General features: G+C 39.5%; 11 protein-coding genes, 2 long non-coding RNA genes and 1 other non-coding gene across 17 annotated transcripts; 5 read left to right on the plus strand and 9 right to left on the minus strand.

The window, feature by feature from the left end:
- Positions 1 to 771: 771 nt before the first annotated feature.
- On the plus strand, positions 772 to 3,372 carry LOC135596614 (protein LURP-one-related 8-like). Its single transcript, XM_065088681.1, has 3 exons — positions 772 to 1,120; positions 2,132 to 2,365; positions 2,443 to 3,372. Exons 1-3 carry the CDS (start codon positions 824 to 826, stop codon positions 2,569 to 2,571), a joined length of 660 nt encoding a protein of 219 aa, XP_064944753.1. The 5' UTR covers positions 772 to 823; the 3' UTR covers positions 2,572 to 3,372.
- Positions 3,373 to 8,891: 5,519 nt separating this feature from the next.
- LOC135596447 (heavy metal-associated isoprenylated plant protein 36-like) lies at positions 8,892 to 10,090 on the minus strand. Its single transcript, XM_065088493.1, has 3 exons — positions 9,792 to 10,090; positions 9,618 to 9,693; positions 8,892 to 9,526 (listed from the first exon to the last, which is right to left on the minus strand). The coding sequence occupies exons 1-3, from the start codon at positions 9,831 to 9,833 to the stop codon at positions 8,892 to 8,894; spliced, it is 753 nt and encodes a 250-aa protein (XP_064944565.1). The 5' UTR covers positions 9,834 to 10,090.
- A 3,463-nt stretch (positions 10,091 to 13,553) lies between these two features.
- On the plus strand, positions 13,554 to 23,912 carry LOC103971406 (uncharacterized). Of its 2 annotated transcripts, XR_010481198.1 has the most exons (3): positions 13,554 to 13,881; positions 19,870 to 23,338; positions 23,419 to 23,912. XR_010481198.1 is itself a non-coding variant. In XM_009385420.3 (2 exons), the coding sequence occupies exon 2, from the start codon at positions 20,103 to 20,105 to the stop codon at positions 23,265 to 23,267; it is 3,165 nt and encodes a 1,054-aa protein (XP_009383695.2). In that variant the 5' UTR covers positions 13,554 to 13,881; positions 19,870 to 20,102; the 3' UTR covers positions 23,268 to 23,912. The 2 variants fall into 2 exon arrangements, 1 of the variants encoding a protein (XP_009383695.2); XM_009385420.3 differs by having other exon boundaries at positions 19,870 to 23,912.
- A 1,351-nt stretch (positions 23,913 to 25,263) lies between these two features.
- Positions 25,264 to 28,242, minus strand: LOC135596615 (uncharacterized). Its single transcript, XR_010480977.1, has 3 exons — positions 27,954 to 28,242; positions 26,349 to 26,478; positions 25,264 to 26,066 (listed from the first exon to the last, which is right to left on the minus strand). It is a non-coding gene; the product is annotated as an uncharacterized LOC135596615 (long non-coding RNA).
- A 558-nt stretch (positions 28,243 to 28,800) lies between these two features.
- Positions 28,801 to 30,983, minus strand: LOC103971405 (uncharacterized). Its single transcript, XM_009385419.3, has one exon. It carries the CDS (start codon positions 30,953 to 30,955, stop codon positions 29,006 to 29,008), a length of 1,950 nt encoding a protein of 649 aa, XP_009383694.2. The 5' UTR covers positions 30,956 to 30,983; the 3' UTR covers positions 28,801 to 29,005.
- Positions 30,984 to 32,634: 1,651 nt separating this feature from the next.
- Positions 32,635 to 32,707, minus strand: TRNAA-CGC (transfer RNA alanine (anticodon CGC)). Its single transcript has one exon. It is a non-coding gene; the product is annotated as a tRNA-Ala (tRNA).
- Positions 32,708 to 34,819: 2,112 nt separating this feature from the next.
- LOC103971404 (myb family transcription factor IPN2) lies at positions 34,820 to 36,844 on the minus strand. 3 transcript variants are annotated; one of them, XM_065090072.1, is made up of 6 exons: positions 36,457 to 36,844; positions 36,275 to 36,351; positions 36,122 to 36,176; positions 35,911 to 35,977; positions 35,771 to 35,837; positions 34,820 to 35,693 (listed from the first exon to the last, which is right to left on the minus strand). In XM_065090072.1, the coding sequence occupies exons 1-6, from the start codon at positions 36,620 to 36,622 to the stop codon at positions 35,073 to 35,075; spliced, it is 1,053 nt and encodes a 350-aa protein (XP_064946144.1). In that variant the 5' UTR covers positions 36,623 to 36,844; the 3' UTR covers positions 34,820 to 35,072. The 3 variants fall into 3 exon arrangements, with proteins under 3 accessions (XP_064946144.1, XP_064946145.1, XP_009383692.2); XM_065090073.1 differs by having other exon boundaries at positions 34,820 to 35,687; positions 36,122 to 36,179; XM_009385417.3 differs by having other exon boundaries at positions 36,122 to 36,179; positions 36,457 to 36,843.
- A 4,231-nt stretch (positions 36,845 to 41,075) lies between these two features.
- LOC135596448 (VQ motif-containing protein 22-like) lies at positions 41,076 to 41,627 on the minus strand. The gene has a single exon (XM_065088494.1). It carries the CDS (start codon positions 41,625 to 41,627, stop codon positions 41,076 to 41,078), a length of 552 nt encoding a protein of 183 aa, XP_064944566.1.
- Positions 41,628 to 42,577: 950 nt separating this feature from the next.
- On the minus strand, positions 42,578 to 43,453 carry LOC135597302 (uncharacterized). Its single transcript, XR_010481199.1, has 2 exons — positions 43,052 to 43,453; positions 42,578 to 42,959 (listed from the first exon to the last, which is right to left on the minus strand). It is a non-coding gene; the product is annotated as an uncharacterized LOC135597302 (long non-coding RNA).
- Positions 43,454 to 43,740: 287 nt separating this feature from the next.
- Positions 43,741 to 48,351, minus strand: LOC103971401 (glycine cleavage system H protein 2, mitochondrial). The gene is made up of 4 exons (XM_009385415.3): positions 48,178 to 48,351; positions 47,259 to 47,347; positions 46,810 to 46,980; positions 43,741 to 44,139 (listed from the first exon to the last, which is right to left on the minus strand). The coding sequence occupies exons 1-4, from the start codon at positions 48,254 to 48,256 to the stop codon at positions 44,011 to 44,013; spliced, it is 468 nt and encodes a 155-aa protein (XP_009383690.2). The 5' UTR covers positions 48,257 to 48,351; the 3' UTR covers positions 43,741 to 44,010.
- A 3,613-nt stretch (positions 48,352 to 51,964) lies between these two features.
- Positions 51,965 to 70,337, plus strand: LOC135585651 (lecithin-cholesterol acyltransferase-like 4). Its single transcript, XM_009385414.3, has 11 exons — positions 51,965 to 52,462; positions 54,351 to 54,442; positions 54,603 to 54,721; positions 58,147 to 58,282; positions 58,422 to 58,473; positions 60,994 to 61,094; positions 62,554 to 62,736; positions 63,269 to 63,426; positions 64,191 to 64,245; positions 69,272 to 69,325; positions 69,753 to 70,337. The coding sequence occupies exons 1-11, from the start codon at positions 52,228 to 52,230 to the stop codon at positions 70,167 to 70,169; spliced, it is 1,602 nt and encodes a 533-aa protein (XP_009383689.2). The 5' UTR covers positions 51,965 to 52,227; the 3' UTR covers positions 70,170 to 70,337.
- A 3,591-nt stretch (positions 70,338 to 73,928) lies between these two features.
- Positions 73,929 to 75,120, minus strand: LOC135596616 (protein PHLOEM PROTEIN 2-LIKE A9-like). Its single transcript, XM_065088682.1, has 3 exons — positions 74,965 to 75,120; positions 74,777 to 74,874; positions 73,929 to 74,462 (listed from the first exon to the last, which is right to left on the minus strand). The coding sequence occupies exons 1-3, from the start codon at positions 75,034 to 75,036 to the stop codon at positions 74,081 to 74,083; spliced, it is 552 nt and encodes a 183-aa protein (XP_064944754.1). The 5' UTR covers positions 75,037 to 75,120; the 3' UTR covers positions 73,929 to 74,080.
- Positions 75,121 to 80,340: 5,220 nt separating this feature from the next.
- LOC135583522 (F-box/kelch-repeat protein At5g60570-like) lies at positions 80,341 to 86,308 on the plus strand. The gene is made up of 3 exons (XM_065090074.1): positions 80,341 to 80,572; positions 80,732 to 80,896; positions 84,836 to 86,308. Exon 3 carries the CDS (start codon positions 84,880 to 84,882, stop codon positions 86,164 to 86,166), a length of 1,287 nt encoding a protein of 428 aa, XP_064946146.1. The 5' UTR covers positions 80,341 to 80,572; positions 80,732 to 80,896; positions 84,836 to 84,879; the 3' UTR covers positions 86,167 to 86,308.
- A 2,801-nt stretch (positions 86,309 to 89,109) lies between these two features.
- On the plus strand, positions 89,110 to 89,946 carry LOC135596449 (uncharacterized). Its single transcript, XM_065088495.1, has one exon. It carries the CDS (start codon positions 89,110 to 89,112, stop codon positions 89,944 to 89,946), a length of 837 nt encoding a protein of 278 aa, XP_064944567.1.
- The last annotated feature ends 53,853 nt before the right edge of the window (positions 89,947 to 143,799 follow it).

Here is a 143,799-nt window from a genome sequence, read left to right on the forward strand (position 1 = left end):
GGAGACTGCTGAGGGTTCGTGGCCTGCGTCGTGGACTAGTCGTGGGACGCACGGCTTCCGACCGAATAAAAACGTGCAGGACGCGGTAAGCGACGACCGGTGCAACATAATTTTTCCTTGCGTGGGAATCTCCATGCTGTTCCAAAAAAGAGGAACCTTAAGTAATTATATTATGAACACTAGCTAAATCCAATACGTTAGATTCCTTGGAACCTTAAGTAAAATAGAGTTGTCTATGGTTCCATGAAATCAAAATAATATCCTTGATGAAATCATCTCCATCGAAATCATGATACTGAAAAAGTAAGATTAGAATATTACGCCCACTGTAATACGCAACGATTTCCGTGGAGAAGAAACCCGATGACAGTGACCGTCGATCGGGGTCATGGATGATGCATGCATGTCTGATGCACGTTGTACCTTTCACATCATGGCTGATGCACGTTGTGGCAGGATTAACTTGCTTCCACGAACTATTCACGAAGAAGACCGCTGCCAAATCAGCCTTGGACCGCACTAAAGATGCAACTTCTGTTGTGGGACCCATGTCTAGGGCCAATACCTGAGTGCCACGCTGTTTGATCGTCACAGCAAGCCAGAGTCCCGACGTATCTGATGCACCTACGAGACGTTGAATGGGGACTTGGCCGTCACCTCCGTCAGCTGCAAACTACAGTACGTACCACGATTTCTCCCTCGAAGAAGCTGCAACGGCGACAGGTCAAATTCCTCATCTCGTGCTCGCTACGACGGCAGCCGTAAGTATTAAAGCTGGTGTTAAGAACGGGTTTCACAGCATCAAGAAAGTCCACCACCATCGATGGAGGCGACGAGAGGCGAGACGAAGAAGAAGGCAGTGGAGGATAGGGCGGGGGAAGGGGAGACAAAGGGCGGGTGGCCGAGAGAGGTCTTCCCGGAGCTGTGCTCACCGGCACCCGTCCGGCTTACGGTCTGGTGCAAGTCACTCCTCTTCAACAGCCACGGGTACACCGTGTACGACGACGCCGACGGCCGGATGGTCTTCCGGGTCGACAACTACGCCCACAACTGGAAGCAGGAGACGGTGCTCATGGATCGCGCCGGCCATGTCCTGCTCACCATCCGCCGCTGCCGCAAGGTTAGGCCACACTTTTCTCTCTCTCTCTCTCTCTCTCTCTCTCTCTCTCTCATGTGGCCGCATACATACATGCGTGTTTCAGTTCTTGTTGAGTTTTAGGGAGATTTCAGTAACAAATGTCATAAGATTCCATGGACAGAAGTAGTGCAGTGCATCAGAACCTAAAACTATTTTGTTTATCTTGTACAAAGGCATGCATCATCTTTACCAAAAATATGATTCATATTTCAGCTAATAAATTGCATCTTTATATTTGTTTCAAGTTGCTTTTTGCTCGACATCTCATCTGACTGCACAATCATGCATGCAATGGATGCTTCAAGGTCCCGCAGAAGACATTCCCTTCCTGCTCCATAATGTTTGGTTGAGTGAGATGCTTTGAGAAAAACAAGGACCACACCTCCACGGTCATCCCTTTGAAAACCAAGCACTTTTCACCTGATGGACCCACGGAGAAGGAAAATTAGTCCATGATGTGATTTACAAAACAATGCACTACTGTTTCCATTTCCCCATAAAACAAAACAAAAACAAAATATAGCTTTGTTTTTCTTTCTTTTTTACTTTTTTTTTATTGTTGTCGTGTAGAGGCTTCTCTGTTGGGACTCCTCCAAGTCTACTAGGAATGATGATGACTTCTCAGGAGTATATTTCTCCAAATGATGAAGACAATCTTAATAACCGTGAATGTCTCCTCTTAATCTCATTAAAGCATACGGTAGAAATCTCAGCATATCATACTCGGCAGCAGATTAGATATAATCTTAAGTAATATACACAGAAGGCAGCTAACATCCTAAGCATGCATGTTCTTAAGGGCACATATTGTATAGCTGCAGGTACTACCTACATAAAGCAATCCATTTTAATGTGAGAGACAAGCTGCATCATATATACTGGAACATAAGAATTGGATATAAGCTTCCTTTGAGGCAAATTGGAACATAAGAATTGGATATAAGCTTCTTATCGATCATGCGGATTATAGCTGATCTCTCCGTGCCTTCACAGATCTTGAACTTGACAGAGAGTTGGGAGGCCTACAAAGGAGACAAGGATGTCCAAAGAATAGTGAGAGAGCAAAGACCGCTGTTCAAAGCCACAAAGGACTTGGGCAGCCCTAGTTGCACCATATCGATGTTCCCCGAAGATGGAGTGAAGCCTTTAGGCTATCGCATGAGCTGGTCTCGCGAGAAGGAATGGTCCAAGATCTATCAGGCCGCCGCAAATGCTCCTGTAGCTGAGGTATTAATTATTAGCAGCACTCGAAGTCTCATGATCATCTCCCAAATGCCTTCTAACCATCATTAATTGCGTGATAGATTGGCAGAAAATACGGTTCGATGCCGATGAAATTACTGGACAAAGATGTTTTAGCACTGAGAGTGCAGCCTGGGATGGATCAAGCTCTTGCGATGGCAATGATTATGATCACAAATTCAATGAGGTAATGGAGCCAGTGGATCATTATGCGGTCATACTCTTTCAAGTCGTATGCCTGAGATGGATTAAGCAGGCAGGAGCAATGTGTATAGTTCATATTCTACATGAGGATGACTTCATGAACGAAACATTGTAGTTACAACAGTAAGGAATTTGTGTTCATTTGTTAGTGTTATACGTACATATATACTACACCTTCTTTCTGAACTTTTTTTCTTTTTTATGAGGTTTTGGTATACAATCAAACTATTTCATGGCTTATGAACTCTAAAAGAATGTTTTCCTTCCCAAAACGAAAGTCGAGTACTGTAGCTTTTCTAGAGTAAGATTTCCATGGATGCCTGCTCCATGTGAACGCTTGGTTACCATGCATTCATGGAAAGGGAGAGATATATATGATTTTGAGATGCCTGAGAGGAGTCGATTGTCGACGGACCAAAAAAGGGTTCTTCAAAGGCGACTACTTGCTATACATATATAGAAGGTATCGAGTGAGCTAAACACGAGAACGAAAGCTAAACGACAGACTTTCCATGCACTCGTACAGTATTGTCTGTAGTACAACAGTGAAATGGAATAGATAGAGGATTCATGTAACAGCGAATACAGTTTCTGAACAAGAAGCAATAGCTTTTGGTGCTCTCTGCATCAGCTGATGGCCTCGCATGGTTGAACAAGTCACGGGCATGTTTTGGTTGCTCCTGCCTGAGAAGTAGCCAAAGAGTCGATGATACTTGCAAGTAACAGTTGTCATGTGAGGAAATAAACCGGCCCTCAAGAAGAAGTTGACAAGTGGATTCTCAAGTCAAAATGGAAAGTATCCTCCATAACTCTCAATATGGGAGATTTTTTCAAAGTTCAATCTACGAGAGTCCCAATGTTATATATTTTACAAAGATTTTTTTGTTTTTTTTCACTTGTACTTTTTTTTTCTTCCAAACTTAAGCTAATGTTCTTATAGACTTTGATATTACTTAATTTTCAGGTCACCTCATTCGTATTCATCCTCCTACTCATCCGTAAATCTATCGCTCGTGAAGATCGATTCTAATGTTTATTATCTTGATACTTTTAAAAGTTTGAGGTATAGATACGTTTTTATCTTTTATTTTAGATGAACGATCTTAACATGATATTAGCAAATAAAGAGAAAAAAAAAAATTTTGATTATATAGAAGGTACAACCTCATATTTGACTTTTCATCGTCTCATAGGACCAAGTTCAATTTACCTAGTCATCATGTCATAAATTTTCTTCAAAACTTACTTTTCATTTTGGATAAACGATCTTGGCACATAGAAATAAAAAAAATCGATCACGTGGAAGCTATAGAAATAAAAAAATCGATCATCTTGGTACTTTTAAAAAAGTTGTGATATGTTACATGTTATGTTGCTATCTTAATATGACATTGGTACATAAAGATGAAAAAGACCTGCCATGTAGAAGCTACAACTTGAGATTGACTTGATAGCTGCAGAGGACGAATCTCATTTAGCTTCTTAGTCATCATGTCCTCCACTTTCTTGATGAGAATCCATTTCTCATCATCTATTGGAAGTGGATTTTTCTCTTGTGTTGACAAGAATGTGCTTGGCTTTAGCTCAGAAAGAGTCATATGGAGATAAGGTTAGGAGACGAATCCACTGTTATAGGGAGAATTCATGCCTCTCTTCCCATTAACTCCATGTCAAAGAAGCCTGCACTGTTGGCTGCACAAGTGACTGCCTGCTCTTCTTGATGATTCCATGATTGGCCAAGACAAATATAATAAATAAGAAGAAAAGTGAGAGATTAAAGTAAGGTGATTGGATTGGATCTTCTTTGTGGTCCAAAGCACTGCATGCTTATTGAGGAATAGACTAACACCAGCTTCTCTTTTTGACTTGTGGAGGAGTTCTCAGTTTCTGAGTATCCAATTGACTTGGGAAAGCTTCATGTGAGGATTTGGGTTGTCTCTGGTGATTTTACTGGTTGTAGCATGGAAAAGAGTGTGGATTAGAGACCCACTTTTAAGTACACAGTGCATGGAGGTAAAGAATTCATGAGGTAGAGCCTACTTTCTTTCAGGAGTATCAAAATCTATATCAACACAATCTCAATCTTGACCTACTTTTTTTGGCCAACATTGTGACCAAGTTAGCTAAACTCCAAGAGAATATTATATTAGACATGTGTGATCGTTATACTCATGTTTTGATGACTCAGTAGATTCTTAAAGACCACAAACTTGTCAGTTCCTAAGTCAATAATTATGAGATTCTTAATTGAGCTTACCTTTCATTTGGGAGGCATGAAGGAAGCCTAATATGATGTGACCACTGTCAACAACAATATTAAAATCATGCTTGGATGTTGACCTAAGAATTCCTATGGGTTAATGAGGCCCTGCAGATTAAAGTTCTCAAGATAAAGCCATATGTTTCTTCCTTTTTATCTGCCATGATCCTGTTCATGAGAGAGGAATTTTGTCGACAACATCATCCATGGTTTGAAAGTTCCTCCAAGTTAAGGTGGACATGCAGATTAAAGTCTTGGAATAATGTTACTTTTTCCCCAAACAAGTTCAGATTAAAGCCATATGTCTCTGCAACAAGAAAAATGGCATGGGTGTTTTGATTGGTGATCAGAAATTAGCAAGCATGACAAGGGACCTCATTGATGACATCCCTGCTTGACAAAGAAATCTAAACTTTAAGCAGACAGTCGACATCATCCTTTTTTAATTACCCCAAAGAGTTGCATCATTCATTAAGTTAATAACAACATAAAATTCTGATCAAAATCCTTCCATTTTTTTTTTTTCCCATCAAAGATCATAGATTGGATCATTGGAACACAGACTCTGCTTTGAAATGTATGAAAGAGTATAGAGACCCGAACGCAGATTTGGAGAACCGAAGCTTGATCTATGCAAACAATCATTTTGATGCTTGGACATGGACATCAACTTTGCATGATTGTTTTTGTGTTATTATTTTTATGCCCCCCAAAAATAATCCAAAGAAGCCTCAATTGCAGCAGTAACTCATCCTGACTTCTTTCACTAGAAAATTTGTGCTGGTAAGAATCTCACCATCCACAAATACAAAGTACAATAACTTGAGTTCGGACAATGTGTTTTTAGTGTTCCAAGATACAAACAACATCATCTTCAAAAAACTGGAGCTCCTACATGTCCAGTTGGTTTTTGATGGATTTTTCAGACAAATCATGTCATAGATAGGATACTTACAGAGCATCAAGAGTGGATCCAAAAGTCTGTGCTAGAAATAATGGTAAAGCATGACAGGAATCACCTCCCCCTAAGTGCTGCACTTAGCTCTGCTGCTACTCCTTTGCTGAAAAAGATGGGACCAAGAAAATATAGTATAGATGGGTGAGTTTGACACAGCTACCAAAAAAAAGTCATTTGAAACACTCAAATCACATTTATACGAAAGGTTTTAAGAAAGAAGATACCAGAGGAATCATGACTGTGGTTGCATGAGTGATTCAACTGAGATGACTACTGGAAAAGCTGACGGCTCTTGGACATGCTTGCTGTTCTAAGATGTCAAGATTTTCTTCAGAGAAAACATTACCATGTGCAGGGAGAAGCAAATACACTTGTGAGATATGCATCAAGAAAAGAAAAGGCTACTGACTGCATTATCTTCTTGAGAAAGTGAATATTACTGTCAAAGTTGTAAATGCTTCCTAGCAAAGAGAGAGAGAGAGAGAGAGAGAGAGAGAGAGAGAGAGAGAGGGCTAATGCATTGGTTTTCCTTACAAAACAATGCACTCTACAAAAAAAAATGAACAACAAAATATCCAAAAGCTTCAAGCAATTACATTAGCCCAAAGAGTGAATCAATGCATAACTCTGAATGTGCCACAATATTTAGCCTTTTCATCATCTGCATGGCCCTTAAGGACTGACTCACTTAAAAACAAAATTGCAGTTGATGGGTGATTATGAAGAGGCTTATATTAAGACCAATTGTAAAAGAAAAATATACTTCAATAATATATATATATATATATATATATATATATATGGGATAAAATAATTTAGATTTGAGTTGATATATAAGTATCATCAAGTGAGTTTTTTATTATTATTTAATGAATTTAATTAGTACTTATTCATTGATTGAGATGTACCAATCAATATTTATTAATTTGTCTCATGTCACATTGCCTCTGTGACATGAGAACTTAAAGTTTGGATCACATCAAATTATGTACATTGATCCGTCCGAGATTTGGCGGCCCGAGGCCCATTGCGTCAGATTGGATCCGGTCCGGTTCAATCCGCACCCGATAACCATGGTTGGGTCCGGTTCAATTCTTCCGATGGATTTGATTTCGTCTTAGCAGTGAGGATGACTCGATGCTACCCCCATCATCAACATCATCGTCTAACGCTTTTTCCCGTCCGGGTCGGAGGAGAAGAGATGGCGTCGGGGTGGGGTATCACGGGGAACGATGGCCGGTGCTGCGACTTCAGCGATTGCGTGTCCCGTTGCCGGGAGCCCAAGTGCGCGCCCTCCTCCGCGACGACTACCTGGAGTGTCTCCACCACGCCAAAGAGGTCATCCCCTTAAACCCCTACTCTCGTCTTAAGATCTGCTGATTTTGATTGGGCCATCTCGCCATCATGCATCCTTCACCTTTTTGGGCATGATCATTAACTATCGCAATTTATAGATAGTGTACAGTTTAGTGCGGGACTGATCGCAGTTTCTGAGGTGAGCCGGAGAACTTGGTGATCGTGTCATTGGACTTAATGTTTCGCTATAGCAGGATCAAGAATTTTTGTTTAGATTGCAGTTCTTTCACACAAGGCTTAACCCAAATAGCAGGCTAAATTAGAAGGAAATCTTTTCCTAAGAAAAGGTGATAGCTTCTGTGGGGATTATAGCTGTATCCTTCGATTTGCTTTCGAATAAGAATCCTTATGTTACGAAATATCAGTATTTTGAATGATTCCCACAACAAGTTCTCATGTGTTCTCTCTCCTCAAGACAAGTTCACGTATGTCTTGAAATTTCACACAAGGCATAACTACTGTTTAATGGAGCTATGGAACATTTCATCTCAGTTCCCCAAGTGTCTGCCGTACTTCTCCTTTAATGTATGTTTCATTCCTAGTAATCAATCCCTTGCAGCAGGAGGATATCATGATCTTTACAAACTTAAGGGTGTAGAGAAGAATTGGTCGAATGGTCTCATAGGCTGTGGATCATATGTGAGAGAGTGCCCTCCCAGGGACAAACGTTATCCCTAGGAATGGCATGAACCAGTGGGATAGGAATGGCATCAGCCGCAGGAGGATCACATTATCATGATAGAGAGAAGCAGCAGCATCAATAGGAGTGGTCTTGTCAGGGAAAGAACTCCCCCTTGGCCAATGACAAGATTATGATGATATTACATATTAAAATATACTCAATGAATCCATATATATATATATATATATGTGGACTAATTATTTGTTTGTATGAGGCTGACACCACGAAGAGAATTGTGAAGCAAAGCGATGACAGTCCAATAGGGTGTGCTTGAAGTATCTTAGACAGTAGTAACCCACTTAAATGTTCATAATTTCCTATGAGTTGTATCTTTCATGTGTCTACTACTCTCAGCATGTAGCTAGAATCACCTGATTGGGATTTCTGCTTGCCAATGAAGGTCAATCCAGCTGTTGAAGTCGGACTACATAGAGGAAAGAATCACCTGGTTGTGATTTCTGCTTGCTAAAAAAGGTCAACCTAGCTATTAAAGTTGGACTACATATTCTTGTAGGTCAAACATGAATGACTCATCAGCAGTGCTGCACTGCAACCCACCCCACCAAAGTCAAGAGGTGTTCAGCATGCATTTCAATCAGGAAGATATTATAGCACAAAGTTTCCTTCTAGAAAATAGTTTCAGAAACAACTAACAGAGGTCAGAATATCACACTAGATTGTTGCTGACATTGCTATGTTCGATCTAACTCCAGGTTCTGATCACTTGGATTTATCTGCTTCTAAATCTTCTTTGTCTATGTTCAGTGGTAATTATGCTTATATGAGTGCAGTGAGGAAAACAAGAGCAAAAATTTAGACAAAGGGATCTGTTTTGTTGAAGAATAGCCATTCTAGAGCACCATCATACAATATCAAAAAGCTGCTACAATATCCCCAGTTTAATTTCTCCTGCATTCCATCATTACACTTGCACTAGTATAATAAGCTTGACTCCACTATTTACCCAGGCATACACTTCCAGGCCACTGCTAAACCACTTGAGATATATATACATCAGCAGCAACAAAACCAAAAGGAGAGATTGCCCTCATCACATGAGGCAGCAAGCGTTGGCGTTCTCTTCGCTGAAGTAGTATGAGCCTGGAGGCGCCGTGGAGTAGATGCAGTTGCTCTGCTGCTGCATCAGAATCGGCATCGGATGCACCGAGCTGTAGCTCACTGCGTCGATTGCCGGTGGGATCGCAAGGCTACTGCCGCCTGCCACTTTCTGCCCGGCCTCTTGCGAAGCCACTTCGGGATCAGCTCCACCAGGCTTGCCACTGCCTCCACTGCTGCTGTCGTGTTCCTTGCGACCCTTCTTCCCCTTCTTCTTACCACAACCTGCATCGGTGACAGCCTTCTCTGTCCCACTCTGTTTCTCCGGCAACGGAGGGGCTTCGCTGTCGGGCTTGTCCGACGCTTCGGCAGAGCTGTCGTCGCCTGAGTAGGTCACGTTGTTTTCAGTGTTTTCCGGTGGCTCATTTGGTTTGCCGTCATTCTTGTTCTTGTTCTTTTTCTTCTTGCCGCCACCGCCACCTCCACCAGCGTTCTCGATCGGCTTCTGCTTCGGCCAGAGCTCAGCATGCTTCCCCGACTTAGTGAGCTTCCTTACAAGGCTCTCGGCCGTGACGTTGCCAGTTACCACAACCTTGTGCTGCTGGGAGTCGACGCTAATCTTGTAAACCCCTGAGAGACATCGAAACATCAGATATTGTAGTGGTGAAAGAGAGATTAACAGGGAACAGAGATGAAGCGTCATGGATTGGCGCCGGGCAACCATCTATGTGCTGGAGGACTCTCTTCACCTCCCTTTTGCAGCCTTCACAGTGGATGGAGACCTTCAAGGCCAGAGTCTGAAGCATCAACATGAACCAAAACCTTAATTCTCGGTTCCAGTTCGATAGAGTCTCTTTGAGCAAGCGAAGGAGAGGGAGTAGAAGCAATGTAGTACCTGGTATTTCAGTGGTTCAGGAGCTTCTTCAGGTGCTGCCATGAGGAACAACAGCGGAGAAGATGAAGGGTTGGAGCAAATACTTGGGCTGGTGGGGGAATCAAGGCCGGAGAAGAGCAAAGGAAAAGGGACTGAGAACAGAGAGAAAAGGCCGACGGTTTGGAGGGTGTGATGGGTTTCTCATTGGTACACAGCGGAGGAGAGATGAAACCACTGTTTTCAATGAAGCTTATAATAGATTATTGGATACAAAAGTAGTGTTAATGTCTTCTTTCTTCTTCTTTTACCTTTTTTCTCTTCTTTTGGGCAGAGTCACTGTCATACATCACCACCATTAACAAAATCACCACATAAATTCCAAGGTAATTGCTTTACGGCAAGCGATTATATGTAAATGAAATGTCTAATGGACGTCATTAGACATTTTTTATTGTTATTTTTATCAGTTTGACATGGATTAAATCTATACATGTAAGATTGTTTTAAGTATCTCTAATTAAAAGTATAAAACTCTCTAAATATCATTTATACATAGATCGAGATTGAAAAAGAATTTTTTAATTTATTCTATTCGATATTTTTCTATTCTACGTTCAAATTAGTAATAATATATGATTCATAAATGTTGATTCGAATAATTTATTTAAAAAATTATATTAAACTTAAAATATCTTTTTATGTCTTACCCTATAGAAAGAAATTTATGTCATAAATAAAAAAAAAAAATATAATTATCTCTTTTAAGAGAAAAAATTATATATTTATCGATTTTGAATCTTCGTTCGCATAAATAAATATTCGGATTTCAACTATCACATGTCGGTCGATATCGTATTCCCTATCGATTTGCATGGTGGATGATCTCATCGTTCTTCTACCATCAGCTATTTCAGAGGGAATTCCATATGAAGCTCATCTCTCTCTCTCTCTCTCTCTCTCTCTCTCTCTCTCTCTCTCTCGTGCATTAACTTGCGTGGCAGAGGAAGGCAGGAAACGTGAAATGACAGTGCTTTTAATTGAGGTGGGGGTTTTTGAGTCATGGAGAGTTGTCGCCTACCCTGTGAGCTCTAGCGTCATTATCAACCCTATTCTCGCTTAAGCACGTAGCATCTGACATAAGCATCAGATCACACTTCGCTCTCCCTCCGTGAGAGCGAGAGAGAGAGATAGATGTCCGTCTCATCAAAAAGTGACTTGTATCACAGAAGAGATAGATGTCTCATCAATGTCAATTCTAACTTCTGCTGAACCATGCAATGATGTTCTTTGGATAGGCACCAAAAAGATTAGCAGTATAAAATATGCCAAAGGCATGAATTATTCTTCCAATTACATACCTTATAGTTTCTTTTTCTTTGGATCAAATTAACGTGATAAAAGTATACAAATAAGCAACGAAAAAGACGGCAATCTCTGGAAAGCATGGCTGCCCAAAAGAGAGGTCGATTCTCCATGATCTGATGTTTCTGATACACCTACAAAGCCATCGATATGGAAAGGCAGGAAACCTGAGGAAGATACAGAGTTAAAAGGTAGTCTTGTCATGATACCATGTAGACTCTATCCTAAAATTATCAATACAATATCTAAGTAAATATTCCTCCACCATATTTCAGCTTGTGATTATGCTGGTGATTTCATAATATAAATTTGTTGAAAAATCTCTCGTTAAAATAATGAAATAATAATAATAATAATAATAATAATAAGAGAATAGAAAAACACCTCAAAAACTAAAAACTTATATTAAACATCAAAATTCAAAATCCCTCATAAATCTCTTAATTTTTTGGCTTCTTATCTTTCCTCTCAAATATATATATAGCATTGCGTTGGTCTTTTATTTAGAAAAAATAAATTTAAAATTTTGACTCCAATTACCATAGAAATGTTTATCTTAACTAAGACTCTTAAATCAATATCCTATTATGCTATTAAGTGACTCCAAGTTTCACTTAATATTTCAGCATAATTCTGAGATAAAATATCATCGAGATAAAGCTTTCAAGTTAAGTCTTATTATGTATGCTATTTAGATGCTTCTACGAATTCCTTCCACGTTAGTGATCGAAGTTTGGTTTCCCACATGCGCATTTTTCTACATTATAATTTTTATCATTTATTTTAAGGTCAATTAGCATTTTTCTACTTTATCGTTTTATCATTTATTTTAAGAACAATTATGTATTTTTACCGTAAAGATTATTTATGCTTTTCAATTATAAATACAAATGCATAGTAACTTGGGATATTTTAAGTTGGGTATTTTTTCTAAAAAATATCTCTATTTTTTAAAATATCTCTCGTACTTAAAAAATTATAAATAATATTATTTTCAAAATGACCCTTTTATTTTATCGGTTATCGGCTTCCACTCCTTTGGTTGTGCCTCTACCCATTAGTTGTCTCTCTTTACCCTAAATATCCACTTGTAATCTTTGTGCAAAAGTTTTTTATTTATCATATGTAGAATTCATCATCATTGTTCATAGATCCATCCCATTTTTCTTATCCGTAATTCTTACCACTACTTATAAACTCAGTCTCTTTCTTTGCTCATAGATCTTATTTTTTAAGATAAGAAAAGAATAGAATGAGAGGGATAAATGCCTTTGCCATCTCATGTGAGGGTTAGGAGCAAAACATACAATGATAATTTACTGTACCCAAAGCTTCAATTCAAATAATTCAATAAAAAAACAAGTGTTAATAGTAGAAATCCTTACAAAATAATGAGAAATAGTAGAATGAATCGCCCATAATCAGGATTATTAATTTGTAGGTTTCAAATGAATATAAGTTAAAATTAACTTTGATTTCCTTAGAAGTCACATAGGCAGGATTAACGGAGATGATCCTCATGAGTTATACGAGCGATGATAGGTCCAACGAAGAAAGATGTAAAATGATATTTTTCAGAAGACTAGACATATTGTTTTAGAATTTTTTTTTTAAAGTAGAAGTGTTTTATGGAAAATTTTAAAAAATAAAAGTTTCTTTCAAAAATTTACCTTTTTTACTTTATCATATTAGCATTTATTTTAATAATAATTATATATTTTACTATAAAGATTATTTATACTTTTAAATTATAAATACAAATGCACGGTGACCCCTCGATTTTTAATTTTAGTCTCTGTAAATACAAATAAAAATAAAAAAATATAAAACATATTTCGATAGACACAAAAAAAATATATAAAAATATTTATTATGGTGATAAAATTCATACCGACCTCTAATTCATAGTCGAGCTTAATCCAATTCTCAATTCTCTGTAGGAGGCGATATGTTTTTTTGAATCCATCATAAGATCTAAATAGAACATCAATCTATGAAAAAAGAAATTGTTCTTAATGTCACACTAATGAAAATTACTTAATTTCTAGCTGACCAAATTTGATTCGAACTCATAAGACAATTGAAGCACATCAAAGTAGCCACCAATCCATATTTCAGTCTATTTCTCATCACATGACCCACGGGAACTTGATCTCCTACCTCACCAAATCCTCCATTGTACATACTACATGCCACGAAACGGAGTGCTTGGGTTTGATCCCGACCGTCCATCGTCGTTTTGTCTTTCCCCGCCCACACACGGCTCGGTCGAAGACGCTCTGCCGCTTGACTCAGTAGTCGCGGATCCGAACGCTGTACCGTGCATCGAATCTCGCATCCGACGGTGCAAATTTCACGCCGCACTACGACAGGATGCGGCCACGCTGTTCCCCCCCCCCCCCCCCCCACTCCCCTCGCTCCTTTTTGGGTTCCGCTGCGTTTACTCACACCATTGCCGGGCAAATTTTGTTTTCGGCTCTCCCGAGATATCTCCCTCTCGCTCCTCGCTACTGCTGCCCGCTTTAGGGTTCCGAGTGAGGGCGGCTGCGGCGCCTCCATCCGCCGCCGAAGTTCACCCTTGCGGGCGTCCCCGAACTCCCGCAAGTCTCCGGTCAGGATTTTCTCGATCTCTCCGCCGCATCCCTCTTTTAGTCTCCGTCACCTGGTCACTTGGCCGGCTGCGAAGTAGCGCCTTCTTCGCTGCAGCGCAGATCATCTAGTGCGTGGGGTTGGATATTTCGGCCCTTTGGTAAGAATTTATTTAGGGTTGGAAAATGAAGAAACCGAATTTATTTAGGGTTTCGTTCTTCGCTCGTTCCATTTGGTGGGATTTGGTTTCGTCACTCGTTTCTTCGATGGAGCTGAGATCGTTAGTCTGATTGCGTTTTCCCCTTTCTCCTTTGCTACCTTTATTTGTTTCATCATCGAATTAGGGAAGATAGTTGTTCTTAGAGCAGTACGTTTTTCACCATTAAGTAGAGATATTCTGCTTCTTTTGACTGGTCCGTCGAAATCACGACCGTATGCTCGGTGGCTATTTATGTGCAAATATGCATATGCATGCATTCATTCTGCAGAGCAACTTCATCTAATTTGCAATAGGAGCTACATTGACATTTTCAATATTCAGTTGTGCATCATGAAGCTTGGACCATCGAGAAGTGAATTTGGGTATTCGCCATGTTATTAGTTATTATGTTGTCATCAGTCCGCTTTTAGGTGCCTGTATGCTATTCACGGATGTGCTTAGTCCATGAGATGATAGTATTTGCTGAATGTCACTGTCCTTAAGATGGTTGTGCTGTTTTGTTTGGTACCTTTGATCAGGCAGAAACAACAATTTTTATGACCATAAGACGATGGTTTCCAAAGTCTTTCTGCACTCCTAGTGATCTTGTTCACTTTTTTCCGCTAGTAAGCCTCTTACACTTTAGGAAGACATACTACCTTGAGTTCTATGCATGACCATTATCTAATTTATGTGACATCCAAAGTTGAAGTACAACGTCAGAGAACAGCAAATTTAATGTATCTAGACATCATGACTTTTATGAGAAAAATAAATAAATATTAAGTTTTCAAGTTTTGTTTTTGTGTTTGTGCTAATATGCTGTTTGGCTACTACCATTATAATTACTTGTTTATGTATCCATCTTTTCTAGAATGTCTTCCGAAGAGACTTGTCTATATTGAGAACTTATGATTCCCTGATGTGTGTGTGATATTTTGTTTTATCATCTTATTCTTGATTTGGATGCTAAATTTAGGATATTAGATTTTCCATAAGGTGTTTATTGATGCTCCCAAAAGATAACGAGAAGTTAGATTTAGATTGTGAATTTAAGGAATATACAAGATGCATAATTCTTTAAGTTCATGTATACAGTGATTTAATGGATTTTCACTGAAATGCATAGTTTATATGATATAGTTCCCAGACCGTGACGAATCTTAAAATGTCATGTTTTCATATGTTCCAATGTCAATAAGGTTGTTAGGCTTTCTGTAATATGCATCTCAGACTTAATTATCCAAAGACTAACAGAACTTCCAATGTCTGGTGCTTTGGAGTTAATTCCAACTTTTGCTGAAGACAACCGATTTTCCCCTGAATAATTTGATTGATTTATTGACATATGGATAATTTTACAGGGAGCCTTTTAATATTCACCTGATATCTATGTGGCAATTCTATTGAACCAATCTAGAAGATGAAGACATGTTGTAGGAACCTATCATGCTAATTAATGACAAACAACAATATTCTAGTTATGGATCAGAAAGATAGGTAGTTAGATAACATGTACAAAAAGGTGAATTGATCAGGTGAAACATTAATAGATCAGAGAATGCTCAAGGGAGGTTTACAAATTCCATGGTTATACAAGGTGACTGAATTAGGATTAGTAGCACAAGTAAAGGAGGATGTTTTACAAGAAACTGATGGCTTTTGATTTAACTGGGGATGTTGCTCTAGAAAGAGCTTATTGGTTGAAAAAGATCCATCAAGTGGAATTTATCTAGTTGGGTTTGGTGTTGGAATCTGGCATATCAAGTTGTAATCTGCAAAGAACAATCCAATTCTGCCAAATCTATTCTGTAGTATATTTGTATTTACCAAGATGAGGTATTATGGTTGTTGGAGGGTTTACTTGTGCATAGTAATTGATCGAATTTTTTTCAATGAATTGAAGCATTTTTCTGGTTGATGTCATTTAAGATTTTAAGGTTCTAGTTTTTGAGGACTTTTAACTCATTGTGATTGACCATTGTTTGCTTTCTCCTGTTTATATTTGCAGTAGTGATGAATTTATAGTACATTTAGAGGAGATTTTGATTGTAGGCGTGTAAGTTGTTCTCATTAGTCCTGTTGCTATCATGGTTCCTCAATTTGTGCAAGTCTGGTTTCAAGGGTTGCATTAAACATTCTTATTGTATCCTGGGAAGCAAAATGTCGACCTTGTATGATCTGTTGCAAAAACTTTTGCAGGGCTATGTGTCTCTTTCATCAATATATTTTACACTCCTAAGTCCAATTCCAAGCTTTTTATGCTGCTACTCTCAACCCTTGGTGATACTTTCCAGATCTTCAGATAGTTGTTTTGACATGAAAGATCCTGACCATCAGATTATTGAACCTTCGTTTTAATTAATTGACTTTTTCTCTGTCTCATTGGCATTGCTGTTTTAGGCACTTCCTGAATGACTGTATTGTAGAATTCAATGAATAGTTGCCTATTTTATCTCCACATCCCTTCACTTACTAATCCATTTAGATTGCCAAATTTGTTTCTTCCATCCTCCTATCTTTTATTTTTGAATTTCTGAGGCCCATACTTTTGCAATGTCATTAATTTTCAGGAGAAGGAAGCACTAATTGGAAGTCACCTTCCCTTTTGGTTATTTGCTATTATGGGGTGTGACTGCAGAACTAAAGGCTGATGTTTTTCAATTTCACTTAAGATGACTTCATGAAATTAAATAGTTTTGAATGCTTAATGACACCTAAAATTAGGTGGGAGGACTTACTTGCAGATTGAAGGTTTTCAATTATGGTTAAGATGATTCATGGAGGAAAATAATTTTGAATTCTCTGGTGACCGAAAAAATCAGGTGGAAAGGACTTCTAGAGTTTTGATGTGTATAAATTTGTTAGGCCATGACCGTATGAGTTTGTGGTAATTCATTCATATTATTAACTCTATAGTTTTTTACATCTCTACTAAACATCAGTAGTTTCCTTTTTTTCTAATTGGTTATTTGGGATTCATACTGAGAAACTATGAGATTGAAACTATTGAACCATCACTAGTGAAATATTACCAAGAAAATGTAATAGCCATAACAAACTTTTGAATTTCCTGCTACCAGATTTTGATCTAAATCTATGGGTATATTTTTGGCTTCTCTGTTTTTAGACAAATAAGCAAACAACATAAATTGTGAGAATGGCTCTTAGCCCCCAATCATTTGAGTTTATCTTAGTGTTTTAAAAAGATGCTTAGGTGCTTGCTTAGGCGCTCTGGCATTGCATAGTTGTCGGGTGACGGGCTTCAGTGAAGCATCGCCAGGGCGCTCTCTTGATCCCAATCGTTGGGCGCTTGCCTTAGTCTAGGTGCCTCGGGCAAGCGCCCGGTTGAAGGTGAGCAATCGAATAAGATAGTCAACTTTGGTTCGGTTGAACAATAACTTGGTTCAACTGAACCACCTAAGCACAATAAATAGTAACAATAACACAACCCTCCTCCCCTGTGCGCAGCGCTCAACCCATAAACCTTAGGAACCACCTCGACTCACGACTAATCCCACCATTGCCAAAGTCGTCGACACATAGGTCTGGCGCTTTGCTGTCGACAAATAGGTTTGAAGCTCTTGCTACTGTAGGTCTTGTGCGTAGTTCCCTCCGCTGCCTCTGTGTGCAACTCCTTCCATTGATGCAGGACAAGATCGTAGCTTCCTTCGCCAACAACGAACACATCTGAAGCTTCCTTTGCCCTTGACGTCGTCATCCGCAACTTCCTCTGTCGCTGTTGCCGCCTTCTGTAACTTTTTCCATCATTGTTGTCATTGGTCGTAGCTTCCAACGCCAATGCTACCACCGTTCAAAGGTTCCTCCGTCATCGTCGTCCTCTTCCTCCCCACGTCCTATCATTAGTGTCTCCTTTTTTACCCCTCTATTGTTATGACTGTTGTTAACAGTGGATTAAATACTATTAACAGTGGATTGTTAATCCTTAACTGATATTAAAACTATTGTTACCATATAATAAACTGAAATTGATATTAATCCTTAGAACTATTTGCCTATTTAGAACTAATTCTTATTTAGAATTAATAATCCTTATTTAACACTGTTTATCGCTATTTAGAATTGTTATTAGTCCCTATTTATCACTGTTAATCTCTATTTATTTAAAACTATTATTAGGTTTTAGGATTAATGGCAAGTGTACAAAGCAATACAGAAAATTCATAAAAAAATTCACTTTAATGTTGCATTTTTATTTATATAATCATATTTATCAATTATATTATATATATTTTATATTTTAATAGTTTAGAGTGTCTTGATTTTCTCGGGTGAGTGCTTAGCACCTTGGGTGTTTTGGGAGCTTGGCGCCTAGCTCTTTTAAAAACACTGATTTATCTACATGAATCCTTTCGACATACTTGTTCCAAAAATCATTAGATCTTTTTTGTTTATTCTAATTGTCCTTTTTATCCTTTAATTTACAGATAAAGCGTATTTTTATTGTGCACTTGAGAATTTATTTTATTCATAGTTGCAACTACCGTTAGCTAATTTTCAAGCAGTCATTTATGACTCTCTATCTTATTGTTATCTTGACATCTATATCAATGTCATCTTTACTTTCTTTTTTGTTATAAAGTGTAGACTTTGTATGAAATGCTTCGCTAAATGAGGCATATTATATTTGCACAATACTATAGAAGTCTGTATTTTCAATTTGATCATATTAAATGATCATTGGTTTCTAACTAGAACCATCTTTTCTTTGATCATGTTTGTGTAATTTTTGCCATCTTCTGCTAAGAACTATTAGCTAATTTGTTTCTGTTTTATTTTGAGAAAATTTCTTGTTTGAATCAAATTTTAGGATAACAACACTTACATCTATGCAAGGATTGAAATATCATGCCGTACCGAAGTTTTGACCTTCTCTCGGTACGATACTGTATACCAAGCGATATACATATATATATATATGAACGGTATATGTGTGTGTGTGTGTGTGTGTGTGTGTGTGAAGTAAAAAAAAGAAATTTTGACGTCTGTGTGTGTGTGTGTATAAAGTAAAAAAAAGAAATTTCGGCGACGTCGCCTCCCTTCTCCCCCACGCGAGGCGACGTTGCCTCTCTTCTCCTCAGGCGGGGTGACGTCGCCTATATATATATATATATTTTAAAAAATGTGCGATGTCGCTTCTCTTCTCCTCAGGCGGGGCGATGCCGCCTTTATATATATATATATATATATATATATATATATACTGGTTTACTATTGGACTGGTACGTACCGGGCGGTATCATTTGAAACTGTATACCTTGTATCTATGTCCTGAAAATTTTGGTTACCCAATCATTGGATTGCAACAGATGATAGAGATTAACAATGAAGAGACATCTGCAACAAACTTTTATTTGATGGAGCATAAAAGCTTAATGGGGAAATAAAAAGGGACAAAGATTTGAAGGAGCATCTTGGAATGCCATGCAGACTACTGAGAGTTGGCTGACAGAAAGTTAATGGAAAAAGAAGTGGAGTATCATTTGAGAAACTGTGCAGTAGTAAACTCTCTTGAGACCATTAATATAGTCTGAATATCTGCTTTCTATATACAATGAAATTATTATATATGCTTTATTTCTTGCTCGCAGTTGATTGGAAGCACTTATCACAGTAGATAATCTTTTTGTCATCAAGATTGGAAGATTTTTTTAAATAAAAATAACTGCTGTTGAAATCTGTTTATTTTTTCCCATAACATGCATTAGAATATAACCTGTTTAGTGTAAAAGCTTGTTGGTCGGAAGTCCTTTTGAAGCTTAAGGTGCAGGTAAGTGATTTTCTGACAGAGAAATTTTGGTATCCTTAATGAGTTCAATTAGATCTATTTTGATGCATTGCTTTAGTCAACTCTCTTTTGTGCATCTTTGCTGTTGGCAATTGTCTTTTGAAGTTATAAATTTTGAGTAATACTTTTCTATGATGCAGGTGAATGAATTTTGTTGCATAATTTTAAGTATCGTTAAGGGCAACAGTCAATTGCATCCAGCGGTCTAATTTGCTGAAAGAAACTATTTGAAATAGAAGGTTCAGACATACAGATAGATTTCAGCTCACTTTCTGAAAGAAAAAAGGCAAACATGAACAAGAAGCATAAATTTATCTGGTTCAAACTTCTTGCATGAAGAATCTATAGTGCACTCTTTCATTCTTATATCACAATGGACTGTAACAAGGAAGAAGCTATTAGAGCCAAGCATCTTGCAGAGAAAAAGATGCAGAACAAAGATTTTATGGGGGCACAAAAGATTGCTCTTAAGGCCCAACAGCTCTTTCCTGACATTGAGAACATCTCTCAGATGTTAACTGTCTGTGATGTTCATTGCTCTGCTGGAGCTAGAGTTAATGGTGAAATGGATTGGTACAAAATTCTCCAAGTGGAGTCAACATCTGATGATTTATCTATTAAGAAACAATATCGGAAACTTGCTCTGTTGCTACATCCTGATAAGAACAAGTTTTCAGGTGCTGAAGCCGCTTTCAAACTAATTGGAGAAGCACATATGGTATTGTCTGATCAAGAAAAAAGGCGCCTTTATGACTTCAAAAGAAATGCTAACATTAAAAGTGCCCCTGCAATGAAGCCTTTTCAGTATTCAAGGATGAATCCTCATGCCCAAAACAATCTTAGGACAGTGAATTCTAGTGGGTTTAATCAGCCATCTCCTTTCAGTTCTACCCAGACATTCTGGACAATTTGCCCTGTTTGTGGAATGAGATACCAGTATTATCGAAGCATTTTAAACAGAGCCCTGCGCTGTCAGAATTGCTTGAATACTTTTGTTGCATATGATTTAAATGCCAAAGTTGTGCCTTCCGCTGGGAACCCATGGAATAGTTATAAAAATCTAGAGAAAAAGATTCCAGTTGAGCAAGCTAATAATATAAATAAACAAAGCCAATTTAGAAATACCTCTTCTGACATGAAGTTTCAGGAGGATGCTTGTGGAAGATCAGTATTCAACCAAGATTCTGTTGGTGAAACTTTAAACATGGGAAAGAATATTCATGTGGATGCTAAGGTTGGGGCAGCTAATGCAGTAAATGTCACTGAAGTTGATAAGGGACAGCAGGCTGCTAAGCCGAAAACTACTAATGCTAGTAAGAAGAGGAGGAGAAAGGTTGTTTTAGAGTTTAGTGATGCAGATGGCAGTGATAGTGAAGACACAAAAAATGTGGATGATGGGCCTCCTGTAAAGCAGAATGCTTCTACATCTGGCCCACGAAGATCGAGTAGGCAGAAGCAGTATGTCTCTTATAATGAAGATGGAAGGGAAGATGGTAATGGTGACAATTCCTTTGTAGCCCCTAGTAAAAGATGTAAAGATGAGTCATCCTGTAAAGCTGGTAGGTTTGAAGAACCATCATGCAGAACCGGTGCTGAAGGTGTTAATTTGGAAGACGATGGGACAGGTGTTGCTAAAACAAGACTGAATAATGAAGATGACATCATGTATGAAAATAAGTTGCCGAATGGAAATGAACAGGCCTATGAAAGTCAACAAGGGACTAGCGAACATCAGAAGTTCAGGCATGGAGCTGAATCAATTGTTGGGTCAATTCCTAAGGCTTTTCCTCCTATGGGATGTTTTGTTTACCCTGATCCTGAATTTGGCAACTTTGATAAACTCAGAGATGCAAGTCAATTTGCTGTTGATCAGATATGGGCAGTGTATGATGATCAGGATGGAATGCCTCGATTCTATGCTCGAATTAGGAAGGTCTGCACCCCTGGTTTCATGCTGCGCTTTACTTGGCTTGAGCACGATCCTGTAAATGAAACTGAGTTGACATGGTCTGATGCAGAGTTGCCTGTTGCTTGTGGGAACTTCAGACTAGGCAAATCGGAATCCACCAAAGATTGTCTTACGTTCTCTCATGTTGTTTCATGGAGAAAAGGGGAAAAGAGAAACTCCTATGTTATTTATCCTAGAAAAGGTGAGGTTTGGGCTCTTTTCAAGGGCTGGAATATCTGGTGGAGCACAGATGCAGACAAGCATAGGTTCCATGAATATGAAGTAGTAGAAGTCCTCTCAGATTTTGCATCGGGAACTGGCATTAGTGTGATTCCCTTGGTAAGGATAGAACAATCTGTGAGCTTGTTTATGCGAGCAACGGGAAAGGGAATGACCTCGTTTGTGATTCCACCCCATGAAATCCTTTGTTTTTCACATAATGTTCCTTCATACAGGTTGAGTGGAACTGAAAGAGAAGGTATTCCTCAAGGTTCTTTGGAACTTGATTGTGCATCACTTCCCAGTAACTTTAGACAGATGTTTCCTTCTGTTAATCTTGACAATGAGACAACAAGAGTTAGAAAGTTGGGTGGGAGCAGCAGTTCATCTTTAAATGCCACAATTGATAAAGAGGAACCTGTAACCAGTATAATGCAGGAAAGAGAGAAGAGGACAAGTCAAGACATGTTATCTAATGGGATAAACCGAGTTGATGATATGGAACAAAATCACATTAGTGAAGGACAGGATGTGAAAACTTGGAAGCATGTGCAGAATGAAGCAAAAACACCCAAAGTAGAAATTAGTGAGAGAGGTGACTCAGATGCAGAGAAGATCAATGATGATGATGATGATGATGATGATGATGATTCCTCATCAGTACCATCTTTAAGCCCTGACATCTATCACTATCCTGATCCAGAATTTTATAATTTTGAACAACACAAGATGATCGAAACCGTCCAGTGTGGTCACATTTGGGCATTCTATAGTGATGTAGATACATATCCCAAGTACTATGGCTTGGTAAAGAGGACCGAACCGGAACTAAAAGGGCTTAGAGTGCATATTACATGGCTTGAGGCCTGCCCGGTGCTAGAGGAGGAGAGGCGGTGGTCTCGAGAAGGCTTCCCAATTGGTTGTGGAACATTTAAGGTTGTTCCTCAAAGCTCGATAATTAAGGAGACTAGTACTTTCTCTCATCTAGTACAGGCCGAACAAACTGGCAAAAAGAACCATTTTCTAATCCATCCTAGCATTGGAGAAATTTGGGCGGTGTACAAGAATTGGAGTGTTGGATGGGGCCTCCCAGAACTGGAGAAGTGTGAATATGATGTGGTGGAGATTTGTGAGCGTAGTGGTTGTGGCTTGAAAGTTAAGCCTTTGACAAAAGTAAATGGCTATACATCTGTTTTTAAACCTGAAGAAAATACGAATGCAGCAACCGAATTGGAGATACCGACAAATGAATATATTAGATTCTCTCATCAAATACCTGCATTCAGGCTAACAGATGAAAATGGAGGAAAGCTTCGTGGCTATTGGGAGCTCGATCCTGCTTCCGTGCCTGATGTTCTACTGAAAAGCTAGGGGAGATCAAACTTGAAGCTGCCTGCTGCAGTTTCCGGGGAAAAGCCTTGGAAGTGCTGATGAAGGTTCCGGTACTGTAACAAATATGATTTTGTTCCCCACTTTAGTACCTGCTCATACATCAAGTCGTTCCTTTTTGTTTCTTGTATAGTTGTTGGCAGGAATGCTGTTCTGAACAAATTTTGGAGGGAAGCCTTGGCACTGATGCTAACGGCCATGCTCCTAGTTTTGGATCTTCCTGTGGCATATGCCTGCTTTCTTTATATGGCTTCTTTTCACATTACTGACAAGTTGGGTTAGTATGATGGCATGAGCCCTCGTATCTGTGACATGCTTTCCTCCGCGACTAAAATTAACCGTCTTTTTGGGTGGGGTTGCAAATTTTGGCATATCAAACACTTCCAGCGAGGATGGCAGGTAACAGATTGCACTAAAAGTGAACAGGGATTTATTGGAAGCTTTGAATCATCGACAGGGCGTGTGTGTAATCTCTCTGAACTATTGACATTTGTGTGTCTATTATTACCGATGTATGCTACGATTATGTGATGCAGTTGAAAACAGTAAAACACAAAAAAGAATATATTATCAGTAACTGTATGTGAATTGTATTCATATTTCAATTTATTTTCTTTTTTCAATTTACATAGTTCATGTGAATTGTATTCATATTCATTTATCTATCTCCATTGTTATGTGAAGCTTAAGCTTTGTGGAGGGGGAGAAGATTTCTCTAATCATATGTTTTGCTTTCTCCCATTATCTTACAAGAGATTTTTGTAATTATTTTTAAATTTTTTTGTTAACTAGGCTGAAAAGAAGAAAATTATTCCTAATTTTAAATGATCTCACGTAAGAATAAAAATGATTTTAAATTTAAAATTCTACTCCGTGAAGATTTTAGCCTTATTCAAAGACAGCAATTGAATTTTTTTTATATTTAGATTTTTTTGAAGTTTTCTTAATCCCATTCGGTCAACTCTCCTTTGGTAAGTAACATGACTTTTGTTTGAAGAATGTTATGGATACTATCTTTTTTGTTGGACAATGCACTCAATTTATCTCTAATCCCATGCATGTTGAATGCTGGCTATATATGAGAATCATCTGTAAGTAAGGAGCAAAACAATAAACGTACTAAATTTTTTTAACCAAATCTGATGCCGTTGAGATGATTTATATACTTAATCATATTTTAATTGGGAACCTTAGTTTTTATCTAAATACAAATGGTTGGGCACATATCTAAATACAAATTTTGACGTATCAATCGGTAAGAAATTTTCATGTATCGATTGGTAAGAAATGGTTTTGCACGTATCTAAATACAAATGGTTGGCCACGTTTCAATCATGTAGTTTTTATCTAATTACAAATGTTCATGTAAATACAAATGGTTGATAGTCATACTTGATTTCTTGTACTTAGACTTCTTTAACATTTTTATTTAATAAATTTATATTAAAATTTTTATATTTATAAAAATAAAACATATAGCTTTATTCTAACATTGTAGGTAAGCAAGGACAAAAAGATAATTTTGATATTTCAGTTGATGGTGACAGACGTTGTCGATGATGACGGACGAAGATGTTGGGGGGCTATAGGTGACTATTGTAGATGAGAAGAGCAACGACAAAAGATAAGGATTGCTTTACATCTGTGTTGATGTCGATGTAAATGCCAAGCAACCCTTTTGTCGCTCTGCATCTACGTCAGCGCCGATGTAATTGTCGAGCGATGAAAGGGTTATCGATACAAATATAAAACAACTCTCACCTCTCACTACTACTCTCTTCGTCTACAATAGTTACTCGAACGACCCTTACATCGATTGGCATCTACATTAGTGTTGGCGCAGTTGTCGAACTGCTGATATAGATGCAGAGCGATGCTACTCTACATCTGCATCGACGTTGATGCAATTGATAAGCTATGCCACTTTGCATCTTCAAAGCAATAAAAGGATCGCTTGATAATTACATCGGTATCGATGCAAATACAAAGTGGCCCTCATCTTTCACCATCACTCTCCTCATCCATAATAGCCACCCGCAATCTCCAACGATATCATCGTTCGCCACCAATATCGTCTATCATCATCAACTAAAACGTTAAGATTATCTTTGTATCCTTTATTTTCATTATATAATTGACAACATTAGGATAAATAAAATTAGATATTTTAAAGATTACAATATAAATTTTTTAATTTTAAAAATCAGGATGTTAACAAGGTCTGATTAATTAGATAATTTGTAATTAGCTCATAACACTGTAGACTATGTATATACTATAACGTGATCCAAAGGCTGTAACATCATCAGATGCTGATGGCACATCAGATCTTCACCACGCCGGCGAGAACGTACGAGCTTTCGTCTTTGGCGGAAGCAGGTTTCGTTCCCATGGCCTCGTTCGCTCACCTGTCGCCGGTTATCACCATCGGATCACTGTCGAAGCGGTTGGCGTCTCGGATGGGTAGCCATGTGCGATCCCTGTGGGATTCTGATGCACGTAAGGGATTCAAACACTTGAGATTAATCCCAGAGTTACACACTGCGTCGCTGACCTCTTTGTCCTTTGGTTCCCTGTCACTGGGACAGGTAAGGATGGCAACTGAGATGCTCTTGACTGTTAACGCGGGAGCAGCTTCTCACTGATCATTTCATCAAACATGTTATAGCAAGCTCAGTACCCGTCATTACACCTGTGAAATCTTGGAACAGGCTGCAGTTCCTGCTATTCTATCTGATGCCCATGAAGAATTCCATAGAAATGTCCTCACAGAACTGAAATCTTCAGTGGATGCCATTTATACAGGGATAGATCAGATCCAAGTGGTAATATGATTAAAAAAAGGAAGGATATGTTTTACTTCAAAGAAAATCAAAAGAAGGTGCAAATTCTTAAACAAATATTTCTAAAATGTTGATATTCCTGAACAGGAGATGTATTTTTGTAAATATTATGTATAGGTAGATCCATGCTAAAATTGTCTTTTGGAATCCATAAATAAACCATTTTTGAAATTTTCTTTTAATCATATTACCACAATTCAAATTGCAGGCAGAGAATTACCTGCTTAATTTGTGACCTTCATGGAGCTGAGGAAATGCATATCACACCCATCGCCTACAACGAAAGCTCCAGACATCGGTTATGCCATAAAGATGCAGATAGCAAGAGACGACTTCTGAATTTTACCCTTCTGTAAATCCATACCATACAATATATAAGCAATATGGATAATAGGATACTGCAAATGAATGGCAAGTGACAGAACTCAAAGTTACTTATAGCCAATGTTAGCAAAAGCTATCATATAAAATCCAGTAAAAACAGAAAGGAGAGCATTTATGAATATGCATAGTGTTCTAATGAAGAATATCATTACTATGCCCACCATTACTAACGATGGTAACTATCTTATATGAGTTTTAGGCGTTCGAGAAAAGATTGGCAAGCCCACTGGGGCATGCATACAGATAGGAGGTCCGATTTCAGAAAGGTGAACAACAGAAAAAATTATCTTGAAACATTAAATGATCCTATATGAGTTTTAAAGCATTTTAAATGCAGTGCAATGTAATATCATAAAGAAAGAATTTAAGAATGAGCACATTGACATTCTTTAGTTGAGACACTAAAATAAAGTCTCTTGTTTTAATAATCATTTCCTCCGACTACAGAGGTTATAGAAATGAATAAAGGGTATACAATGATCTATCAATTTTTTAATAGGATTAGACATAAACAAGTCAACACCACAATGTTCTTAAATCTTGAATATAGGAGGCATAGCTTAAAGACTAGTTTAATCTCTTCATGGAAATTAGTTTGTCATTGTTATCACTGCAAATCAGTCTGTATAAGCAGACAAGTCGAAGGAATTTTAAGCCTCATAATAACATCACAAATAAGTCACATCAATCCCAATATGTCTCTTGATACGAAGCCCATCTTCACAATTCTGATTGTTCTCCAATTCTACTTCCACTTATAAGATCCATTTCTCAACCCAGTTGAACTTATTCTGGTATAATCAATATTTAATTTCTTTCTTCATCCTCACAAAAATAACAAGCGTTTTTCATATATCTCAGTATTCCATAATCCATGACATTTCATACAGTCCAATGTTCTTGTTTTATTTCCATTTCTATGCAAGAATAAACAAAACCTTATAGCACCTAGCTTTTCTCCAACCGCTAATCCAACATCTACTTCTCAGAGGAAGGGTAAGCATAACAATCATCGAAACCCTAATCCAACATTACAAGATCAAGAATTCTTGAGCCCTAAAACTTTCTTACAAGCAAATTCCTATAACGAACTACAGCGGATGAAAACGGAAGCAAGCCCCAAGCATCTCGAGTTGCAAGAAGGTCATCATTGATCAGTTCGAAGGAAACAGCGCACAGCGATCAAGAATTCCTATAACGAACTACGATCAATTATCGATCCCAAAAATGTTTCTTACAAGCAATTTCCTACGGTGAACTCCAGGGGACGAACCGAAGCAGGCCCCAAGAATCTTGAGTTGCAAGAAGAACATCGCCGATCAAGAATTCCTATAACTAACCACAACAAAGATGACCAGCAAATTTACAAGAATCTTGAGTTGCAAGAAGATCAACGTGGAGCGCAAATGATTCGTATAATCATAACCCGTGAGCTACTTACCATCAACAATTCACGAGCAATGGAAGAAACATCGGAAGGAGGCGGATCGATCCTTGAGGATGGTTTGGATCCACGTCCTAGTGAGATCCCGCAACGGAAAATCGGGAAGGGGGCGGAGAAAAGTGGGGAGGAGAAGCATTGTAAAACCCTAGGAGGAGAGTTCTTGAGAATGGAGATTAAGATTTTGGTTTCTGCTCCGACGAATCAGATCACTCCCATTTGGTTTCTGCTCCGCCGAATCAGATCACTCCCGCCGGTCCTCCCTCTTCGAGTCCTCGCTCTTCCACAAACCCACATCGAATATATATATATATATATATATATATATATATATATATATATATATATATATATATATATATATAGTGTGTGTATTATTAACTACACAAAGCTCCAATGGCAATAAAAACCATGATTTGCTCCAGAGAATAAAAGACGTAGCTTTTTCATGGATAATGCGAATGATGGATCAGATGTGGAATGTTGCTAGTATAATTTACCAGACAAAGAACAACAGATACCTAAAAAAGAGGAAATGGAAGAGATAGCATTTTGGTTGTGATTCTCACTTGTAATTAGATCACTATTGCTCAACCCTGGCACATGGTGGATTTATCAGACAACCATAGTTCCTGATCTAGACGAAGGATGTGAAAAGAGGTGTGCAGATTCTCCAATGAACTAACAATGATTAATTCCAAAGTATAAGAACAGTTGAACCATCCATTCATATCATGTCGAAGCACAGAAAGGAAAAAGCTTCCGTCTTGCAAATCAAAACAGCTGTTCATATTGTTCTTCCTACATATCAAAACTAATGAAGTACAAACATTCATCAATCATATCGTTAAAACAAGATAACAAGTGGTTTCACCGATAGAAGATAAAATGTTTGACAACAGAGATTAGTAGGCAAAACAAATGGCAGCAAGAAAATGCTTGACATTGTTGAAGATTCAGCTAAAAGTTTTTTCCTCCATGACAAAGATATCGAGGAACAACAAAATACATTATTGTTTCCGATGTTAGATGCTAATCTGTAAAATCGGATGTTAACCGCTCTTGGTTGCATAGGCAAAAGAAATAGCAGCAATACAAGTAGCAACAGTAGGATACAGCCAAGTCCACACTCCTCCACCCTTCTTCTCGGCCACAGCAATGGCACCGCGCAAGACCTTGATCTCTCTGTCCATGTCCTCGGTCTTTGCCGCCTTGCTCTTGAGAGTCATCACGATGGCATCCAACTCCCTTTCACTGCCAATTTCCTGTCCAACACCATTCTCTTCACCTTCCCCCAAGCCATCCATAACATCTGCGTTATCCTTCAAGAGGAACAGGACCCTGTTAAAGTTTTCATCAGCAGTTCTGGCCTTTGCCTCCATTTCCTCGACCACATGTAATGTATTGTCCAGTTTCTCTTCCAGTGAAGCCTTTTCTTTATCCAATGAATCAAATTCCAGTTTCATATTCTTATTCTCCGCTATAAGGCAATTGAGTGATGCCTTAATTTCCGAGACCTCAACATGGGCATCATCCTTGCTCTTCTTTAGCTCCTCGATCTGCAGTCTTAGGCCATCCACTCCTGCCTTCTCGAGATCAAGGTCTCTCAAGGCTGATTCTTTCTCAGCTTGCAGCTGTAAATTGCACTCGGTGTTGGTCCTGCACAACTCTTGAAGCTCAGACACACTGGATAGAAGCTTCGCCACCTCCATCTGAAGATTAGCAATCTCCACCTTCTGCTCGGTTCTCAATCTGTGGATCTCATCCTTCTCCTCTTCAATCTTTTTCACCGTGTCCCTCAGACCATCAAGCTCCTTTACATGGTCCCTTTTTTGTGCCTCATTGTCAAGCTGCAGTCTTTCCTTCTCTTTCTCAAGAAAGCCAAGCTCTTTTGTTAACCTCTCTGTCTCCTTCCTTGCGGTAGCTTTCAACTTCTCCTCTTCGGCAAGCTTTACCTGGCTCAAATCTCTTTCCGAGATTGCTTGTTTCAGAGCCTTCTTGACATCATCCGTCTCTGCGGTGACGAAGTCCAAACGCTCATTGGTTCTCCTGAGAGCTTCCTCTGCCAAACTCAACTTCTCTTCCAATGCTATCCTTTGCTGCACGATGGCCCCGAGCTCAGAAACCCTCCCCCTCAGACCAGCAACCTCGGTCTCAAGAATAGTTTTTTCTTGCTCGAGCTCTTCCTTCTTGCAGTCAATGCTGTGAGCCCTTTCCTTAAGCCCAGCTATCTCCTTAACAAACTTTGTCTTGTCTTCCTCGAAGTCACGCTGCATGATCGCAATCTCCTCACTGAGAGCAATATTAGCTGCTTGAGAATTCTCCACCTTCTCCTGAGCCGTCTGAAGTGCCACTGACAGGACATCGAGATCCTTTTTGCACGCGTCCCTATCCTGGATTGCTTGCCGCAAATTTATCTCGATCTCACCCTTCTCGTCTCTAATCGACTGCAACTGGTCACTAGCGCTTCTCAGATATTCTTCCGTCGATTTAATCTTCTCCTCCAAGGTGGTGTTCTCATCTTCCAGCGATCGGACATAAGCCTTCCTCTGTTCGAGATCCGACTTCGTCCGATCGGCTTCCTCAACGACGGTGGCCACTCGCGCCTCAGCCTGACGTTTGTTTTCATCGAGATCCGCCACGGCGGAATCTCTCTCCAGCACAGCAACATCTAAAGCCTTCTTGAGGGCATCTTTCTCCTCGGAGACCGACTCCAACCGCTCCCGCGCAGTTACCAGAGCTGCCTCCGCCGCCGCCATCTCCGCGGCGACCTCGGAGAGGCGGGAGGCGACGACGAGGCCGGTGAAGCGACGCTCGAGGTCGGAGGAGAGGGAGCTGTCATGGGAGAGTTGGTGGAGGCTCGACCGGAGCGCGGTCACTTGCTCCCGCCGCTCCATCGTCTCCTTGAGGAGGAGCCGGTTCAGCTCCTTGAGGTTCTCCAACGTATCGGACGAGGGCTGTTTGGGCAGCGGCGCCGCCGCGGACGTCTTCTTCCTGGCCATCGTCCCAGATCGAAGGGCCGGAGGAGGCTTAGGGTTTGAGGAACGAAGGGGGCTGTTTTGGCCTTTATATGGCGTAAGAGGCCACGAAATGGGACGTTGGGAATCGGGGAGAGGAGGGTAGGTATTGATAGGATGGGCTGTCGTATGGGAAACAGGGAAATGGTTAATCACGAATCAAAGCCTTCCTTCGTTTTGCTGCGACCCATCGGACACGTGCGATGAGCCTTCTTCCATGGATCGTGTCCTGAACGAGGCGAGGCCGCTTAGAGAAAACGGATGGGGCTGTTTCGAAATTTGAATGCGCGGGCGGAAACGAGCGGTGGCGATCATGCTGGGACGATCGGACGAACAGGAGTAATTCATTGCTAATGTACGTATAAGAAGTGTCAAAAGAGAATTTTGCATTACCCCCTTTCCTAAATTCCCAGTGTAGTTTATTTTTGAGTAGATGATTTCCCCTCATAATTATTTTTACTTGGGTTTGTTTTTTGAGTTGATAAAATATTCTTTTGATCATTTGAATTAATGACATGATGTGATTATTATAGAATAAAATTAGTAATTTTTTTTATTAAATCGAACCTAGTCAAAATTTCTAAATTCCTAATTCAGCTTTTTTTATCTTCCTTATTTGTTATAATTTTCCTCCTAACTCTTTACCTCACCTGTTTTGTAGTGTTTGCTTCCTCTTTCTCCCTCCTCGTTATAGTGCCCTTTTGTTGTCTCATTCTCTTCTTATCTTAAAATACTTTTAAATATTATTAAAAGCCTAAAAAAAAATAAAAAAAAAATAAGTGAGCACTACATATTTTAGATGAAGCTACAGATTGATTTTAATAAAGATTTAATTAGATTTTTTTATGATTGTAAGAAAATTAAATGTTAAATTTGACATGTTGTTGGATATATTTTTGTGAACTCGTGCAGCAGTTCAGTTCTTTTTTAAGTGCAATGGGTGAACTTCGATTAAGCCATCTTAAGCTTTAATAATTATAATAGAACACGATCGTAACGTGTGTTTCGCTAATTTTATGATTAATTTAGGATAGTTAATTATCGAATTTGATATGTTTTTGGATAAGTTTTATGACCAAAGTGTATCTTAGTTTATCTTCAAGTGTAACGTGATCAACTTCAAACTTTCACAATTATACTAAAACATAATTTCTTTTTATAATATTTTTATAATTAATTGTTTAATTTGATAGATGACCGCCGCCGCGGAAGGGGAGGAGGTGGCTGACGGGACGCGGCGGAGCGGGTTTTTGAGGACGGAGTGGAGGGATGGGCGGCTGATCTTGACAGAGGTGCGGCTCGACCGGCCGCAGGTCTTCCACCCGTGCCGAGAAGAGGGACGGCTCCGGTTGCACTTGATCGGATCGGAGGGCACGGTCGGGGCGACGGCGACAGCGGAGGAGGAGAGGTTCCGGCGGTGTCAGAGAGCAGAGAGTGCAGATCTGGTGGGGATTCATCGATTCATGACGACGGCGTGAAGGCGTTTCGCCGATGATGATGATGCGTATTCCATGGCAGCTCGACAACTAATAAGAGGTATGCCAAGAAGCATTGGCGTACATATTGCTCCCGTTAAGGCTTATTAGCGTGGCATGATTTGCACACAAATCATTCACCAAAACACATATAATCGAAAAAACATTAAGATGTATAAAAACAAATTTTGGAGGTGCGGGGAATCGAACCCCGTGCCTCTCGCATGCGAAGCGAGCGCTCTACCATGTGAGCTACACCCCCGAAGACGTCTCTTTCTCATTCTTCATCAATTATAAAGGTATTAATAAAGAAATACGTATCCTTGGTTGCTCCCACTTTCCATATTACATTCCATATTCTGAAAAGATCACTGGCAATCTGCACGGTCGGGTGTCTGTCGAAGCCCATGGCACTCGCGTAACGATGAATCCTCTCCCCCTGCTCGAGAGCAAACGAGTGTTCGCACACCGGGAACACGCTCACGACCGTCACCCGGTTGAGCTTCACCTCAGAATCGTCTCGTCGCATATCCTCCAACAAACTCAGCGCGCGGCCGCCGAGCCCGTTCTGGCAGTCCCCAGAGATCATCGCGGTCCAAGCAATGATGTTCTCGTCCGGCATCTCGGCGAAGAGATTCTTGGCAGCTGCAAAGGCTCCGACCCTCGTGTAACCGGCGATCAACGCGTTCCAGGAGGAGGGAAGTCTCACGGTCATTGCATCGAACAAGCAGCGATGAGCATCCACTAGCTTGCATCGAACAAGCGATATGAATGAAGTTATTATTCATGTTTAAAAATTAGATGATTAAAAATTAAATAAAAAAAGTGTCATGATCTATTTTGTGATTATATTTTGTATCTTTTAAAGAAAAAAAAATCATAGGATAGTTGGTAATATATATATATAATAAAATATTTGTGTGGATTATTAGGAATGCCGAGATGAGTTATCAGAAAACCAAAAAATATCTATGGATAAATATTTATATGTAACTTCGATAGATATAAAACGAGGAACAATAATTCAAGATAATATTAAAAATTGGAGAAGAGATGGAGAATAATATAAAAATCATAAATAAGAAATTAAATAATAGCTCGTAATATCTGTTCTGTGCAGAAGAAGTCGAAGCTTCCTTTTACTTTGGGCGTCTCACTCCAGCTTTTCCAGGACTCGAAGCTGTTCCTCCTCCATCGAAGACTGCGACGGTGCAGTGTCCGAGGCAATTTCTTCTGCCCCTGCCCATGATTTCCATTGGGAACAAAAAGCCTTATATGCCTCCTCTTATGGCCTTGGCGGCCCCTCAGCTTTTGGCATTTGACATGCCAACCCCACCACCAATCTCTTGCCTCCTTCCGAAGCTCTCTCGCTCGCTTGCTTACAGAAGCTTCCTGGGTTGTCTTCTCTCTTCTCGCCCACCCCTCCTTTTGCCTTTATCCCTTTCTCCCTCCCTCCCTCCCTCCCTTTCTCTTTGAGTTGCAGATGTTTCTCCTACGAACTTGCACCGTCATTCAACTTCGTTGCCGAGACCAATAAAGGCAACTGCTCTCTCTTCTTCTCTCCGATGACCCATAATAATTAAGATGGCTTTGAGTTGTTTTAGGGGCTTTTACGTACATATTCTTTCTGTGGTTTCAAATAACATATTTGATCCTTCAAATTTTAATATTACATATATATATATATATATATATGATTATTTTAATAGATACCCATAAACAATTCTGCAGATGCTTTCATCAAAATGTTAATGAAAAAGAATAAAATACAATATAATATATATAATACGTTCGAAGAGTATTTTTTGAGCTCTGAAGATAAATGTACTAATATTTTAAATTATGTTAGCAAGTATTCTTCTAATGAAAAGAAAGAAAAGAAAGAAAAGAAAGGGAAGAAGAGGATACTAACTACACAGAGTGTCTGACCCAGCTCAAAAGAAACACCTTCCAATCACGACTCGGTCTCCTGCTTTACATTTGCCGATACCACCACTTTGTTGTGTAGGTGCGATGAAGAGATATCTTGTAGGTCTGCATGGTTTTCTGTACCGTGACCGCTCATGCCTGTTTCCGCAGGTTATGGCCTGCAGTGATAGAATAGCACTGCCAAAGTGCCGCAGCATCTCCTAGGCGGCACACTCCAAATTATATATCCGGCGAGAGGATGCTGGGAAGAAGAGCACTCCGAAATCCCAAGGACCAGAAGCTCTCGCGATTGCACTCGGTTCCCAACACCTATAATATTGTTGAAATGGGACACTGTTGCAGTCACTCTTTTTGTTCCTTCTCTTCTCTTTTGAAGCTTTGTTTCTTCTAAGAAATTAGCCCCTTGATTCCATAAATAGAAAACCTTGATGCATGAAAGCAAGCATGAGAGAAATAAGATCTATTCTGTATTGCATTGCATTGTCACAGTACACTTCCTTACAGGAGGAAGCATTCTATCTCACCCACAAGAAACAGAAAGATAATGACGGACATAAATGTCATAACAGTAGCTTTAACCATCATACAAGTACTCCACTTATAGCTAATCCAAGTTTAATGGTTAGGCAGACAACCCCATCTCGATCTCTTATTTAAAGGTGACATGGTTAATCTCTTGCAAGCGGTCATAGGAAACCTCAGCCATAAGACCGGTTGCTTGCTTGGGGCACTGCACCACCCGCCATCATGGCATTAATCCTTTCCATGGGAAGAGAAGCTCTTCTCGGAGATGGCCTGTCGAGCTTCAATGATCCTTCGTACTGCTTCTCCCCGGGCCTCTCCATCGAGAGCACAGGCTTTCCCTCGTAAACATTTGCCATCGGATCGGAGCTGATGGCCGCGTCGATCACCGATGGTACAATCTGAAGCTGCTCGCTCTTGCAGCATGGCTCTTCCTTGGGTCCAACGCACGCCGAGGTTGATCCAAGTTCCTGTAGACGCAGATCATCTGCCCAGATCATTCTCTTCTTCCCCAGAATGCTGTCGCTGATCGGATAAAACCCGTCGAGAGGCCCATCGACCTGTGATTGCAGATCGAGTTGGTCTCCACCACACAAGTGGAGATCTTGGAGCGAAGGGAAGCTCATGGGAGAACCCATTTCTTTGATGGCGCCCATATCGGCGACTCCTTGGTCCCCATGGCCTTTATAGCTTCCTGAAACCAAGCTTTCAGCTTCCAGTGTTTGGCATGCTCTCTCCAAGATACTCTGCATGTACTTCCCGTGCGCTTCGATCCTCAGCTGGAGGTGTTTCTGCACCTGTTCGAGTGTCAGTGTGAGAAGATGTGAGCTACGAGTGCGTGTTTGGTGTCTAAGAGGGTAAGACGGCTTCTTGCCTCTAACTGCTCATGCAGTCGCCTATGGACTTCCATCTGCATCCGAATTGCTTCAGCGTGCACGTTCCTGCTACCATAATTTCAGATCCACAACCAAAACCATCTGCGGATTAAGTTTCAAGAAGATGGTGGTGACTTACTCGTTCATGTGACGACCCATCATTGCCGATGAAGAGGCTGCGTTTCTTTGTAGCTCGAGGGAAGCAGCTGGCACCAAGGTTGAAGCACCAGAGAAGAAGCATGAGGCAGAAAGAAAGATGACGAAGAGATGCAAAGATACATAGCGTACATGCATACGGTTTGAGCATGAATGAGTCAGTAAAACTTGGGAAAACGAATGTTACTTCTCACCATTCTTAAAAGAATGATCATTGAGTTCCTTGTGAGGTTGCTTTCCCAGCCTGAACTTCTACAATTGCAAGCATCAACAGAAGATACATGAATGATGTTTGACAAGGAATTTGGACAAGGTCACGAAAAGGGATCAGCTTGAGGAAAACCTACCTGGAGATGGCTCTTGAGATGGTAGAGAGTAAGACCTTTGACACCCATAACTCTCATGATGGTTTTCGGTGTGGCCTCTACAAAACCAAACACAGTTCATATCATTCACATATGATGGGGAGAGAGAGAGAGAGAGAGAGAGAGAGAGAGAGAGAGAGAGAGAGAGAGAGATTTGTGTGTACTGTCAGGTCCTCCGAGTTGAGTAACGGCGTCGACGAAGCGATCATGGAGCTCCACAGTCCACCGAAGCCGGGGCTTGGGATCGGTGGTGAGGACAAGGCCAGAGTCCCCTTGGACGCACATACCCCGATCATGTGAGCTCACAGTTGCCTTCTTGGACGGGAACATTCTTTCTTCTCTCTCTCTCTCTCTCTCTCTAATTTTCTATCTCCCCTTCTGTGTAGAATTGGGCTAGATTCAAGAACAAAAGCGTGGCATATATGGAGGAATAGGGTTCCGTTCCTGGAGAGATGGCCTGAGACACTCCCCCCTCTCCTCTCTCACTCTCTCCTCAGAAGCCATGGCTTATTGTTATTCTACTCCCTGCACAAAAGCCACCGACTCCAAGCCTCCCTTTGCCAAAAGACGTGTGCTAGTGGGGGAGAGAGATAGAGAGAGAGAGAGAATGACTTAATTAGGTCATTATTCTTCTCGTCACCACGGAGCCTTTCTCAAAACAAGGAACAGTGCAATCATATATTGGCCCCTGGAATGCAGCCCTACTACTCCCTCACAATTATGCTTGAGATCAATCAATCTCTGTCCCCCCCTCCCCTTCCTTTCCTTCCGTACTAATTTAGATATCCCAAGCCATGCAAACATAATCAGAATATATTAACTCATGATTCACCCACCTCTCCACCTCGCAAAGAACAGGTTTTTGGGTTAATCGTAAGATCCAGAACCATCTTCAAACAATCTCCTCATCAACTTTATTGCTTCTACCGGTCCGAGAGTTAGTCAAACTTGTGCATGTTGTGTGCATAAAAAAAGGTTAAAATAGCCATATAATTGGTTAGAACACGATGCAAACATCCATGTCTACCACTTCCTTCCTACTTTACTCTCCAATATCTTTATCGGTCAAACCTTGCATTTCGTTCTGACTCTTCTCTCCAGCAAGCATGGATGCCATTCGTGTATGTAACTTCGTGGCTGCGTTGCATGCATCAAGAACAATCGAAGCAGGGAGTTTGAGCCGCCTCCCATGGTGTGTGTTGTTTGTAATTAGCCAGCATGATCATTGTGATTGCAAGCGATAGGATAGTTGAATAGCACATGAGACACAGAGAACAGCATCATTTCATGTATGGAGCTCTCCAGTGGATAGCCCATCGGTTGCTTAATTGGTGGAGCTGAAGATTTACTTGACATAGATGTGTGTCACCGAAGCATTCCATCACCCCAAATCCATGCAAAATTTAAGATGTCAAACCCACCAAGTTGCAATAAAAGGTAGTCAGGAGGAGTGAGGACAACAGAAGGTTACTTCTTCCTCTTCCATCATTCCCTTTCTTTATCTTGATCCTAAAACCCATGCCACTTAAGTACATACACCACAAGGGAATAGATGCTTTCTTCTTTGACAATTCAACAGAGATTCTTCAGCAATTCTTGCAATATCTCTTAAAGACGTATTCTTTTGGTATTTAAGCATCAAAATATTCATGTAAGTACTATCCCTCATAATCTGATGGCATCCAAAATTGTCAGTAGATTCAAACATTGTAAATTCAACTGTTTCCAAGGAACTTAAAATATGGAACTCAGAAACCCTAAATTTGAGTGGCAGAAGGCACAAAGATTGTGTTTCATTCTTGAAATACCAAGATTGTGACTTTGCTTGTGTCATATGGACATATACTTTTCCTGGGTATTCTAAAAAAATAAAGTGCTGTTCAAAGCTAAGATTCTCAGAGGACAGGATTTCTGCACTCACCATCCTCACTTTGGCATCAAACATGTCCACCGGTTACTATCTAATGAAAGATTTTATTTCTCATATTTTTGCGATTTGGATGAGAAGGAGAACAAGGTAAAACTGAACCAGTTAAGAGAACTTTCAACTCGATCGAACGAGTTGTCAAACTTGAGAACAAACCACTACTTTCGATTCATCGAAAACCCTAATCGGTTAGTTAGGTCGACTAAATTTCTTGATGAACATGTATAGTATTCATCATGCATTATTCCTCGATTTCAGCAAGAAATACATTAACCAAATCATGGTTTAGGAAAGCTACAAACTCTCTCTCTCTCTCTCTCTCTCTCTCTCTCTCTCTCTCTCTCTCTCTCTCTCTCTCTCTCTCAGTCCATCCAACACATTCGATCGGTCGACAAGGAAGCTTCGGCCTCTTTAGCAGCAAAAGATTCCTAATGAAATCCACGTGCAGTTGGAGCTGTCCCACTTAACCACATACTTTGCAAAGCAGTCTTTTAACCTTTAGTTCATCAAGCTCCAAATCATATCCACAAGCCATGTTAGCTTAGATCTCAAGCACACAGTTAGAGATGCTCTTTTGACTGATTCCTTGTCTAAGGAACCACTCTCTTTTTAGAAGCTTCACGCCATGACCTATACGTCTTCTAGGTAACCCTAGTTCTGTGTGAGGATATGTCTTCCCGGCAAACCCCTAGCTTGGTTAAGTAGTGAACTGATAAAAGCTATAACTCCATCTCCAAAATCACAATTTTGGTGTTCACAGTCTAAGCCACTGAAATATGGCTTTCTTAATTTTGGTGTTCACAGTCTAAACACATTCGATCGATGGAATGATATCTGTACCCCCCACCCCAAAAAAAAACAGTTGATAGAATAATTTTAGATGAGATCACCAAAAAATTACAAGCATAATATGAATCTAGCCAGTTATGAACTCCAACAATTCAAAAAGATTCAAAACACTCACTAATTAAATATTAATGAAACCATAGTTTCAAGAACAAGTATCTTCGGATTCCTAGAGCCAATGATCCCAGGAGAATAACAAACTCTAGTATGAAAAAGTCTCTCTCAAAATTAGAGTTATATTGTTCTATAAGTGTCGTATGTATAGAGGGAAAGTAAAATGTGATGAAATAATTTTTGGATGCTTCTAGGTTTCTTTTTAGGGTGTCTAGAGAGTGTGAGAGAAAAAGGTATGAATTTGGTGTAGGTAAAGAATTATCGAACCATGATAATCTTATGCCTTTTTTTTTTATATTTATTTATTTTCTTCCTTTCCAATAAAGAGATACCTCAAAACCTTCTTTTTACGATCATTGTATTTTTTTGATGATGAGAAATTTTCGGATATGATGCTTTTGTTGTCAGCTGAAATGTATGTATGAGCTATTAGCTAGCATGCTTCTTCTACCTGCATTTGGCCTCTAATCTCTCAATGATCGATCCTTCCTTCTGCCAACTCGATGGTTTCATGATCAGTGGCCGATGAGACCATCCTCACTGGTACCTACTCAAGATCATCTTCCACCAATTCACCTTGAACTGCCCATGGCCTTGCAGTCATCAAAGAAGTGTGAACATTCATAAAACCAGCAGCCAATGATCCCTTCGTCACGGTCAGACAAACTAGCAAACGCAGGAATAAACTAATCATTTTATTTTAACCTTTTTCCAAAGGCAATGCGAGCTTAATGATGATAATCCAATGGTCCAACTTCTTTTTTTTTTTTTGGTACTTTACCTTTCATCTTTGAATTTTCTATCCCTACTACATAAGCATTCTTTATAGGCAGCTAGCAGCTAAGCTATATGTAAAAAAAAGGAGACATCAAGTTCAGGTGACTCAGACTCAAGTGTTTGATCTACTTCTTGGGCACAAGACCTCACTTGCAGCAGCTTCTCCCTACCACCTTAGCACATTTGGTAGTGCTATGGTGCTATAGCTTTGCTTTTTTCGCTGTGGTAAAGTCTGTGTACTGATGGGCCTGCAAGCATAGTGAGGCCCAAATGCAATGTAGGTATGATCCATGTAAGTTGGATCACCATTTGGGATACTCCATTTGATCCTGTTACCTATGGATACATTTCATTTCAGAGCAAGCATCCCTTAATATGTATGCAATTAAATTCATTTCATTTGTGACCATAGCTCTGATGCCACTGCCAAGAAGAAAGAAAGAAAGAAAGTAAGAAAGTTTTCGAGTTTAAATTACTGATATAAGTAAATTTTTTACCTTTTGTCATCATACACTCTTAACTACTTGGCAGAGTATTAATTAGGTTTTATCACGATTTGAATTTGGATTAGGGTTCTAAGTAAGAAGAGAAAGTTCTCAATCAATTAGGATTTGTTCCAATAATAAATAAACCATGAGTCTCGTCGTAAGAGAAAACTATATAGATGAAGATAGGAGGTGAAATAGGAGTTCTCTAGTAAGAAAATATACGTCTCGTGTGAGCTTTGAGTTTAAGTCCAGGAAAAGTGATTCTTAATATTTGATTTTTATCATATAGTGAATCAACAGAGCAGCCAGCCATCACAGTAACCCAACCTTCTTCTAACTATTTCCTCAAGATTACAGAGTTCACATACTTCTCCAAAAACAATCATTATTTTGATTATTATTCTAATAATATTTATCTTGAAATATATTTTTGGCACAGCTATATATTTTGTGGGAAAGAGGAAGAATGTAAACCAAGAATATGTTTCATTAGCTATATATATATATATATATATATATATATATATATTCTCAGTTCCTTCTTTGATTTTTGACCATTGACCATCAATTCCTTTGATACCGAAAAAGCTAAATGATAGTGAAGCTTCTCCTCTCTTGATCCCTTGTCTTCTCACAACAAGTAACGATCGAGCTTGCTGTTCACAGAGGTTGGCCTCACCGTGCTTTGACTCGATAGGCCTTCGAACAAGAAGCCATCAGCCGTCTCCGAACTCATCGCGGAATTGGTGGTGAGCTCTTGAAGAAATGCATCGCTGTAGTTGCTGCTAACGCTAAATGCTGTCTCCGAATACTGATATCGCTGCTGCTGCGGTCGGTAGTGTTGCTCCGGGAACACCGTCACCGTCTCGCGAACCGGATCGCTGGAACTGCGACCAAAGGTGACGACCGGCCCACCGCCGCGCCGATAACCCGAGGAATAGGGACCGGACGGGACGCCGGTGAACTGCTGCACCATCGCCCGGAAATTGGCGGTGTCGGTGTTCAGCATGGTGACGGGGGCCCTTCTGGAGGCCCTCGGCCGCCGCCGGGACGATGGCCTCGCCACGCGGCCGCCGCTGCTAGCCGACCAGTCGATGGTAAGGTCGGATGCGGCCGTGAAGGCTGTCGGCTCCGACAACGAAGCGAACACCGCCGGGCTTCCGGTCGCGTCACTGGTTGCCATGGACAGTCGAAGCGAGGCAAGCAAGGAGTAGGCAAACGGGCAGCGGCGGCGTGTTTATATAGCTGCAGCGAAAGATTGCAGTGACCAAGGCTGACCGAGATGCTATGACAGCCATCTATTTAATTCAGCGGACGGTCCTGATGACGCCGCGCCGATGGTGGTGGAGCGCGCGGGGACAAAGGCGCAGGTTCGAGGAAGCATCCCTTCTTCTTGGGGTGGCGATTGCAGGGACATGATTGGGTGGGGTGCGGTGGCTATGACTCGTGCTGGTTGGCTTGGGATGCGTAAACATGTGCGATGCCGTCTCGGTTCAGCCAACTCTTCTCCTTCCCCTCGTTGACACGCCATGCTAAACCTGTGGCCCTGTTTGATGAATAGCGACTTTGATGCTACGGCTGCACTGCGATCGCGTCAGTCAACGGTTGACCGATTTAATTCCCACGTCGAACCACACCGAAGCTACTGCAATGTTGTTGATGCTCCAAAGTTCAAGCAAAGATCCCACCAACTTGTTTTGATTGGTCCATTCGTAGCAATTCCTTCTACCTTAAAATCTCGACTTTATGGAGCAAATTTGGAACAGGAACTCGCATGATTGATCTCCTCCTTGTTACAGCAGCTCATCATCCTTGTGTTAAGCACATGTAGCCCATGCCGACCGATCTATCCAAGAATAACAGGACTTCCTCTGTTTCCCTATAAATGTGGAATCAGACCATGTCCATAATTCACAGACGCTGAAGATATTTTATGAAACGGATTGATATTAGTGATCCTGAACGAGTTAATTCTTCAACGCCGCACCCATCCATCCGATCGAGTCAGTCGTGAAAGTAACGCGGCAGGACGTGTGATGTTACCTTTGCTAGATTTCCCACCAACCTCGTTCGACAAGCAGTGCGTTGCCGGGTCGTCATTCATACTAATCTGGCCCGAAATCAATGATCTCATGCGAGTAAATGGTGTCCTTTCCTTAACAGGGATTGTATTTGACTCGACCTAAACTACAGACACGTGCTGCCAAGAACACAGTTTATTTTGGCCTAATCTGGATTACTATGCATGCAGAACAAGACTGACTCTTCATCTAATGACAGGGCCCGCTTCAGCAGCCTCTCCTCAGGCACATGCACCGGCGCCGGAGACCGTGGCAATGCCCACCGTTGAAGCCCTCGGTCTGGCAGACATGGGCGCAGTTGGTGTCGGAGAAGCATAGCCCCCGGAAGGAGCGGCTCGGGTACCTGCACACTCTTGCTTCCACTCCCGGCATCATCAGCTCTGCGACCAGTTTTCATTTCCAGACGTACGTTATTACCATCGTCATCTTCATAGCTAATCAGGACCAGATCATAATGGATGAAGCTGAAACATTCATCATAAAAGATTTGAACATGCACATCACTTATCCAGACAACACTACTTACGAGAGGCAGAGAAAAGCAGAAACATGACGACAGCACATGCTGTTGCCTTCACCTCCATCTTGCCTCCAACTCCCGAATTAAGCAGCTACCGACGATGATGGCGCGGGGAGTATATACACGCACGGACATGTGAACAGTCGAAGCCAGCTCACGTTCTCGGAATGCATGCATCGGGGTGGCGAGACATGCAGGGCGCTACGTAGCAGCCTCTGCTGTCCACACGTATGTCTGCACCTCGTTCACGCCGATCCAATGCCAAGTGCCGACTCCTGCGCGCCATGTCATCCTTCACCAAAACTCCCAGTCTCAAGTTCTCACTCTTGTGCTCTCATCGTTGGAAATCTTATCGGGTCGGATCCAGAAACGCTTTTGAACCCATGAAGGACGCCCCTAAAAGACATACTCGAAGGGATGCATAGCGTCCATCAAATTCACTTATTATAATAATAACAAAATCGATTTCCCACCCCCCCCCAAAAAAAAAAGACTGGGCAGCTGCAAGTGTAAAATTACAGTTACACTTTGTGCTAGTCAGAATATCTCAAGTAGATAAAAAGCATAGTCCATTAGCAACAGCAATATGGTAATTTAGCGTACCTAGAGACTGGTCATTCCAATTCTACCTCTTAGCCACTAAGCTCAGAAGTCCATCGTGGTCCACTAACTCATGTCATAAGGAAGACTCCATATAGTCAAACTTCAAGGCACCGAGGGTGGTCTTTAAGAGACATTTATAAATAAATGTTGAGCACCAAAATGAACAGTCCAGCAGTAAACCATAGTCTGCTGCAAAGGAAAGATGGATGGAAAACTGAAGAGAAGCACTGAAAATATTGTCCCTACACAAAAGGCAAAAAAGACGGAACCACGAGTGATTATTGCACGGGTGGAGTGTTGCAAGAACCTGCATGCTCAACCAAGGCTTCAGAAACTTGGAACCATTTGTAATCCAAAAATCCTCAATGCCTAGCATCTTCTTCCTCGCAGAACTTGGAGTATTGCTCCGAGTCCATCAGCGAATTCAACTCGCCCGTGTCACCCATGTTAACCTTTACAATCCAGCCATTCTCGTATGGGCTCGCATTAACCTGAGTCAAGTTACCAAACACAAATGACCATCTCACTGGTTTTATCGAACCCTCAAAGGAGAAACAGCTTTAGCGCAGCCAAGTATACGGACATTGTCAATTTCAAGACACGAATATTAACGAACATATACACATGCTTTTGAATATGTAAGGGAACAGCAACAAGTAAACAATAACCAAAATTCTAACTTTTAGAATATTGCAAGCGAACAAATGCCAAGACGTGTCTTCGATGGTATGACATCAGAATTGTGCAATTCACAAGAAAAGATGGTAGGAAATCATTTTGATTTAGTCATATACTCCAATCATCTGCATGTTCACCTCAGGGATTGGAATATCAAAGACAATATATGTTGCACTTACAGGATGACATGCAAAATCGATGAGTTTGGGAGAATGCAACCAAAAGCTGCTCTATAACAACAGATGTCAAAGTGAAAGCAAATAAACACACATCTAGAGCTGAAGTTGGTGGACCGACAAATTAAAAACTGATAACTATTTCTTGATGAGATGAAACACATTGTTAGCAGTGCCCATCAAGTAGCGATATCATTTCATGAAATACCAACAAGTTCGGCGAGCTTTGACACAGAATTGAACTTGCGATGAGACTTGCGCCCTGATTTAATACCCTTTTAACTCTGAATAGTTTAGTTACTTTGTATCTAAGTTAGCAATCACCAAAGCAAATCAGTCTCTCCTGATCTTATGTTTCATGCAGAAATTTCAAGGAGCCCACACTTGGTATACACACTCTTTTTCCATCCATTTTGCTATATCACCATCATCTTTAAATAATCAAATGTGATAAATGTTAATGTACAACTAGGTGGGTTATATTCTTCCTGCAGAGATGAGAAAAATGACTATCTACAGAAAAGCCTTGGGCCTTTCTTTTAACACGACACATTGGATCCAAGACATCCAACTTCACCTTATCTCCCTTTTTTTTCTTTTATTTCAAAGTGCTGATATATTATCAAAGCATTCCTTCCTCTTCCTTGGAATGCCATGTGGAAATGTTTAAAGTATTTAGACTCAGTGCTGCAATACTGACCTAAATAGGTCAAAAGGATTTCTTACTTCAGTTACTAGATTCCAGCTCTAAAAATTGGGTACCCAAGTAAATAATGCAAGGAAGAATAGATAGATGGCCTGTGGACTCTGCCGCTGATGGGCAGATTGGCACAAGTCATCATGAATCCATCCCTTCCTCAAGAGAACCACTTTATAATCTACTCTGTTTTTTAGGACCAACCACATGAAACACTTTGGCCTTCATGATGCAGGGAGCCACTCAAATCATCTTCTGAAATCTAGAAATAGTGCCATTGTTGTTGAAAAACATATAGAAACAGAAAAAAGTTTGGAAGAGGTCCATCCCCAAGAGATGGAGTCATTGGAGGAGTATAAATTAGTATGCTCTTTTTGGTGTATGATAGATAAAAGAACAAAGAGCTAGAGAACTGTCAAATAGGACAAATAACAAGGTTAGAGTAATTTCCTAGGCCTGAACTGTCACACTGGTGTGTTGTACTCACAGAGATAAGGGTGTGCGAATGAGAGTGACAAGGCTGTAGAAGGCATGCTCGGGAGGAAAGGATGCAACCAAATGTCCTTCAAAAGCAGGATAGGATGACCATCACCCACAACAAAGATAGAGATAAGCCCCAAGGCTGCTTTGATAAATATATTGCCTCAGATGGGGGAGAAGGTTCTCCTTGCCGAGGTGAGCAGACTAGACCCCTCATGCTTGACTGTGTGACCATGATTGCTTTCCACCATTATTTTCAAAGATGAAAAGATTGAAGTACACAAATATTAATCACTCCAAGCTCTCCCTACCCTTTGGATTTGCAAACGATGGAACATTTGTTAAGGGACCATAAACCAGTCCATATTCTTATGATCACCAGAGCTATTGCATATAGACTAATTTACACATTTATTACCTCTTATTTGCACAAGATTTCCTAGATTGAATCTAAATAGAGGCAAGAAGGATGTGTGTGTATATATATATGCATAGAAAGAGAGTATTGTTTTGAACCCATCACATATCAGAGAATTGGGAAGTTATTTGTTACTCGTGCAAAGAGGCATCAAATTATGAAAATTGAAATCTAAGTTTAATAAAAGTAAATGCCAAATCTATAATTAAGAAGATCAAAATGAGCAGCAAATTGCTTCCTGTACAAGGAAAACAACACCAAACATTTTCTACCAGTTACATATCCAAGACGATTTGCGTCTTGAGATTAAGTCGTCATTTTCTACCAAGCATCAAGTCATCTGCCTCATCCATAGCCAAGCATAGATCGACACTCTCTGCCATTGTTGATAATGGCACAATTTGATACAAGTCTGTAGATATTTAACCAACCTAAGCTATTTTAATAATGACAGCATTTAGCAGCTTCCGATACCTAAATCTGCTAAGACTGTTCAGCAATGGTGATTACTTTGAATGACTATTCTTCATTTATTACTAAGAGAACCATGCATATAAGCTAAAACAAGAAACAGTCTTGAAAACCTAACAGCAAGGCTAGTGTTTTTGATGCTTGCATTTTCTGTAAATGGCTAAAAAATAATGTGACAACTGGGAGAAACTCTATTTCTTAAATAAAATAGTGGTAGAAAACAAGAAATTTGAAAACTCACCAATCCAGGAGAACCAGTTAGCTCAGAATTAACTTCAACCACCTCTCCAGAGACAGGAGAATTGACATCACTGGTTGCCTTGACACTCTCAACTGCACCAAAACCCTTTCCCTGTGCTACAGTTGTGCCGACTTCTGGCATTTCAACATACACAACGTCGCCTAAGTGATCCTGGAAGGAAAAACCATAAAGAACTCGCAAAAGTCAAACGTAGAAATTGTATACACATACATAAAACTGAACAACATCAAAATAACCATGTCTACAGGAATTTTTTTTTTTAATCTGTTGAAATGAAAAGGACACCATCACAGTATTGCGCTCCTAATCAAAATGTTGAGTTGAAAAGCTAGATAGTTATATTTCGGCCAGGAGCTGCCATGTTGTTAAGACAATTAATCACCAGATACCAGAAAATGAAACTATTTAAAAAAAAAAAAAAAAATCACCTGAGCATGGTCAGTTATTCCTATCGTTGCAGAAGATCCATCAACTTTAATCCACTCATGAGTGTCGGAATATTTCAAATCCTTAATAACTGTACAGAAAATGATCAAGTTACGATTAGCTCGCTATACTTCCGGGGATATTCATTAGTAATACCAAAAGATACTGATGAAACTTCAAAATCTAGATATCTTTAATTCAGCATTCCATGCCTCTGCACTATGAAGTTATGCAATATGAATTGCTTTACGTCCTAGCGAGGGAGATAGGATCTGAAGCGTCAGCAAATGTTATACTAGGAAACCATGATGAAGTAAGGGGCAGAGTAAGGGTTCTAATAATCTTTGCATTGGTCCATCAGTCCAATTTACTAGGACTCTTAGATTCAGATCAACTTGATGCTTCTCGATCTACGAACTCCAACATTGAAAACAACCGTGGCAACTGCACTGCCACCATAAGCCAGTTGTCTTAATCCCTTCTGCTCATCCTTTTCACAACCCGCACTGCGGGAAATGGCAAGAACAATTAACCAACGCACAAGAGGCCAAATCATCCATCACATCACCATCACCCCTGGGATATATATCAGCCAACACCGACAAAATAAAAACGCTCAAATCGAGTGGCAACGAAGAATATAGAACAAACGAAAACATCATGAAACTATCATCGAATATAACCACAACCCTAACGTCACCGGAATATATCTCAGTTTTGCCGGTACGCGATGATCCAATCATCAACAAAAACAACGAAAAGCATCGAACAAAAACCGTCAAGAGAAATCCGACCATTCGCATAGAAAACAACAGATAGAAACGGGACCACGCATATTCACCATCCGCACAGAAGATCTTTCCACCCACAAACCCGAAAAATCCCAAAATTCACTAAAGTGTATGAAGATTACAGACTTACCAGTGGAGAAGCCTCTGTGGAAGACAGAGATCCTCAGGTAGGAGGCGACTCTCGAAGCACACAGCACCCTGTACGCCATGTTCAAACCCAGCACCTCTCTCTCTCCCTCTCTGTCTCTTTCTTCGTACTCGCTTTGCTCCCGAACTAACCGGCCCACTTGGAGCTTAACATGTGGAACAATGACGTGTTGAAATCAAAATGAAAGTTAACTAAAGCCAATGTATTAGTAATCATTAAAGCCCATTTAAATCTGATATGATCCTTTTTAACGAATGCTCATTTTGACCCGTATCCTATAGTCACGCGCTGATGTGGACCGTCATCTCAATGGCATCCATGAACCCGAATTGGGGGGCATCAGATTTAGCTTTATCCAACCAAACTTAATATCGTCATGACTCGCTTGTCTTCCCATGCGGTTTTGTTTTGACAAGGACGACATGAGCCGTCTCACCAACCCCGAGTTGAGTTGAGTTGAGTTGAGTTGAGTTGAGTTGAGTTAGGTTTGGTGAGTGATGGACGCACTTGGGTCACATTAACGGCGCTTCCGGTGACACGTGTTATGTACCTTAGCTTCATTCATGTGCTTTGCACGTGATTAATTTGGAAAAGGGAGGATAAAAATAAAACCAATGGATGCGCAAAACGACATATCACAAACATAACAACATGTTATGATAGATAACTCAATTAAATATGTTTTTGTGCTCATAAAAATATTGACACATAGACACCGACTTGATTTAAAAAAATATAATGGGTCATTTGCTGCATCAACGCAAATTAAAATAAAAATATTTATCGAATTATAAAATATTTATATTATATCTCCCTAATGGTAGGGATGCTAATAGTAAAGAATTCACATATACCATGTGTAAGTGAAAAATTATGATGTAAAAAGCCATGTGTTACTTGGTGAATAGTTTCGTACATTTATACAAGTTAAGGGGGAGCTTAATTATTAAGATGATTACTTTTGAATATCATGATTGAAGATTATGATATAAGAAAGATACAATAGGTAAATATATCAAGATTATACCTAATCAATCATTTTATGTCATATGTGTTCTTGTGAATGATTCTCTATTATGTATCGACATGATTGAGCATTAATGTCAAACTTAGAGTAATATGAGTGGAACATGAGTAAATACTTTTATAAGAGAGTATGCTAATTAGTTAGAAGTATGAATATGAGATACACATACCTAATATATTGTATATTATTACAGATAAATCTATACACAAGATATTTGATATAATATTTATATATATTCATATTTTTTTATTTTATTCAGTATAGCGTATACAAGACTTATAGTAGGCTTGATGGTTCTATAATCATGTAAATGTAAGTTGTATAGAATCATCGTACGAAAGTAAAATTATCCAAAAACAAACCATATTAGGTAGTTATTTTGAAAGTTTTCTAGGTTTGTAGAGTAATGCGAAGTGTCAGTTAACACAGCACCTAAGAGCTATCTAAATAACGCATAGTTAGATGAGCCTTTAGGGTGGTATCTAGGGTTGGTTTATTGTTTTGTTCTATAGCAATATCATATGAGTACTTATTGAGATTTTTGATCGCGATAGACTATCTTAGACCATTTGTTTCATATTGTGAAGTCTATGATTGTAATTTACATAGCCTATTAAGTGTTTATTGAAATATCTACTTGTAAGATTCCAAGTTAAATGTTTCTTCTAACCCATATTTTTTTTATGTCTTTAAGATATCATGAGAGGTTTTGGAGAGATTAATCCTTTATAAATAGACACACAAGGGGATGCTATATGACTTAGACAAAATCAACTTAGTCCATTATAGATGGTTTTCAGAGTAGGACAAGCATATTTAAAAATACTTAGCATACAAAAATAAGGAACATAGCGAGGCTACGTCAAGGGCATACAACATGTATAATCATTTGAGAGAAACGAGAGTAAAAATATATGGAAAGGAGTCACTTAGAGGAGTAGACATCCAACATTGATATTTAAATGAATGACCAACCATTCACACGAGAGGCACCACAAATGAGTTGGGTAGAATGCATAGTTTGCAAAAATTAGGATGGTTGAGTTCGATCTACGGCTTGACATTGGTAACTAAAATTGATGGTGCACAAGGTAAACAAGACGCTTGGTAAATGATGAGACCATGCAAGTAGGGATGGATTGTTTGGGGACTGAAATAGTTATGCAAAACTCATAGAGATGAGAAGAATTGCTTGTATGTAGACAATGGATTATCTGTGACCATCTTAAGATGATCGAAACTTTTATTTCTGAATAAGAATGATACGCCCATAGGATGCTGAAGTGTATAATAAATTTAATATGTTACTAAGCTTTGATAAGCCATGCAATCGTTATGAAACTGATAATGATAGTTATTTATATATGTTATATTTATTCCGATTTAAGAACAAAGATGTTCTTATGCTTAGGTCTGTTAAAAAAAATAAGTCTAAAAAAAATATTTTGATTGTATTTGAATTTAGTGGTATACAAAATATATGAGTGATAAGAATATTATTATCATTGTCGGAGTGAATGAACAAATTTGAAAGTCCAATATAATATGATATGAAGCACTATAGTGGATAATCAAATTCTTTAATTACTTATATTAGAAACTTTGTTAATTCTACTAGAGTGCTTGATTTAGAGTTTAGTGTTGAACCTTATATTTGGAATAATAATAGAAAAGGACTTACTAGGGTTAAGGTAAGATTGATATTGCTTTGGTCAATACTAATTAGGTAAGTTTATTTGGACATTCAACTGTTTCCCAACTTCGTTTTGTTTTCTTTGATCGTTGTCCTTTGGAGTTGATTGGTAAAGGGAAAGCGACACATAGCAAACCATTATTTATAGTTCAAAAATCTTAGACCGAATTAGAGAGGTTAAAGACTTAATTAGTGTTACTTTGAATATCACTAATAATCCAGAATCTGTTATGCAAATAATATCTAAAATCTTAGTAATCCTCATAGAATCGGCAATGTTTAGGTAATCTACAAGAAAATTATTCTAAAATTCTTAAACAAATTTTTTCCCTGAAAAACAAGGATTCCATATGACTTATCCAACGGTGAAGAGTTCCGTATTCAATAACATCTTTAAGCTTTAATTAAATAAATACATATAAAATGGTAGGTCAATGCTAAACCTAAATGGATAATTGATAATGACAGAAATACTAAATACTATCACAATTTAATTATGATTAGATGATGACATTATTTTATTCGTCAAATTATGGTAAATCGAACAACAACATATTTTAAGGGAATTCGTCACTTTTTTTATAAAAAAATTAATGGATATACGGTTGAATTTTAATTAATTATTTAGATATAATCGGTAATCAGCTTAATTTAACTTTCAAACATCTCTATAATTAAGCATCCTTACATAAAGATTGCGCAAAAGACCATTCATTCATAACATCTATTCATTCTTATTTAGACACTATATTCATTCCGTACGATTATTTCACCGTACGTCCCCTCTCTTGGTATCTCCCGACGCATCCTAAACCAATCGTTGGCGTGACCAAAGTTGTCTACGGTCACCTCCCTATCACCCATCTGGCCCCCCTGTTTATCGTTTCCCTTTTCGGTGAAGATACTGAAAGTTCCCGCACCTCTCGGATTAGGACCGTTGTTTAGGGGACCGTATAACGATCTTAATCAACGAGGACTAACCGACGGCCACCGATCCAACGGCTCAGATCAAATCGATAAGTCGATAAATTGATAATCACGCGACCCCTTTCTTCCTTCGCCCTCTCACCGGGAGGGAGAACGAAGCCTTTATTGCAGTCCTTCCTCCCCGTCTCCCCCATCTCTACCCTTTCACGAAACCCTAACATCACCCCCATTTCACAGCCCGGATTTTTGGGAAATCGACTCCGACCTCTTGTTAGCGCTACCAGATCGATCCCCCGTTCTGGATTAGCTCTTCCAGATCGATTGATTTCCTCTTGGGTTCTCGCCCTCCTTTCAGGTTGATCTGGTTCGTCTGGTCTCTCCGCGGATGGCGGTGCTGGAGGACCTGATACGGTCGATTGAGTTGTGCTTGAGGTTGGTCAAGAAGCAGCAGCCGCTCGTGGACCCTAATCTTGATCCCGTGCTGCTGGTTCCCGGGATCGCCGGGTCGATACTGAACGCCGTTGATGATAATGGTAAGGAGGAACGGGTGTGGGTGCGGATTCTTGGTGCCGATCATGAGTTCCGGGCGAAGGTCTGGTCGCAATTTGATCCCGCCACTGGTAAAGTTTTGCTCTCCCCATCTCTCGATTAAGATCGCAACTGTAGTAATCTTATGGTCCGAGAGGTCTTTGTTCTTGTTTTCTTTAAGTTTGATAATTCAAGACATGATTGACAAACCCTAAAATGTATAGAGAACATTACTTTGACGAAGAATAAATACATTAGTAGTTTCGTTTTGGTCAAATTAATTTATGTACTTGGCTTTACCAATCTCCAATTATCCAAATAAAAAGGAGAAGGATAAGCTAGTTGTTTTCATAGTTTTGCCAACTTGTATGTTGCGGAGGACATAAGACCTGTTGCTATACTCTCACTGAAAACTGCTAAATTGATTTTGAAAAAGTGATTTGTTCAGGCAGCTTGGAATGCATTTCTAGAATTATTATTGTTTTCTTGGACACCTATGATATGAAGGGGGAAATTTTCTTTCTCTTACTTCATGTGGTTCAATTCTGAATCTTTTACTCACAGAAAATCTCTTTATTGTGAGTTTGCTATCTGGTTAGGTTGAAAATGTTCTCCTACATGTTAAAAGACCTGGTAGTTGTTTGGTATTTCTTGAATTATTTCTCATGCTAATTTTAGTAAATTGATGACTAGTTCTTCGAGGAACCATGAGAACCAAACTTGCTTAAAACAATGTGAATAAGTTGAGTATCAAGGAGTCAAGGACTAAGAGTGATGATGGAAAGTAAAATTTGCAGATGTTTTCTATGTTTTATTTGCTTGAATTGAAGTCCAGAAATATAGGCCTTGGTCATGATGCTAGAATCATTGGGAACTTTTCTGTTTTTGAATGCAGTAATTTGAAATAAGAAAGTTCTAAAGTTTCTAAATGCTGGAAAATTATGTTGATCATTTGTTTTTAGTTATCCAATATTTTAATGCAAATAATATGATGGCATATCCATTTTTATTCATCCAATATTTTAGAAAGTGACATTGTTGCCTCATCAAGGCACTGTCAAAAACAATAAAAAGTTAAAAGAATATGCACAATGATGTTGCTTGTTTAGTTTCTTTTCTTTTCCGGGTAACAACTACCTTTTTAAATTTCTTTAGTTATCTTGGTACTTCATGCGGCATGACTAAGCCAGTTTGGGAAGACAGTGTGATGTTCTACATGTATTGGAACTTAACATTTTTAGCATCACCAGTCCATGCTGAGCATGATACTAGCAAGTGGTCAAGTTTGGAGGGGAGAGCATATCAAAGAAAGGAAGGGTGATAGGGAGGAGGGAGGGAGGAAACAAGAAAAAAAAAGCTATCAAAAGTTGAAATAAATATATTTTTTAAAAGACATGGGTTCTAGTTGGTAGGCTCACCATCAGGTACCTGTTCTCTTTAATAATTAAAACTGGCTTACAGTTTTTGATCCAAATTGGATGGTGAGCCTCAGTCTGAATCTGATAGTAGGAGGCAATCTGCATGCCACTTTTGAAGCAAGCTGGTAAGTTTCAGATCGTACGGTCCACCCAGTTTGTGGGCTACTACTCTTTACAGGTGCAACTGGAGGAAAAATGCCATGTTCTCTTCCTATTAGTTGTGCTTTACCATATTTTTCTGACTACAGAAGCCATCTATAATGTAGTTGTACAGATTTTGTACAAATTTTGTCTATCTGCAGGTGTTCATCCATGCACATACATTATCTTGCTTGGCATGGTATGATCCAGTTATGATAGACTTTGTTAGGGTGGACCAAGTAATTCTCTGGCTATATGCAGCTTGAATCTTATTCTGGTGTCCTTTGTGGAGCTGAATCAATATCGTTTTAGGCATTACAATGGTTAAAACTTGCAACATAAACACAATCATTTCTAGTTATTACAAGCACATTTTTTTACTGGTGAACTAAGCAATATGTAATTGATTTCCAATGTGCAGGGAAGACAATTTCACTTGATGAAAAATCAAGAATTATGGTTCCTGAAGATAGATATGGACTATATGCAATTGATTGTTTGGACCCAGACATGGTATTTGAGTGTCTCTTCTTTAAGACTTGCAGCTTTTATTTCATAAGCTATAAGCTGAGAATGTGACATCAGCTTCCTTTCTCCTCCCTATATATATATATATATATATATATATGTTGTTCTGGTTGTGTAATCAATTTAAATTTTTTATGTATTGTAGATTGTGGGACGGGATGGGGTTTGCTATTATCATGACATGATAGAGCAGATGATAACGTGGGGTTACCAAGAGGGCACAACCCTTTTTGGGTTTGGATATGATTTTCGACAGAGTAATAGGTCAGCCACGCAGAAGTTGCTTTTTAAACAACCCTTCTCAAATATGCTTTTCCATTCACAAGTGACTCAGAAATTGCTTTACAAACAACTTGCCTTAAGTGTGTTTTTCCATTTATATTCTGAAGTTCTCTTGGAACATTCTCGTGAAAATGTATTTGCTGATTTCTATATATCAGACTTGACTTCATATATCTATTGACATATACATACGTAAGTATATGCTTCTGCACCTACATGCATATTTGTATATATATACCTATGTAAAGTATACAAAAGTATATTTGTAAATATAGAAGCACATAGTTACAAACTTATATATGTATGCATAGACATTAGCATATGCATGTATGTATTCATGCATGTCCACATGGAAAGTTAAATGGGAATTTACACTAGGTTACTACATGGTTTAGGTGTTTTTTGCATGTTGTATAATCTTTACTTCTATGATATTCATTATGCAGCAATATAAGACATGGAAACTCTGTAGTTTTTCCTGTATTCACTCGCAATAGATTTTCTTAGTTATTGAATGTATTTGTTTATGGCACCAGTAAAATGAAATAGATAACAATAGTGAGTTTATGTGGATAGCATAATGACTAAGACATTAAATAGTGATCGATCAATATTTGTAGTCTTTAACGAAGAGCTTCTTTTTACAATAAAATTTAAAAAACCTATGCAACACCTTGATTAGTCTTACATCGAAAGTGGGTAAGACAAAAATGAGCTTATAAGCGTCTGATGAGTGTACTACTGTCAATTTCAGCCTAAGCATCTTGGCCAGTGGTTTGGGCCAAACGAAGTTAATAGACTAGTTATCCTATCAGGTCGGATCGTGACAATTGGTATTAAAGCTAACCTAGTGTTGGGCGTGGCGAGGGGCATGGACAAGTCATGGTGTGGAGCCACCATTGGGCTATAACTCATGCACTATGCTAGGGTTTGATCTGGGTTGTACCAGGCTTTGACGAGGACGCTAAATCCTTAAGTTGGATAGTTTGTAACACCTTGATTAATCCCACATCGGAAGTAGACAATAATAAGATTAGCTTATAAGTGTCTGATGGGTGTAGTACTGTCAACTTCAGATAAAACATTTTGGCTAGTGATTTAGGCCAAACAAAGTTAATAGTTTAATTATCCCATCACGCCACTATTTCACACATCACATGAGGAAAAAAAAAAGATTGAATCTTATGCGAAACATCAATGATAATAGATGACATTAAATGGTGATACAGATGTGGACAATCACATTATATTCACATTATGTTATAGGACTGCTATATCTATTTTCTTTAATTTCTCAAGCAATAGTATTGAATTAGGGGAAATCCAAGACCCAAAGTCGTCAAGTTGTTCCAAATCATTTCAGTGAATAAAATGGGGTTAGAACTATATTGTAATTGAAATAGCAGTTATATGCATGGGGTCAAATATGATCCATGAAGACTGGTATGCCCCACTAACAATCTACCAGTTTGACTGACATATATCATTGCTTCATTTTTTTTTTTACCATCAGCAACTGAAGGATACTGTATCGTGTCCAGGTATTGTACCATCCATAAGCTGACCGAGACTTTGCATTGGCTGTTTCTTAAAACCTTGTTTATTTTGTCTACCATATAATCCACCACAAGCAATTTAGAAAATTATTCACCCATCATGTTGCTGTAGCATCTTCTATGAATGTAATACAATGGCTATACTAAACCATGATAGCAGCTGCTTACCTGAAATATTTTTTTGTGAATATTACTATGATTGAGTAAATTGTTTTGTAAGTGCTCGAGATTATATTTCTTGGTCTTTGCTAGTAGTATGTAATATGCATTTTGTTCTGTGACGAGGGAATAGGGATGCAAAATAGCTCTTCCATCAATCCGAACATAGAGATGGGATTTGAATAACAGTATCATTATTAAATAATGACGAAATCCCTCATCCTTATGTCATGTCGATGTGATAAATAATGGAATAAGGTCTCAAAGAGGCTTAATAGGATCAATTCTTGTTTTAGTCATATCCTTTGAGATTATGATAAACTTAATCTTTTGCTGCATACAACCCTCATATAATGTTTACTGTAAATGCTTGGGTCTTGGTGCCTTTTCTTGTCATAAGTGCATGAAGAAGGTTCATGTCACTTTTGGGCATCCTCAGTATGGGACACAATTTGCTAGGGACCTAGTGAATGAGGAGAATTATGCTTTTGTTTTATAGCTTAATCATCCCTACCTCCCTTGTGTGAAAGGTCATCCACTGATCTTGCTATACTTTATCTAGGTCTTCATCGACGGGGACATCTCGTCGATGAAAGTTGCTTGAAACCTCATTTCCATTAGCAGACATCTTCCCTCCCTCTTAAGTATAGCCCTTTCCATGATTCCTAGTTATGTTCCACTTTTTCCTTGCCTTGGCTAAATTTAGGTTCCTCCTGATGTAAGTTGAACGTTGAAGGTGGTTTTGTTTGGAGGGGTCATCCTAGAGGCAATTCTGGCACACTCCAGATTATGTTCAGATTCAACTCCTTTCTTTCTGATCTTTATGTCAGCTGTCCAAAGAAGACAAAGCATCATGTACCATTTGACTTGCCAAACCTTCCATTCTTCAATTTTTCTGTGCAACACCTTCTCTTAGTTATTGCCCGATATTGGCCATTTTTTCCTCTTGGTTTCAAAATTTTTCCTTTTGTACCATCATTATACGGATGCCTATTTATCTTGCTTCCTCTTATCTTTAGTTTGCAACCTTTACTGTTCTTTTTGGCATGTTCTCATGGTTCTGCTCCACTATCACTTGCTTTAGTCTTTTTCATTCTTGCTTATGTATTCTTCCTTTCTTGCTTCTTGGAACTTGATCAAGATAATGAGGATATGTTTTCTTCATCAGCACAGGTACCCACTAATTGAACAGTGTGTCATATAAGTCAGGATCCTGACTTTCAAATCATAGTCCTGGTTGCAAAGAACATTTTAGTAGAGACTCTTTTGTTTCTTAAGTTCGACCAGGCTGCAGTATACTTATGGTTATTGATAAGAAATTTAATAGTCTTGGAGCATCCTAATCATAAATTTGAAAGGTTGGAAATGCCATGTATAATAACTCCATCCGTGTCATATCTACCAGGAGGCAAAAAAGAATTGTGATTACATAAGTACTGCTCATATTTCTGGGCTCTATGGGCTGTTTCACAAAAAGAAAGTGTTTACCCAATACCAAATATGAGGAAACCCAACTAACTTTAGTTATGGGATGCACTGGAAACAATGAAAATAAATCACTTCACCAGCATGATAGCTTTCCAAGGAAAAAAAATCTGATCTAATAATTGCCATTTTATCTTGGAAATTTGATTTACTTGATTCTACTATGGGGATTATAGCTATTAACATTTTCACATACTTTTCTTTCAGGCTTCAAGAAACTCTAGATAGGTTATCTGCAAAGCTAGAATCGGTATATGTGTCATCCGGTGGAAAGAAGATGAATATTATAACCCACTCAATGGGAGGGCTGCTTGTGAAGTGTTTCATGTGCCTTCACAGTGATGTAAGAATACTCTTTGCTATTAAGCCAACAGTCCTTGTAATTCTTCTATTGTGCAAATAAGCTTTTTCCCCTTTACTCTTTGTGGCAATTATTTAGAGATTCTATTATTTACAAATTACAATTATGTGACATTTCTTAGATTTTTGAGAAATATGTGAAGAGCTGGATTGCAATTGCTGCACCATTTCAAGGTACAATTCCTTAGCATATTTGTAAATTCTGCTTTACTTTGACTGGGAAAACATAGATGAATTCTGAACTCTGTGGTCTTAGTGCTTACATTAGAAACTAGACTATTTGTGGAAGTTGAAGTGTACCATTTGAGGTTATCTGCGATAAAGGAACTAGTAGTTATTGAGAATGATGACTGTTTTTCTTCTTGAAGTATCTATTTGACCAACTATTTAACCTTTTCTAGTTAGATTTGCTTTATCGTTAATACGTGAGAAGATATCTTTTCTAATTGCTCCTTGTTCATGTTTCCTGTATAAAGGAAAAGTGTAGTTCAGAAAAGACTTCAAACTTGCAAGACAATTTGAGTATTCTGTCATGGCCAAGCACTATATTTTTGTATTTTATTACTTGAATGATTATCTCTACTGCTCATATCTTGAGTTTTTAGTAGCATAGGATTTGAAAGTAAATAATACTTGGTGCTTTCTTCTTGTTGGATGCTTAGATAATTATGTCGCATGCAATGACCCATCCTATACAGGAGATCCTAGTAAAATGGTGAGAGCAAACCTTGGACATCTTCCTCTTTAGATAGTTTAGAAAAGATGCTGGACCCTTTCCTTTACCTCCTTCAGGAAGTTATTACCACATGTTGTGTCATTATTCTTCTTGTGTTTTGGGCCTGTATAAATGAGGCATGGACATGATAAGGCCTGTGAAGAATTTCCCATATTCTGATCTATTATGTTCTAATATAAATTTTGTGGCTGCATTGTTTTTAGTCTGAATTTGCAGCAGAGCAGCTATAAGAAGTGCAAGTATAACCTGATAGGCATGATCCTTAACCTAACAACTACTTTATTGAAAAATGATGTCAAATGCTGGTTGATTCTCGTTGACTCCCTTCAGTGTTATGGATCTCATTGTTGATTTCTTCAAGTTCCTGTCAACGGATTGCCTTGGAAATGACCAGAGTCCTAAGATTTAGCCTTCAGTTAAGAAGTTATTTTAGTACCTTTTCTTGTTGAATTTGCGAGTCCCAAGGCAAACTGAACCTGTAGATGCCTTGACTGAAATAGTGTGAACTTGAACATCAGACTAAATAGAAAGCAAAGAAAATTCTAGTAGTCTTATGTCAAGAGATGAGGAAATAATGATTGTCCATATGAATGATTCGTTGGTAAGATCCTCTCCAAAGCGTTTTCTGGTTGATAAATTACCTAGACCTTGAGAAATGGTAGCTTAACTGCCATATGGACCCCTTCGTGTAGACTAATGCATCCTGAGACGAGCAACATGGGTAGGGTTTGTTCTTTTGGATGTCACACGTTGGAATTTGAAAAGAGGATTTTTGGGTTATATGTTATGCAATATGTATTACAGTATTCCTAGTATGATAGGGATTTAAGTTGAAGAAATTGTGATACCACAATGGTCAGAAAGACATAATGATGGTGCATTTCTGTGTGGATATAACTTGGATGTATGCATCACGGATTGTTGTTAGGGCTTGGAACTGCAAGTTATTGGGTTTTTAGGCTATTTGTATTATAATAATTGCCCTATGCTGGTGATATCTGATGATTGTCTTATGGAATAGATGAGTTAGTGCTTGTAAGTGGCAGAGTATCACTAAGAGTATTGGTGCATTCCTTAATTTTCGTTTGTTTATAATCTGTTGTAGTTCTATTTGAGATGTAAACCAATCATATCCAATATGATTATTGACAAAAGTGGATCTGATTAGATAGGAGACTTTGTGCAAGGAACACAATTTTAAGATCTCATCTATGGTTGGAAAAAGATTGTGTTCATGTATTATCCTTACCTCAAAGGGATATTCAAGATTTTAAGCAAGGGAGGTGCCTCAAAAACGAAGGGATGTGATGTATCCCAAAAACTTGATATGTTCACTGTGAATCATATTTAAACTTTGGGAAACCAGCTATATTTATTGCGTATGATGGTGGCTGCCCTTTTGTCATTAGTCCTAAAATGATCATCTTTTTTCACCGCAAGTGCTGGATAGCTTTTGAGTTCTGTTGCAGTGACATAAAATATCTAATTTAGTCCTTATAATATGGACAAAAGGGTAAATGATTAAAAATTGTTGTGAGTTCAATGAGAACTTCTGTCTGTGGCACTGTTCTAGGTTAAAATAAATTACACTATGCAACCAAAATTATTTAGAGAATATTCTTACTGTGGTTGTTATGATGTCAGAGTGTTATAATGTCTGACATGACAAGAACCCAATGCTCATGTAACTTGCACGATTATCAGATTCTTTGAAAAGAAGCTTTCATCTAGTTGTAAACATAATGTAGCGGACTATCTTATGCTCTTTCAAGAATGAAACTCTAGTAATACAACTCTTTCCAGCATATTTTTCATTTCATCAGAACTATCATGTTACTTGGTTTAAGGAGTTCCTCATGCCTTATTGATCAAGGCACTAACAGCTTTTGTTTAATCGACATCATTGTTGCACAAATTTATGAGTATATTTAGGTATACTTCATTTATTGTATGGACAGGTGCACCTGGATATATAACAACTGGTCTCTTGAATGGTATGTCCTTCGTGGAAGGGTGGGAGGGAAACTTTTTCATCACCAAATGGAGCATGCAACAACTGGTATATTTTCCCACTCCATTTCTTTATTCCTTTAATCATTTAACTCTGCCTCGTCTTTGTTCCTTGGATTAGTTTATCATCATTTATATTTGAATTGTTGATTAGAGGCAACATCTCTCTGGTATGTTCTCTCTGTAATTATGAATTTTTATTGCTTAAAGGACAATTTAGCTTCTCCTTTAATACGTGATTTTTAACGAAACCTTTGGCTAATTAAATCAAATTTGGATGCCAATTGAACCTAAAAGTCAGAATTAAATGCCTAACAGTATGTGCATTCAAAAAAGGCAGTTTGGTCTTTCTTTGCTGGTCATTTAGTTTTACAATGTAGCAGTGAACATTGTGCTGCATCTGTTGGACGATGCAGCCTTGACTGAGTTGTATTATGTTGGCATTATGGTATAAGATTAAAAATCTGTACAAGGATCAGTGTCAATTAATATTAGTTGGATAAAGTTTAAAAACTGATGGTAGAGACTAAGGTTTAAAATATCATCTGAACTGGTTGTTATGGATCGGTATTTAGCAGCTGAAAACTGATCAGTATGTGCAGTGGATGATTTTGTTTTGTCAAGTCTACTGTAGGACTGTTTTGCCCAGTAAGGTCACTGTACCTGGTTTTCACCAGACAAGAAGTATATCGGCACCTATAATTCCTTTTAATCTTTTAACAATTGTGTGTGATTCCTATATTTTGAATCATAATGTCCATACAACCTCTACAGACCATACTGTAGCTGAATTAGGACTCAGTGTGACATCAGAGTAGGACTAAAAATCATCTTATGAAAATAATTGAATTTTGTAACTTATACGTTCATAATTTACAAAATTAAGAATCATAAAAGCATTCTAACCGAGATCATTGATCATGATTCTCTTATTCTTATTGTCAATTAGAACAAAGACAATACCTTCATTGTATACCCTTCAGTTCTGCCGGACTCAGCATTTTATTGGAGAAAGAAATAAAAAGTGTTGTGCAACTATTCTTGGCTTGAGATGCAGCATTTGTGCATATGTATATAAATTTTCACCATAATTCGAGATGCGAAATTGAAATGCATAGAAACAGCACCCGCTGCAAAAGTTCATTTTTTCATTTGCTACTGATAGTGGTTGAATTGCTTTTTGTTTGTAAATTATTATTATTATTATTATCAAATATTGATATAAATGGTCTTTTCACTCTATATCATCTATATGGTCTTCTCCTGTAGTTTTACTTTTAATATTATCTGATCAGTTTTGTTGGGATGTTATTCTTGGTTTTTAGTCTTGATTTTATTATTCATTGTACTTTTCTAGTATATTGTAGGTAGATAATGTATAAATCATTAGGTGTAAGTCTGTATGAATGCAATCATATGTTATGTTATTCTCCTGTACTACAAACTAATTTTAAGTAGATTTGAGAAGTTAGGTTGGATTTTATGAGCTAATGTGCCTTCTGTTTCAGCTTATTGAATGCCCATCCATTTATGAGTTGATGGCCTGTCCCAACTTTTGTTGGGAAGATGTTCCTCTTTTGCAAATGTGGAGACAGAAGCATGATGGTTCTGGAAAATCCAGTATTCTGCTGGAGTCATATGAGCCTCTAGAAGCTATAACTTTGATGAACGAGGCTCTTGCAAAAAATACGGTAAGGCATGACTGATCGCTCAGATTATGATGCAGTACCTGTCAACTAAATTCCTTCACAGCTTTATTGGATGGAGAGAATTGGATTCTCCTGTTTTAATGCAACAAGTGGGAGAAAATTAGAAAGAGGTGAAGAGAACCGGGCACAATTGATTTCTCTTTGAGCCCTTTAAATAAAATTTCTTTCTTTTACCATTACCTAATGAAGAAAAAAATTGAAAAGAATGTGAAATATGAAACCGCCAGAGAGTAAGTTGCAATTAACTCGGTAGAGATTCTCTTCTCTTTGTTAACAAACTGAACCAAACAAGAAAACTTATAATAAGCTTCTAGTTTAATTAAATAACAGATGTTAACTGATTTTATAGAAAGATAAATTTATTTCACAAAGTTATAGATGTAAGAAGAAATTTATAACTTCTAGTCTAGAAAATAATTCTACGATACCATACAAAGTCAGTGACATTTATATGAGTAATTAGGTTCTTTCTTTATTCACTTATAGATTCTGATTTTGACCTTGGGTTTAGCAGGTTGCTTATGGAAGCATGCAGGTTCCTTTACCGTTGAATTTAGAAATTCTGAAATGGGCCAATGAAACTCATGAAATTTTATCTCGTGCTAAGCTTCCGGAAGCAGTAAAATTTTACAATATATATGGGATTCATAATGACACACCACATAGCATCTGGTATGCTCTCTCATATCCTGTTAACATTCCTTGATTTTTCGCATGTTGTTTAGACTTCTTGTTTCAAGTTTTAGGGTTTGTATTTTGGATATACAACTTAACTTTGCCAGCCTAATTGATTGGTTTTTAGATTTTGCTAATTATAATTTCTACTTGTCACAGTCCAACTTGGGAATTGAAATATGTACCATCTAGTTGCATGTACTAGACATAAGATCCTAAACCAAGGGTCTTAGCATGCTCAACAGAGCCCCAGAATTATTCTCTTGTTGTGTTTGAAATTGTTAGACCTGGAATTATTCTCCTGTTTCAGATATTCATCTTGCAATTGAGACTGATTGAGTAACTAATTAAGCTTTGTAAGAAGCAATTTTGAGGAACAAAGGCTTGACATAGGTTATAACCATAACTATTTTCAGAATTGAGCTGAATTTTAAGTGAATATATAATGAGGCTAAATCGAGACTCATCTAAGTAAATATATAATAGTGTTAAGACAAATCATGCTCAATCTTGATTATATATGCATAAAAATCAGTGAAAAAAACAAAATACATATTCTATGTTTCTTTTCTGTAAAACAATATTGAAGTTAGTCTTTTTCTGGATATTATGGCAGATTGGCAGTATATAATAACCATATACTCCATGCTTACAACAATAGTATAAGCTTGCTGCCACAGGAGCTACTTTTATGGGAAATTCTGGAAGTGTGTTTTCTTAACCATCATCTTTAAGTTACTGATATTATGCTCTGCTTGCAGTTATGGGAATCAGGAATCACCAATTTCAGACACAGAGCAACTTGTTTCAGCACAGGTTATTTTCTCTTACGGAATGTTAATTCACAATTTAACCTGAAATCAATAACCATGAGGTTGTCAATAGTTTGTGCAGAGTAACTAATTTTTTTTGCTTCATGAAATTAAGGACAAATGTTTTTAAGTGATAAAAAAAATTTCAACAATGATGCACAATTTTAAATAAGATATGCTGTACAAAATAACTAGAGTATTTTGAAATTAATGAAATTACAACAGGGGTCTATGCAATTAACATGTGGAATTAGATATTGTTGGTAGCAGCTTATGCAAGTTTGGTAGAAAAGAAAATTGAATTTGGAGATGAGATTCTTGGAGTCTACATGAGAGTCTGAGCACAGATATTGTGAACTATGGAGGAAGACTGAGCAAACAGAGGGTATGGGCATCACCATTTTGCCCATGTTGCACAGTGAGCCAACATAGAAGGATTAGATCAATTCAGTGACTAAATCATTACCAGTGAGATTTTTGTATGTTTTGACTGAAAACATAGCCATTTTGTCTAGTTTGGCTGAAACACTTAACTGACTGAAAAGCTTCTCCTGCATGCTGATCCAGTTGCATGGATATTGATGCAGTACGTTGATAATAATAACGTAAATGAATCAAGAGCATTATTTTAATTTCATTAATCATATATGATGTTCGATTATTTCAATCTAGTATTACATAAATTTGTTATATAATCGTTTTGACTGATCACAAGATAATCATTCAAGAACAGTTAAGCTTTTCCCATATTACATCCATGAATGAAGTGCCCTTGATGTATCACTTAGCTATTTCACTAGAACATAAGTACGTATGTCAAAAAGTATTTGATACTATCCAAAAGTATCCTATAATTTTTGTATTTAACAAATATTTGTTGCAAACATGGATATGGCAAGCAATTCAAAGTATCCATGTTTAATAGATTTTGCTTGCATGGCATCTTTTGATAATACGTTTCCTGGCACCCGAATCTAGTCCCACATTGGAAGTGGGAGGATGGATGTGATTGTATATAGGGCTAGATGAGCTTATTGTTGTTAATCGGAGGTTAAGCATTTGCATGGTTTAGGTTCATCAAGTTATGGGTTGGTTTCTCATTGGGTTGGATTATGACAAATAGTATCATATCGGATTTACCCTACTAGGAAATAGCTCTTGATGGTGGGGCTGGAGGTGGCATATCATGAGGTGAACCCGCCACCTTATGAACCATGTAATAATTATAATTTCAAGTTATGAGTTGGACCTTGGGCTTTGACAAGGATGTTAAAGTTATGACATCCCCATCTAGTCCTGCACTGGAAGTTGGAGAATAAGTGTGTGATTGTGTATAGGACTAAATGAACCTACTACTAATTTGAGTTTAAGTATTTTTGGGCCAGTTGTTTAAATTGATCGAATTAATGGGTCAGTTTTCCCTCGGGCCAAGTCGTGACATGTTTAGTCCAAAATTAATGTGTTCATGTAAAGATCTCAACTACTTGTAGAATCTAGGAACTAAAAGTTACAATTTCTGTTTCATCATGAGTTATAGCAACAGAATTTTGAAGATGACCTTGCACTAATAATGATGTTTGTGACTTTACTTTCTTTTGAAAATAAACCAGGCTTAAGAGGATGAGAGTATATCAAGACCCATATAAGGTGTATGTTTAGTTTCAAATGACTTGTGCATGAGAAAGTTCTTGGGTGAGGAATTTGCTAGTCCTTGGTGGTGATTCATATATTATCACCAACTGCAAGTCGAATCGTTTATAAAAAAAGCAAAAACAAAAAAGAAAGTAAAAGAGAAAGAAGTCCCTATGTAAATATCTGCTATAATGCATGCAGCTCGATAAAATAGATGACAGTTATGATACTCACTTCAGCCAATAAATATATGGCTAAAATCATTTAGACTTGTCCTTCAGCTTCATAGAATATCCTATACTGTAGACACATTTATTAGCTTTAAGGTCCTGTTTTGTGAAACCTTATCTTGGGCTAGCTATATGTGCCTTTCGTTCCCTTAAATTTGGACACTCTGTATTATCGTGTGTAAATGTCTTTACAACTCAATGGTTCACTTTAATTCTTAAAATGCTTTCCGACTAACCTTATTTTGAGGTCACTGTTAATGTATACCTCTTAGGAATAACAATCATTGGATCATTAGGTTTTACCCCTTTCACATATCCATTTTATTTCAGCTTTCCTCCCCTTGATATGTTTGTCATTCCTCTGTCAAGTTTGAAACATTTTAGTAGAATATGTTTGTCATGCGCTTGTCAATTTCTTGTAATAAAGATGGTCATCTACGATTCTACATTGTGTTGTATTCTAACAGCATCGTCTGCTGCTATGAATATGCTGCCTTTCTCTACCCTGCTGGTTACTTCACATTCATCTCTTTTAACTTGGATTTCACATAATTAATATGCTGTGCTCATCCTCATGATGCTGATCTTCATCCATCATTATGTGTTCAGCAAATTTGTCCATTCATAGCCATTTACCAATACTTATCCGTGAGGAGTGTCGATGTCCGTGCACCTTGTGTCTCCTCGAACGATGGCATGTCTCAGACCTCTCGTTTCGAGTGGCTCCAGTGTTCACGTGAGTGCTCTTGGATGCAGTGGATAAGAATGTACCATGGGTCTTCGGACTCTTGGCACATGATCGGTTGGCTTTCTTAGTCGCCCTTTGACGGATGACGGCCTTCCCATCGTTGCCCCCCTTTCCCTTGTGGTAATGGGTCGGCATGTTGGGCTTGGCGTCGTAGAGGACGTGCTACCTGGTTGATCCTGCCAGTAGTCATATGCTTGTCTCAAAGATTAAGCCATGCATGTGTAAGTATGAACTATTTCAGACTGTGAAACTGCGAATGGCTCATTAAATCAGTTATAGTTTGTTTGATGGTACGTGCTACTCGGATAACCGTAGTAATTCTAGAGCTAATACGTGCAACAAACCCCGACTTCCGGAAGGGATGCATTTATTAGATAAAAGGCTGACGCGGGCTTTGCTCGCTGCTCCGATGATTCATGATAACTCGACGGATCGCACGGCCCTCGTGCCGGCGACGCATCATTCAAATTTCTGCCCTATCAACTTTCGATGGTAGGATAGGGGCCTACCATGGTGGTGACGGGTGACGGAGAATTAGGGTTCGATTCCGGAGAGGGAGCCTGAGAAACGGCTACCACATCCAAGCCAACCACCCTTTTACAGTTTCACTCATTTTGACGGGCTTAGGAGACAACCCTTACAGAATTTTCTCTCCTCTCTTGAAAGATCAGAACTTGGAAGAAAAGAGGGAAAAGAACTTTTGGCCTTTACAATACTTTTGAGCTCTAAAAATCACAGAATAAGATCAGGATTTCGGTGTTTTTTTTTGTTGCCCTTTCATTGCTGAAAGGGTGGGGTATTTATAGGCTCCAACCCAATTTAAATTTTGAGCTCAAAACTATCAATTCCCGGAATTCCGGGGTCTAGCGGTTGCACCGCCGAACTGGGGCGGTTGCACCGCCTGGTAGAGCTCGAAGACTAAGCCTCTGGGCGGTGCCACCTCCTGTCAGGGGCGTTGCACCTCCTGCCAGAGCTCGAAGACCGAGCTCAGGTAGTGCCACCGCCTGACTAGGGCGGTTGCATCGCCCAGCCAGAGCTCGGAGACCGAGCTCAGGCGGTTGCACCTCTGTCAGAGGTGGTTGCATCGCCCAGCCAACGTCTGCGGCCTTCACCACGTTCTTCGCCAAAAGCTAGAGACGTCTACGGCCTTCGACGTCTTTGCCGAATGCTGCAGACGAGGCAACAAGGAGAAGAGGAGGCATCGTCGTTGAGGCTACATACGCCTTTTTTAAATATTTTTTATATATTGATTTTTTATTTTTTTAATATATTAATTATATATATATTTAGGCGTACCACTCGATATGTCTTGGCATACCGCTCGATACAACATACCGTACCATACCGAGCAAAGCTCAATACACTGGTACGATACGAAATTTCAAACCTTGATTTAAACAATAATGCAAAACTTAGAAGTTATCCATGAAGAAACAACACTGCCAGCTGATTGATTTTTAACAAGAGCAAGAAATTATTTTGAAGTGATGGAGACAAGGTGAATTTGTGAGATTTTGAAGTCAAAATAGCAATACAGAAACCCAAACTACACCAGCAACTATATGAATCTCATGATCAAGATGGGATAGAACTTGTTATCCTTGTATATTGGAGTCTGTTTGATTCAAAGAGGAGAAATGTGCTCAGGCAGATGAAAGCAATATAATTGATGCATGCCAAATCAAAGATGTTTCCAGAAAGAAAACATTCATTATATAATTCTTTTGCCAGATAATGAGAGTGCAACTGTAAATCATAACATATGTAAAAGTTAAGCATAAAGTCCATTTACATGATGAGTTACAACAACTGGAACAAATTAAACTTACAATGGCATTGAGTGAGCAAAGCTATAGTATATGTCAACCAGAAGTCCTAAAGCCTTCGACGAAGAACGCAGCGAAGAAGACGGCTACATAATCACAAATGAGGCGATGAAGGAGACCGCCTCTTCCCTTGATCCCCGCGCCTCCAAATCCTCCTCTTTATGACTCTCCTTGCCGTTACCTCTTGGATCGAGATCGTCGAGGGAGGGCGGCGTCGGATTGGGATCGAGAAAGGGCACGAAAACAAGTTCGCGTCGAGGTTTTCCCGATTCTCCCTTTTCTTCTCCCTGTTCTTCGTATGCCCTCTCCTTCTTCTTCCTTCTTTGACGCTTCTCCCTCAGCCTCGCTGCAATCAAGCGTTATATCGAGCGGATTGCCCGCTACCTTGATTTAAACACATCTTACCCATTCATCACATTATTTGAGTATCTGTTCTAACTCATTCGTATCATGTCCATGTGGTTGATCTTTTTAGACACTTTTGAAGTATATGGGTTTTATTTGTTCCTTAAGCTACCTTATTTACAATTTTTGTTATATTACTGCAACTAACAGTATGAAAAATCATTATAAGTCTCATTTTATCATTTGCAGCCTAAGTATATTTGCGTTAATGGTGATGGAACAGTTCCTGCCGAATCAGCAAAGGTATGGCAAGTTGTATTTTTAATAATCATCACAAATTGCATGACTATTTTATTGTGTCATGAAATATGATACAAGCAAATAGCATAAAACATTATACAAACAACGGCAGGATGATTGCAAGGTAGCTTTGGAGACGAAGATATACGATTTTATGCAGGCATAAATGCCCAGTTTCTACTGTAGTTGCATAAATAAACTTATTATACATAATAATTTTATTTTTCTGTGTCATATGAGCACTGAACTTTTGAATGCCATTGTGACATGAATTCCTATTTGTATGCAAAAATCAAGCAAATGCTAGAATGTCAAATTGATGCACTATGCTGAAACCAGATACTGGGACCAGACTTATTTTTGCTTACTATGTGACAATACAGATATGATTATTTGGTAAAATCTGATCATGAGTGCTGCTATCTTGCAGGCCGATGGGCTCAATGCAGCAGCAAGAGTTGGAGTTCCTGCTGATCATCGAGGAATAATATGCGACCGACATGTTTTCAGAATATTGAAGCACTGGCTGAAGGCAGGAGAGCCAGATCCTTTCTACAATGCTCTCAATGATTATGTAATTTTGCCCACAGCATTCGAGATCGAGAGGCATACAGAGAAAAGCATGCAGGTAGCTGCTCTGAAGGAAGAATGGGAGATCATATCAACCGTTGCCGACGAAGATAATAAACCAGCTGATCTTCCACCTATGGTGGGCTCATTATCAGTGTCTTGCGGTAACAATGTGCAATCAATGGAGAAGGCCGAGGCTACTGTTCTTGTGCACCCTCAAAGCAAAGGACAGCATGTTGAAGTCAGAGCAGTCAGTGTAACCATGGATGCATTGTAATATAAAATGCCATGTATATAAAACTTGAGCTAACATTCTAGAACAAACAATGTACAGTGTAAATAGTTACTGTATCGACGCACCTTACCTATCAGATACATGTGCAGGAAGTATACGCCTATTGATCAAAATAAAATCATGTACATAGTAGAAGCCGTTTGATGTTTACATTAGTAATTATTCAGCTATTAATCAAAATCAAACCATAATTTTCTTGAGAATAACTAAAGGAAAAATGTTCTAGAGTGTTAAAATAGGCATTTGTTTTGAAATTTTATGCATGGACGTATTTTGAGTTTAGTGATATCCCTTTCTTGCAGACTTATTTAGATTTTATTTCTTTCATTTTCTAAAATTATCTTTCAATTTGCTTAGTCATAAGTGTCATTAGGTCAAAATGCACTTGCAGGAGGTGTATTATCAAAATCTTGGTTTGGGTCTAATGATTACTCTGATGTGAAAGTTCAGGTCCTCTAGACAGCGAGGTGTTGCTGTCGTTAAGCTTGGAGACTGTTGATGAGCTCTAAACAAATTGTTCATAGACTATGAGGATAGTAGAATCTAGTAATGTAAAATTCTTAGAGCTCGTCGAAATCAAGTGAAAAATCTTGAAGGATTAATTTTGATATCAAGGAGATTCAAGTTAATTTTCTCATATCATCTTCTATTCAAGAGATTTTTGTTCCTCAAATCAATGAGAGTATTGATAAGGGTGAATAACAAAAAATAACATCGAAGAACTCTCACATGATATTGATGTCGCCGTTGATGATCTTGTAGAACAATCATAATTGACAAATAACAATCACAATTGACAAATTTGGATTTCAAAGGAAAAGAAAACATGTCATTTCTGATGATTATGTGGTATATCTACAAGAATCAGATTATGATATAAGAATAAAAAGAGATCCCTTATCGTTTTCATAAACCATAGAAAGTAACGATTTTGAAAAATAGCATGATGCAATGGAAGAAGAGTTAAAATCAATGGTCGATGTCTGGGATCTCGTTGAATTGCCCAATAATTGTAAAAGAGTTGGTTGTAAATGGGTCTTTAAGACAAAATGCGACTCAACAGGCAATATCGAACGATATAAAGCCAGACTTGTGGCCAAAGGTTTTTCTCAGAAGAAAGACATCGACTATAATGAGACTTTTTCTCTAGTTTCAAGAAAGGACTCATTAAGAATCGTCATGGTATTAGTAGCTCATTATGATATTGAGTCGCATCAGATGGACGTGAAAACAGCATTTCTGAATGAGGATCTGGATGATGAAATATATATGGAACAACCTGAATGATTCATTGAAAAGGGAAAAGGTTTTTCTCAGAAGAAAGACATCGACTATAATGAGACTTTTTCTCTAGTTTCAAGAAAGGACTCATTAAGAATCGTCATGGTATTAGTAGCTCATTATGATATTGAGTCGCATCAGATGGACGTGAAAACAGCATTTCTGAATGAGGATCTGGATGATGAAATATATATGGAACAACCTGAATGATTCATTGAAAAGGGAAAAGAAAATTGGACTTGTAAACTTAAGAAATCCATTTATGACCTTAAACAAGCTTCCAGACAATGCTATATAAAATTTCATAATACCATTACTTCATTCGGATTTAAGGAAAACACTATTGATCAGTGTATATATCTGAAGGTAAGTGGGAGCAAGTTTATTATATTGGTCTTATATATGGATGATATTTTACTTGCTAGTAGTGATCTTGGTTTATTGCACGAAATCAAGATATTTCTCAATAAGAACTTTAAAATAGTTGATATGAATGAGGCAGCCTATGTTATTGGCATTGAGATATTCAGGGATAGATCTCAAGGATTATTAGGATTGTCTCAGAAAGGATATATTGATCATATCTTGGAGAGATTTAATATGCAGCTTTGCTTAGGTACCTATTACTAGAGGTGAAAAATTCAATCAAAACCAGTGCCCAAGAAATGACTTAGAAAAGAATCAAATGAAGAATATTCCTTATGAGTGCACAGTTAGAAGTTTATTATATGCTCAAACTTGTACAAGACCAGATATTAGTTTTGCAGTTGTAATGTTGGGAAGATATCAAAGCAATCCAGGAATGAAACATTGGAAAGCTGTAAAGAAAGTAATGAGATATCTGCAAGGGATGAAAGATTATATGCTCACATACAGGAGATCAGATCAACTTGAAGTGATAGGATATTCAGATGTTGATTTTGCAAATTGCCTCGACAGTAGGAAGTCCACTTCAGGATTTATATTTATGTTAGTTGGTGGGGCAATTTCTTGGAAAAGTGCACAGCAATCGCTTATTGCATCATCAACAATGGAAGCTGAATTTGTGGCATGCTTTGAGGCCACAAATCAAGCTTTATGACTGTAAAATTTCATCTCAGGACTTGGTGTGGTCGACTCAATTGCTAGGCCGCTGAAGATATTTTGTGATAACACTGGAGTAGTTTTCTTTTCTAAGAATGACAAGTACTCTAGTGGTTCCAAGCACATTGAGATAAAGTACTTGATGGTTAGAGAAAGAGTCGAGAAATAGCAAGTGTCAATTGAGAACTTGAGCACCACTATGATGATTGCTGGTCCATCGACAAAAACTTTATAGTGTAAAATATTCAAGGAATATGTTCTTAAAATGGGGCTAGTGAGCAAGTCATAAAGAATATGATAATGCATGTTTATGTGGATGCTATTATTGACATTCTTCTTGCTTAATTAAAGTTATCTGTTTCTGCTATCCTATTTACATTTATGTCTATGCATATTATGGTTGAATGTAATAACAAGATTGTCTTGACAAGACAAATTACAAGGGTCATTATGGACTATATTAGGAAAGACTAACAATGTTGTAGTACATAGAAGAGAGTATAACATTGATGAAATACAACCGTTATGACTCGCATTGATAGTTGGACTTAATATAGTATTATTATGTTTATTGGAGTTATTGCCTTATTGTAAAAAATATGGTCATGTATAAAATACTTTTCAAAATTATTTGGAATCCAATTAGGTAAAATAAATAAATTTTATTTTATTTATTTTGATTTTTAATATCTCTTTTATATCTTACCAATTAATGGGCCAAGTGAGAGAATGTTAGATTTTGTAGTCCTTTTATAATTGGATAAGATAATCTTGATGGGAGGAAATATCTGGAGATTTTATCAAAGGTATTCTTCTCACCGGCAAGTGTTTATGCTTTTGCTCGTCGGTGAATAGGACTTCAGCGTCGCAGCAACACACACTGATCCTTCAGAACAAGGAAACGAATAAGAGCAGTTGCTTTAAGAATAGTAGATTGCTTCGGTCTTCCTTCCAAAGTTGCAGTATATGATTCTTCCGAGGCTAAAAGGGTGGAGTGAATGCGACGGCCCCCCCATCTTTGATATCAAGAAAGCATAGAACATGCAAGAAAATTAAGGGTTACCTAAGACTGGTATAGTTTAAAAACATGGATACCGGATACATTTGGATATTGAAGTAGCTAATTGGATTTACGTATGGATACAGTGAATAAACGGGCACAGTTCAACCCATCATCATACACATACTCATGTTACCTCGGATCCCACCAACCAAGTCCGCGTAAACATTATATTATTAATGCAAACGAAGGAGTTATAGTTACGCATCGACGAAAATTTTCATTCATTCGAGGGGCCATAAAGTAAAAAAAATACACACATTGATTACATGATAATTAACCTCAAAAAGGTTAAGTTGTTAGATAATGATCCAGTATATATTAACGTTATTTTTATTTGCAGCAAAGGACATCGTATTCGTCCTGTCATTCACAGTACGCAGCGAGAAATGATTTCATGACACTCGACGAAACCACCCTTATGGAAATCAATGTGAAGTAGGTGTCGGTCAGATCCGATGTATTATCATCACTTAAAATTATCGGGTGGGACCTTGTCGATGATGACTCGAACGATCTCGAGCCCTCCCTTCCATGTACCTCTCCAAATCTCGAACAAGCCGAAGACGACCTGATCTGGTGGGGCAGTAAAGATGAGGACCTGGCTCTGGATATCTGGTATTGGGAGCTCTGTATCAGAGGGAAGCAGGCTGAGATCCGCCTTCTTCCATACAAACTTTCCACTGGCATCCTTGGCCATCAGGTACACCGGGCAGCCGCTCCACCCGAATGCGTCTGCCCTCATCTTCACCATGAACTTCACCTTGTACCTCTCGCCGGCCACCAATCGACTCCCGTCCAGCTTGCCGACTACCTCGAGCCACGATACCTGGAGCAAGGTGATCGAACCCCTGCGGTTCGGTTCTCGTGACAAGATAAGAGAAAAGAGACGGGAAAAAAAGGAGTGACGTAAATTTAATGCAAGAGGTAAATAAGAAAGTTTTATTTCTTTTGTTTTGAAGAGTACATATATTTAAGTTCAATTCTGTAAGTCTTGACGGAGGTTACGCTACTTCTATTAGACTTCAATTCTCTCTCTAATTAAGTTTATTATTATTATTATTATTATTAAAACTCCAACAACACACATATTATATTTATGAAAGTCTTGTGTTGTCTCTCCACATTGATGAGAATGAAAGAGGAGAGGGAGGGAGGATCTTACAGTTTGTTTTTGTTGATGCACCAGTAGCGGGGATCGTTGCCCCAAGTGACGTCGAGTGCAACCGGATCAATTTTCGCTCTAGACTTGTCCTCAGATATCTATCAAAGCGGCAAAGAATAATAATCACACACATGATTTAGCTTCTTTGCAGTAGGTAGAAAACACGTATCACGTAAATTGTTGATGACCTCAATGGCTTCTCGTTTGACTTTCTCGTCAGTTAGCTTTTCTTGGGGGTTGTAATGAGGAGATGACTCCATGTTGCGTGTGCGTTTGGGCGAGAGACGGCGAGAGATTTGAGGAAGTTGTAACCCGGAGATGCCTTTAAATAAACAAGGGCTCCGGAAGAAACACTACTCAACCGGCGTCTCTCGTGGGACTCTTGAAGCCGTCCTCCGCTTTTTGAGATGGCTCTCTTTATTCTCTCTTTTCCTTGGGTCAGTTGAGTGCCGAGTGACGCCAAGCATTTTCTTGTTCTTCTTTATCTCTCTCTCTCTAATGTCAGAACGCACACCGCCTAGAGCCATGTCAAAGCTATCTCTACAGTGATATCGATATATCGTTGTAATATATAGTGATATCAATATTATCCAAAAAAAAATTATTTGATCTATAAATATACCATTGTAATATCCAAAAACTACAATGATATCGATATGCAAGGACAATTAGACTCATCTTCTTTTATCATCCTATCGTTCACGGAATAACTGTACGATAGAATAAAAACTTAAAAGAAATTGTTCACAGAATAACTATACGATAGAATAGAAACTTAAAGAAATTGAAAATAGATCTATAATCTCAATTTCTAATATTTCATTAGGAGATTCTGATGACATTATGAAATTAGAAGAATCACTTCTATCAATTATCTCTTAAAGAATTTTATCATAAATAAATTTTTTTATTGATTATAATCATAATTCAAATTAATCAAATTTATAATATATATCTTATCTAATTATTAAATAATCTAATATTGAGTTCTGAGTGCTATAAACTGTACGTGGCTTGCACCTCCAACTTTGTTGCAGAAGGACGAAGGGTTTTTTCTTTACGAAGTAACAGCCATTAGATTCATAGGAAGTTTGTGTTGTCTCGTCTTCGTAGCTTCATAGTGTTTTGTTTCATGAAGAATATGAGATTGCAATTCCTTTCAACCGAGAAGTAGAGTTTATATATATATATATATATATATATATATATATATATATATGGAGAGGAGAATAGGAGAGGCAAGCAAAGACTATAGCTTATGAGGCTCTAAATCCCTTCTATTTATAGAGGCTTCCTATCAAAACCTAATGGATCATCCCCTAGTGGGTATTCGATCTGCATCCAATTACCCAAGCCATTTAGATTAGTGAATTTCTATCCAATAATCTCTTATAGGCTCTTATTGGATCTCGTCTATGGGATCCAATAATTTAGGGGCTTATTGGATATCCAATAAGACATGAGCTCTGACGGATATCTCATATCCGAACCTCTACTCATCGCAATGTCTACCATATGTGTGTGACCCTCTAGGCCCAATATCAAGCTGGCCGTGAGTCATACATGTCAGAACTTCTTCTAACTTAGTGAATTATTATCTCTGTAATAATTCACTCGACTCATCGACTATGGACGTACTAGGCCACTACGCCGTAGTCCCCAAACGATACAAGAGAATATAATCCATTGGACCTGTCTGTCCTTAGTTACCATGCACCTATAGTCCCTCATCCATCTAATATCCCAGAGACCGTATATCGAGCATGGTGCTATTAGACCCATACAATTTCTACTCGAGTCCCGCTCTAATCGGATTCTCCCGGAGAACTCTTTCTCTCTCAACTCGAATGACCTTGGCAAGAGATTTGTATGAGCAAGAATACATGAGATATTTTTCTCATGACGTCGAGAGTAGATGATCCTCTATCGACACTCAATAGCTCTCGTAAGGTCGATTGCCACACTTAATGACCAGTTGTACTATATCTGGGACATCCAAACCTATAAGTCTGGTATCAAAGAGTGGAGCACTCATATAGGACATTCTTAGTGTCTCAAGTCTAAGGACCAAATACACCACTAGGACTATGGAATCACTGTCTGATAATAAGACATAATCAACCATCCAACATTCCAAAAGCGGATCAATCAGTGAACTCATTCTCCAATGAGCACCGGTACTGTATCCCTAGTGTCCCCACATGAGCAGCTATGAGACTAGCTGCATCCATCATATGAATGGGTATACAGTATACTAGTCTATCCGATTATCACGATGTCCCTCTCAAGTAACCTATAACCGGGATTATTTAGGATCTGTGTTTAAAGGTGAATCGATCTCATTATTGTGATCTAATCACGATCCGATTCCCATTGCACGAATCCAAGGACATCACAATATATACATGCATATATACAATAATCAATATAAAGTGGTAAATATCAAAATATAATAAGTAAAAAGATTCTGTGTCAAGTCACACGTGCCATCACTCACATGATTAGCTTGTTGGGCACCTATGACTAGCAGTCATTGCCTTAGATTGGCACTATATCATTACCTTTGATTGATGCCTATAGTATTGTCGCTACGATTGTGTTTGCTAGCCACGATCGGTGTTGACTAGCAAGTGCCGATATATATATATATATATATATATATATATATATATATATATATAATATTTTTGTTTGTGATAATTAAATTTTAATTATTATTCCTGGATATTTATTTAGTCATTGACATACATATGCTTAAAATTATAAAATAAAATCTATTTTTAATATAAAGATATGATTTATTTTCTATCATGATTATAATTTCATATAAGTTTGTTAAAGCTAATTAATACTTAATAATAATAATTATTGATATTATTTAATTATTAATGAATTATTTTGGTATAAATTAGATTAAAGAATATTTTGTGAATATTATTGGTAACTTATTATATCTTTAATTTTTTTATCTTATATGCCAAAGTAGTCTAAGATAGCAAACTTACAGGATATAAATTATAATATAAGATATTTTAAATTATATTTTATATTATATCCTATTTTTAACCCCAATGATAACAATATGATATTAGTTTTTAGTGAATGCTGAATATATTTATATTTCACCCAAAGATAATACGGATGATATCAAAAGTTAATTATATTTTTACAAACTCAAAGTATTAATATTATTTTATATTTTATAATGATATTTTCTTCCATATACTCTTATTCTTTTCGTAGTGTCTATTTACTTCAAATTATTCATAACTAATTACGGAGAAATTGAGGATCGCCTCCTGAATATACTCATCCCCAAAGTATGAGTTATCTTAAAGAATCCTTATCCTGCTCCTTTGAATATTAAGAATTAGTATCGCATTCGTTTCAATAAGAAAAGAAGGATAAGATATTGAAACTTCCGCATGTTAAAAGTATTGCATGAAGTCTTAAAATTATTTGAAGTGCACTTGATTCCTGATGTTCATATTATTATAAGTGTAGGAAAAATTTACCTTAGTGGAGAGTCATAGATAATGTGTCTTGGACAAGTTACATAATTACAAATGAAAATTAAAGTGTAAGATCAAAATATGAATAGATATATTTTTAAAATATCTTAATTATTTTCTTGTCATGGTGTGAATGATCTATCAATGTTATCATAAGAGGAAGTTTCTCTTAAAATATCTCATTTATTTTCTTGTAATTATATTGGATACTAATATTTTTATTTTTATTTTTCCTAATGTTAGACAAAACACATGGGTATGAAACTTACCAAACAAGAACAAAAAAAGAGTAACAAATGGGTTAATGATCATACGTAAGAAATTATGGTATGAATGATTTATCATTGTTTTAATTTATATTTGATTAAATAGTACTCATGATGTTGTTTAATTTATTTTTATTGATAGTTGTTGATTCAACGTTATAGTGGAGAGTCATAAACAAGATATATATTTTTTCATATTATGTAATTACTATATATATATATATATATAAGGCGATGTATCGACAAGACATAAAAAATTATTGTGGTACAATTCCGCATAATCGATAGAAATGGTTTATAGATTATTTTTTTTTTTTTGAAAAGTTTCAAGTAACTTGTTCATATTCATGTTATAATTTTAGTTTTTATTTAAAATTTTTATTAGCATATCATTGAATTATTTGTAGGAAATGATGAGTTCAAAGAACTCCCCTTATAGATCACACTTCAGAGTCCAAAACTTGTAAACAATTGAAAGATGAATAGATATATTTTTAAAAATATCTCATTTATTTTCTCATTATTATTTCTAATACTAATATTTTTATTTTTTAATATTAGGCAAAACGCGTAGGTAAGGCAACCATCGGAGAAAGATTTCTTTTTAGCACACAAGAACAAAGGGTGTGCAATAAATAGGTTAGTCATGAATGATTTATCATTATTTTCATTTATATTTGATTAAATAGTGCTCAATTAAAAATATGAGTCAAATGATTAATACGAAGAAGTTTGTTTCAAATAACTTCTTCGTATTTATGCCACAATTTAAGTTTATTTTTCAATTTTTTATTATTTGATTATTGAATTATTCGTACGAAAAGGAGTTCAAGGGAGTCTTCTAATAAAAGCATCGGACGGCTCCCGATGCTTCATCATGATCAGAAGGGTGGGCATAACCGTCCAGCCTCCCCTCGTCCACGACGACTTTGGACGTCGACTCTCGACACGATCAATGCGACGCCACCCGGCCATTCGTGCCTCGGATCGTGTCGGCGTGGCGGCGTCAAATCGCCGTCTCTCCCGCGACACTCGAGTAAGCTCAGGTGGCGAGACGGAGTTAATGGTGGGTCAAGTACGGGTCGATGATGGGGTGCCGAAAAAGGCCATCATAGAGAGGGGGCTTCGGTGGTGGTGTCGTTATTTTCGACGAAGATGGGGTCATTTGTCGCCTCCTTTTTGCCGTTTCTGGTAAAAAATCGTTACCCACCCCCGTTTACCGTTTGAGTAAAAAGTTTTCCCCAATGAGAGTAGAGCGACAGGCTGTAAAGAATGCCCCAAACCCGATATCCTTACCCCTCGAACTCCGTTCTGCTTCTCCGCGTCCTCCCTCGCCCCCCACCCTCCCAATACGCACACGAAACCGACCACACACCCCGCAGTGGTGCAAACTCTACGGAGGAGAGTGTCGTTATAAATCTCACTGAGATACTACCGTTTACCCAAACGTCACCACCCGCGCCACGAACCCGAGCCGAAAGGAAAGTGCGGGCCCCGCTTTTGTGACGCCAAGTGACGTCGGCGGTCCGGGTGGGCACTTGACGAGGAGTTATCTTTCTGATGCCCGTAGGGTTCAGTTGACTGCCCGCATAAATCCATCGTTCATCAGCGGGTCCCCGTCGAAACGAACGGCTGATGTACTCTTTTCCTCGAATTAGATTCCTTCCTAGTGTCTGTACTGTGTATTTACTTCTTTACCCCAAAAACGCCGGTGACACGGCGAAGGAAACGGAAGCGATGGTTTCTGGAATCGGGCTTTCCACTTATAAATACTACTCTTATGCTCTCCTTCCCTTTGTTTCTCGCCTTCTCGCTCGCTCTCTGGCGGCGATCGCATCTCGCCATCGCGGATGGAGGTTTCAGCCACCTGAGGCCGATCCGGTGGTGCCGGCCGCTCGACCCGCGTCCCCGGCGAGGCCGCCGTCCGTCGCCCGCAGCGTTATTCTCAGATCCCGTCGATCGGATGGATTCGCCCGATCTTGATTCATAGACGACGCCGGTGATCGGTCCCCGTGGAGGTACTCCGCTGTCGGATTCGCTTGGTGATTTAGATGTGGATGTTGCAGTTTGTTTCCTTTTTGCGGATTTCACGGGGAAGGAGGCGAAATAATGATATTTTGGTTTGTGATTAGTAGGTCGTAGATGATATTCTGATTTAATGTGATTTCTGGTTGTAGATGTTCTTGTGATGCTGAAGCGCGTGGTTGCATATGGTGATCTGGCGGTACTGTTGATTTAGATGCACACACTGTATTCTTTCGCGGTGATTCCGGGAATGAAGGATCTGATCTTTGCGATCTCTTGGTGATATTCTGGTACTCGGTGACCATCGTTCGTATGAGGTGAAATCTCTAGTTTAATCATTTACTTGATGATTTTTTTAGCGATTCATTAATTTAATTGCCCAGTTATTTGACAATAATTATCTGCATTGATTTGTGGTTTCTTCTACTTCAATCAAGTAATAGATCAATTCTGGATGAACTGAAGCACGCTTCTTACAAGAAAATTACGACATAATGGTCTTTCGTGGGGTTTTCTTTACCAGTGGTGGAATATGATGTTTTCAAGGCCTGTGGAGAAAGTATCATTTCTGGATATACTGTTCTCAAATGTTGTGTCTTATGTTTGCGAGGCCTATTTTGTTGGTTTGGTCTAATTGATTATCGTTCTTGTATTAGTGCCACTTTTCTACATTGCATTTAGGTCTGTAAACAAACCAAACATGAATAAACAGAGTTTTGTCCCTCTTTGATTTAAACAAACAAAGGCATGGTTTAAGCTCTGCACAAGCTCCAGGTGAGCTTGCTTGAGCCAGACTCATGAAGCTCATATCGAGCTTCAGCTTAGCTCAAAGATTGTTTGAACCGAGCTCCCATGGCATATTGTGATTGTTCTCAGATTCATGAGTGAGAAAAGAAGCATTCCATGAGGAAGTTATTGTCAAGGGCCTTGAGTCAAGGGCTACCCAGGTGGTGGCTGGAGGTGGGTGTCATTAGAGATTCTAGTAAAGATGGCATGGGTCATGGCAGCAGAGTTGATATGTGTTGTGGTTGAAGTGGATCTGAAAAGAATTGCTGGAAGGGGAGGAACACCCAACTCAAAAACTTGGGAATAGGATTAGATGAGCATGCAGAATGGGGTAGGGATGGGGGGGAAGGAAAGAAATGTGAATGAGGAGTTGGGAAAAGGCAAGGGACCAACAAGCTGGGTGTAGAAACCCCAATAGCACTTGCCTACAATAAAATAAGGCCCACAATTTTAGCTAGTAGATACAGATCTAACTGAACAGCCGGAGTATATTTGATTTAGTATTTTTAAAAGGATGGTCCAATACATTGATGCTCCCTTTGATGTTTTCCAATGACTATAACCTTGATCACCCAAGTCACCAAGTTGCAACCTAACCATGATGATAATGTAATAAATATTACATTATCTAATATTTTTTGTTCAAGGTCTTAATAAGGCAAATATTAATGAATATAGCAAAGTTCGTGTTCAATTCATCAGAAACTGATATCTGATTTGAGCTTGGCTTAGGATTCTCACATATGGGTTTGTCACAAGCTGTTCGCAAGCATGAAATCAAACTTACACCCCTAGTTGTGTCAACAGCAATAGATACTAGTCTAGTTTTTACATTACTTATCATATGTCTTGAATTCAGATTTGTTGTGCATATGTTTTAATGTGATAGGGGCTTGTTCAAAATATCTTACCTGAAAAAAAGGCAGAAAGGTGTGTTGCAAAAGCAAAAAAAAAAAGGGTTACTCATACTGGAATTGTGATAAAATAGAAATTCTCAGATGCATGAATGGATCTGTCTCTTAATCTGCTAATAAGAGTAATTAGTTCGAGAAAAACAAAAAATAATAAGAATGAGCTATTCCAGGAGGGATTTTTAGTTAAGTTCGTGAAAACTTTAACCCAGAAACTGCAAAAATAATAAAGGTGAAGGGAACTATTTGCTTCTGAAAGACATGTTCAATTATTTTCATTTCAATTAATTGCAATATTATAGGCAATGTTCATCACAAAAAAGGAAAAGTTGTTTTTTTAATTTTACTAGGGATGATGTAAAATCTCTTCTCCTCCTGATGGCGCTAAGATTGTTGCAGAAGATCAAACCTCAGGTGAACCAAATCTGGTTCTGATTAGAGAACATGTTGGAATTTTGAATAAGTTGTAAATCTAGTTCATTCAGAGTAAGAAACCACCACCATTACCTAAGCTGGTTGTCAAATAGATGGAGGGGTTTCATGCTGATTCGGCCATTTATGTGTCACCAAATGGGACCGTTTCAACCTTAGGGTTGTACCTAGAGGCCAAATATCCTCGGGTAAATGTTGATCCAACTATGATTAGAAATAAGGATAAAAACCTCCTGAGATGCTACAAACAGGAACAAAAATTGTAAGATAACAGCTTAACATATACTATGCTCATATAGGGACCCTATGACATTAAAAAATCCCATAATAATTAGTTATTAAAAACAAGGATTTTGTTTCAACAATAACAAAAAAAGGAATTTTTTATTTACTATACTAGGATAATGTAAAATCTTTTCTCCTCCTGATGGCCCTGAGATCGTTGCTGAAGGCGAACCCACAGGTGAACCAGATCCAGTTATTAAAAAAACATGGTGGAATTTTGTGGAAGTGGTGATTATAGTTCAATACAGAGTAAGAAACCACCACGATTATCTGCCAAATTACTATCTAAAATGGTTGACAGATTTGGACATTTATGTGTCACCTCTACAGGTAAATGTTGATCCAACTATAATTTGGTTTGGCTTGAGTAGCTTAGCCTCCTTGGTGTTGATGCAAATAGTATTTTTTAGCCTGTAGGAGTTTACATTGCAACAAAACCAAATGAACAAAGAATTTAGGCTTGTTCGTTTTGCTACCTCTTTGATTGGGTTTCATATTGGGATGTAAAGAGAAATTATTTCCTTTAGGGTTACATTTTTGTCAATGAACGAATTGAATTGAACCAACTGGGACACTCTCCTGCCTTTATTGTCAAACTCCTGGTCATCATTGGTTGCTACATCTGTCATTGCCAATCGCATCTTGTTGTCATTGACTATGCACCATTGCTGGTCATCAGTATAATCACCACAACACTTGTTGTTACCCATTGCATATATTTGCTATCACCTTTGGTTGTTTATTGCCATTCTGGATGTTTCCAACCCCCAATTACCAGTAATTTTTGTCCTCATTGCCAAACTGAGGTCACCAATTTCATCCTTCTGCAAATAATTGCTTCTCTTTATCTTGCTTTCCCAGTGTTAGCACCCATTACTTGTCAAGAAACCAAAATGCGCTACATCACATCATGTACCAACCACCATGAGTGCATGCCAGCCACTAGTGATTGTTTATTTTTGTACTTAAATTGTATTGTCCTCCACCATTTTGACTGTCATTAACCATTTTATGAGTATAAAGTTCTATTTTTTACCTAAAAACAATGGAGGACAGGCTTCTTCTTTGTTGTTCCAGTACGATAGCTCCTGATGTTTGTGTGGCAAAGATGCATGTTAGTTAAAACACCTTAATGCCATCCAACACAGGCCTTAAAGTTGATTTATTAATACAATGGTTATTTCAATATAGGTTGGTATGATACATTTCAATTACTTTCTGGCATTGTTTGTTTTAAATTGTGTTGATAAGTACTAATTGACAAAACAATCATTAGTGGTAAATATAAAAAAATTGGCTTAATGTTGATTTCAGCTTGTGCTAAACTGTGCTAATCGACAATGCAATCTGCAGTGCTAACTATAAAAAAGGATGGCCTGGTACACATAATTCTTACCAGTATGGGGTTTAAGAACGGTTAATGTAGGAAACCTTACCCATGCAATTAGAGAGGCTGTTTTGGTGGTTCTGACCCTACTCATTTAGGTTTCAGAGGAGCAATCTTATCATGGCACTGGTTCAGTTATGTGTTTTTTGTATTGATTGTATGTTATGTTTGTTACGCCTATATCTACTTGTATCTATACAAATTGCTTTGCTAATGGTAACTAACTCTGTTATTACTCTTTTAGATGAAGTCAAATGCCATGTGGATTTGTTTCATCTTGTATTCTGGTTGTCCTTTTATGATAAAAATATTAGTTTGCATTTGATCTTAAAATTCTATTAATGGGTAAGCATATGATGTAGTTTTTGGAGCTTACTGCCTGTTCTCTTCTTTTTCTTTCCAGTAGCACATGGACAATTGCATAACGACTGATTATTTTCAGTTAATTGTTTTAGGAGCTTACAGAGAAATAGAACTGCAACATAGCAAGCCGGAAATCATGGTTGTTGCTCCACATTGTTATCTTTCGCAGCTTTTCAGATCTTTTGATCAGGAATGTGATTCATCTCAGAAATATTTAATTGGTTACTTGGTCTTGGCTAAAACTGGCAAGCTAGCAAAGGTCAAAAGGGATACATTTGACACAGATTTCGTTGTTGATAATGGATATCATAGAGGATTAAAGAAGAAAAGATCTGTGGTTAAGACACAGCCTGGAGGTAGTTATACTGATCGAAGATCAAATGACTGTCTTCTTCCTGGACTTCATGATGATATCGCACTAGATTGTCTGGCCTTAACATGTAGGTCTGAGTACCCTTCACTTGCCTGTCTGAACAAAAGATTTAACTCACTGATTCGTAGTGGATACCTTTACAAATTAAGGAGACAGCTTGGTGTTATCGAGCACTGGGTTTATCTAGCATGCAGTCTGATGCCTTGGGAAGCATTTGATCCATTCAGGCGTAGATGGATGAGGCTACCACGGATGCCATGTGATGATTGCTTCTCTTGCGCAGACAAGGAGTCTCTTGCTGTGGGGACCCAGCTTCTTGTTTTTGGACGGGAAGTAATTGGTTTTGCTATCTGGATGTACAGTTTGGTGAGGCATGATTGGTCTAGATGCCCTCCTATGAAGCTGCATCGTTGCCTTTTTGGATCTGGAAGCTCTGGGCACATCGCTATTATTGCTGGGGGAAGTGATATGGCTGGCCACGTTTTGAGTAGTGCAGAGTTGTACAATTCAGAGTGTGGTACTTGGGAGACTTTACCCGATATGAATGTGCCGAGGAGATTATGTTCCGGCTTCTTTATGGATGGAAAATTTTATGTTATAGGGGGCATGTCAAACCATACAGATCCTTTGACTTGTGGCGAGGAGTACAACATCGAATCCAGGACATGGAGAAGAATTAGGAACATGTATCCTGGTGGAAACAGGGCTACTCAGTCTCCCCCTCTTGTTGCAGTCGTAAATAATCAGCTTTATGCCGCAGATCAATCTACGAACGAAGTCAAGAAGTATGACAAGTCAAACAACACTTGGAATGTGGTAAGATCATTGCCCGTGAGAGCTGACTCTTCCAATGGTTGGGGTCTTGCATTCAGGTCATGCGGTGACAAGTTATTGGTGGTCGGTGGTCATCGAGGGCCTCAAGGTGAAGTAATTGTTCTGCACGTTTGGCGTCCTGAAGATGGAAACACGGGTGGAGCAGAGTGGGATGTGCTTTCCATCAGAGAAAGAGCTGGTGCTTTTGTTTACAACTGTGCGGTGATGGGTTGTTGATGCATGCAAATGCGTGCTGTTTGTGTGTCATGAATTATATTAGTCAGGAAAGATCAGAAGACTTGATTCATGAAATTGCTTATATTACTGTTTTTTTGTTTTCTTTTAAGTACTTAATATTTTTAATTCCCCTATTCATCGATGATGCTTGCTTACTTTGTTCTCTTGCAGTTAAGGTCTCCCGCCACGAATTAGACCATTGAGTTGATATGAAGTCTCTTACTTTTTCCTACTATCCAGATAGTCCCCGGTACATCCACAAGATAGTTCCATGTATTATTGCTTCACAGGCTATAGTCATGAGCTGAAGGAGCTACATACAAGTCATGTGGAGAAGGTTGGTTTAGCTGTCATATCCAGACTAGTTGTTATGCTCATCATGCTTTAACTTCTCTGTTCTTGCTACAAATGTATATTTCCAGCACTGAAAGATCGACGACTTCTTCCCGGGTCTTATCCTCCTCGCTACATCTGGTAATTGATCTCAAGCTCTAGCTCAGATTCCTCACTCGACCGCTGCCACAAACCCTTCACCTCCACGTCGCTGAACCTTCCATTGTTCCGGTGCGCAATGCTCACCTTCGAGTCACTACCGACTTTAACCCCATTCACCTACACCGAAGACTTCCCTGATGCAATCTTTGGCGGTAAGCCAAGTCTCACCACCCTTCCCCACAACCAAGCGCTGCTACGAAGCATACGTGTCATTGACCACCTCCGACCGCAGCTTCAAACCCTTCCCCTCCATCTTGCCGCTGAACCCCACCGGACTCCACTCGCTCTCCTCCCTCGCCATCTCCACCACCTCCCCGGCCGCACGTCCGTCCTCGTCGATCGCCACGAGGATCCCGAACGGGCTCCGCCGTGCCGATGCGGTTGTCGGCGCCTCACCCTGCATCGGCAAGATGATGCCACCCCGGACATGAACGTTGATGCTGTCTTCTGGCGCAGCAAGAGTCACGTACTCCCCAGCGTCGCTCCTCACCGACTGGGTTCGGTCGAACAGGTTGAACCACCTGCCTCTGAGGAAATAAGCCTCGACCGTGACCGCTTCCGGCTTCAGCACCGGCGAGACCATCATTCCGGCTCCCAGCAGAAACTGTGTGTTGATGCTGTAGGTCTTCGTGTCTTGGGGGAAGGAGAAGAACAACGGCCGCACGATTGGCGCCTGATGAGGATAATAAATGGTGACGACTCACGCAGATGTCAGCTGTCCCGGACGACACCTCACACCTCAAACGACCCAGCGGAACCTGGTCAAACGAACCAGAACGCGCACCGAGGCCCATTAACGACCTGTTCAGACTCTGTTCTTCATGCCACGCCAACACCAATGTCAGACGCAACCCACTCCCTGCAAGCGGTTGCATCGGGTATGGTAAATCGCCCTATAAGAACCCCACCCTTGAGAAGGGCTGGGGGGGGGGGGAAGAAAAAGGGAGAAGAACCACTCCACTCCACATCACTAGCTTGATCGTCGGAGGGGTCGGGCCGAGCTTCCGACCCGACCTATGTGCAGGTAAGGAGACGAAGTTATTTCCCCGGGACGCGAGGAGAGGACGCCTTCCCCCCGGAGCATCCCGATGAACCTAGACGTGATCTGGTCCACAAGGTCGGTCACTTCGGCAATCCCGAGAAACCTCGAGCAAAGATCCCCGCCATTCAGCCCCGAACCAAGCCGCGTCGGCCCCGAAACGCGGCACAAAGTTGTTTACACCAACAGATTGGCGCTAGAAGGAGGGCCCTGAATGTCGCGGGATCCCCTGGCCGACCCCGACGAAGCCCTTGCCGAGGGACTATTCTTAATGGGGGCGCCGACCAAGCACCCCTCGCGTAACGAGCTGAGGGCGGATGATCCCGCCACGACCTCAAAACGCTATTAGCATTTGTTCAACGACCCTGGCCTACTTCCCCCCGAGGGCGCCCCGAGTGTCCCCTCGCCCATGTCATCTGAAGCCTTTCAGGACCTCGCCCTTCAAGTCCGAGCCTTGGCTGGAATGGTGCAGACGATAATCCCACTCGTTTCCCATACGACTAACCCATCAGTGGCCCAGCCTGTGCATCGGTTGGACTCATCTGCACCTGCTCACGTGACTACCTCGGCACTCCCCAGTTCACCCCTGGCCCAGGTGTTTCCCCTGGGAAATTAGGCAGGGGGAAACCCTCCCGGTCGACCCGAGCATGAGCCGATGTCTGCTGAATCAACGGGCTCTATCCGGGCCCAACTGCACTTTCTCAATCAGCGACTTGAAGATATACAGAAAGAGGTCCGGACCTCAAAGGGGGAGCCTGGGGACGAGGCGCGCCGGGGGTCACCATTCGCGGTCGAAATACGGGATCACCCGGTGCCCCCGAACTTTCGACTCCCCTCCCTGGACGCCTATGACGGCACCACCGATCCCGCCGACCATGTGCCGCCTTTCGGGCTCAGATGGCGTTATACGGAACATCTGACGCTCTGATGTGCAAGGCGTTTCCCACGACCCTGAGGGGCTCGGCCCGTGCTTGGTATAACGGTTTGAAGACCGGGGGAATCACCTCCTTCGACCAGCTCGCCGAGGAGTTCGAGCTCAACTTCTTGGCTTTGGCTCGACCAAAGCCATCCATCGCCCTGCTCCTCGGGCTGAACCAAAAAGAGGACGAACCTCTCTCTCATTTTGTGAACCGATTCGCCACTGAAATCCGAGGCTTATCAGGTGCTCACCCCTCTTTATTGATGCAGGCATTTATGGCAGGTCTCCGTCCCTCTAGGTTCTTTTGGTCCCTCGTGGAACGACCACCCTCCGTTGTCTCGGAAATGCTCCAGCGAGCCAATCACTATGTCGCGGTAGAAGCCTGGATGTCCGGGAGACGCGAGGAGATCAAAAGACCCCGGACAGAACCACCGACTAGGCAGCTAGCCGGTCCGTTGAAACGCAGACCGGATCGATCCAACCCGACCGTATGGAGGTCGCCCTCCCCCGCTTTGGGAACATCCCGAACTCAGATATTCCTCCAGATACAGGGGAAGGGGCTGCTCCAAACCCCCCCCCCCCCCAAATGAGAAACCCCCGGCAACTCGCAGACAAAACGAGATATTGCCGCTTCCATCGACAGAATGGGCATGATATGGAAGAGTGTCGTGAGCTGAAGCGACAGATCGAGGAGCTAATTCAAAGGGGGCATCTTGGCCACTACATACGACAAAATAAAGAGCTTTCGCCGCGACCCGAGGGCCCCGTCGAAAGGCAGATTGATGTGATCACGGGCGGCCCTGCGTTCGGGGGAAATAGTATGATTGGGCGGAAAGCGTACGCCCACGTCCCAACACCCGAAGACCTTAGACGCAGGCCCGCACCCGAGGTCACGTTTCTAGCTGAGAGAGCCGAACTGCCCGAACATGATGACGCGCTGGTGGTGGCCGCCAGAATCGCCAACGCACGAGTAAAAAGGATCATGGTCGACACCGGGAGTTCAGCCGACATCCTTTATCTGGACGCATTCCAGAAGCTCGGGCTATCCCACGACGCCCTGGTGCCTATGAGCTCGGCGCTCACCGGGTTCATCGGCGAATCAATTTTGCCATTAGGCGCTACCGTCCTGCCCTTGACCCTCGGGGAAGCACCGAGGACGAAGACGATAATGACAACCTTCTTGGTGGTTGACCTCCCTACTGCATACAATGCGATCCTAGGACGCCCCACCCTCAACAAGTTCAGAGCAGTCATCTCTACCTACCACTGGATAGTGAAGTTCCCGACCCGCGCGGGGGTCGGAGAGGCCAAGGGAAACCCCCGCTAGTCAAGGCGATGCTACTTGACCGCGATCTCCTTGCATAGGAGGAGGAGGGCCGAGCTCCCGCTCGAAGATCCTCGGGAAATAAAAAGGTTATCCCCACACCCTGAGCCAATGGGACCTACCGTGGACGCGCCCCTGCAGGACGGGCGTCCGGATCGAACTGTCAAGGTCGGGTCGGAGCTTCCAGAGCATGAGCGTGCCCAGCTCATCAACCTCCTCCAAAAGAACGTCAATGTCTTCGCCTGGTCTCCCATTGACATGGCAGGTGTGGACCCTGAAGTATCTCAACACCACCTGTGCATTTCCCCTGATGCACATCCGGTAAAGCAGAGGCCCCGGTGTCTCGCTCCCGAACGCCAGAAGGTCATTCAGGGAGAAGTAGAACGACTCCTGGCGGTCGACTTCATTGAGGAAGCCAAATACCCGCGTTGGTTATCCAATGTAGTCCTCGTAAAGAAACCCAACGGAAACTGAAGAATATGCATTGACTACACCGATCTCAATCGTGCTTGTCCGAAGGACTGCTACCCCCTCCCGCGAATCGACCAGTTGGTCGACACGACGGCTGGTCACGCCCGCCTTTTGTTCATGAATGCCTTCTCTGGTTACAATCAAATCAGGATGGCGCCCGAGGACCAGCAGCATACAGCATTCCTCACCGACCAAGGAGTCTACTTCTACAAAGTTATGCCGTTCGGACTGAAGAACGCCGGGGCTACGTATCAAAGAACCATGAATAAAATGTTTGCTCACCAGATCGGCAGAAACATGGAGGTCTACATCGACGATATGATTGTGAAGAGTCGCACAATCGTAGCTCACCTGTCTGACTTGGCCGAGACATTCAACACACTACAAAAGTACAACATGCGGCTCAACCCCGCCAAGTGCGCCTTCGGTGTCAACTCGGGCAAATTCCTCGGGTTCATCATACACGAAAGGGGAATCGACGTAAACCCCGACAAGGTACGGGCAATCACTGACATGCAGGCCCCTCGAACAATCAAGGAGTTACAGCACCTGAACGGGAGGCTCGCTGCCCTGTCAAGGTTCTTATCCCGATCGGGCGACCGGTGCCTACACTTCTTCCGGGCCTTGAAGAATCCTAAAGAGTTTGCATGGACGGCGGAGTGCGAGGAAGCCTTCACCCTCATCAAGGAGCACCGGCCTCCCTCCCTCGCCTCACTTCGGTGTCCCCTCAGGAAAACCTCGGTATATACCTAGCTGCCTCCCAAAATGCGGTAAGTTCGGTCCTGATCAAGGAGGCCTCTGGAGGACAGCAACCTGTTTACTACACTAGCCACGTCCTTAATGGACCCGAGGAGCGATATCCCCCCATTGAGAAGCTAGCGCTAGCGCTCGTGCTGGCCGCCCGGAAGCTGCGCCCCTGCTTCCAAGCTCATCCGATCGAGGTAATCACCGATCAGCCGCTCCGACAAGTGTTGTCTAAATTTGACCTAGTAGGTCGCCTTCTCAAGTGGTCGGTGAAACTCGGAGAGTTTGATATTCGGTACGTCCCGAGGACCGCCATCAAAGCACAGGTGTAGCCGACTTTATCTCGGAATTGACTCAGCCCAAGGGCGAGGAGCCGGAGTGTGTGAAAACAGAATGGCTCCTCCGCATGGACAGATCGTCCGGCCGGTTGGGCGCGGGGGCCGGGCTGGTATTGGAGTCCCCCGACGGGCGCTCGTTCGAGCGCTCCCTTCGCTTCGGGTTCAAGGCCACCAACAACGAGGCAGAGTACGAAGCGCTACTAGCGGGGCTTAGGCTAGCCCTCAAAATGCAGGTGGATGACATATGCATCCTCACCGACTCGCAGCTGGTCGCCGAGTAGATCGACGGCGGGTATGAGGCCCGGGACCTGACCATGTCGAAGTATCTGGTGGAGGTGAGAACACTCGCTGCCCATTTATCCCGTTTTGTGTTATCCAGGGTGCCCGGGCGCCAGAACGAGCGGGCAGACGCCCTAGGAAGGCTGGCCTCGAGATCAGAACCTGCTGACGAGCCTGGCGTGGAGGAGCTCCCCACCCGCGCCGTCACGATCGCGGCGGTGACCGCCGCCGACCCGCCAACGACATGGGTGCAGGAGGTGCTACAATTTAGGCGCCATGGCGTGCTCCCTGAAGACGAAACCGTAGCCCGGCGCCTGCGCCGAACCCAGGCCCGCTACTGCGGGATCGGTGGGTGGCTATATAGGAGGTCGTACTCGCTCCCCCTCCTACGTTGCCTCGAGCCCGAAGAGGCTAAGTCGGTTCTCACCGAGGTCCACGGCGGTATTTGCGGCGAACACATAGGTGGACGCTCCCTAGCATTTAAGGTGCTCCGCCAAGGGTACTACTGGCCCACCATGTTCCAAGATGCAAAGTTGTATGCGCAAAGATGCGACGCATGCCAGAGGCACGCGCCCACGCCGCGGCAACTGGCAGTGCCGCTTACGCCCGTGGACTGCGCGTGGCCCTTCGCGCAGTGGGGAATGGACCTTCTCGGCCCCTTTCCACCGGCCTCGAGGCAGCGGAGATATATTATCATCGGGATAGACTACTTCACCAAATGGGTCGAGGCCGAACCATTGGCGGCAATCACGGAGCGTCAAGTGGAGGGATTCATGTGGAAGAACATCGTCACCCGATTTGGTCTGCCCAGGGTCATCATCACGGACAACGGGACGCAATTCGCCAGTACTTGGTTCAAGGAATTCTGCGCAAGCTATGGGATACAACTGAGGTTCAGCTCGGTTGCACACCCTCAAACGAATGGGTTGGCCGAGGTAACCAACCGAGCCATTCTGAGCGGTCTCCGGAGGAGGACACTCGCGGCCCGTTCGGCTTGGGTCGATGAACTCCCGAGCGTCTTATGATCCATGCGAACCACACCTAAAACCGCAAACGGGGAATCCCCGTACAGCTTGGCGTTTGGCGTAGAGGCCGTCTTGCCCGCTGAAGTGGAGGTAGCCACCCCCCGAACGGAGTCCTATGACGAAGGTACGTCGGCCGAGGGACTCCGGGCCGGATTGGACTTGCTCGAGGAGAGGCGAGCCGACGCGCACCTGAAGGCCCTCTCATATAAAGAGCCGTTGCCAGGATTTACAACAGGAAGGTACGTTCTCGACCTATTAGGCTGGAAGATCTGGTGCTGCGCAGGGCCAAGGTGAGTAACCCGACCCGAGCACATGGTAAACTCTCCCCCAGATGGGAAGGACCCTATCGGGTCATCGGGGTCGTTCGACCGGGCACGTACCGGCTCGCCACGATGGATGGCTATCCTTTACCAAGGACATGGAACGTCCAGAACCTTAAGAAGTTTTTCGTCTAGGAAAGCAGAAGCTTGGTAACACGCAAGAGAAGAAAATTTTCTTTTATTCAAGAAAAGCGGGGACTACAGGACTCGACCTTGACTCACACAGTCAGACCGACCACCTAGCTTATTACAAGTTTCTACCCTAACCGTCAGAACCCCCGACGCTATCATCGAAGGGAACCTCGTCCGGCATATCTACGTCTAGGTCCTTGGGGTGCGAAGCGAAGGGATCCCCCTCGACTTCCAGTCCGAGGTGGCGCGTTCTGAACTGGCCCAGGGCAATCCGGTACCCGTACTCATAAGTAACCTGCCCCGACCGGACCAGCCCTAGCTGGAAGCCCGAGGACTGTTTGTAGTCCTCGATTATTTTCTTGTCTTTCTCTGGCCGCCGATCCCGCTCAGCAGCCAGAGCCTCAGAAGCCCCCTTTGCCTCAGCCAGGGCCCCTTCCAGCTTTTGCGTCAGGGTGACCGCCTCGTTCCGGGCCAGACGTGCCTCGGTCCGAGTCGCCCTTAGGAGCCCTTAGAGCCCTTCTTTCTCCTCTTCAGCCGCCTTCGCCTCAGATTTAAGGCGAAGGACCTTCGCCTCCAGCGCCGAGGTACGCTGATCGGCCGCCGTCGCCTCAGACTTAAGGTGCGTCACTTCCGCCTCCAGCTCCGAGGAGCGCTGCTCGGCTGCTGCGATCACCTCCAGAGCCGCCCCCACACTGACTTCCTCGAGCTGCTTGTGTAGCTCGGCATTCCAGTCGCACAGAATGCCGAGGGCCCGACCTGCATCACGCACGCGGTCTGCCAACGCCATAGTGTAATGTTGGCCCTGCAGAGAAAAAGTCAGAACCGACGCCGCCCAGGTATCAAGTTGGGGTCCAATGGTGAGACGCTTACCCATAGCAATGACTTCATAGATTTGCCCAGCAAGACATCTGAGGGCATGGTATATAGCTCACGAGCCATGTCAGGGTGAAGCCCGCCTCGGATGAACGCGGCCGCGGTTTCCCCGTCGGCCCATACTTGGGTCCCACGGGTCAACCCCGCCCAACGGGCCACCAACTGGTCGGAGGGTTGGCCCTTCGAAAGCTCGCCCATCAAACGAGCCTGATAGGACTCGTTCTGCGCCCCCGCAGGGAGGCGACACAAGTCACGGATAGAGGGCTCCCTGGGCGCTTTCGCTGCCCCCTCGTTGCTCGGCCCGGCCAAGTCCCCGTCGCCGGTCGTGCATGCCCGGCTCCACAACGACTTCACATGACCGAGCCCCCGACGGATTTGGTTTCTTCTGGGCGGCAATCTTGGCCTTTTTCCGGGGACGGCTGGCCTCGAGCTCCACCGGCGCCTCCCTCGAGCTGATGCCCGGACCAACCGGATGACGCAGGGGTGTGGTCAATGAAGAGCGCCCTCCGCGCACGGCAACTGTTAGGATCGGAGCGGCACTAAGAGGGGGGGTGAATTAGTGCAGCAGATTAAAACTTCGGTTTTAATCAAAAAATCTTTCGTATGTTAAGAACAAAACTTGAGAAATTTAACTTGAAGGCGTGTTCTTAAAGTTGCGCAGCAAGAGTAATAAGGAACTAAAGCAGTAAGAAGATTTGCAGTAATGTAAATGACAATAATAAAAAGCAAACCAGAGATTACGCCGATTTTTAGAGTGGTTCGGTCAAATGACCTACTCCACTTGCGAGGCCCCTCTTCGATGAGGCTCCCACCTTCCACTAGCAAGTCTCTTGAAAGTGAAGGGTGAATACCCCTCTTACAACTTTTACAAGCGGTTCACTCTCTTACAGATTTTCAACAAGAAAGAAGGAGGTGAACACTAGCAAATTGAAAACAAGACAAGCTAACACTTTTCTAAGGCTTTTCTCTCAAACACTTGCTGCTCAAAAAATTGTTCTCTCAGCTGAGATTTGAGGGGTATTTATAGGCCTCAAGAGGATTCAAATTTGGGCTTCAAAATTTGAATTCTCTTTGGGTTCCCGCTGTTGGAGGTGCCACCGCCCAGCCAAGCGGTGCCACCGCCCAGGGCTCGGGTGCTGGGCGGTGCCACCGCCCAGCCAGGAGGTGTCACCGCCCAGCTCTCGGGTGGTGGGCGGTGCCACCGCCCAGCTAGGCGGTGCCACCGCCTACAGTGTTTTCAGCCCGACTACAGTGTTTTCAGCCACTAGTTGGGCTTCAATCTTGGCTCTCTAGTTCGCTGGTTTAGCTTAATTTTTAGCCTAAACCAACTCTGACTTTGGGCCCAGTTGGCCCCTAACCAGGATATAGGATTATCTCTTAATCCTAATCCTAATTACAAGTGGACTACATAACCAAAACACATCCTAAGCAAATTTTCAACCGCGAACGTCGAGTCTTGTTCTGGCGAGCTTTCCGACGAACTTTCTGCTGACGGGCTTCTAGCAAGCTCCCGAACTTGTGATGACTTTAATGAGTAGCCGAGCCTTCTCGGTGATCTCCGTGAACCTCCGACGATCTCTTCGGCGAACTTCCGAAAATTTCGACAGGTTCCCGATTTCTTCTCGGTTGGTTCTGGCAGCATCTCCGACGATTCTTCGGACTCTTAAACGTCCATCGAACTTGACTCCGGTATTCTCGCTTTGTGTTTTTTGGTTATCGTAGTTAATCCTGCACACACAAGCAAACACTCTACTCCGATCTAGACAATTATTATAACGCAAATTGACATTCTGTTGCCCGGCACGTCATTGGTTGGCGCTTCATCCGATTCTTCGGTGCATCGTCCTCTCTTGCAGCTTGTTGCCCAATCGGTGGTTGACCTCCGCAACCCCGATATCCTTGGCGCAATTTCGCTCTCCTTGGCCCGATGCCCGACGCCCGAAGCCTTCTGCCATCCAATATCCTGACGTGATCTCCTCCGACGCAACGTCAATTCCTCCTGCGTTAATTGTCTAATCCTGATCGAGTAGACCTGTATCACTCAAAATGTAGTCAAACATTTAAACACAATCAATTAGTTTCATCATCAAAATCCGAGATTCAACAATCTCCCCCTTTTTGATGATGACAACTAATTGATGACTAACGGAGTTAACCTTAACTCCCCGGAGTTTAACTAAACTCCCCCTATCAATATGCCATTGATAGAACACTTGGATTATCCCAAATCCAAGTAACTTTCATCACATGTTATGAAAAACATTTAAACTATCATGCAAATATATAAAATATTTAATTCAATGCATGAAGTCATCAATATACTTCTCCCCCTATGTCATCAACAAAAAGGAGAAGTAGCTACTCTTATGTGTTTATTATATGGGTTCAAACCATTGCATGAAAAACATAATATTAAATTTTTATCATCATGCAATTTTGAAGATAGAAAATTTAGCAAGTAATGCATCATGCTTGGGACATTCAAGCTATCAAGTTTTAGATATACAAGTTTTACAGCATATAAGATAGCACTTTTGGTAATGTTCAAGATAGCAAGTTCTACATCATGCAAGCTAGCAATATTGAGATGTTCAAGAAAGCAACTCTTGCTTCTTGAAATATGCAAATTGTAAGCTAGCAAATTTTTGCTTCCTTTGCAATGTTTGAGCTAGCAATTTTGCTTCCGTTGCAAAGTGCAAGTTAGTATGTTTTGCATCTTGAGATAAACAATATTGTATTTTTGGTATGCAAATTTATAGTATACAAGCTATCAACTTTTGCACATAAAAAGTTAGCAAAATTTTACATCTTTTGAGATGTGCAAGATGGACTATTTTGCCTCTTTTCAAATTGTGCAAGCTAGCAAATTTGCTATCTAGCAAGTTTTGCTCCCCCTTTGTCAGTGTCACATAGAAGGGAATAACAATACAATCATGTAATTCATTTCTCTTTACTATAATATTCAAATCATGATAAGGGTAAATAATAAAGATGAAAAATGAATGTCAAAAGACATATATCATTTTTGACAAATTTCTTCTTTTGTAGATAGAAAACATGATAGGAAACAATCTTGATTCAAAAAGAAAACTCAAGTTATAAATTATCAAGATGTCAAGTAGCATGTCATGGTTTACAAAAACAAGTTTCTTGCTAGTTAATAGCAAAAAGAATCTCAATTCATGCATATAAAATCTTATGATTCACATAGAACATCTCCTCTTTTATAAAACGAGAGAATCATGATGAAGAATCTTGATTTACATAGAGTTTCAAAATATAATTATCAATATCATGAATACTAAAAGACCATGAAAATTTTGATAAATATCCTTTTAAATAGAAAACAAACTTGATTCATTCAATAGAAAATTGTGAGAAATCAAGATCATGATTTCAATAAAATCCATTAAATTCAAATCATTTTCATAATCCATGAGATTCATAAAAATAATACAAATAGATTCATCAAAATCAATAATATAGAAAAAATAATTTTCAAGAAGAAAAATGTTCTTCTCTTTTAGTTACTTCAATTCATGTGATTTATTTCATTCAAGCATGCCTCCCTTTTTTTTTTTTATGTCAAATAAAAACATGTATCATGTTTAAAACCGAAAGTGCTAGATTTATTATGACAAGGATCAATAAGGCACTTTCATTATGGTAAAAAGAAAATCGATAATCTGTAAATTACAAGATTCATTATGCATAATTTTAAAAATTTTATGCATAGAACAAAATTATCAATCATGATATCAAGACATTTATCATTTAAAGCATTCATGATTCACATCATATGCAATACATCACATATATTATCATAATAAAAGGCATAAGTATTGCATGCATCATTCCAAATTATAAATATTTCAAATCATAATGGTATTAATTTGTCAAATTGCATCCTACCATGCATGATCATAACTTTTCATTTGTATGCATCAAAATAATCTCAAGAGTATTTCATGCATGATTTTATATCACCAAATAAGGAATATCAAGAAGAAAATAATTGGTGATGAGATAAACATTTCATGAATATAAGGAATTACAGAAAAATTTTATCATGAAGGATTAGAACATGTGAATACCAGAAGACATGATTTCTTTTTGAAAAACCTACTCATTAATAATCAAAAGAAAATCTTAGGAGATCGATTAATGAAAAATCTTGATTCATAATAAATCTTAATTTGTAAATATCACGGAATCAAGATCATGATTTTAGATAAAACTCATTCAAATTCAAATCGTCTAAATCATCAAAATCTCAACATTTCTTTCAAGAGATTCAAAATGACATAAATAATTTTATTGGTCTCTTAGGTATAAATCAATAAGATAGAGAAAAAGAAAATTTTCAATAAAAAATCTTTCCTCCTTTTGTTTCAACTTATTGATTGATTCCATGCATGCATCTCCTTTTCTTTCAAATCCATGCATCATCGTTTTAAAACAAAAAAAAATCAAAGATCATCAAGATAAAAAAGTGCAACACATAATTCCAAAAAAAAAATGATTTCAACTCATTACTTCAAGTCAAATCAATATCATGATTTTGATATAACTCATTTGTAATTCAAATCATCAAACCAAAATCATTTTCAAGGGATTCATATAAATCAACAAGATAGAGAAAAATAATTTTCAAGAACAATGCTTTTCTCTTTTTAGTTATTTAAATTCATGTCATTTATGCTAGATAAAAATGTGCATCAACATTTAGGATCGAAAAATGAATTTTGTCATAAAAACCATCAAGACCAAAAAATCATCATGTATAACTTTACAATCTCATGCATAAAATCATCAAATCATAGCATCAAAACTTTCAATAGTTTCATTACAACATCAAGTAAGGTTTTATTGAACATAATTTTGAATGATTCTTATAGATATTTAAAATTTCTTTAGTTTTACTTTATATGATTGACTTTATATTAGCATGCTTCAAATTTTTGTTCTTATGTCAAAACTATACATCATGTTTGAAAACCAAAGATAAGGTTCATAAAAAAATCATAAAACCTTCCATTCAAAAGTCATGCATCGACATTGAAAATCAATATGGAAATCGTCAAAGTACAAATTCTTGCTTCTCAAGCACATATATAAGATTAATCTTACTAGGTGTATAAGCATTATATTTATATCTAACATTTTATTGCATTAACATAACACAAGCAATTTTCAAGAAAATTAATCCTAAACTAAATTAAAAATAACTCAAGAAAGTATTATGTAATTTCGAAATGAATTAGTGGGATTTTGATTACCTCATTGTTGAAAGAGGGTGAGGCATAGTTTGCCACCTCGCCTTTCTTGATTTTCTCCTCGTCTTCGGAAGAGCTCAATTCATCCCAACTTTTGTTCTTCTTGCGTTCAAAGCAAGTAGTTCCATTCTTTTTGCTTTTTAATTTTTGTTTCATTTGTAGTTTAAGTTCACCATCACTTGAGCTTATGCTCGAGTGGTATTCATGTGTTCTATGTCCCAAATCCTTCCTATCATTTGGAAGGTTGTTCTCGAGTTTCTTTTTTGCCACATTGTTCATTTCGTAGGTCATTAGAGACCCAATAAGTTCTTCGAGAGGGAATGTTTTAAGGTCCTTGGCCTCTTGAATGGCCGTAACTTTTGGATCCCAACTTTTTGGAAGGGATCTTAAGATTTTAGTGACTAGTTCAAAATTAGAAAAACTTTTACCAAGAGCTTTGAGTCCATTGATGACATCCGTGAACCGGGTGTACATGTCTCCGATGGACTCACTTGGTTTCATCCGGAAAAGTTCATAAGAATGCACAAGAATATTGATTTTGGACTCTTTCACTCGGCTAGTGCCTTCATGAGTGACCTCTAGAGTTCTCCAAATATCAAAAGCCGAGTCACACATCGAAACGCGATTAAATTCACTTTTGTCAAGTGCACAATATAAGGCATTCATAGCCTTTGCATTTAAAGAAAACATCTTCTTCTCCAAATCATTCCAATGGTTCATTGGGAGAGAAGACATTTCAAATCCATTTTCGACTATGTCCCATAAATTCAAATCCAAAGAAAGTAAGAAAACTCTCATTCGAGTTTTCCAACAAGTGTAGTCCGTCCCATTGAAAAAGGGAGGACGAATGAGAGAGTGACCCTCTTGAAAGCCATAAAGAGCCATTTCTATTTGGGTGTTAAACCAAAGTAGAAAACCGTGGCTCTGATACCAATTGTTAGGATCGGAGCGGCACTAAGAGGGGGGGTGAATTAGTGCAGCGGATTAAAACTTCGGTTTTAATCAAAAAATCTTTCGTATGTTAAGAACAAAACTTGAGAAATTTAACTTGAAGGCGTGTTCTTAAAGTTGCGCAGCAAGAGTAATAAGGAACTAAAGCAGTAAGAAGATTTGCAGTAATGTAAATGACAATAATAAAAAGCAAACCAGAGATTACGCCGATTTTTAGAGTGGTTCGGTCAAATGACCTACTCCACTTGCGAGGCCCCTCTTCGATGAGGCTCCCACCTTCCACTAGCAAGTCTCTTGAAAGTGAAGGGTGAATACCCCTCTTACAACTTTTACAAGCGGTTCACTCTCTTACAGATTTTCAACAAGAAAGAAGGAGGTGAACACTAGCAAATTGAAAACAAGACAAGCTAACACTTTTCTAAGGCTTTTCTCTCAAACACTTGCTGCTCAAAAAATTGTTCTCTCAGCTGAGATTTGAGGGGTATTTATAGGCCTCAAGAGGATTCAAATTTGGGCTTCAAAATTTGAATTCTCTTTGGGTTCCCGCTGTTGGAGGTGCCACCGCCCAGCCAAGCGGTGCCACCGCCCAGGGCTCGGGTGCTGGGCGGTGCCACCGCCCAGCCAGGAGGTGTCACCGCCCAGCTAGGCGGTGCCACCGCCTACAGTGTTTTCAGCCCGACTACAGTGTTTTCAGCCACTAGTTGGGCTTCAATCTTGGCTCTCTAGTTCGTTGGTTTAGCTTAATTTTTAGCCTAAACCAACTCTGACTTTGGGCCCAGTTGGCCCCTAACCAGGATATAGGATTATCTCTTAATCCTAATCCTAATTACAAGTGGACTACATAACCAAAACACATCCTAAGCAAATTTTCAACCGCGAACGTCGAGTCTTGTTCTGGCGAGCTTTCCGACGAACTTTCTGCTGACGGGCTTCTAGCAAGCTCCCGAACTTGTGATGACTTTAATGAGTAGCCGAGCCTTCTCGGTGATCTCCGTGAACCTCCGACGATCTCTTCGGCGAACTTCCGAAAATTTCGACAGGTTCCCGATTTCTTCTCGGTTGGTTCTGGCAGCATCTCCGACGATTCTTCGGACTCTTAAACGTCCATCGAACTTGACTCCGGTATTCTCGCTTTGTGTTTTTTGGTTATCGTAGTTAATCCTGCACACACAAGCAAACACTCTACTCCGATCTAGACAATTATTATAACGCAAATTGACATTCTGTTGCCCGGCACGTCATTGGTTGGCGCTTCATCCGATTCTTCGGTGCATCGTCCTCTCTTGCAGCTTGTTGCCCAATCGGCGGTTGACCTCCGCAACCCCGATATCCTTGGCGCAATTTCGCTCTCCTTGGCCCGATGCCCGACGCCCGAAGCCTTCTGCCATCCAATATCCTGACGTGATCTCCTCCGACGCAACGTCAATTCCTCCTGCGTTAATTGTCTAATCCTGATCGAGTAGACCTGTATCACTCAAAATGTAGTCAAACATTTAAACACAATCAATTAGTTTCATCATCAAAATCCGAGATTCAATAGTAAGAAGATTCACCATCCCTGCATGAAAACGTCGACCTCTGTCAGAACACCAAAGACATGAAAACCTGCCGCTACTCGCTTAAGGCATACCTCGAGGCACCGGGCTCTGACCCGCCTCGACCAGCCACGCCTCGGTCATCTTCCGGATGACTCGGGAGGCCAGGAGAATCTCCTTAAGTCTTCGAAGGGCTTGGCGCTCCTCGTTGTTCAGGACTGGGGCGGTGTTGTCGACGGCGCGCGCCGCCCACCGGAGCCCAAAGCTCCAGCCCTCCGGACGACATACGTAGAAGAAACGCTCCTTCCACCCTTTGTTGCTGGAAGGAGCCCCGCTGACCTGGAAGCCCGGTCGGGTGGATAGGTAATAACCCCCCGACCCCTTGGATAGACGGAAGTAGGAGAGGAAAAGGGACCGGCTCAGGGTAATGCTGGCGTAGTGACATTCCCCTAGGAACGCCACCAGATAGCGCTAGGAATTGGGCGTCATCTGAGAAGGAGAAATGCGACACCATGAGACGCACGAACTTATAACTGGATGGAGAGGGAGGCGCAACCCGGCCTCGAAGGCATCCAGAGTTAGGGCGAAGCCCCTAGGGATAGGGTCATACGCCCGCTGCCCTGGCTCAGGGGCAATGCGCATGAATTCCGTCGGGATACCGTAACGATCCCGAAGGGAGCCGAGCGACGACTCGCTCACAGTTGAGTCGAGGTCATGTGGCCACATTAACGATTCGAGGGCTTTGCAGCCCTCTCATCGGACGACGAGTAGGGACTTACCGGCAATGCCCTCTCTCTGATAGTACCGGAAGTGGAAGGTGAGGAAGGAGAGGGCAGAGAAGGAGAAACCATCCTTACCAAATCTTGGAAAGGAAGGTAGGACGGCCGATGGGTGCGAAATAAGGTCGCCCGGAGTGAGGATTGAACAAATGCAAGTATCAGGACATGCAGGACGTCGACTGTGCGCTATTTATAGGCCACATCCTGCCAAAACGGTGACCCTTCCTCTCCTGAAGTGCGCTGCGTGCGCAGACCCAAACGTCACTTCACCATAAATATGGCCTGACGTGGCAGCCAACTATCGCACGATGTGAGTACGGAAGCGCTAATCATGTTAGCCTCAAAAGCTAGCGACTCTCGTAAGTGATGGTCCCTTAAGCTTCCCTAGGAAGAAAGCAACCTGGCCGCTTGCGCCCGCGCACGACTGAGCAATTGGTCACTGATCAAAACGAAGTCGCTCGTCGGCCACCGAACGCCCGAGGCCACACCTGTGCGGCCCGCCCACCTGTGTCGTGCTCCTCGGCCGCGTGCTGCCTGAGGCCACACCTGCGCGGCCAGCCTGCCTGCATCATGCTTCTTGGCCACATGCTCCCTGGGACACACCTGCGCGGTCAGCCCACCTGCATCGTGCTCCTCGGCCGCATGCTCCCCGGAACACACCTGCGCGGCTAGCCCGCCTACGTCGTGCTCCTCGGCCGCATGTTGCCCGAGGCCACACCTACGCGGCTTGCCCACCTGCGTTGTGCTTCGCGGCTCCATGCTCCCCGAGAACACACCTGCGCGGCCAGCTCGCCTGCGTCGTGCTCCTCGGTCGCATGTTGCCCGAGGCCACACCTGCACGGCCTGCCCGCCTACGTCGTGCTTCGCGGCTCCATGCTCCCCGAGACCACACTTGCGCGGCTTGCCCGCCTGCGTCATGTTCCTCGGCTCCATGCTCCCCGAGACCACAACCTCCGCTCGGCCTGCTCTACTGAGCGTGCTCCTCGGCCGCACACTACCCGGGGTCACCGCTGCACGTCCGACCCTTCAAAGATGAAGCCATGCCTCAGACCCCCCCATTTACGGCATGACTTCCTTCAGGGGGGAATATGATGAGGATAATAAATGGCGACAAGACTCACGCAGATGTCAGCTATCCCGAACGACACCTCACACCTCAAACGACCCAGCGGAACTTGGTCAAACGGACCAGAACGCACACCGAGGCCCATTAACGACCTATTCAGGCTCTGTTCTTCACGCCACGCCAACATCGGTGTTAGACGCAACCCACTCCTTGCAAGCGATCTCATCGGGTACGATAAATCGCCCTATAAGAACCCCACCCCTAAGAAGGGCTGGGGGGGAAGAAAAAGGGAGAAGAACCACTCCACTCCACATCACTAACTTGATCATCGGAGGGGTCGGGCCGAGCTTCCGACCCGACCTATGTCACTTCGGCAATCCCGAGAGACCTCGAGCAAAGATCCCCGCCATTCAGCCCCGAACCAAGCCGTGTCGGCCCCGAAACGCGGCACAAAGTTGTTTACACCAACAGCGCCCCCTTGACGTGTGCCTCGTACATTAGCGTGTAGATATAAGGAAGCAGGCGGTACCGGAGCCCGAGTGCCTTCCTCGCCGAAACGATGATGGAGCCCCAGTTCTCGAGCTCCTGCGGCATAGATGTATTGTCCGAGTGATCCCTCGAGAATGGATAGAATGCACCCAGCTTCATGGCACAAAGGAAATGATTCAGATCCTTCTGCAGGTAATATTCGACCCACCCATTTCAGGTTTGAAGAGTTACACACCTGAATCCACCGCGGTAGAGCTCCTTCGTCGTGTCGCCGCAGAACTCACAGATATCAGCTCCAGCCATGGGGATCCCGAATAGCCCACAGTTCAGAACCGACGATATCGAATACCCAAAATCGTCCCATGTCACGGCATTGTCGTCGGTTCAATGCGTTGTGGACTTCCCGGAACCGACGAAAGTCGACCGGCTCAGCACGATCTCCTCCCGATCGTTCTGATGAGTCCACCATGAATTTATTGAGAATTGATTCATATATATTCATCGGTATCATATTTTAATTAATTTTAATCATGTTATTATGAAGATAATAACATGATTCATGATCTAAGATATTATTATGAAGATAATTTTTACACTTAAACTTAATATATGAGATGATGAGAAACTTAATATTATGTTATATAAAGTGTTATGTTTCATGAAGCAAAGGTAGGTGCTCTCGAAAATATTTTATAAATGATTTTAATTTTACCTCTTATTTAATATTATTAAAACTATTATCTCTTAATTGCCTTCATAGTATTTTATTTTTAATATTTTCTTATTTCTTCATCTCCAACATTTTTCGTATCATAGATATGTTCAATCTAAACAAGGCATTATGAATTTCAAAGATAATTGATGGTGTTGTGAGTACCATCGACTGATGAGTCAATACGGTTGGTCCATTGTTGAAGGTGTAGACTTACCCAAGTGCTTCTTCCTAGTTGACGTGGGAGATTTGGTGAGGTGAGATCGTGTTGGCGATCCGGTCCGAAGTCGTTTTATTGGCAAGGACCTAATTCGGGATGATTGGATAGACGGTATGAAATTTTCCTGGTTACAAGGTTCCTCCTTGGGGTTGGGTCAACCAAGTGTCCTTGAGCGAAAGGTTGTCTCGTGGCTACGTGGTTGCGCCCTACGGTGCCATTTGGGGCTGGTGACCTAGAGCCCTACTTAAGTGGTGGCCTCAGTGGTAAATGAGCGAGCATTTTGAAAAATCGTCTCTATCATTTGGCTCCTTCGGAAGGGCATCCTTCAGGGCCTTTCTTTGGAGGGCACACTTGCATGCTTTGATGAAAGTCTGTTGACTGGGGTGTTGCGTCGGTCCAACTAAGGTACGGTCCTGGAGTCTTTATGCCGAGTGTACAGCTAGGGAGCGTGTAAGCTCGACCTAGGAGCATCCCTCGAGCCTTCTCACTGAGGTGCATGATTAGGGAGCGCATAGCCTCGGCCTAAGTGTAGCCCTCGGGGCTTCACATCGAGGTGCATGGCTTGAGAGTGAGTATTTTTTAACTCTTACTTATCTGAGCGCCACCCTCGGGTCTTCAGACCGAGTGCATGGCTAGGGAGCATGTAAGCTCGGCTTAGGTGCAAGCCTTGAGTCATATCGAGGTGTATGGCTAGGGAGTGTGTAAGCGTGAATTAGTGTTTTCGTAAAACATATGTCGATTCAGAAACTTCGTTCAATAAAGCCATATCGGAAAGATGTTTAACTTAAAAATGTATGAAAGCATAATGAGCGTAGAGAGTAAGAAATCAATTTGCAATGTAAGTGAAAAACATAAAGTAAATATAAATTAGATTTTATAGTAGTTCGGTCATCCCGACCTACGTCCACTCCCGATTCCAAATTTGCTCGAGGCCATAGGCTTTCACTATCGATCTTCTTTCAATGGGCGAAGATCAACTACCCTTACAACTCTTTCTCCTTTTCACAGGCTCAGTAGAGAACCTTTGCACCTCTCTCTTTTAGACCCCACTCCTCCCCTAGAAACCTTCTAACTTTAGGAGAAAGAGACTCACTAACTTTATAGAGATTATAATACTTTTTTCTCAAGTATATTTTCCTCTTTTTCTACTCAATTTTGTGCTCTTCCAAGCAAAAATAACCGGGTATTTATAGACCCCAAATGACTTCAAAAATAGAGCTAAAAAAGGTCTCATCCTGGGTTTCTCGGGTCCTGGTGGTACCACCGCTTGTGCTGGGTAGTACCATCGCCTGTAGCACTAACACTAGGTGGTACCACCGCCCAGACTAGCGGTACCACTGCTTGACATAGTCTGGGAGACTGTGTTTGGGTGGTACCACTGCCCAGACTATCGGTACCACCGCTTGACAACCTAGAAAAGTATACTCTTAACTTTTTCATCTTATAAGTGGTTCCATCAAATCTTGGGTGACCGAATGAGCCTTCCACTTGGCCCAAAATAGTCCTAACTCAAGCCTAATGAGCCACTAATTTAGTTGGCATAGTTACACCCGAAACCAACTCAATAACGACCTAACTACGACCAATTAAGACAACCGATTACAAGACTAGAATTATATGTTGTCCGACATATCATTGGTTCATCCAACGATTTGTCCGATCCTTCGATGTATCATCCTCTCCTTTGGCATATTGCCCAATCGACATGTTGACCTCCTGCAACTTTTAATCTCCTTGGTAAAATATTCGATCCTCTAGCCCAATACCCGAACTCACGACACGAAGTCCTTCTATCGGCACGTCGACCGATCCTTCGGTTGACGTCCAATCTTCTGACATGTTCACTCCATCCCAACGTCCGATTCTTCCTACTTTAATCGATTTTCTTTTTCTAATTGAAGTTAGTCTTGCGTCACTCAAAACATAGATTAGATTATAAACTCATCAATTGATTTCATCATCAAAATCCGAGATTCAACAATCTCCCCCTTTTTGATGATCACAACTAATTGATGACGAAGTTTAAATTAAACTCCCCCTTATCAATATGCCATATTATAGAAACTTTAAATTCAAAAAATCATGGCTATTTCATCATTACATGCATGGTGAATATTGAAAGAACCAATTAATTACATCATTGCATTGCATGCATCTTAAAATCATGAGTATTTCATTCATAATCATAATTTTAAAACATCAAAGTACACCATACATGATCATTATCATAACCCATGCATGATCATCATCATAACCTTTTTAAAATATCAAAGTACACCATGCATGATCATTATCATAATATGATCATCATCATAACTTCTCCCTAATTTTTGAGATATAATTTTAAATCATTAAATTATAAACATAATTTTAAGTTTTTGAAATATTATTGCATATATCATCATTTAAGAACATGCAAGCTAGCAAGTTTTAGAGATGTGCAAGTTTAGTAATATTTGCTTTTCTTGAGATGGGCAAGATAGCACTTTTGCTTCTCTTGAGATTGCAAACTAGCAATTCTTATTTCTCTTTTGAGATAAGTTTACAAGTTTTACTTCTTGAGATGGGCAAGATAGCAAGTTTTCGAGAATGTGAAGTTAAACAAAATTTTTGCTTCTCTTGAGATAGTAACTTTTTGCTTCTCTTTACGATGTGCAAGCTAGCAACTTTTCTCCCCTGTAGTCATTGTAAAAAAGAAGTGGATAATACAATGTTGTAATTCTTTTTCCTTTACATCAATGTTCAAACCAACGCATGAAAGATATTAAGAAAGATTAATTTGTGATGAGGAGTATAATTCATGAATACGAGTAAAATAACTTTAAGTTGTGAATCAAATATTGAAAAATCAAGAGAAAAATTATGATTCATTTGGATAAATCAAATAGCAAAAAGAAGAATAATAGTAAACGATCTTGATTCATATAAAGAAAATCTTAAAGTTATAATTCCGAGAAATCAAGATCATGATTTGGATTAAGAATTCATTCAAATTCAAATTGTCAAATAATCAAAATCACTTTTAAGGGATTCAAAATGACATAAATAGATTTGTCAATCTCCTCAGATGCTTGCAATTTTCTTTCTCTCCTTTGTCATTATAAACAAGAAAGAAGAAGAGGAGAATAATACGATGGTATAAATTTTTTACATCAATGCTCTAATCATAACATAAGGTTTACTACCATAAATATAAAGACTTTGTAAATAACAAAACTCAAGTCATAAATTATCAAGATGTCAAGTAGCATATCATGATTTATTAGGATACGTCTCCGTGAATAGGAAAAAGAATAGTAGGAGAACAAAATATGAAAAATCTTGATTCATATATTAAAAAATTTTAAGTTATAATTCCTAAAATTTACAAGAAAAATCATGATTCATAAAAAAAATCCTCTTAAATAATAAAAAGGAATGATATGAGAGCAAGATTTTGATTCATAAAGGATTTCAAGTTATAATTCAAAGGAATAAAGAGAATCATTCATTGAGATAATACTCCTCTTTAGTAAATAACGAAAAGAAATATTCAGAGATCAAAGATCTTGATTCAAAAAATCTCAAGTATCAAGTTCATGATTCGGATAAAACTCATTCAAATTTAATTTGTCAAATCATCAAAATCACTTTCTTAAGAGATTCATAAAAAATAACATAAATAGATTCATTAATATCTTTTTGAAAGATTCGATAAACTTTTAGGGATAGAGACATTTTCAAGAATAATATATTTTTTTATATGTTTTAATTTATGTGATTTATTTCATACAAGCATGCCTTTGTCATTTTATGCCAAATAAAAATATGCATCATCATTTAAAACTTAAAAAACATAAGATCATCACAAAATCATTAAGATCAATAAACCATAAATCACAAAAATCATCATTACTTCAAATCATCATGCATAATTAAATTATTAAATTATCAAGCATGATTTAAACATAAAATATTTTTAAAATCATTTTATTTCGGCTAATGAGTTTTGTGAAGTACGTTGGATCTTCGGTCATAAGTCTTGAGCATCCACTATCAAAATTTTATTTTTGCTTCTAGCTTTCGATTGTAGAGATGTCTATAAGAAAAACAGGTTTCCTTTAGGTACCCATTTGACTTTGGGTCCCTCATGGTTGGATCTACTTATCTTGTTTTTAGACATAAGGTCATTTATGGTTCCTTTAGGAACCCAAACTAATTTATGCAAGTCATATCTTTTAAATGAACATTTATATGTAAAATGACTATGTTTACTACAAAAATTATATTTATTTTCAAAGGAAATATTTAATGTGGGTCCTTTAACAAATGTGGTTGGCTTTTGTTGAGTGTTACTACTCACAAAGCCAATTCCTTCTTTTCTACGAACATGACTCTTATTAGCAAGAATTATGTTTAAAGATTTACTATCAATTTTAAATTTATCTAACGTTTATTGTAATAACAAATTTTCCTTTTTGCATGAATCTAATTCTTCATATTTAGTGCAAGGATTTAACATGTAATTATCATGCTCATTTTTTTATTTTTTAAATTCACTAGTAAGAGAAGCATGATCCTTGTTTAACGACTTATATTTTTTTACCAACTAGCTTACATTCATCAAATAAATCATGGAAAGCATTTAGTAATTCATCGTAAGGTAAAGACATTTCAGTTAAGTTGTATACCTCATCATCGAAGCCATCAAGGCTTAGTTCTATTGGATCTTAAATTTTGATGATGAAACCAATTGAGAGTATTTATGATTTAATCTGTGTTTTGAGTGATGCAGGAAGCTTTGATTAGGGAGAGACAATTAAAGTAGGAAGAATCATGTTGGGTTGGAGAAAAATATGTCAGAAGATTGAACGTCGCACCAAAGGATCGGTCGACGTATCGACATAAGGCTTCGGGTCATGGGTTTGGGCATCGGGCCAAGAAGAGCAAATATTGCATCAAAAAAATTGGAGTTATGGAGGTCAACTGACCGATTGGGCAATAGGCCGTAAGAGAGGACGATGCACTGAAAAATCGAACGAAGTGTCGATAAACCAATGACATGCCGGACAATTTTGATTCAAGCTTTGTAATAATTGTCTAGATCGAAGTAGGTTTTATGTGTGCAGGATTAACTATAATAGCAAGACATAAAGCAAAATGAAGTCCCGGAGACAAAAACGAGATTTCGTTGGGAGTTCGAGAGTTTGTCGAAAGTCCGGACGTTCATTGGAAGTTCTGCCAGAATTGACCGCGAAGTCTAGGAGCTTGCCAAAGAAGCTCGTCAAAACTCGCCAAGAAGATCATTGTGAAGTCCAGGAGCTCGCCAGGAGTCTACTGGAATATTGTCGAGAGATCATCAGAAGTTCACCGGAAGATCGCCGGAAGCTCGTCGGAAGAAACTTTGACTTATCAGATTTATTTAGCTTAGTGTATACCTTAGAATTCGTAATTAGTACATAATTGGGTTGGAATTGGACCAACCCAATTAGGGGCCAAGTGAGCCTATGTATAGACTTTGTTGGGCCAAATGGAAGGCCCAAACAGTGACCCAATAGGTGGCACCGTCGTGGCACAATCTTCGAGACTATGTTAGGTGGTGGTACCATCAGACTGAGTGGTGGTACCACCCAGTGGCAGTGTCAGGCGATGGTATTGCCAGTCTGGGCAGTGGTACCGCCCAAACATAATCTCCCAAGCGGTGATACCGCCAGACTAGGCGGTGGTACCACCTAATATTAGTGTTGTAGACGGTGGTACCGCCCAGCACAAGCGGTGGTACCGCAAGGACCCGGGAAACCCGGGATGAGACATTTTTAGGCTTTAAGTTTGAATCAACTTGAGGCCTATAAATACCTCTCTCATCCCTAGTTAACACACACAAGCACAAAGAACTTCAAAGTGAGAAAACACTATAGAAATTACTTGAGAGATCCCCTTCTCTAGCTTAAACTTAGAATTCTGTTTAGAGAGGAGTGTGTACTTGTAAAAGGTTGTCTCCAAAACCTGTGAAAGGGAGAAGAGGGGTATAAAAGAATAGTTGGTCTCTGCCCATTGAAGGAAGACCGTTAGTGGATGCCGGTGGCCTCGACGGAAGAGGAATCAGGAGTGGATGTAGGTCACGATGACCGAACCACTATAAAATCTAGTTTGCATTTCTTTTAAGCAATTTACTTTAACTGTAAAATGCCTTCTTATTGCTTTCACTATGCTCCTTTACGCTTCTAAGTTAATATCTTACGAGATCGGTTTTTTATCATACGAAATATTTTATGAACCAATGTAATTTTACCGTTGCACTAATTTACCCTCCTTACTCTTAATGCCAACTCATTCCTAACAATTGGTATCAGAGCCTCGTTTTTTCTCATTTGGTTTAACACCTAAAGTGAAATGACTCTTTTCGACTTTCTAGAGGGTAACTCTCTCATTTGTCCTCCTATATTCAATAGGATGGACTACACTTATTGGAAAACTTGAATGATAGTTTTCTTGCTTTCATTGAATCTCGATTTATGGCATATAGTTGAATTTAGTTTTTAAAAGTCTTCTCTTCCGATGAACAATTGGAATGAGTTTGTGAAGAAGACTTTTTCTTTAAATGTAAAGGTTATGAATGTCTTATTTTACCTTTTAAATGAAAAGGCAAAGACTTTCTAAACCTAAGAGAAGGAGACTTTATACTTCAAGAGAGTTTATACCTTTTTTTCTCAAGTATATTTTTCTCATTTTCTACTCTATTTCTTGCTACCCTAAGCAGGAAAGAGTGGGGTATTTATAGACCCCAAATGAATTCAAATTTGGAGCAAAAAAAGGTCTAATCCCAGGTTTCCTAGGTACTGGCGGTACCACTACCTAACACACTAACACTAACGGGACTACCATCAGTCTGAGCGATACGATCGCCTGACAAAGCTTAGAAGATTATGTCTGAGTGATACCACCACCTAGCACTGGGCGGTACCATTGTCACAGCCTCTCGAATTATCATATTCAAGAGGCATGAACCTGTCTTAAATCGATAATATTAAAAATTTTATCAATAAACCATTCTAGAATCCAAACTAATATTTGAGGACATTGAGAAACATTCAATCAAATTCACATCTATAAAACCTGTGTAGTTTATAATCATACACTACATCACTGGATAATTCACATTTATGAAAACTCAAGCCAACTTAACCAAAAATTAACCATACTTATAAATCCACAAGCGTAACAATTTATATAATCAAAACTCCAACCATTTACAATGAATTCATATCATTGTAAACTAAACATAACATTCTAAAATTCTAAACGAAATAGGTCTTTTAAAAATTTTACACGATATATCAATTCAGAGTCATCGATAACATTTCATTATGTACAAAATGTACTTATACAATAACCACAATATATCAATATAAGACTTGCCCAAAATCTAAATAGCTTTCCGCTATCTCAACCCAATTCAAACATCTAAGTGAGTGACATGTTAACTTAAAAGATTTATATAACAACAGAGTAAGCTAGAAAGCTCAACAAGCGATAAACATATCCAAAACAAGAAAGGGTATAGCTACAAGTAAACTTGGTATCATAATACTGTTAGGATCGGAGCGGCATTAAGAGGGGGGGGTGAATTAGTGCAGCGGATTAAAACGTTGGTTTTGACAAATCTTTCGTACGATAAAAATCGAACTCGAAAGTGCTTAACTTGAAAGCGTATTCGTAAAGTTGTGCAGCAAAGGTAATGAGGAAATAAAGCACGTAAGAAGGTTTGCAGTAATGTAAATAGCAATAATGAAATGCAAACCAGAGATCACGCCGATTTTAAAGTGATTTGGTCAAATGACCTACATCCACTTGCGAGGCCCTCTTCGATGAGGCTCCCACCTTCCACTAGCAAATCTCTTGAAAGGGAAGGGCAAATACCCCTCTTACAACTCTTTACAAGCGGTTCACACTCTTACAAATTTTCAGTAAGAAAGAAGGAGGTGAACACTCTAGCAAATTGAAAACAAGACTTGCTATGACTTTTCTAAGACCTTTCTCTCAATCAATTGCTTCTCAAAAAGTTGTAATCTCAGCTGAGATTTGAGGGTTATTTATAGGCCTCAAGAGGATTCAAATTTGGGCTCCAAAATTTGAATTCTCTTTAGTTCCCGATGCTGGCGGTGCCACCGCCTGTCAGTGTCTGAAGATTGAACGTCGCACCAAAGGATCGGTCGACGTATCGACATAAGGCTTCGGGTCATGGGTTTGGGCATCGGGCCAAGAAGAGCAAATATTGCATCAAAAAAATTGGAGTTATGGAGGTCAACTGACCGATTGGGCAATAGGCCGTAAGAGAGGACGATGCACTGAAAAATCGAACGAAGTGTCGATAAACCAATGACATGCCGGACAATTTTGATTCAAGCTTTGTAATAATTGTCTAGATCGAAGTAGGTTTTATGTGTACAGGATTAACTATAATAGCAAGACATAAAGCAAAATGAAGTCCCGGAGACAAAAACGAGATTTCGTTGGGAGTTCGAGAGTTTGTCGAAAGTCCGGACGTTCATTGGAAGTTCTGCCAGAATTGACCGCGAAGTCTAGGAGCTTGCCAAAGAAGCTCGTCAAAACTCGCCAAGAAGATCATTGTGAAGTCCAGGAGCTCACCAGGAGTCTACTGGAATATTGTCGAGAGATCATCAGGAGTTCACCGGAAGATCGCCGGAAGCTCGTCGGAAGAAACTTTGACTTATCAGATTTATTTAGCTTAGTGTATACCTTAGAATTCGTAATTAGTACATAATTGGGTTGGAATTGGACCAACCCAATTAGGGGCCAAGTGAGCCTATGTATAGACTTTGTTGGGCCAAATGGAAGGCCCAAACAGTGACCCAATAGGTGGCACCGTCGTGGCACAATCTTCGAGACTATGTTAGGTGGTGGTACCATCAGACTGAGTGGTGGTACCACCCAGTGGCAGTGTCAGGCGATGGTATTGCCAGTCTGGGCAGTGGTACCGCCCAAACATAATCTCCCAAGCGGTGATACCGCCAGACTAGGCGGTGGTACCACCTAATATTAGTGTTGTAGACGGTGGTACCGCCCAGCACAAGCGGTGGTACCGCAAGGACCCGGGAAACCCGGGATGAGACATTTTTAGGCTTTAAGTTTGAATCAACTTGAGGCCTATAAATACCTCTCTCATCCCTAGTTAACACACACAAGCACAAAGAACTTCAAAGTGAGAAAACACTATAGAAATTACTTGAGAGATCCCCTTCTCTAGCTTAAACTTAGAATTCTGTTTAGAGAGGAGTGTGTACTTGTAAAAGGTTGTCTCCTAAACCTGTGAAAGGGAGAAGAGGGGTATAAAAGAATAGTTGGTCTCTGCCCATTGAAGGAAGACCGTTAGTGGATGCCGGTGGCCTCGACGGAAGAGGAATCAGGAGTGGATGTAGGTCACGATGACCGAACCACTATAAAATCTAGTTTGCATTTCTTTTAAGCAATTTACTTTAACTGTAAAATGCCTTCTTATTGCTTTCACTATGCTCCTTTACGCTTCTAAGTTAATATCTTACGAGATCGGTTTTTTATCATACGAAATATTTTATGAACCAATGTAATTTTACCGTTGCACTAATTTACCCTCCTTACTCTTAATGCCAACTCATTCCTAACAATTGGTATCAGAGCCTCGTTTTTTCTCATTTGGTTTAACACCTAAAGTGAAATGACTCTTTTCGACTTTCTAGAGGGTAACTCTCTCATTTGTCCTCCTATATTCAATAGGATGGACTACACTTATTGGAAAACTTGAATGATAGTTTTCTTGCTTTCATTGAATCTCGATTTATGGCATATAGTTGAATTTAGTTTTTAAAAGTCTTCTCTTCCGATGAACAATTGGAATGAGTTTGTAAAGAAGACTTTTTCTTTAAATGTAAAGGTTACGAATGTCTTATTTTACCTTTTAAATGAAAAGGCAAAGACTTTCTAAACCTAAGAGAAGGAGACTTTATACTTCAAGAGAGTTTATACCTTTTTTTCTCAAGTATATTTTTCTCATTTTCTACTCTATTTCTTGCTACCCTAAGCAGGAAAGAGTGGGGTATTTATAGACCCCAAATGAATTCAAATTTGGAGCAAAAAAAGGTCTAATCCCAGGTTTCCTAGGTACTGGCGGTACCACTACCTAACACACTAACACTAACGGGACTACCATCAGTCTGAGCGATACGATAGCCTGACAAAGCTTAGAAGATTGTGTCTGAGTGATACCACCACCTAGCACTGGGCGGTACCATTGTCACACCCTCTCGAATTGCCATATTCAAGAGGCGTGAACATGTCTTAAATCGTTAATATTAAAAATTTTATCAATAAACCATTCTAGAATCCAAACTAATATTTGAGGACATTGAGAAACATTCAATCAAATTCACATCTATAAAACCTGTATAGTTTATAATCATACACTACATCACTGGATAATTCACATTTATGAAAACTCAAGCCAACTTAACCAAAAATTAACCATACTTATAAATCCACAAGCGTAACAATTTATATAATCAAAACTCCAACCATTTACAATGAATTCATATCATTGTAAACTAAACATAACATTCTAAAATTCTAAACGAAATAGGTCTTTTAAAAATTTTACACGATATATCAATTCAGATTCATCGATAACATTTCATTACGTACAAAATGTACTTATACAATAACCACAATATATCAATATAAGACTTGCCCAAAATCTAAATAGCTTTCCGCTATCTCAACCCAATTCAAACATCTAAGTGAGTGACATGCTAACTTAAAAGATTTATATAACAACAGAGTAAGCTAGAAAGCTCAACAAGCGATAAACATATCCAAAACAAGAAAGGGTATAGCTACAAGTAAACTTGGTATCATAATACTGTTAGGATCGGAGCGGCATTAAGAGGGGGGGTGAATTAGTGCAGCGGATTAAAACGTTGGTTTTGACAAATCTTTCGTACGATAAAAATCGAACTCGAAAGTGCTTAACTTGAAAGCGTATTCGTAAAGTTGTGCAGCAAAGGTAATGAGGAAATAAAGCACGTAAGAAGGTTTGCAGTAATGTAAATAGCAATAATGAAATGCAAACCAGAGATCACGCCGATTTTAAAGTGATTTGGTCAAATGACCTACATCCACTTGCGAGGCCCTCTTCGATGAGGCTCCCACCTTCCACTAGCAAATCTCTTGAAAGGGAAGGGCAAATACCCCTCTTACAACTCTTTACAAGCGGTTCACACTCTTACAAATTTTCAGTAAGAAAGAAGGAGGTGAACACTCTAGCAAATTGAAAACAAGACTTGCTATGACTTTTCTAAGACCTTTCTCTCAATCAATTGCTTCTCAAAAAGTTGTAATCTCAGCTGAGATTTGAGGGTTATTTATAGGCCTCAAGAGGATTCAAATTTGGGCTCCAAAATTTGAATTCTCTTTAGTTCCCGATGCTGGCGGTGCCACCGCCTGTCAGTGTCTGACACTGACAGTGGACTGGCGGTGCCACCGCCCAGCCAAGCGGTGCCACCGCCCAACTCTCGGGTGCTGGACGGTGCCACCGCCTGTTAGTGTCTGACACTGATAGTGGACTGGCGGTGCCACCACCCAGCTCTCGGGTGCTGGGCGGTGCCATTGCCTGGCTCTCGGCTTCTAGGCGATGCCACCATCTAATCTGGCGGTGCCACCGCCTACACTATTTCAGCTCACTGGTTGGGCTCCAAACTTGGCCCAAACCAGTCCGAACTCGGGCCTAATTGGCCCCTACTTGGGTTATAGGATTAACACCTAATCCTAACCCTAATTAACGCGCTAACTATGAATTTAAAGATATTTCCTAAGCTATTACAAAGTCCGCAAGTCAAGACTTTTTCCGGCGAGCTTCCGGCGAACTTCCGACGGTCTTCCGACGAACTCTCGGAAACCATTTTGCGGACTCCCGGCAAGCTCCTAGACTTCACGATTTGATCTTGGCGAGTTCCAACGAGCTTCTTCGGCAAACTCCGATCTTTCTCGGTGAGCTCCGCGAACTTCCAACGAACCTTCCGGCGAGCTTCCGAAAAATCCTTCGGCAAGCTCCCTACTCAGTCTCGGCTAGTTCTGGCAGCATTCCCGACGAACCTTCAGACTTCCGTCGAACTCTCGAACTCCCAACGAATCCTTCGCGCTTGACTCCGGCACTTTGTTTCGCTTTATGTCTTCATCGTTATCGTAGTTAATCCTGCACACACAAACCAAAACTCTACTCCGATCTAGACAATTATTACAACGCGAATTGACATTCTGTTGTCCGACACGTCATTGGTTGGCACTTCGTCCGATTCTTCAGCGCATCATCCTCTCTTGCAGCTTGTTGCCCAATTGGCGGTTGACCTCCGCAACCCTGATATCCTTGGCACAATTCTGCTCTCCTTGGCCCGATGCCTGACGTCCGAAGCGTTCTGCCGTCCAATATCCTGACGTGATCTACTCCGGCGCAACGTCAATTCTTCCTACTTTAATTGTCTCATCTTGATCAAAGCATCTTGCATCACTCAAAACGCAGATTAAATCATAAACACATATCAAGTGGTTTCATCATCAAAATATGAGATTCAACAATCTCCCCCTTTTTGATGATACAACCACTTGATGACGGAGTTATCCTTAACTCCCGGAGTTTAAACAAACTCCCCCTATCAATATGGCTTATTGATAGAAACTCTTGGATTCAAGAATCCAAGCAATATGTCATCATAAACTTATGCATAACATGTCATGTCATCATACTTCTCCCCCTTTGTCATCAACAAAAAGGAGAAGTTCCTACTCTTATGTGTTTAGAGATAAAAAGTTCCATACATTGCATGAAAAACATAGTATCAAATTTTATCATCATGCAATCTAGCAATTAAAGATGTGTAAGTTTAGCATGTTTGCTTTTCTTGAGATAACAACTAATTGCTTTTCTTTAGACTACAAGCTAGCAATTTTCATGATATGCAAGTTGCAAGCTAGCAAATTTTTGCTTCTTTTGCAATGTTTGAGCTAGCAATTTTGCTTCCGTAATAAGTTAGCATGTTTTGTATTTTGAGATAGGCAAGATAGCACATTTGCCTTTTTTGAGATAGCAACTCTTTTGAGATAGTGATCTTAGCAAATTTTACATCATGCAAGGTAGCAAATTTTTGTGATGTTCAAGATAGTAAGTTCTTTCTTCTCTTTTGAGAAGTGCTATTTTCGCTTCCTTTACAAAGTGCAAGCTAGCAAAGTGTTTGAAAAAGTGAGCAAGTTTTGCAATATACAAGCTAGTAAAAATTTCGAAAGCAAATACAAGATAGCTTTCTTGTTGAAGTGTGTAAGCTATCGATTCTTGCTTCCTATTGTAATGTGCGGGTTGCAAGTCTTGCTTCTTGAGATAGGCAAGATAGTGATGTTCAAGAAGACAAATTTTGCTTCTTGAAGTAAGCAAGTTTAGCAATCTTTGTTACTTAAGATAGGCAAGCTAGCAATCAAGTTTTTGCATCTTCTTGAATTGTGCAAGCTAGCTATCTCCCCCTTTGTCATTGTAAAAAAGAAGGGAAGACCCTTTACATCAATTATGACAAAGGTAAGTATCAATCTTATTTGTGTATCATCACATTTTCAAATTAGAATATGCACATTTTCAAAAACCTTATATTCATTCATGCACGATATTGAATAAATCGATCAACATTATGAGGATATCATACATGATACTAAAATTTTTAACTATTTGTCAACATTTTGATCATGACACCAAACATTCATCATTTAGAGTATTCATGATACAAAACATTAAATCAATATTTATAATACATCATTTTAGCAACAACTCATAGTATTTTAAATCATGATTTACATCATATGTAATACATCACATCATAATTAGAAAGCACAAGTATTGCATACATCATTGCAAATCATAAATGTTTCATATCATGATGGTATCAATTTGTCAAATTATATCCTACCATGCATGATCAAAACTTCTCCCCATTTGTATTTCATGCATAATTTCACTTCATCACATTAGGAGTATCAAGAGGAATTAATTGGGTGATGAGATAAATATTTCACGAATACATGGAATTGTATAAAAAATCATATCATAAGTGTTTCATGCATTCATATCATCACATGAAGGAATATAAACAAAAATTAGTGATGAGATATTACTTCATGAATACAATAAAATTCATATAGCATATCATGGTTTATTAGAATTTATCTTCCTTTTGGTGAATAGCAAAAAGAATAGTAGGAGAGCAAGATCTTAATTCATGCACATCAAATATTCAATCATCAAAATCATGATTCATCTAGAAAATTCTCCTCTTTAAATATTCAAAGAGAATCATGATGAACATTCTTGGTTTACATAAAATTTCAAAATATAATTATCAAGATCATGAATACTAAAAGACTATGAAACATTTCGACAAATCTCCTTTTAAATAGAAAACAATCTTGATTCATAAAGGATTTCATGTTATAAATTTCAAGAGATCAAGACCGTGATTTCGATAAAAAATTATTCAAATTTAAATCATCAAAATCATTATCAAAATCCAAGAGATTCACAAAGATGATACAAATGGATTCATCAAAATCAATAAGTTTGAGCAAAATAATTTTCAAGAATGTTTCCCTCTTTTCGATTGTTTCAAAACATATGATTTTGTTTCATTTATGCCGAATAAAAACATGTATCATGTTTAAAACCGAAAGAGTAAGATTTATTACAACAAAGATCAATAAGGTACTTTCATTATAGTAAAAATCAATAATCCATAAATCGTAAGATTCATCATGCATAATTTCAAGATTTATTAAGCATGATCAATATGCATGACACTAAAACATGGTTTCAAAATGTTTAATATTTTTATTACACAATTTCATCATTATGCATCATTATATATAACTTTACAATGTCATGAATAAAATCGTCAAATCATAGTATTAAAATATTAATATTTTCATTACAACTTTATGCATCATTAACTATACAATTGTCAAGCATGACACTTCACTATTTCATATAAGCATGCCTATTTTATTTATGTCAAATCAAAACATACATCATTTTTAAAGCCACTTTTATGTCAAATAAAAAAATGCATCATTAAGTATGATCATTATGCATTACTTCAAATCAAACATGATTTCATTTATTTTCAAAATATTTATCATGATAGGGCATATAAGCCAAAGAAACTATTAAACATAAAGCATATTCATCAATGATGGTTTAATTGAGTATAAAGTATTTTCAGCCAAAATCATTTGTTATTTGTTGTAGTCATACATTTTTCTTTTTAGGTGAATCTATTTTTTTTCATGCTTAAATTTTTTAATTTTTCAAAGATGCTAAAAAGAAAAACATGATATAATTTTTGAAAAATAATTTTTTATTTCCTATTCCTACTATCTAAATTAAGCACTCATGAAAAACTTCAAGTAATTTCAAAATAATTCAAGAGAGTTGAGTTACTTACCTTATAGTTGAAGCCCATCAAAGCCCAATTCGTCGTTTCGCCTTTGGAAGTTTTTGATTCATCCTTGTTGCCTTCCTATTCTTTGGCCTCTTCCTCCGTTCAAGTTCATTGTTTATTTTAGATTTTTGTTTAATAAACTTATTAAGATTTATTTAGTGTTCGAAGTTCAAGTTCATCATTGTCCTCATCACTTGAGTCATCGCTCAAGTGGTATTCATTTGTCCGGAGTTCCAAATCCTTCCTGTTCTTTGGAAGGTGATTTTGTTCATCATATTCATCATGTGTATTGTGCACCATTTCATATGTCATCAACGAACCAATTAGTTCTTCAAGTGGAAAAATATTTAAATATTTTGTTTCTTGTATTGCGGTTATTTTAGGATCCCACCTTTTTGGAAGGGATCTTAAGATCTTGCTTACGAGATCAAAATTCGAAAAAGATTTACCAAGAACTCTTAGATTATTGACGACATCCGTGAAACGGGTGTACATGTCGCCTATAGTCTCGCTTGGTTGCATTTGAAAAAGCTCAAAATCATGCAATAAAATGTTAACTTTTGAGTCTTTGACTCTACTAGTTCCCTCGTGCGTGATTTCAAGTGTTCGCCAAATATCAAAAGCCGTTTCGCACGTAGAAATCTGATTGAACTCATTTTTGTCCAAAGCGCAAAATAAGGCATTCATAGCCTTTGCGTTTAAAGAAAAATATTTTTTTTCCAAATCCGACCATTCGTTCATCGGTTTAGAGGGAAGTTGAAACCCGTTTTCAACGATATTCCATAAATCGTGATTCATAGAAATCAAGAAAACTCTCATTCGAGTTTTCCAATAAGTGTAGTCCAATCCGTTAAACAACGGTGGACGAAAAACCGATAAACCCTCTTGAAAGCCATGAAGAGCCATTTCTCTTGGGTGTAAATCTGAAATGAGAAATACCAGGCTCTGATACCAATTGTTAGGATCAGAGCGGTACTAAGAGGGGGGGGGGGGTGAATTAGTGCAGCGGATTAAAACGTTGGTTTTGACAAATCTTTCGTACGATAAAAATCGAACTCGGAAGTGCTTAACTTGAAAGCGTATTCGTAAAGTTGTGCAGCAAAGGTAATGAGGAAATAAAGCACGTAAGAAGGTTTGCAGTAATGTAAATAGCAATAATGAAATGCAAACCAGAGATCACGCCGATTTTAAAGTGATTTGGTCAAATGACCTACATCCACTTGCGAGGCCCTCTTCGATGAGGCTCCCACCTTCCACTAGCAAATCTCTTGAAAGGGAAGGGCAAATACCCCTCTTACAACTCTTTACAAGCGGTTCACACTCTTACAAATTTTCAGTAAGAAAGAAGGAGGTGAACACTCTAGCAAATTGAAAACAAGACCTGCTATGACTTTTCTAAGACCTTTCTCTCAATCAATTGCTTCTCAAAAAGTTATAATCTCAGCTGAGATTTGAGGGGTATTATAGGCCTCAAGAGAATTCAAATTTGGGCTCCAAAATTTGAATTCTCTTTGGTTCCCGATGCTGGCGGTGCCACCGCCTGTTAGTGGCGGTGCCACCGCCTGTCAGTGTCTGACACTAACAGTGGACTAGCGGTGCCACCGCCCGGCTCTCGGGTGTTGGGCGGTGCCACCACCCAGCCAGGTGGTGCCACTGCCTGGCTCTCGGGTTCTAGGCAGTGCCACCGCCTACACTATTTCAGCTCACTGGTTGGGCTCCAAACTTGGCCCAAACCAGTCCGAACTCGGGCCCAATTGGCCCCTACTTGGGTTATAGGATTAACACATAATCCTAACCCTAATTAACGTGCTAACTATAAATTTAAAGACATTTCCTAAGCTATTACAAAGTCCGTAAGTCAAGACTTTTTCCGGCGAGCTTCCGGCGAACTTCCGACGGTCTTCCGACGAACTCTCGAAAACCATTCTGCGGACTCCCGACAAGCTCCTATCTTTCTCGGTGAGCTCCGCGAACTTCCAACGAACCTTCCGGCGAGCTTCCGAAAAACCCTTCGGCAAGCTCCCTACTCATTCTCGGCTAGTTCCGGCAGCATTCCCGACGAACCTTCGGACTTCCGTCGAACTCTCGAACTCCCAACGAATCCTTCGCGCTTGACTCCAGCACTTTGTTTCGCTTTATGTCTTCATCGTTATCATAGTTAATCCTGCACACACAAACCAAAACTCTACTCCGATCTAGACAATTATTACGACGCGAATTGACATTCTGTTGCCCGACACGTCATTGGTTGGCGCTTCGTCCGATTCTTCAGCGAATCATCCTCTCTTGCAGCTTGTTGCCCAATCGGCGGTTGACCTCCGTAACCCCGATATCCTTGGCACAATTTCGCTCTCCTTGGCCCGATGCTCGACGTCCGAAGCGTTCTGCCGTCCAATATCCTGACGTGATCTACTCTGGCGCAACGTCAATTCGTCCTGCTTTAATTGTCTCATCTTGATCGAAGCATCTTGCATCACTCAAAACGCAGATTAAATCATAAACATATATCAAGTGGTTTCATCATCAAAATATGAGATTCAACAAATGCAAGGTAGAATACAATAGTTCATAGACATAATCTCATTAGATACAGAATCACAAATGTCATTTCAATCAAAATATATTTGGTTCATAACAAATGGAACAGAGAGTAATTAGAGCATGTCAAAGGCATATGAAACATTTCAGAGTATATCAATGATATATAAAATGTTTCGGAGTATATCAATGGTATATGAAATATTTCGAAGCATATCAAAGGTATATGAAATATTTCAAAGTGTATCAATGACGTTTGAACATTTTAGAGGCATAAGAAGTATTTTGAGACATATCAATGACATATGAAATGCTTAAAAGTGTATCAATGACAAATAAAGTATTTCAAAGTATATCAATGGTATATGAAATGTTTCGAATCAAATCAAGGCATATGAAATATTTCAGAACTTATCAAATAACAAATACGAAACAGAAGCTCAAACATCGCATTTGACGTTGCATTTATATCATTCTTATCCAAAGCACACATAGAAGCATATAACCAAAGCTTTGGATATCATATCAAACACATAGAAGGTGAAGTGAGATCATAACATAATATTGTCGATCCATTTCTGAATTACCACCAAACATAAGTCTCCAACGTTTGGGAGCTCCATCCACCCACGTATGAGTGAAGTAAATGGGGGTCAACCGAGCATCGCAGGCTCTAAGCATAACTTCCTTTGCCATTTCTGGCAAATGTTCACATTATCCCATAAACACCAAGTACAAAAGGATAGTGTGAATAATAAAAATGACACATATCGGAAGTATATGCAGAACAACGAAACGTACATATGCCTTTATTGAGTCATTACGATGTAAACATATTCTTTCATAAATATATTCAAATTTGAAAAGAAATAAAAATAAGAGCATACAAGGATTTTGATATATATCGAAAGCACATGCGGAACAATTGAACATACATGTGCCTATACGAAATAATACGATACAACATAAACTTTACATAATAGGTTTCAAGTATGCAAATAATTTAAGGACAAAAGCATACAAATATTTAAAGTATTAATATAAAGCTCAATTGAAGAAATAATATTAGATGAAATTAATTTTCAAAGGGAATGAAACAAGAATAGGCAAAATCAACCAAAGCTCGATTCTGGCAGAATTTGAGAGGTATATTAATAAATAATTTAAACTATTAATTATACTCCAATTTACTCAAGAAAGGTATGATTAGAAAGGTCTTTCAATCTACTTTCATATGAATTAAGTTTTATACAAATCAAACTTTCCAACAAAGAGTTACAAATAATTTTGTAACCAAAGGTCAGACAACAAAATCTCTCTTTTGTAGAATTCATAGGGTCGGTTTCATTAGATAGCTAGGTAGGAATTTGGACTCTAAATCTTTCAATCCAAATGTTAAAAGAAAGTTCTATGAGTCTATTTTGAATGAATTTGGCTTTGCCCAAATCAGAGATCGGTGTAGAAGGTTATACTCATAATAAGGTAGAAAGGTTAGAATCTCAAAAGTTTTTTAGATTCTGATCATTACATCTAAATAAGAGATATATCAGATGCAAGGATAGAATAATTCAAATTTTCTCATATTTAAAGCAAATGCAAAGATAAAATCATAGTAAAGAAGGATTAGAATACTTGCAAGAGAAAAGATCGGTACACTTGCAGTAGAAAAGATCGAAACACTTGCCTTTTGAAGATTTTGATCCAAAGGTGTAAGCCCAAATCCTTCTACTTTTCTTCCGTCTCCTCTCCTTGTTTCATTTTCTGCATATATCTTCTTTCTTCCTCCACAACTGCAGCTCATGCAGAATGTAGAGGTGCAGTCACCTGCTCCCCCCCTCCTTCTACTTCTTTTCTTCTCTTTCCCAATCGCAGCTGCAGCCATGGCCGTAGCTGCATCCCCTTCCACTACACTACTTACTTTCTCCCGTCTCTCATTTCTTCTTTTTTTTTCTTTCTCAAATATAGCTGTCGCAACCACAGCTGCAGCCGTAGCCGCAGCCACAACCGTAGCCTCTTCTTCCTCTCCTTCTCTTCTAGCTACAGCTACCACCGCCGTAGCCACAACCCCTTCTTCCTTCCCTTCTCTTCCTCTTCTTCCCAGCTGCAGCTGCCACAGCCACAGCCGCAGCCCCTTCCACTGTGCTACTTCCTTTCTCCCTTCTCCCATTCCTTCTTTTTCTTTCTGCTGTAGCTCCTTTCCACAACAACCAGAAGGGGTTGCAACCACGGACGCAGCCGCAGCCCCTTCTACTATGCTACTTTCTTTCTCCCTTTTATTATTCATTATTTTTCTTTCCCAAACGTAGCTGCCGCAGCCGCAGCTGCCGCAACCACAACCATAGCCGCAGTTGTAGCCACGACCACAGCCACAACCGTAGCCTCTTCTTCCTCCCCTGCTCTTCTTTCTCTCCTTCTCTTTCAGCTGCAACTGCCATCGCCAAAGCCGCAGCTCCTTCTTCTTTCCCTTCTTTTCTTCCTCTCCTTCTCGGCCATAGTTGCCACAACCGCAGCCACCTTCCCCTCTTCTTCTTCTTCTTCTTCTTCTTCTTCTTCTTCTTCTTCTCCTCTTCTTCCCTTCTTATCCTCTTCTTCCCTAATCCTCCCTGATGCACAACACCTCCTCTCCTTTGTTTCCTCCTGCGGGAAATAGAGGTGCCGCAACCACCCTCTCCCTCTTCTTCTTCTTCTTCTTCTTCTTCTTCCCTTCTCCTCCCCGACGCCCCATAACTCCTCTCCTCTATTTCCTCCTGTGGGAAACAGAGGTGCTATAGCCCTAGCTATAGCCACCTCCCTCTCTTCTTCTCCTCTTCTTCCCTTCTTCTCTACCTCTCCTCTTCCCTTCTCCTCCCCGACGCACTGCCTCTACTCTATTTCTCACGTGGGAAATAATCTGTGGGAGGCGGTAGGATAAAACCATAATTTTTTGAATTTTTTTTTACAACCTAACAATTTGATCACTGAATTTACTATTTTTACATATAGATCATCCAATTTACAAATAGGTATTTATAAATAATTTTTCAAAATAAGAGATATTATACTCTCTCCTCTTAAAAAATTATAGTCCTCTAAATTGGTCATATCTCAATTAATGAAAAGATGAAGATATATTTTCTTCATTTCCTCCTCCAGCTCCTAAATAGTTTCATCAATAGAATACAATTATATAATCATCCAAGAGTGATTGAAATATCCTCCTCATTGATCTTCAAAAGATGGAAACTTGACCTTAGACTAATCTTGGAAAACACTGATACACCTCGAAGTTGATCAAACAAATCATCAATTCCGGGTAGAGGATACTTATTTTTTAATGGTCACCTGATTCAATTATCTATAATTAATATAAAGCCTCAATGTCCCATCCTTATTCTTAACTAACAATATCAGAGCACCCCATGATGAAACACTAGGCTAAATAAAACCTTATCTAATAGTCATTGTAGTTGCTTCTTCAATTCCACTAACTCGAGTGATGCCATTTTATAGAGAGGCTTAGATATTGGGGGTTGTCCAAAGGACCAAATCAAAAGTAAATTCACACTTTCCGTCTGAAGGTAATCCGGGCAAGTTATCTTGGGATACATCAGATAAAGAGGTAAATCATGCCTAAGACCCTCAAAATAAAAGATGGGTTGATCTAGTATGCATAAAGTGATCGTTTTTATATAACAATATATACTGGCATGATAGGAAGATAGCCAATCCATACAAAGTATAATATCAAAATTCTAAATCTCTAGGGGAACCAAATTAGCAAGAAGTTCATGTTCTTCAATAGAAATCAAACAAGATGACCAGATCAAGTTTATTATCAAAGAATCCCCAATAGCCATAGTTACATAGAGAATATGACCTAGTGGTCTAGGTTGAATACCCAAGTGATAAGCAAAATATTATGAAATAAAACATAGATCGGAACTATAGAGAAATCTAGGAGAGACATCGCATGCGTAGCGGAAGAATATAAAACAAAATCCCTAAATTTCCCAAAACGATGTTCATTATCATACAAAGATTGGTGTGCAAAACCCACGAAACTTAAATCCACATGTGAGATAGTTGTGTTACCTAGGAAGATCGTATATCCCTGAATCCTTGCAGATCTATAGGAGAGGATGAATGAGGTCAAGGGCCATCTTCTCTAGTAGTGATCCATACAATAGAGCTACGACGATGCTCCTCAAATCTCCACATTTGCTACCTAAGGAGGAGAAGGGGAGAGGAGAATAGGAGGTGACAACTAAGAAATCTCTAGCCTATGAGCCTTTAGTTCCCTCCTATTTATAGAGGTCTCATATCATCTTAACCATAATGGATCTTACCATATTGGGTATTGAAATTCCATTCAACTACCCATGATAATTAAATTAGTGAATTTGTATCCAATAATCTCTCATTGGCTCTTATTGGATTTCATCCATAGGATCCAATAATTCAAGGGCTTATTGGATATCTAATAAGATAGGGGCTCCGACGGATATCTCATACTCGAACCTCTACTCGTCACAACGCCTACCATATGTATGTGACCCTCTAGGCCCAATATCAAGTTGGCCATGAGTCATACCTATCTGAACTCCTTTTAGCTCAGTGAATTATTATCTTCATAATAATTCACTCGACTCATCGACTGCGGACGTACTAGGCCATTACGTTGTAGCCCATAGACGATACAGAGGAATCTAATCTTTTGGACCTATTTATCCTTAATTACCGTGCACCTATAGTCTCTTATTCATCTAATATCCTAGAGGCTATATACCGAGTATGGTGTTGTCAGACCCATATGGTTTCTAGTCTCGCTCTAATCAAATTCTCCCAGAGAACTCTTTCTCTTTTAATCCAAATGATCATGGCTAGGGATTTGTCTAAGTAAGAACACATGAGATATTTCTCTCATGACACCGAGAGCGGATGATCCTCTATTGATACTCAATAGCTCTCATAAAGTTGACTGTCACTCACGATGACCGACTATGTTAGATATGAAACTTTTAAACCTATAAGTCTAGTATCAATGAGTGGAGTACTCATATAGGACATCCTTGATGTCTCAAGTCTAAGGACCAAGTACACCATTATGACAACGAAATCATTGTCTGACAATAAGGTATCATTAACCATCCAACATTCTTTGAGCGGATCAATCAGTAAACTCATTCTTCAATGAGCACGTTCACTATAGCCCTAGTGTCCCCACATGAGCAGCTATGCCTCCATCATATGGACGGGTATATAACATGTTAGTCATGGGTGCCCTACAAGCCAATCACGTGAGTGATGCCACGTGTAACATGACACACACTCTTTTTGCTTATTATATTATTTTATATTTTATCACTTTATATTACTTATTGTATGAATATGCATACATTTTGATGTCCATATATTTGTGCAATGGGAATCAGATCATGATGAGGTCATAATAATGAGACTAATTCACTTTTAAATATAAAACCTAAATAATCCCAGTCATAGGTTACTTGAGAAGGATATCGAGATAACAAGACAGACTGATGTGCTGTATACCTATCCATATGATGGAGGTAACTGGTCATATAGTTGCTAATATGGGGATACTAAGGATATAGTGCAGGTGTTTATTGGAGAATGAGTTCACTGATTAATCCGCTTACGGAATACTAGATGGTTGATGATGCCTTATTGTTAGACAGTGATTCCGTAGTCCCAATAATGTATCTGGTCCTTAGACTAGAGACACCAATGATGTCCTGTATGAGTACTCCACTCTTTGATACTAGACTTATATGTTTGGAAGTTCCAAATCTAGTATAGTCGGTTATTGGGAGTGGCAGCCAATCTTACGAGGGATATTAAGTGTCGATAGAGGATCATTTGCTCTCGGTATAACGAGATGAATATTATATGTGTTCTTATTCAGACAAATCCTTAGCCAAGGTCATTCAAATTGAGAGAGAAAGAATTCTTTAGGAGAATTCGATTAGAGCGAGACTCGAGGAGAAACTGTATGGGCCTGATAACACCATGCCCGATATATAGTCTTCGAGATATTAGATGGTTTAGGGACTATAGGTATATAGTAACTAAGGACAGATAGATCCATTGGATTGGATTCCCTTGTATCGTCTGGGGACTACGACATAGTAGCCTAGTACGTTCGTAGTCGATGAGTTGAGTGAATTATTATGAAGATAATAATTCATAAAACCAGAAGGAGTTCTGACAGGTATAACTCATGACCAGCTCGATATTGGGCATAGAGGGTCACATACATATGGTAGGTATTGCGACGAGTAGAGGTTCAGATATGAGATATCCACCAGAGACCATATCTTATTGGATATCCAATAAGCCCATGAATTATTAGATCCTATGGATGAGATCCAATGAGAGCCAATGAGAGATTATTGGATAGAAATATACTAATCTAACTGGCTCAGATAATTGGATGGAGATTCAATATCCAATAGGGTAAGATCCATTAGGGTTAAGATGATAGGAGTCCTCTATAAATAGGAGGGAACTAAAGACTCATAGGCTAGAGGTTTCTTGGTTGCCACCTCCTATTCTTCTCTCCCCTTCTCCTCCTCAAATAGTAGGCTTAGAGATTTGAGGAGTGTCGTCGCAGCCCTACTGTGTGGATCACCATTAGAGAGGAGGATGCTTGACCTCCTTCATCCTCTCCAACATATCTATAAGGATTCAAGGATATACGATCTTCCTAGGTAATACAACTATCTCACAGGTGGTTTTCCGTGTCGTCGGTTTTGTGCACCAATCTTCACATGACGATGAACACCTATTAGGAAATTTAGGATTTTTGTTTTATGTTCTTTCGCTACGCATGTGATTTCGCCCATAGATTCCTCTATAGTGGTATCAGAGCTAGTTATTCGTGCGAAATATTGGTTTTGAACTACGTGTGTTGTGTTTTAGAAAAGTTTTTGACGTCAAAATCATTGATGTAAAAACGAGAAAGGGCAGCAACAGTTCGTGCGAAATATTGGTTTTGAACTACATGTGTTGTGTTTTAGAAAAGTTTTTGACGTCAAAATCGTTGACGCAAAAGCGAGAAAGGCCGACTGCCCTCTGCTTGCAAGCAGGCCAACTGCAACGATGGTGCCCGTAGGAGTTGTTGCTGCCCTTGCTGCCCTCGAAGATGGTAGCCTTACTATCATCTGCGTGCAGGCAGGCCACTACAACGATGGTGCCCGTAGGCAAGCCGCTTGTGTGCAGCAACTATTGCTACATGCAGTTGCAGCCACAAGCGGTCGGCCGCCCGTAGGTAGAGCCACCTGCGCCTGCAACGCAAGTGGCGACACTCGCGGGCGTTGCCTATGGACATAGTGCCCATAGCGGTGCTCGCTTGTGGGAGTTGCACCCGCGGGCAGAATCGCCCATAGGGGCGCCCACCCGTGGTGCGCCCAACTGTAGGGGCAGCGTCGCTCGCAGGCACAATGCCTGCGGGTAGAGGCGTCACCCCCGCCCCCTTGTAGTGGCCATCGCAGGTGGGGTGGCAACGGTTGCAATGCAACACGGGAGAAGGAGAAAGGGGAATTAGGGTTTTTGGAAAAATGATAGATTTACCCCTCAGAATTTTAAAAATTTTGAGTTTGTCGTTTCTGTCAGAATTACCAAAATGTCATTCACAATTCAGGAAATTTCCTACATGTCCCCAATTTCAAAAAAATATTAGTTAATTAAAAAGTTTAATTAATTAATAATAATATTATTATCTAGTAGTTCTACATGATGATGATGAGTAAATGTGATGTATGATATGGACGGATGATCATGGACCGTGTGATGTTTGTGTACATGTGATTATTATTATTATTGGAGCTTGCGAGCCTCTAATTTATTTCTCATTTATTGTCGGGCCTGCGTGCCTGTGATTAAGTTGTAATTTTACGAGAAGGTGCAATGGGAGCATGGAAGCAATAGTAGGACCCACGAGGTCGAGATAGACGATCGCGACACATGGAGATCGTCGAGATGCCGACAAAATCGACGAGGACGAGATGGACGATCACAGGGCATGGAGATGCGCTGCTGCACACATAGATCTTGATGTGAGGGATTAGGCCCACTAGTTCGGGCTTGATCACATTAGGGTGTAGTCCATGATCATCTGGTGTGATTACTCATATGATGTGTGATTACTTGTACACTTACTAGATATACATATATATATATTTGCATATGATGTATATATATATATATATATATATATATATATATATATATATATATATATATATATATATATATATATATATATATATGTGTGTGTGTGTGTGTGTGTGTGTGTGTGTGTGAGACACGTCATATTATGAGACCAAATAAAAAATTCCCTTTCTTTATAATGTTAAGTCGGTAAAAGTGAGGCAATTAGATTGACCCGCATGACCTACCATCATTATAGTTAGGAATTGATTCCCGACGTAGGTTAAGTTGGTTGAGTCACTTGAGGCTCACCTATTTCTCGATTCATTATCTTGTCTACGACACAGAGATGTCACCGGTGACCTGAGGACATGGTATACTTGATCGAGTCACTTGAGAGCATATTGTCGAATCAAACTTATCTTATAACGATGGTGATGACTTAACTGAACACCATGGTTGGTCGAGTCACTCAAGGCCATAGTGGTTCGGAGGCCAAACAGGATGGGAATCACAAGAAGTTGTGATTGGCAAAAGTTGTCTACCTTTACGGGCTTAACATAATTGGTCGAGTCACTCGAGTTTACGTTAAAACGCCGATTGGATCCCGATCCCCACTAAAGATCTGTCGGGGGTCTCCGATTCACATGCCAGAGGGAGTTATATGATTCGCGAGAAAATAGTGGGAGTTGATTAAGATAGAAGTTATTATTTTAATTATTTATTTATTTTATAAAATCTACATGTTATTTATTTCTGCTACATCTTTATTTTTAGAAATATGTCGTATTTAAATCCCTTATGTGGCATACTTGATGTCAACCACCTCACTGGTCCAAATTACACCGATTGGCTTTGCAACTTGAGAATCATTCTCACGATGGAGAAAATCATGTATATCATTGATATAGTGATGCTTACGCCCGAGGAAGGGGTAAGCAAAGATGAGATCTATATGAAGTATATAGACGATTCGACTCTTTCTCAATGTTATATGTTGGGCTCTATGACTCCAGAGTTACAAAGACAACAAGAAAGGATGGATACCAAATTTATTCTCTTGTATTTCCGTAAATTGTTTGAGGAACAGGGAAGGACTCAGCGTTATGAGATATCCAAGTGTCTCTTCCATACTAGGATGATTGAGGGGACACTGATTCAGAACCATGTCCTAAAGATGATTGAGTGGATAGAGAAACTTATAGGTCTAGGAATGGTCCTGAGGATAACATGTGTGTAGACCTTGTACTTCAGTTCCTACAAGATTCCTTTTCTCAATTCATAATGAATTTTAATATGAAAAAGCTTAAGGTGCCTCTCCCTTAGCTCTTTAATATATTGAGGGAGGTAGAGAGCGCCATCAAGAAAGAGAAGCCAGTTCTCTATGCTGGTGAGACTAGAAAGAAAAGGAAGGCAGAAAAGTCCCTTAAGAAAGGCAAGGGCAAGGGCAGATCAGGTAAAGCAAATGTTGCTAAGAAAGACCCAGTAAAGGACAAAGGTCAGTGCTTCCACTACGACAAAGATAGGCACTGGAAAAGGAACTACAAAAAGTACCTTGTAGAGAAGGCAAAATAGAAGCTTGGAGAAGCTTCAGGTACATTCATGATTAGTCTTTATTTATCAGAATCTTATAATAACAGTAGTGCTTATCATATCTATAATTCGTTGCAGGCACTAGTAAGACCTAGGAGATTGGCAAGAGGCGAGATGAACCTCAAGATATGGGCAATGGAGCAAAAGTTACTATAGTGGCTATTAGCGAGGTCACCTTACATCTAGCTAGTGGAGCTATTTTTGCATTAGATGGTTGCTATTTTGTTCCTTCTATTATCAAAAATATTATTTTCATTTCATGTTTGACAATTAGTGGATACAAATTAGTTTTTGAGAATAATAGTTATTTAATATTATTAGACAATGAGATCATCATAAGAGGAACATTGTATAATAGTTTGTTTATGTTAGACACTACTCTACATATCATGAATATAAGTGAGTCTTAGAGGAAACGAGATAAGGTGAACAATGCATATATGTGGCATTGTAGGCTAGGTCATATCCATGAAGGAAGGATTCAAAAGTTGCTAAAGGATGGATACCTAGATCCATTCGACTATGAGTCATATGCAACTTATAATGCCTTGCCTTCATGGAAAGATGGCCAACTCTCAATTTAGTTCATACATAGTAATGTATGTGGTCCCATATCAACTTAAGCCATAAGTGGTTACTCCTACTTCATTACTTTTATTGATGATTTCTCAAGGTATGAACATGTATACTTGATGAAGTACAAGTCCAAGGCCTTCGAGAAATTTAGGGAGTATAAGAATGAAGTGGAGAATCAGACTGGAAAGAGTATTAAGACTCTTCGATCAAATCAAGGAGGTGAGTACTTGAGTACAGAGTTTACCCAGTTTCTCAAGGACCATGGGATTCTGTCCCAATGGACACCTCCTTATACACCCCATCTCAATGATGCATCTGAAAGGAGGAATCACACACTTTTAGACATGGTGTAGTCCATGATGAGTTTCGCCAACCTCCCTATCTCATTCTAAGGATATGCCGTAGAGATCGCAGCTTATTTTCTGACTAGAATTCTAACTAAGTCGGTAGTGTCTCTCTATATGAGATATGGAAAGGGAAGAAGCCTGATCTTAAGGTTGTTAAAATTTGGGGCTGCCCTGCCCACATCAAAAGACATAACCCCGATAAATTAGAATCTAGGATGGAACGGTGCATGTTTATGGGATCCCCAAGGAAACTAATGGGTATTATTTCTATCACCTTGTGGACCAAAAAGTCTTTATAGCTAAGAGAGTAGTGTTCCTTGAGAAGGAACACATTCTTGGTGGAGACAGTGGGAGCATGGTAGAGTTGAGCGAGGTTGGAGAACCTAGCCCAAGCACTATTCCATAGCTTAAGTCTGTTCAGGTACCTAACACACAAGTTCCGACTTTACGTAGGTCCGATAGAGTATCCCATCCTCCTGAGAGATATGTGGGACATATTAGGGGAGAGGATGTTGAGGATATTGATCCTCAAACCTATGTGTTGAATCTCAGATTTTGATGATGAAACCAATTGATAGTGTTGATGATCTGATCTGCATTTTGAGTGACATAGGAAGCTTCGAGCAGGGAGAGACAATTAAAGTAAGAAGAATCATGTTGGGCCAGAGTGGAACATGTCAAAAGATTGGACGTCGAGCTGGAGGATCGATTGATGTATCGGCAGAAGGCTTCGGGCCATGGGTTCGGGCATCAGGCCAAGAAGAGCGAAAATTGTGCCAAGAAAATCAGAGTTGCAGAGGTCAATTGGTCGATTGAGCAATAGGCCACAAGAGAGGATGATGCGCCGAAGATTCGGACGAGCCATCGATGAACCAATGACATGCCAAACAACATTTGATTTAGCTTTGTAATAATTGTCTAGATCGAAGTAGGTTTTAGGTGTAATTGGGTTAGAATTGGGCCAACTCAATTAGGGGCCAATTGGGCCCAAGTTTGGGCTATGTTGGGCTAAGTGAAAGGCCCAAATAGTGACCCAACATATGGAACCGTCGATGGCACAGTCTCCAAGATTGTGTCAGTGGTGGTACCGCCTAGTGGCAGGGTGTCAAGTGGTGGTATCACCCAGCACTAGCGGTGGTACCACCAATACCCGAAGATCCGGGATGAGACTAGTTTTGGCTCCAAGTTTGAATCCATTTGGAGCCTATAAATACCCCTCTAATCCTTGGTTAAGACACATAAGCACAAAGAACTTAAAAGTGGGAAAACGCTATAGCAATCACTTGAAAAATCTCCTCATCTAGTTCTAAAGTTTAGAATTCTGTTTAAGGAGGAGTGAGTGCTTGTAAAAGGTTGTCTCCTAAATCTATGAAAAGGAGAAGAAGGGTATAAAAGGGTAATTGATCTTCGCTCGTTAAAAGAAGATCATTAGTGGATGCCGGTGGCTTTGATGGAAGAGGAATCATGAGTGGATGTAGGTCACGATGACCGAACCACTATAAAACTCAGTTTGTATTTCTATTTATGCAATTTATCTTTACTATAAACTATGTTACTTGCTTTATGCTTCTGTACACTTTCAAGTTAAACATATTTCTTATACGAGCTTTATCGAAACGGGTTTTTCATCGAACGAAAGTTTCAAAACCAACGTTTTTATCACTGCACTAATTTACTCCCCCCTCTTAGTGCCGACTCGATCCTAACAGTTGGTATCAGAGCGAGATCACTCTCATCTTGGTTTGAAACCCAAGAGAGATGGTATTTGTCAGCAACTAATAGGGTCATTTAATCACACGTCCACCTATGTTCAATGGGTCGGATTACACATATTGGAAAACTAGAATGAGAATTTTTCTAATTTCAATGGATTTTGAGATATAGAACATTGTGAAAAATGGCTTTTAAAAATCTTCTCTTCTAATGAACGGTTAGAATGAGTTGGAGAAGAAGACTTTCCCTTTAAATGCCAAGGCTATGAATGCCTTATTTTGCGCCTTAGACAAAAATGAATTCAATCGAGTTTCTATTTGTGAAATGACTTATGAGATTTGGCACACTCTTGAAATCACACACAAAGGCATAAATAGAGTTAAAGAGTTTAAAGTCAATCTTTTGATGCATGATTTTGAGTTGTTTCGAATGAAGCCAAAAGAAACTATCATTGATATGTACACCCGTCTTACGGATGTCATCATTAGTTTAAAAAGTTTTAGTAAATATTTTTCTAATTTTGAACTTGTTAAGAAAATACTAAGATCCCTTCCAAAAAGCTGGGATCCAAAAGTGACGGCAATACAATGAGTAAAGGACTTAAACAACCTTGCTCTTGAAGAACTTATCAAGTCATTAATGACCTATGAAATGATGTGCAAGGCACATGATGAACTTGAGAATAATCTTCCAAAGAACATGAAGGATTTGACACTTAGAACAAATAAAGATCACTCGAGCAAAACCTCAAGTGATGACAACTTTGAACTCTTAACAATAAAGCTTATGAAAATTTTAAAACAAGAATCGAAGAATAAAAATAAACTAACAAAGAAGCTACCAAAGAAAAAGGAAGTATTCAAGGCGGCTTGGGATGAATCGAGCTCATCTGAAGATGAAAAGCAAACCAACAAAGACAAGGTGATGAACTACGTCTTAATGGCTTTCGACAACGAGGTAACCAAAACCCCTTTATTTTGAAATTAGTTGATGTATTTCATAAGTTATTTTTTAATTAATATATAAAATATAAAAAAGATAAATAAAAGGGGATCATGCTTTTCTTTATAGTGTTTTTGAAAAATTTAAAAAATTGATCATGATAATTATATTTCTTTATGATAAAGGAACAAAATGTTAGATTTAAATCTAATGCTTGTACACCTAATAAGATTAATCCTATGTATGTTTTTAAGAAGTAATAATGTGTATCTTGATGATTTCCCTATTGCTTTTTGATTTTGATTTTGATTGAAAATGCTTTATGTTTAATGAAATCATGTTTGATGATTTAAGATGCAATGAAAATATTAATAATTTTGGTACCATGATTAATGATTTAATTATGCATGATGATTTGAAGTCTTGATGATTTTTGTGATAAATCTTGTTTTTCGAGTTTAAACGATAATACATGTTTTGGCTTAGAAAACAATAGCATGCTTGTATGAAATCAATCGCATAGAGGAATGCATTAGTTTTCTTGAAAATGACTATATAAAAAAAACTTATTAAATTTTTCAATAAGAGATCCTAAGAGATTAATAAATCTATTTATGTCATTTTGAATCTCTTGAAAGTGATTTTGATAATTTTGATTATTTGAATTTGAAGGAGTTTTTACCTATATCATGATTTTGATTCCTCGGAATTATAACTTGAAATATTTTATGAATCAAGATCTTCTATTATGTGTTCTCATATTATTTAAGAGACGTTTTTCTATATAAATCATAAGATTTTTTATGCATGAATCGAGATATTTTTTTTGTTTCTCCTATAATTCGTTTTGTCATTTACTAGAAAGGAGACTTATCCTAATAAACCATGATGTGCTCCTTCACATCTTGATAATTTATGACTTGAGTCTTGTTATGTATTATTCCTCTCTTCTTCTTTCTTATTTATAATGACAAAGGGGTAAAAAGAAATCACTAGTATTTCAAGAGATCGATAAATCTCTTTATTTCATTTTGAATATCTTGAAAGTGACTTTGTTGATTTGACAAATTGAATGAGTTGAAAATAATGATGAATATTTTAAAAATAAATATTTATATCATATTTGATGATTTTATATTTTAAAACTATGCATGATGAGTTGAAGTGATGATGGTTTAAAAATATTTATTCAAATGCATGAATCGACAATCCTTTTGTCAAATGAATCATGATTTTTCTTGTGAATTCTTGGAATTATAACATGAGAGTTTTTATGAATCAAGATTATTTACTATGATTCTTCTTTTTGTTATTTGAGTCATCCAAAAATAATCATAATTTTTCTCTTGATTTTTTGATATTCACAACTTGAAATTTGGTTCGTAACTCCCTTGTATTCATGAAGTATATATCTCATCACCCAATTAATTTTTCCTGATATTTTTCATGTGATGATATGAAATTATACATGAAATACTCATGATATTATGTTGATGCATACAAATGAGAAGTTATGATCATGCATGGTAGGATGTTATGTAATTTGATATTTTGATACCATCATGATTTGAAATATTTATGATTTGGAATAATGCATGCAATACTATGATTTTTTTATGAAATGATGTGAAAGTTAACAATTATCATTTTCTAAAATGATACCTTATGCCATTAAGAATGATACTTTATATTTGTCATGATTTGAAAATTGATATAAAGGGAAAATAATTATAAAATTGTATTCTTCCCTTCTTTTTGACAATGACAAAAGGGAAGAAAAGTTGCTAACTTATGCATCGCAATGAAAAGCAAAATATGCTAGTTTATACATCATAAAGAGAAGCCAAAAAGCTTGCTTATCTCAAACGATGCAAAAATTTTACAAACTTTCATATGTGAAAAATTTGCTAGCTTGCATTTTCTAAACTTGCTATTCACTATCTTGCATTTTTTTAAAAAACCTGCTAGTTTGAACACCGTAAAGAAAAACAAACATTCTAACTTTCATATCTAGCAAAATTTACAAACTTGTAAAACTCAAAATTGTTGCTAGCTTGCATGTTGTAAAATGATGTAAAATTTTGCTAGCTTATGCTTTGCAAAGGAAGAAAAAATTTCTAGCTCAAACATTGCAAAGGAAGCAAAAAATTGCTAGTTTGCCTATCTTAAGAAGCAAAAGAGCAAACTTGCAAAATTTACAAACTTGCACATCTTTAAAATTAATGATGATTTGGTGATTATGCATGTTGTAAAGTGATAAAAAATTTACTAGCTTGTATGTTGTAAAACTTGCATATCTCAAAGACTAGCTAGATGCATTTCTCCTTTTTGTTGATGACAAAGGGGGAGAAGTATGATGACGATATTAAAATCTTATGCATGATTTTATGATGACATGTTGCTTGGATTTTTGAATTCAAGAGTTCTATCAAAATGACATATTGATAGGGGGAGTTAAGATTAACTCCGTCATCAATTGGTTGTCATCATAAAAAAGGGGGAGATTGTTGAATCTCGGATTTTGAGGATGAAACCAATTGATAGTGTTTATGATCTGATCAGTATTTTGAGTGACGTAGGAAGCTTCGATCATAGAGAGACAATTAAAGTAGGAAAAATCATGTTGGGCCGGAGTGGAACATAACAGAAGATTGGACGTCGAGCTGGAGGATTGGTCGACGTATCGACAGAAGGCTTCAGGCCAAGGGTTCGGGCATCAAGTCAAGAAGAGCAAAAATTGCGCTAAGGAAATCAGAGTTCCAGAGGTCAATTGGCGGATTGGGCAATAGGTCGCAAGAGAGGACGATGCGTTGAAGAATCAGACGAGGCGTCGATGAACCAATGACATGTCAGACAACATTTGATTTAGCTTTGCAATAATTATCTAGATTGAAGTAGGTTTTAGGTATAATTGGGTTGGAATTGGGCCAACTCAATTAGGGGCCAACTCAATTAGGGGCCAATTGGGCCCAAGTTTGGGCTATGTTGGGCTAAGTGAAAGGCCCAAACAGTGACCCAACAAGTAAAACCGTCAATGGCATAGTCTTCAAGACTATGTCAGGCAATGGTACCATCAGTTTGGGCGATGGTATTGCCCAGACATAGTCTCCGAGACTATGTCAAGGAGTGGTTCTATTAGACTGGGTAGTGGTACCACCCAATGGCAGGGTGTCAGGCGGTGGTACCACCAGATTGGGTGATGGTATCATATAGTGTCAGTACTGGAGGCGATGGTACTGCCCAGCACTGGTGGTGGTACCACCAATACCCGGAAGACCTAGAATGAGACTAGTTTTGGCTCCAAGTTTGAATCCATTTGGAGCCTATAAATACCCCTCTCATCCCTAGTTAAGACACATATGCATAGAGAACTTAAAAGTGGGAAAACACTGTAGTAATCACTTGAGAAATCCCCTCCTCTAGTTTTAAAGTTTAGAATTTTGTTTAGGGAGAAGTGAGTGCTTGTAAAAGGTTATCCTCTAAACCTGTGAAAAGGAGAAGAGAGGTGTAAAAGGATAGTTAATCTTTGTATATTGAAAGAAGATCATTGGTAGATGCTGGCAGCCTCGACGGAAGAGGAATTAGGAGTGGATGTAGGACACGATGACTGAAGCACTATAAAACTCAGTTTGTATTTCTATTTATATAATTTACCTTTACTACAAATTGTCTTACTTGCTTTACTTTCTCTACGCTTCTGTACACTTTCAAATTAAACATATTTCCTATACGGGCTTTGTCGAAACGGGTTTTTTATCGAATGAAAGTTTCAAAACTAACGTTTCATCGCTGCACTAATTCACTCCCCCCTCTTAGTGCCAATTTGATCCTAACACTACGAAAAGGCTATTACGAGTATAGACTCCAAGAAGTGGTAAGAGGCCATGAATTCTGAGATGGATTCTATATACTCCAACAAGGTTTGGAACCTAGTTGATGCACCCGAGGGTATTATACTCATTAGTTACAAGTGGATCTTCAAAAAGAAGATCGGAGTAGATGGAAAGGTAGAGATCTATAAAGCAAGGATAGTGGCTAAGGGATATTATCAAAGGCAAGGTGTTGACTATGACAAAACCTTCTCACCATAGCCATGCTAAAATCCATCTGAATTCTATTGGCTACTGCAGCATACTATGATTATGAGATTTGACAAATGGATATGAAATCCGTGTTCCTCAATGGTAACCTCAAGAAGGAGGTGTATATGATACAGCTTGAGATATTCGTGTCCAAGAATAGTCCAAATAAAGTGTGCAGGTTGCTTAGGTCCATCTATGGACTAAAACAAGCTTCCCGAATCGGAACATAAGATTTGATGAGGCGATCAGATCTTATGACTTCGTTAAGAATGAAAATGAGCCTTATGTATATAGGAAGGTGAGTGGGAGCACTATCATCTTTTTGGTGCTATATGTGGATGACATCCTGATCATTGGGAATGATATAGGAATGCTCTCCATAGTAAATGTTATTAGGAATGAGTAAGCACTAAGAGGGGGGGGGTGTGAATTAGTGCAGCAGATAAAATTATCGGTTCGAAAAATCTTTCGTTCGATTAAAACCAATTTTGATGAAAATCATTTCATAAAAAATATTAACTTGAAAGAGTATGGGAGCAATAAGGATGTAGGGCAGTTTGCAGTTAAAGTAAATTTCTCAAAATAAATGTAAACCAAGTTTATAATGGTTCGGTCATTGTGACCTACATCCACTCCCGATTCCTCTTCCGTCGAGGCTATTGACATCCACTAATGGTCTTCCTTTAATGGGCAAAGACCAACTACCCTTTTACAACTCCATTCTCCTTTTGATAGGCTTAGGAGAGAACCTTTACAAGTTTCACACATCTCTTATAATGAACTCTAGACTCTAAGAGGTGGAGGGGAACACTCAACACTTTTCAAGCTTTTTCAACTCTTTTTCATCAAGGATTCTTTCCCCCTTTCTACCCAATTCTTACTACCCTAAGCAGGAAAGAGTGGGGTATTTATAGGCCCCAAATAGATTCAAATTTGGATCCCAAAATTCAAATCCCTGAGATTTCGGGGTACGGGTGGTACCACTACCCAGTCCGGCGGTACTACCGCCTAGGAGATTGTGTCTGGGTGGTACTACCACCCAACATCTTCCGAGATCGGACTTTTCGAGTTTTCTAACACACATGCGGTTCCACCGCTTGTTCTGGCGGTGCCACCGCCTGACCTAACTTTTGGGTCACTGAATGGGTCTCCGAATGAGCCCAAATCAGTCCCAATTAAGGCCTAATTGGCCCCTAATTGAGTTAGCATGATTATATCAAAAGCTAACTCAACTAGCCCCCTAAATTTCTTCGATCTTAGACATATGATTATAAAACATGAATCCTTTGTCTAACATATCATTGGTTCATCCGACACTTATCCGATCCTTTGGCGCATCGTCCTCTTTTGCGGTCTTTTGCCTAATCGGCATATTGACCTCCGCAACTCCAATCTCCTTAGAACAATGTTCGCTCCTTTGGCCCAATGCCCGAATTTATGACACGAGTCTTCTGCCGACACGTCGACCGATCCTCCGGCTTGACGTCTAATCTTCTGGCATGTTCACTCTGGCCCAATATGATTCTTCTTTCTTTAATCAATTTGCCTCTCCTTGATCGAAGCTAGTTCTGCGTCACTAAAAAACATAGATTAGATCACAAACTCATCAATTGATTTCATCATCAAAATTCGAGATTCAACAATCTCTCCCTTTTTTATAATGATAACCAATTGATGATGGAGTTTAAACAAACTCCCAGAGTTTAAAGAAACTCCCCCTATCGATATACCATATGTGAGATGAACCTTGAATTAAAATTGAATTCAAGTCAAAGCAAATTTAATCATTAATATTTGTAACACGTCATCATAAAATTATGCATAATCAAATCATAATCATTTAATACATTATTTCATGCATGATTGTCATCATAACTTTTCCCCCTTTATTATCAACAAAAAGGAAAAGTACAACTTAGCAAGTTTTTAGATATGCAAGTTCAAATCATTGCATCTATCATCATGCAAGCTAACAAGTTTTTTTTGCATCTACTTGAAACAAGTAAGCTAGCATTTTTGCGTTTCTAGCAATTCTTTCTCCATGCAATTTGCAAGCTAGCAAATTTAGTATGTTTTACATAATTTTGGAATACGCAAGCTAGCAAATTTTACACATGAAAGTTGAAAAATTTTTACATCTTTTGAAATGTGATGTTCAAGATAGCAAGTTCTTTCTTCTCATCTGAGAAGTGCAATTTTTGCTTCCTTTGCAATGTTCAAGCTAGTAACAAGTTTTACATCATGCAAGCTAGCAAATTTTTTACATCATTTTAGAAAATATAAGTTAGCAATATTTGAAATGTTCAAGAAAGCAACTCTTACTTCTTGAAATACGCAAGTTAGCAATCTTTGCTTCTCTTTTGAGATGAGCCAACTAGCATGTTTTTTCATTGTGCAAGCAAATTTTATCTCCCCCTTTGTCATTGTCAAAAAGAAGGTAAGAATACACTTTTATAATTCTTTTTCCCTTTACAATAATTTTCAAATTATGACAAAGATAAAGTATCAATCTTATTTCAATATGTTTGTGCATCATTATAGTTTCAAATTAAAATATGTACAATTTCAAAACCTTACATATCATCCTTACTTTATGCATACTACTAAAAATAAATCATCACTATAGGCATATCATATATGATACTCAAGCATTCATGATACATCATTTTAGCAACAAATTATAGTATTGCATGCATTATTCTAAATCATAAATATTTCAAATCATGATGGTACTGACATGTCAAATTACACTACATCCTATTATGCATGATCATAACTTCTCATAAGTATTTCATGCATAATTTCATTTTATGAAGAATATCAAGAATAATTAATTTGATGATGAGATATACACTAAATGAATACAAGAGAGTATCATAAATAAATCATGGCATGAAAAATATGATCATGTGAATACCAAAAGGCATGATTCATATAGTAAATCTCCTCTTTAAATACCAAGAAAAAATCATAGGAGTACAAAAATAAGATCTTGATTCATAGAAAAATCTCATGTATCAAATATCGAGATCATGATTTAGATAAAGTTTTCTTGTGTGAAATGCCAAGTCATCATCATTATTACGTTGGGCATGATACTAAATCAATAAAATTTCAAATCAATATTACTTGGATATGCATGATACCAAAACATGGTTTCAAGTCTTCATGCATAATTTCAATCCATTACAAGCCATTATCAAG

This window comes from Musa acuminata, chromosome BXJ1-11 (assembly GCF_036884655.1).
Source record: "Musa acuminata AAA Group cultivar baxijiao chromosome BXJ1-11, Cavendish_Baxijiao_AAA, whole genome shotgun sequence".
Lineage (NCBI taxonomy): Eukaryota > Viridiplantae > Streptophyta > Magnoliopsida > Zingiberales > Musaceae > Musa > Musa acuminata.

Bases quoted from the DNA above. Each gene is read 5' to 3' on its own strand.
- LOC135596614 (XM_065088681.1), top strand. From the start codon at position 824: ATGGAGGCGACGAGAGGCGAGACGAAGAAGAAGGCAGTGGAGGATAGG. The intron at 1,121-2,131 runs GTTAGGCCACAC...GTGCCTTCACAG, and splicing joins CCATCCGCCGCTGCCGCAAG to ATCTTGAACTTGACAGAGAG. The intron at 2,366-2,442 runs GTATTAATTATT...ATTGCGTGATAG, and splicing joins CAAATGCTCCTGTAGCTGAG to ATTGGCAGAAAATACGGTTC.
- LOC135596447 (XM_065088493.1), bottom strand. From the start codon at position 9,833: ATGGCAGCACCTGAAGAAGCTCCTGAACCACTGAAATACCAG. The intron at 9,694-9,791 runs GTACTACATTGC...TTGATGCTTCAG, and splicing joins CTGAACCACTGAAATACCAG to ACTCTGGCCTTGAAGGTCTC. The intron at 9,527-9,617 runs GTTGCCCGGCGC...GATGTCTCTCAG, and splicing joins AGTCCTCCAGCACATAGATG to GGGTTTACAAGATTAGCGTC.
- LOC103971406 (XM_009385420.3), top strand. From the start codon at position 20,103: ATGGACTGTAACAAGGAAGAAGCTATTAGAGCCAAGCATCTTGCAGAG.
- LOC103971405 (XM_009385419.3), bottom strand. From the start codon at position 30,955: ATGGCCAGGAAGAAGACGTCCGCGGCGGCGCCGCTGCCCAAACAGCCC.
- LOC103971404 (XM_009385417.3), bottom strand. From the start codon at position 36,622: ATGTTCCCGTCCAAGAAGGCAACTGTGAGCTCACATGATCGGGGTATG. The intron at 36,352-36,456 runs GTACACACAAAT...TTGGTTTTGTAG, and splicing joins TCAACTCGGAGGACCTGACA to AGGCCACACCGAAAACCATC. The intron at 36,180-36,274 runs GTAGGTTTTCCT...TTGCAATTGTAG, and splicing joins ATCTCAAGAGCCATCTCCAG to AAGTTCAGGCTGGGAAAGCA.
- LOC135596448 (XM_065088494.1), bottom strand. From the start codon at position 41,627: ATGGCAACCAGTGACGCGACCGGAAGCCCGGCGGTGTTCGCTTCGTTG.
- LOC103971401 (XM_009385415.3), bottom strand. From the start codon at position 48,256: ATGGCGTACAGGGTGCTGTGTGCTTCGAGAGTCGCCTCCTACCTGAGG. The intron at 47,348-48,177 runs GTAAGTCTGTAA...TTTTCTGTACAG, and splicing joins CCACAGAGGCTTCTCCACTG to TTATTAAGGATTTGAAATAT. The intron at 44,140-46,809 runs GTGAGTTTTCAA...AACTTGACTCAG, and splicing joins TAACTGGTTCTCCTGGATTG to GTTAATGCGAGCCCATACGA.
- LOC135585651 (XM_009385414.3), top strand. From the start codon at position 52,228: ATGGCGGTGCTGGAGGACCTGATACGGTCGATTGAGTTGTGCTTGAGG. The intron at 58,283-58,421 runs GTAAGAATACTC...GACATTTCTTAG, and splicing joins TCATGTGCCTTCACAGTGAT to ATTTTTGAGAAATATGTGAA. The intron at 63,427-64,190 runs GTATGCTCTCTC...CTCTGCTTGCAG, and splicing joins GACACACCACATAGCATCTG to TTATGGGAATCAGGAATCAC.
- LOC135596616 (XM_065088682.1), bottom strand. From the start codon at position 75,036: ATGGAGTCATCTCCTCATTACAACCCCCAAGAAAAGCTAACTGACGAG. The intron at 74,875-74,964 runs GTCATCAACAAT...CCGCTTTGATAG, and splicing joins TCAAACGAGAAGCCATTGAG to ATATCTGAGGACAAGTCTAG. The intron at 74,463-74,776 runs GTAAGATCCTCC...ACCGAACCGCAG, and splicing joins TGCATCAACAAAAACAAACT to GGGTTCGATCACCTTGCTCC.
- LOC135583522 (XM_065090074.1), top strand. From the start codon at position 84,880: ATGGTTGTTGCTCCACATTGTTATCTTTCGCAGCTTTTCAGATCTTTT.
- LOC135596449 (XM_065088495.1), top strand. From the start codon at position 89,110: ATGGAGGTCGCCCTCCCCCGCTTTGGGAACATCCCGAACTCAGATATT.